The sequence below is a fragment of the Clarias gariepinus genome, chromosome 16 (assembly GCF_024256425.1).
Source record: "Clarias gariepinus isolate MV-2021 ecotype Netherlands chromosome 16, CGAR_prim_01v2, whole genome shotgun sequence".
NCBI lineage: Eukaryota > Metazoa > Chordata > Actinopteri > Siluriformes > Clariidae > Clarias > Clarias gariepinus.
The window spans coordinates 21,967,734-22,100,656 of NC_071115.1; the positions used below are offsets into that span (position 1 = coordinate 21,967,734).

The 132,923-nt window shown below is 36.6% G+C and overlaps 9 protein-coding genes across 14 annotated transcripts; 5 read left to right on the forward strand and 4 right to left on the reverse strand.

Moving 5' to 3' along the window:
• Window positions 1–21,746: 21,746 nt before the first annotated feature.
• On the reverse strand, window positions 21,747–25,062 carry LOC128544982 (forkhead box protein J1-A-like). Its single transcript, XM_053515293.1, has 3 exons — window positions 24,642–25,062; window positions 23,325–23,910; window positions 21,747–22,580 (listed from the first exon to the last, which is right to left on the reverse strand). The coding sequence occupies exons 2-3, from the start codon at window positions 23,868–23,870 to the stop codon at window positions 21,747–21,749; spliced, it is 1,380 nt and encodes a 459-aa protein (XP_053371268.1). The 5' UTR covers window positions 23,871–23,910; window positions 24,642–25,062.
• A 6,864-nt stretch (window positions 25,063–31,926) lies between these two features.
• LOC128544918 (myeloid-associated differentiation marker-like) lies at window positions 31,927–33,482 on the reverse strand. Its single transcript, XM_053515231.1, has one exon. It carries the CDS (start codon window positions 33,159–33,161, stop codon window positions 32,322–32,324), a length of 840 nt encoding a protein of 279 aa, XP_053371206.1. The 5' UTR covers window positions 33,162–33,482; the 3' UTR covers window positions 31,927–32,321.
• Window positions 33,483–46,232: 12,750 nt separating this feature from the next.
• Window positions 46,233–49,012, forward strand: mettl23 (methyltransferase like 23). 2 transcript variants are annotated; one of them, XM_053515099.1, is made up of 5 exons: window positions 46,233–46,354; window positions 46,441–46,545; window positions 48,013–48,149; window positions 48,232–48,316; window positions 48,440–49,012. In XM_053515099.1, the coding sequence occupies exons 2-5, from the start codon at window positions 46,499–46,501 to the stop codon at window positions 48,600–48,602; spliced, it is 432 nt and encodes a 143-aa protein (XP_053371074.1). In that variant the 5' UTR covers window positions 46,233–46,354; window positions 46,441–46,498; the 3' UTR covers window positions 48,603–49,012. The 2 variants fall into 2 exon arrangements, with proteins under 2 accessions (XP_053371074.1, XP_053371073.1); XM_053515098.1 differs by having other exon boundaries at window positions 46,238–46,354; window positions 47,912–48,149.
• A 276-nt stretch (window positions 49,013–49,288) lies between these two features.
• mfsd11 (major facilitator superfamily domain containing 11) lies at window positions 49,289–60,966 on the reverse strand. Its single transcript, XM_053515296.1, has 14 exons — window positions 60,953–60,966; window positions 57,901–58,029; window positions 57,642–57,697; window positions 57,404–57,511; window positions 56,344–56,423; window positions 56,170–56,266; window positions 56,001–56,059; window positions 55,707–55,866; window positions 55,553–55,593; window positions 55,380–55,445; window positions 53,886–54,011; window positions 53,617–53,791; window positions 53,314–53,449; window positions 49,289–51,930 (listed from the first exon to the last, which is right to left on the reverse strand). The coding sequence occupies exons 2-14, from the start codon at window positions 57,994–57,996 to the stop codon at window positions 51,769–51,771; spliced, it is 1,362 nt and encodes a 453-aa protein (XP_053371271.1). The 5' UTR covers window positions 57,997–58,029; window positions 60,953–60,966; the 3' UTR covers window positions 49,289–51,768.
• A 2,909-nt stretch (window positions 60,967–63,875) lies between these two features.
• On the forward strand, window positions 63,876–72,510 carry jmjd6 (jumonji domain containing 6, arginine demethylase and lysine hydroxylase). The gene is made up of 6 exons (XM_053515318.1): window positions 63,876–64,298; window positions 65,476–65,864; window positions 67,744–68,030; window positions 68,403–68,538; window positions 68,618–68,756; window positions 70,751–72,510. Exons 1-6 carry the CDS (start codon window positions 64,170–64,172, stop codon window positions 70,880–70,882), a joined length of 1,212 nt encoding a protein of 403 aa, XP_053371293.1. The 5' UTR covers window positions 63,876–64,169; the 3' UTR covers window positions 70,883–72,510.
• A 1,895-nt stretch (window positions 72,511–74,405) lies between these two features.
• Window positions 74,406–87,288, reverse strand: LOC128544155 (dynein axonemal assembly factor 5-like). Its single transcript, XM_053514148.1, has 13 exons — window positions 86,688–87,288; window positions 84,906–85,090; window positions 84,493–84,617; window positions 84,267–84,385; window positions 83,288–83,520; window positions 82,505–82,735; window positions 81,007–81,150; window positions 80,718–80,886; window positions 78,642–78,789; window positions 77,211–77,361; window positions 75,896–76,052; window positions 75,337–75,528; window positions 74,406–74,961 (listed from the first exon to the last, which is right to left on the reverse strand). The coding sequence occupies exons 1-13, from the start codon at window positions 87,226–87,228 to the stop codon at window positions 74,759–74,761; spliced, it is 2,598 nt and encodes an 865-aa protein (XP_053370123.1). The 5' UTR covers window positions 87,229–87,288; the 3' UTR covers window positions 74,406–74,758.
• A 5,872-nt stretch (window positions 87,289–93,160) lies between these two features.
• On the forward strand, window positions 93,161–108,310 carry LOC128544571 (cAMP-dependent protein kinase type I-beta regulatory subunit). 4 transcript variants are annotated; one of them, XM_053514779.1, is made up of 11 exons: window positions 93,161–93,252; window positions 94,198–94,381; window positions 95,584–95,754; window positions 98,729–98,820; window positions 99,501–99,562; window positions 100,547–100,593; window positions 101,491–101,649; window positions 101,892–101,952; window positions 104,132–104,253; window positions 105,126–105,207; window positions 106,128–108,310. In XM_053514779.1, exons 2-11 carry the CDS (start codon window positions 94,208–94,210, stop codon window positions 106,298–106,300), a joined length of 1,143 nt encoding a protein of 380 aa, XP_053370754.1. In that variant the 5' UTR covers window positions 93,161–93,252; window positions 94,198–94,207; the 3' UTR covers window positions 106,301–108,310. The 4 variants fall into 4 exon arrangements, with proteins under 4 accessions (XP_053370754.1, XP_053370756.1, XP_053370753.1 ...); XM_053514781.1 differs by having other exon boundaries at window positions 93,171–93,252; window positions 94,201–94,381; XM_053514778.1 differs by lacking the exon at window positions 93,161–93,252 and adding an exon at window positions 93,259–93,587.
• Window positions 108,311–112,084: 3,774 nt separating this feature from the next.
• tac4 (tachykinin precursor 4) lies at window positions 112,085–113,109 on the forward strand. The gene is made up of 5 exons (XM_053514138.1): window positions 112,085–112,255; window positions 112,364–112,460; window positions 112,683–112,715; window positions 112,840–112,893; window positions 113,055–113,109. Exons 1-5 carry the CDS (start codon window positions 112,145–112,147, stop codon window positions 113,084–113,086), a joined length of 327 nt encoding a protein of 108 aa, XP_053370113.1. The 5' UTR covers window positions 112,085–112,144; the 3' UTR covers window positions 113,087–113,109.
• A 6,405-nt stretch (window positions 113,110–119,514) lies between these two features.
• On the forward strand, window positions 119,515–121,216 carry LOC128544848 (uncharacterized). Of its 2 annotated transcripts, none has more exons than XM_053515137.1 (4): window positions 119,515–119,668; window positions 119,876–120,205; window positions 120,593–120,732; window positions 120,987–121,216. In XM_053515137.1, exons 1-4 carry the CDS (start codon window positions 119,599–119,601, stop codon window positions 121,071–121,073), a joined length of 627 nt encoding a protein of 208 aa, XP_053371112.1. In that variant the 5' UTR covers window positions 119,515–119,598; the 3' UTR covers window positions 121,074–121,216. The 2 variants fall into 2 exon arrangements, with proteins under 2 accessions (XP_053371112.1, XP_053371113.1); XM_053515138.1 differs by having other exon boundaries at window positions 120,650–120,732.
• Window positions 121,217–132,923: the final 11,707 nt, after the last annotated feature.

The following is a 132,923-nucleotide window of genomic DNA, read 5'->3' on the forward strand; positions in this document are numbered from 1 at the left end:
AAATAGTAATAAATACACACACACACACACACACATATATATATATATATATATATATACAAACCCAATTCCAAGAAAGTTGGGACATTGTACAAATTGTGAATTGGCAGTGTCTTTCAGAAGTCAAGATGGGCAGAGGATCACTAATTCCTCCAATGCTGCGGTGAAAAATATTGGCGCAATATCATAAACTTCTCAGAGCAAAATTGCAAAGAGTTTAAAGTTATCATCATCTACAGTGCATAGTATCATCAAAAGATTCAGAGAATCTGGAACAATTTTTGTGCGTAAGGGTCAAGGCCAGAAGACCATACTGGATGGCGTGATCTTCGGGCCCTTAGACGGCACTGCATCACATTCAGGAATGCTACTGTAATGGAAATCACAACATGGACTCAGGTATACTTCCAGAAAACATTGTCCGTGAACACAATCCACCATGCCATTCGCCGTTGCCGGCCAAAACTCTATAGGTCAAAAATCTAAACATGAAGCCATATCTAAACATGATCCAGAAGCGCAGACGTTTTCTCTGGGCCAAGGCCCTTTTAAAATGGACTGTGGCAAAGTGAAAAACTGTGGTCAGACGAATCAAAATTTAAAATTCTTCTTGGGAAACTGGGACACCATATCATCCGGACTGAAGAGGACAAGGACAACCCAAGTTGTTATCAGCGCTCAGTTCAGAAGCCTGCATCTCTGATGGTATGGGGTTGCATGAGTGCGTGTGGCATGGGCAGCTTACACATCTGGAAAGTAACCCCCAATGCTAAATGGTATATCCAAGTTCTGGAGCATATGGTTCTGTCCAGATGACATCTCTTTTAGGGAAGACCTTGCATTTTCCAACATGACAATTCCAGACCACATACCGCATCAATTACAACATCATGGCTGTGTAGGAGAAGAATCCGGGTACTGAAATGGCCAGCCTGCAGTCCAGATCTTTCACCCATAGAAAACATTTGGCGCATCATAAAGAGGAAGATGCGACAAAGAAGACCCAAGACATCTAGAAGCCTGTATTAGACAAGAAAGATACAACATTCCTATTCCTAAACTTGAGCAACTTGTCTCCTCAGCCCCCAGACGTTTGCAGACTGTTATAAAAAGAAGAGGGGATTCCACACAGTGGTAAACATGGCCTTGTCCCAACTTTTTTGAGATGTGTTGATGCCATGAAATTTAAAATCAACTTATTTTTCCCTTAAAATGATACATTTTCTCAGTTTAAACATCTATGATTTATTCCAAATAAAATATTGAACTTTTAAACTTCCACATCATTGCATTCTGTTTTTATTTACAACTTGTCTCCAAACTTTTTTAGAATCGGGTTTGTGTAAACATTTAGCAACTTGATGGTTGCAAAAGGTTTATTAAATTCTGTCCAGCCAATTTTGCATAATATTGTGTCACAGTCAGGCACATGACTGCTTCTACTCAACATTTTGATTTCATTTATGGTGAATGTTTAACTTCAGGCAAATAACTAAGTACTGCAAAAGTTTAATTTTGTCCATACAGTTTTTCTAAAACTGGTTTTGGGTCCTTCAATGTATGAAACTTAAATAAATAATTAAAAGAGCAAGTTCTAAATAAGTAAATGCTAAAATGTAATATTTAAAAAATTGTCCCTTAAAGTACAATGGTATATTTATTGAATGTATAAAATGAACATGACTGTTATGTTAATTAAAAAAGATTCTGGCATCAGTGAGATCAAGTAGCACTTTCCACCATTTTTTTAGATCCAGCTACAATAAGTCTGTCAGGCACTTGTTTCATAGTGAACATCATCGACTGAGCAACCCTTGGGGATATACAGTACTGTATATACGAAGGCTGTCAGGAAAAAGTCCAGCCATTGTTAATATAATGAAAACAGTTTGTGCAACATTTATGTAACCTAGCAGCCAACGATTGTGGACTGGATTGCACATGAATGAACAATGACGACTTTAGTGTACTACTTAGTGGGAAGCTAGATGCCGTTCTTTAAGCTTGTGTACTTTGTGTCCGTCACATTCAAAATGGCATCAAATTACGTGTTAAGCTTGAAAATTCCTCACCTGAAACCATTTGGATGATTCAGAATGATTTTAGGGTCCAGTGTGGCACAAACACATGGACACAGACATGGTCAAGAATCTGATAAAAGTGATCCATGTTCTGAAAGATCTGAGAATGTTGAATGTGTATGTACTATAGTGGTATATGGACTGCAATTAACGAAGATCATTAACTGACATTGTAAAATCTAGAAATGTAATTAGGTTTATTACATGTAATCCAGTCATTACATTCTACTTGTACAGTATATAGCTGTTACATAAATTACACAAATTTCTCTCAGCAGAAATACTGGCCAGCAATCAATCAGCACATACTCAATTGCTGCTCAGAAGTGATTGCCTACCGTGATGGATGGCGTTTAACTGTCCTCATTAAGCATTATGCCACAAAAGAAAGAAATCTTTTGGATACTATAAAAATAATGTCCCAGCCAATGGATGCAGTGCCAGTCCCAAGCCTGGATACAATAGGAGGGTTGTATCAGAAAGGGCTTTAAAACACCCTACTGGACATTTTACGTGTTTCTTTGTCTTTGCTACATTTATGTAGAAGGACTATAAAGGAATATGTATATTTTTGGTTAAAGTTGATGTCATTACTACAGTATATTGAAATGTTATATTTCAGTTCATATTTCAGAGAAACAAACTGTATTTATTTAGAGAGTATTTTACACAGGACTAATGGAAAGTACACAGGACTAATAAAAAGCTGTGTCATATTGCACAATGAAGATCACTGCAGGCTGTAGGCCCCATGTCCTGTCATCCAGGGAGAGGAAGTGAGGAGGGTTGGCTTGTACAGGTACCATGGAGTCCAAATCAATAACAAGCTGGACTGGAATCACAACAAAAAAGTGCTCTTCACAAAGGGACACAGTAGACTATTCTTGTATGCAACAGGGTCCTGTACTGTAGATCGTCTATCAGCATGTAGTAGCCAGAGTTCTGGCTGGTGGTGACATCAAGGCTTGGAGATCAGTATGAAGTTTTTAAGGAAGGATAGCTAAGTTATCAGTTTGAAAGTAAATAGTGCATACACTGCAAACCCTGATGCTTAAAGTAATTAAACATATTGAGTACTGTTAACTTAAATAATTACAATTAGTTCAAATTAATAGACCTTGATGAGTATTTAGAACTGTGTGGTATTTATAAGTGTGTAAAAATGACACTTTTCAAGTTAGCTGGACAAGTTTAATAGTTGAAGCCACAGTTACTGTTTCCACCAATTTAAAATATTTCAGCCTAGCGATTTTGCGTCTGAGCAATGATTTTTCATCATCAATGCACACGTAAACTGCCCACACTGAATTGTTTTGGATCTTGCTGTAAGTATAATCTTTACAAAAAAGAAGACTCTAAAGTCAATGTTTTCATGTATGCCATCTAAATGTCGACAGTTTAGTGCTATCTAGAGTTGACAAAGATGAATAGAATGTGTTTAGACGCGCACTGGAGAAAATGTAAGCACCACTTTTTGCTACCTACTGTTTAGGAGGTTACAAAGAAAGATTTCTTGTAATTGGGAAATATCAATCTTTAATTTGAAGCGACAACTTAAATAAAATAAATCGTTTAGTTTTGGAAAACGCCAGGTTTACAACTCCTGTAAGGTAAATCCTGAATTTCTGTTGTCTCGACCCATGCTGAAGCTTGTTGGTGAATAAGATAAGCTTTTAGTTAAGTGTTCTGAGCTGAAGAGCGTATTGTTCGTAAATTCATTTAAGAAGAAATTTAAAACTGATTTTTTTTTTTTGTTGTATGTATTTTTCTAGTTGTTATTTTAACCCTGTTATTTATAGCATGAATTATATTTTTGAAATTTTTGTGACATCATGGCTAAAATTATATCCATGTCATACTAATCAATAATTCATATTACAGTTATAATCTCACTCAAGTTTATTGTGTGAAAATCATTTTGCATTATGTGCTATTACTATTTAAATAAATACTAACTGTAAGTGTAACTGTAAACTCTTTTTTTCAGGTTTTAAATAAGATGATGAATTGGAAGTGCAAGGTGTGCGGAAAGAAACATACAGTATTTACATTTAGGCATTTGGCAGACGCTCTTATCCAGAGCAACTTACATTTTTATCTCATTACACATCTGAGCAGTTGCGGGTTAAGGGCCTTGCTCAAGAGCCCAACCGTGGCAACTTGGTGGTTGTGGGGTTTGAACCTGGAATCGTCCGAACCGTAGTTCAATGCCCAAACCACTGAGTTACCCCTATCCCTATGTTTGCCCTGTTCACCAGAGTCCACCTTCTCAGACACTACAAAGCAGCGCATACCCACTGCTTTAAAATAAATCCTCTGCCATGTATGTATCCTGCATCTTTGGCAGTCTTATTGTTTTGACATGATATGATTTTTGATTTCATTTTTTGTTCATTCCAGACAATATATTGTACATCATAAATCTTTGTTTCTTGTATTATATCAAACAGGTATTAAAAGTTTTTTTATTTATATTATTGTAATTTTAAAGGATGTTACTGAAATTAATGTTGCATCTCATGCTGCAACTAATGTTATATTTAATATAAAAGTGAAGTTGGCTGTTAGGCAATCCTTATTCAAAAATAAATTCCCAATGAAAAAAAATGGTATTGCATGTATTGTGTTTTTTTTTAAGTGTTAATAGAATTTGTACTTTCAGATTTAACTTGGTAAAATAAAGAAAATTACTTATTTGATTTGCAACTGAGGTGGGTCAGTGAAAGGTGTTTCGCCTGCCATGCAAAAAGACTGGGTTCAGGCTTGTGGTGACCCCTTGCCGAGAGCAGCCAAAAGACCAACAACTTATTTGTAACAACAAAAAAAGGTTAATAAACTAAAAGACTCATGATAATTGGCTTAGCTATCCTTTACGCTTCTCAGTAATGCAAGTAAATAATGATTAATATAAAGGAGTACAACAAAGTCAAAAACTGATAGTTCTGTTTACTTAAAATTGGAAACATCATTACTTAAAAAATTTGATGCTACTGATTACTCAAAAAAAAAAGAAATTGGCAACTTATTTGAATTTACAGTGTGGAGGCATTGACAGACAATATCAAAGCCAGTTTGTCTCCAAAACAATGACTCGATACACAGTTCTAAACTGTGTAGCTTTACCTAAAGTCCCAAGAAGAACAAGAACGTAGCAATTTGCTTTAATCAGCCCAGAAGCTGTGCACAAGATGCACTTGGGCTTTCCAACATGACAATGATTCAAAGCAGGCCAAGATGACCCTTCTGTGGCTATAACAGTAAAGGTTCTTATTTGGGTGTTAGTAAGTTAACATGGAATACACTTTTGTTATTGGAGGCTCAGGTTTAAAACTAATTGTGGGAATTTCAGGCCCGTAGTTTAGTGACTGCAGTGACAAGTCATTAGAGAAACAGCTGTCATGCATCAAGACCATCTTCATGGTCAAGTGGAAGTGTCCCCAGTCACCACACACATGTGCTACTCTTCTCCTCCCATTCCACCCTGCCTGCACTTTATTTTTTACTTCTACATTGTTTTGGACATTGTTTTGGACAGTTGACCCTAAATAGTTAAACCTACCTCTACCTTCCCTTCCTTTACTCATTGCAACTGCACCTTTCTCTTATTTACGCAAATGTCCCCTACTGATCTTCATTCCTCTTTTCTCCAGTGCATCTCTCCACCTCTCTAGATTCATCTCAACCTGCTCCCCTCTAGCTGCCAATCACAATATCATCTGCAAACATCATAGTCCATAAGGGACTGTTGTCTAGCCTTATCCGTCAACTTGTCGATCACCACTGCATAGCGCACATCACCTGGTGGACATACAAAAAGGAGATTTCAAGATTGCAGTATGATGATGGTAAAATTGCAGGTTACAAAAATCTTCTTATTGAAAGTGATGCCATTATTAAGTATGCTATATTAGCAAAGTTATTTGCATGGGATAAACTTATTAAATGCCCCCTGCCCCAAATATCCAGAAGGTTTTTAGTCAAACTATATTAGTAAAAAAAAAAAAAAGGTAGTACAAAAAATTTTGATTTGTTTTTGTGTTAAGTTATAGACCTGCATCAAAGCAAAAAAAAACAAAACAAAACTGGAAGTTAAGAACTGTCTAAAAACATTGCATAAAACCTGAACTGATACTTGCGAGCTGTCAACTTCATGGAACAATATTCATCTGTCTCTAACTTTTTTTGCACATACTTTAGTTAGGAAGTTGGGGTCAGAATTCATGGTCAGAAGGGTACAGCGACCTTGCAGCAAATACTGTAGGGTTAAGTGTCTTGCTGGCAGGCTCAACTCTGACCTTCTGATCAGTAACCCAAAGCCTTAATCATTTAAACCTGGAAAGCAAAACCCATATAGCAGCAGTGTGTAGTATTGTTTCCTCTGAAGATGTCAGTAGTTATACCATCATTGATGACCGTGTTAACAAAGCCACATAAAAGCATTTCTGTGATAGAAAAGGCTTTATTGAATAGTTAAACTCTCCCATCACTAACAGAAGATGTCAAAAATGTTTTCAACTTAGAATACAATAGAATTAAATACCATAATATTGCAAAAGTTTGTGGACACAATGCCATGGTGAATGCAGGATGTAATTAAAACTAAATGTGATCCAACAACAAAAAAAGGTAATCCTTACATATAACTACTAAGCCATCGTAAACCCTGTATTCTAAATACCCCAGGATCTTTTTTTTTTATGTAATGAGTAGTTTTTTTTTTCCCACAGTCCAACATATGCTTTTTCTATAACAGACAGTACAACTATTATAATTTCTTTATTAGTTTGATCCTTTCTTATTTTAGATTTTAGGCATAAAATTGCATCTACAATATTTCAATTAAAATTGCATCTACAATGCTATTATATGAAGATATAAAATTATTAGTTTTTACCAAATATGTCAAATATGTCTATTGATGATTATCATTTTCATTACTTTTTGATTGCTACGGTAAGGCAATCATTTGAGGCACATTTTCTTTTTCTGGTTTTGTACTGCATTATAATATATAATATGCAAATGTTGTTAAAATGTTTCATTTATATTTTCTAGCATACTTTTACTGATTTCACCTATGGCATTATCCATTTAACTTTATTATTGTATTTCATACTTCTGATATTTTAGTGTTTTTACAGATTCTTATGTATTATTGTCTTCAAGGAACTTTATTCCTGATCTTTTCACTTTCCTTGTATTGGGCTAATAGCTTTACATAATAATAATAATAATAATAATAAGAAGAAGAAGAAGAAGAAGAATTATTATTATTAATAATCAGCTTTTTTTCCTCATCACTTTTATTTTTCTACCACGGAATAGTCCTGCTTTTCTTTTCCCTCTACTCATTTCAATTGTTTCTTATACTGTTTAAAGGAAATGCATTATGGAGTTTATATTTTCCTTAAGAAGCTCTATACACTGTCATCTATTGTTTTTTATATTGTTTCTGCAATATATTCAAGTTTGCTTTGTTGAAAATCAGCCTTGCTGATCTGGAGATTTCCAATTTCCTTCTTTATGGAAGATAAGAGGTTTGTAGCACCACCTGCTGTTTTGGTGCTTACATATCTTAAAGTATGGTCAAGGCATAATATTGCCAAAGATAATGTGATACTTCCAAAAGTCAGGTATGTGACATTTTCAATAAAGTAGCAATTTGTAATTTAAGGTCAATAAAATATCTAAAATATCTGTTAGGGATCAGACACGTGGGTGTTACGGTGCCCCGGCCTATGTTGGGCCGTAACAGGAATGAAAAGAAGAGAAAACCAAGTTTGGGGAACCAAACTTAGCAGACAACCTATCAAGGAAATCTGGAGATTTTAAATGTATTTTGTGTACCCTTGGCGACAATAACCATGTGATAAATAAAAGTAGGTTGAAATAAAGGTAGCTTATTCCTAAAAAGAAATGTTTATCATAAACAATTTAGCATCAATTCACCTTCAAACCAAATAGTGTCTCTCTCTATATATATATAGTTTGTCATCTGTTTTAGACATTTCGTGCAATATATATATTGTCTATATTGTGGCGTGGGCGGGGCGGCGGCTGCTGACGACCAGCATGCCTTGCGGGAATGTCGGTGTGTTCACCGTGATGGGGAAAGGTGTTTGGGTAAGTGGCTTCGGCCCTGTTGTGTTTGAGGGGGTTGTGTGACGTGTGAAATGTGCTTCAGTTCAAGCTAGTGCTGAATTGGATGTAGGCTCCTGAGTGAAGATGCTGTTCATGCCATACCTGCTGTGTGCTTAATAAAGTACTCCCAGCCATTGCATTGGGTAGCAAATAAGCTCACTTGTCTCTCCACCATTCTTCCCGGCGTAAAAACGCTACAATATGTTACTTACATGTTCATGTTTTTGTGAACCTTTACAGATAAAAGCAGATTTCATCAGAACATCATATGCTGGTGAAGTTACACATTGGTCTTGTTTTTTTTTTTTTTTTAATTCAAGTTTTTATTGTTTTCATTCGGTACATGACAACAAATGTATCAATACTGCTTGCAAGGCCAAAATATTACAGTGACTGAAGTTAACAGAAGTAGATGTATCAATAAATAGAGAAAAATTACAATGTCAATAACAATGAAAAGCCATAATTATTGTGTTACATGAAAAGACAGCGTCACAAAAGACCAAAAATCTTCCCAAACTGGAATACCCACAGGGGCCCCTGCTTTGTTCTTATTATGTAGTTTGCAAAGCAAACGTTCGTACGAAGTACACATTGGTCTTGTTTGACCAAAAATGATTACCGTTGAATTAAGAACTAATCTTTATTTCCTATTTGTGCCAATTATTCTGTTCTGATGTAGTTTTGGCTAAAATATTATTAGTTAAGATAATTTTTAAGCCGTGCTGTAAAAGAAAAGAGTAGTGACAACTGGTTACTTTGGATGATTATGGTTTTATATCATTTCCAGTTTTGCCAGTGTCTACTTTAGAGTGCGTTAGACATGTTACAATGCAAAAAGAGATTTCTCCCATTCTGTTACCTACTGTGACTGTATTTACATAACATGAGCGGAAGGAAAAAAAACATCACTAACGCGTCTGAATGAAAGAAAAAGCGAGTTTGTTGAGTTTTTTAAAGTTACTGAGATCCTAACACTTTGCTACAGATATTAAAAGACCAGAGTTTTTGCTCTGTCCTTTTCCGTCCTTTTCTGTAGACAGCATTTTTGTTGCATTTCCAGTCTAATCTGTTGGACAAGATTTTGTCTGATATGTCTTGTCAGTAACGTGGAGCAAAACCGTATGTGCCATAATAGAGACTTTTCAGATACAATATCAAGACATTATTATAATTAATAATAATAATAATAATGCGAGATCATTTGCATTTAACGTGCCTGATAATAACTAAGTTACAAAATCACATCTAGCCGAATAAAGTCCTACTACCTTTTAAACTGCCTGCAAAAGAAATCAGCACAGGTAATAGTCTTTTTTTTTTTCATATAAAATTTCAATATGCTTTAAAAAAAAAAGTGAGGTTAAACAACACAATAAGGCAATTCTCCATCTCTTCCATTCCAGGGATTAAAAACGGTAATAGTGTCAATTTTAGAATCCGTAATATCTCAGTAATATCTCGCAGGAGAACCTTTCTCTAAATACGCATCTTGCATACGATATCAAATAATATGCGTAACATTGACTTAATTATTAATATGAAATGGGCATAATTATTAATATGACTAATGCCCACATTTAAGTTAAATACTCTTTGCTCCTGGAACATCAGTGGTCTCCATAAACCTGCGAAGAGAATGGCTCTAATTACATTTCTGAAGAAAGAGGATGTTTCCAGTGCCTTCTTCCAATAAGCCCACCTTTAAGGATAGGCAAAATGTCGAGCTGCAGAGAGTGGTGGGTAGAGGGTACCTTACGTGAGGCATTTTTTTGCAGCATAATATTTTTATTATACATTTAGCAAGGTTGTGGCCATCCTGGTCTGCAAAAAGCTAGCGTTTAACTCCCCGGCATCCACCCTCCTTCAAAGCATGTCAGGGTGCTTATTTCTGTATTGAGGTTGCTCCACGCCACAGAATAAGTTTACTTTTTTCTGTCCACCACAAAATGCATTGTAAAATGTATTCTTTTTTTATTACTTCATCAAAAAGTTCTCCTGTGGTATCATGTACATTCATTTTTTTTTAGTTGAGACCATGCCACTGTATATATGGATTATTCACGCTCTATTTTATTTAACTCACCTTTCATTACTGATCCCTCTATTTTTTTGGGAGACATTTAAAGCACATTTCCAGGACTTAATTATGTCATATGAGGCATTTAAGAGACATAAAAAATAAACAACTTTTGAAAATAAACTAGTTATCGTTGAGAAAAACTAAACAAATTTTAAGACTGCCAGTCATAAAGTGGCACTCTATAAAGCACTAAACTCATAAACTTTGTTTAACCTTTTGGCTTAAGTACATCTTTTAAACACTTAATTAAGATCTCAGGCATCTTAATATTTTCATTAGTTATATAGTTTTCCTATATAACTAATGAACATTCATACTGTAAATGTGAACAAATCGCGGAAGTAGATTGTCTGTACTATATGAACACTGCAGTGCACCAGATACCAATATTTACAATTATATACAATATTTTTAGTGTATAAATTATTGTATAAAATGTCCAACGTCAGGTACTGTATATTACGTGTGTGTGGGACACAATTTCAGGCCGGGGAATCCTGCACTAACCCAGGCCATCCTATGCACCTAAATAAATTTAGAAACCACAGACAGCCCTATTTTTTTCTATAATACAACCCAAATTCTGGGTACGTTGTGACATTTTTTAAATTTGAAAAAAAATGTAAAACTAAAAGACGGAATTTTTTCGGAATTCAGGTTATGTATATATGTATATAAAATAGTTTAAATATAATTGTATTTTTCTTGTAGCTGTCACTTCTTCTGTTCCAGTGTAACACCTGTCAGAATTGTCTCCACCTTGGTGCAAAAACAACCACCTCATTGTAATTGGATGTGTATATTTTTAATTATTTATCTTAAAATGACTTAGATACTTAAATCAATAAATTGCATTTAATATGTTAAAACAAATATATATATTTAAAAATTTTCCTTCCACCTGTCTCAGTCCCCGCCTGAATCCAATGTGTGATAAGATGCTCACAAATGAGCAGACATAATTTTCCTAAATTTAAAAATGAAAACTATAATGATTACATTATGACAAAATATTATTTGAAAAAGTCAGACTGAAAAAGAAGACTTCATGACTCATTTCTGTTTATGTCTGTACTATAGATTTTCTGTACTATATGTGTCACACACAATTGTACCACGACCAGCACTAGATGTAATCCGGTCGCTAAACAGAAAGCTTAAAAAGAGCAAACAAACCACGGCACAGCGCTCAGTCATTGAGTTTGCCCATGTTGGTTCAGGCTGTTCATCCATCATTTCGTGAGTACTCACTCTCTTGGGTTATCTTTCTGATTAAAGTGTGTGTTTATAGGATGTGGGTTAAATTTGTGTTTTTCCCTTGCTCCCCTTTCGTGAGAGTCCTTCGCGTGGTTATCCTGCCTATTAGCTTGCTACCGCGTTTGGGTTTTCCATCCACGCTACAAAGGGCTAACCGCTGACGGCTACCCACTGCGGTAAACCGATACGCTAACCGGAATTCATTCACCAACTCAAGATCACATTTAAACATCCTGCGGGCGAGGTGGAGACCGACACTAAGCTCTATCACCTGCGGCAGGGTGGATCGTCCGTGAGCCGTTATACAGCGGAATTCCGTACTCTCGCTGTGCAGACGCCGCGCTCCGGACGTCCTACTACGAAGGGCTGGCGTCATGTATCAAGGACGAACTTGCCGGACGAGAGCTCCCCGCCATGCTAGAGGGATTAATCCAGCTAGCCCTCCACATCGATCAGCGCCTCCCCTCTCCGAAGCCAGCCTCGAGGACCCTGCCGCCTGTTCCCACCTATCATTACGCTGCTCCTTGACCCTCGACCACCGTCACCGCTACCACCACTGGACATGTCGGATCTCCACCTCCTGCCGTGGCCGAGCATGAACGTCGCCGCCGCGTGGTTCTTCTTTGTAAAAAAAAAAAAAGGCGGTGAACTTCATCCATGTGTCGACTATCGTGGGCTAAATAACATTACCATCAAGAACGGACACCCACTGCCTCTTACCAACTCTTCCCTGGACGCCCTCTCTGGTGCCACCATTTTCACGAAGTTGGACCTTCAAAGCGCCTACAACTTGGTGCGAATCAGGGAGGGCGATGAGTGGAAGACGGCTTTCATCACCCCCACTGGACACTATGAAAGTTTAGTTATTCCGTTTGGATTCTGCAGTGCCCCTGCCGCCTTTTAAAGATTCATCAATGATGTCCTTCGGGACATGTTGGGGCAGTGGGCATTTGCATACCTGGATGACATACTGATCTATCATGGACTGTTGAAGAGCACACCCAAAATGTCAGAGCGGTCCTTAAGAGATTGCTCGCCGATCAACTGTAATGTAAGCTGGAGAAAGCGCTTTTCACGAGCGCTCCACCACGTTCCTGGGCTTTGTCATCTCGCCCCAGGGTGTGGCAATCTCAGTCCATTTGAGGTATGCCACAGTTTCCAGCTTTCGATGTTCGAACATCAAGAACCAGAGGTTGATGTACCGTCGGCCCAACAGTTTCGCAGGTGTCAGCGGCTGTGGAGACAAGCCAACCAAGCCATCCGACGAGCTAACATCCGCTACACCGCCCAACACCGCCGTCGACACCCACCGGGACGTTTGTACAACGTAGGTGACAAAGTATGGCTGTCCACCAAGAATCTGCACCTGAGTCAAAAAAGCTCTCACCCAGATTCATTGGTCCTTACTGTATTACACTTGGCATCAACCCTGTCACCTACCGGCTCCAGCTGCCTGCGGCGCTCCGAATTCACCCAGTCTTCCATACTTCACAGATTAAACCCTTCATCACTTCTCTAATGATTCCACCCCCCCCCTGCTCCTCCTTCTCGAATCAACCCCTGCCTACACCGTACGTCAGATCCTCGATTCGCGACCTTGGGGCCGAGGCACCCAGTACCTGGTAGACTGGGAAGACTACGGTCCTGAAAAGCGGTCTTGGATTCCGGCTCGGTTCATCCTCGACCCCGAGCTCATCAGGGACTACCGTCGTCGGGTATCTCCCACCCCAGGACCGTTGGGAGTCGGTCCTGGACAGGGGGGTACTGTCACACACACCCGCACCGCAACCGGCACTAGGACCCAGAAGTAGTCCGGTCGCTAAAAAGGAAGCATAAAAGGAGTAAACAAACCACGGCACAGCGCTCAGTCATTGAGTTCGCCCATGTCGGTTCAGGCTGTTCGTCCATCATTTCGTGAGTACTCACTTTCTTGGGTTATCTTTCTGATTCCAGTGTGTGTTTATAGGACGCGGGTTAAATTTGTGTTTTTTCCTTGCTCCCCTTTTGTGAGAGTCCTTAGACAAAATCGCGTGGTTATCCTGCCTATTCGCTTGCTACCGCGTTTGGGTTTACCATCCACGCTACAAAGGGGCTAACCGCTAAAGCTACGTCTTCTGGTCAACTCAGGATAGTTCTCTGACAATATGTTTTTTTTTGTATGCTAAAATACTCATGTAACTTTACAACAAATAATATTAATGTCTTTTAGCATGTAGTATTTTAAGTGACGATAGTAGGCATGCTATATCTAATATTTGCTATAGCAGTTCAATACTACAGTAAAAAAAGAAAACTAGTAATTTACTATGGAAGTATAATAGCGCCAAAATTCTTCAAAGCAAAATAGCATTGCAATTTAATCTGAAATGAAAAAAATTCGTAGAGCATTTACAATGTTTGAAATTTTTGCCACTGCAATTTATTGTGGTTTTAAGTGAAAATGTAATTATACAAAATGTAAATATGTGCCACATTATTACCACAATAAATTGCAGTGGCAAAACTTTCAAACATTGTAAATGCTCTACGGATTTTTTTCAGTTTAAATTGCAATGCAGAAAAATTCAAACATTTTTATTGCAACACGTTTTTTTTTTCAGTTCATGTAATTCAACCTGCTATTTAGCTTTGAAGAATTTTGGCAGTATTATACCCCCATACCGATGGCCAGTCCGGGCCGTCTGTTCTCATTTCTCTGCGAGATTCATTTCCTTTTAAGCGCAGTTACATTTTTTGGCCGCATGATGGCAGTGTGGGGAAAGGGGGCAGAGATTTAGTCAAGTGGATTGGCATTCTTTACATTGTATATTCATGTCATCGGCGTATAAGACTCACTTGTTGGACTTAAGAACAAATCTATCAGATTTAACACATTAGGTTTGCTTTTATATCATAATACAGGAAGTTCCCCACTTGATCGTGAGTTGGGGACTACCTGTATTATCATAGAAAAGCAAACTTGATATGTTAAATCTGATAGAATCTTGACGGTTGATCATGAACTGTGTTTCCCATTGACTTAATAAATGTGGTTCAGTAAAAAGTACAATAGCTGAATGTATTTTTGTATGTATTAAGTAAATGTGCTGTATGTCATAGCCAAAGCCCTCTAGCATTTACAGCTTTTGAAGACAAACGACCCATGTGCATATATCAGCCAGTAGATGTTACAGTGGGTATAGAAAAGAATCACTCCCCTTTACAATAATCACCTACTCAATGCACACAAAGCTTTGCACATCTAGACTTGGTAACGCAACTCAGGATTTATAATTTAATTAAATAAATATTCTTGACCATAAGAAAATACAATCATTGCATTTAAATTCTCTCACTTTTAAACGTGTCCTTGTGCAGTTTACCTATTACTAATTATGTACATGTAGTAGTGTGTTCTGACCATGAAATTGGGGTGCTTACAGGTGGCACCACATGCGTCTTAAAAACAGTTTTTAGGAACCCATACCACAGGCAATATTATATTTCTCTCATAGATTACAGAACAATAGAAATAGCCAAATTATCAAAAATGACAACTTGAAATGTCAAGAAATGATAATTCTTTACTGGCTAAGGTGGTAAACAGACTTGTCATGGCAATCTCTTGCCATCTCCTCCCCCTCTGCTTCCCAGACACCTATAAAAAAGTGTCATTGCTTTGTGTAATGAATAAGAGGCCTCCCACAGTTTCACTAGGCATTGTTCTCTCTGCACTTGCTCACTGTGTGTATTGCCCACTAAGTTGGTGATGGATGTCAGATTACCCTGATACTAGTGTTACTCAAAAAAGGCACTGGTTCAAATGGACACACACACACACACACACAAACACACACACACACACACACACACACACACACACACACACACACACACACACACCATAAACACACCACCAGCAACTCTGCATACAATGAGTAACTGCTCTTGTTTTACATCCACTTTTCTGATGCATTTGTGTCTCCAAAGTGAAAATTTTGAGTTTTGCTTGAATATAATTATCTATTATAGCTTACTGTCAACATAAGGTACAATGTCTGCAACAAAACAATGGGAAGAAACTATTTAAAGGGCACAGTGAGATGAATTGTAACCCAAGCAATCCCAATTTCTAATCATTTTAAACTTCAAATTTATCAAAAAACTGCAGATATACAAATAATTCTACTTTCAGTGCCATGAGAAAACAATTCTATCTAAATGGAGGAGAAATCCAAAGCATGACCTGTGTCCTATAAATTCACTCATGCACACTGATGGAAACTGATGTTTTAGCACATCATTTCAGTAAGACAAGTGTCATTTAAAAACTGCAATGATTGTGAATAATCTTGGTCAACACCAGACTCCTTCTCTTTCTGTGCAACTGTTATGGGCCCATTCCCATTTTGCATCCAGTCTTCATTACAATGGCAACCACAGTTACCAGGAGACGGGCCTTTATGTGAGGGCATGCAGTGGAAAAAAGATGTTTCTACCTCTCTCTTGTCCAGTTTCCCCACTTTTCAGCCTTTTACTGGTAAAAGAGATTAAGCTGAACTTGCAGATGATTTGTGAAACAGTGTCAAACTAAATTGTTAGTTTTTTAAACAGCATGGAAGGAGAGCATCCTGAATTATATAAAAAAAAGCTCTCACAGCTCTCAGTTCTGATAGATCATTGTATCTCTCCACTCTTATAGAAGGTAACAAAAATAATCAATAATTAAATTGAAACAAGACCACTGCAGAAATCTCCACAACAACAACATACAGTAGTGAGGACTTCATAAACTTTTTTAATAACAAAATTATTAGGCAAAAAATTCAGCCTTTAAAACAAGACAATTTAAGTGACTATTCTGCATGTTCTCAAGTGGAGTTTGGTGTTCCACAGTGTTCGGTTTTGGTCCCACTGCTTTTTTCTCTTTACATGCTTCCTCTGGGCAACATAATTCGTAAACATGGTATTAGTTTTCATTGTTATGCTGACAACAGTTATATGTCTCAGCAAAACCAGATAAGAAAAAACAGCTTGAGCAATGTGTGAAGGACATAAGAGATTGGATGTTAATGAACTTTCTTCTGTTTAATCCTGATATGACAGAAATTCTAGTCATAGGACCACATGTAGCTAGAACCAAGCCTTTGGATCACACTGTAAATTTAGATGGCCTTTCTGTTCCATCAAGTGCAACAGTAAAAGACATCAGTACGATCATAGATTCCAATCTTTCATTTGAAGCACATGTAGAAAATATTAGCAGAATAGCATTCTTTCACCTCAGAAATATTGGCAAGATAAGAAATATATTGTCACTAAATGATGCAGAAAAATTAGTTCATGCTTTTATTACCTCTAGGTTGGACTTTTTTAACCAAGTGCATAAACAAGCTTCAGTTAGTTCAGAATGCTGCAGCAAGAATCCTCACGAGAACCAGAAGATACTTGCACATCTCCCCTATCTTATCCACACAGCATTGGCTCCCTGTGAAAAAATATTAATTTTAAAATCCTACTTTTGATGCATAAAGCATTTTGATGGTCTTGCACCACACTATCTGAGTAAACTGCAAGTATCTTATGATCTGCGATCTGCATCCTTTGATCAAAGGATTCAGGCTGCCTATCACTAACATATATTATAAAAACTACAGCTGGGGGCAGAGTGTTTTCTTACAAAGCCCCAAAGTTATGGAATAGCCATCCAAATAATGTTTGGGACAGTCTCAGTGTTTAAAGTCTAGGCTAAAAACCTATTTATTTAGCCAAACATTTTTGTATTAGATTTTCTCTGTTTTTCCTAAGTTGCCAGTGATCTATAACAAACTGGATTTCATTTTAACTTAAAGACATCAACAGCAATAATGAACGGCCAGGTTTCTGCCAGATTATAAAGAAGGTTTCTTCCTATTGCCATCTCAGGGATTTTTTCCTTGCCACCATCACCCTTTGCTTGCTCATCAGGGACTATCTAATAATTTTGAATCATACACATTCATACAAGCTTGCATATTTTCTTTTGACGGTGTAAAGCTGCTTTGCCTCAATGACCATTGTTAAAAGCGCTATACAAATAAAATGTATTTAAACTGAATTGAATGATTATGGTGTACAGCTAAAGATTTAAAAGTATTTCAGAAAATTAGAATATAGAATTAAGACCAATAAAAATTTTTAAAAAATACAAATTAACACAGAAAAAAATACAAATTAACACAGAATTTTTTGCACTATATACTTATACTTTCATTATGGACCACTGCACAAATCACTTTAATAATAAGACACTTTAAGAAGTCAGTCAGTTTATGCATATTAGCACACCTCAGCCATTTTTTTATTTACATTACTTATGGACAAATTTCTATTTTCTTCTTTGATATTTCTATATTATATATATTTTGTTCTTATTTGTACAGTATATTTTTATTCTTATTTTATTTTAGGTAGCACAGTATATTTTTACTTTTACCAGTTAATTTCATTTTTCTGCAATATTTCTTTTACTGCAATATGTCTTTATTTTTACTTGTACAGTATATTTTACCAGTTAACTTTATTTTCTACCGTATTACCTTTTATTTATATTTATTTCTTATGGTTAAGTTTTTATTTTAAGGTCACTGGTAGTCGAAAAAGCATTTCACTGCATATCGTACTGTGTATGACTGTGTACATGACAAATAAAATTTGAATTTGAATTTGAGAAATATTGGACTACACATGTATGAACATGTACAACACGTAGTACTTGGTTGGGACACTCTTTGCATGAATTAGAGCAGCGATAGGTGTTGCTGAGGTGTTATGGAAGCCCAGGTTGCTCTGATAGCAGCATTCATCTTTTTTTTTTTCATTGTTGGGTCTGGTGTCTCACATCTGCCCTTTTCACAGATGAGGCAAGTTTGCTGGCTTCCCAACCCACCTGACTGTGCAAACTTTACACTTCAAGAGTGGCTTGACACAAGGATTGTGACAGTTATAGTCCATGTCCTGGATACATCTCTGCATGATGACTCTTGACACCATATGTGTCCAATATTGAACTTTTTCACAATATTCTAATTTTCTGAGGTACTGAATTTTGGTTTTACGTTTATGTAAATCATCAAAGTAAAAAAAAAATATATCAGTCTGTGTGTAATAAATCTATATAATATACAAGTTTCACTTTTTGAACTGAATACCAGAAATATATTTTTTCGATGCTATTCTAATTTATTTAGATGCACCTGTATATGAAACATAAAGAATATTCCGAATTGCTGTAAATAGTCAAAAGTAAAGAATACAACAATTCAACACATGCTGGCTGGGTTTCTTTTTTTTTTAAAGATGCACTCTTAAGCCTTTAATAATGATAGTTGAAACTGTTAGTTTTTATTCCTCCATATCTTTGACATCTTTTCTAGCATGGAGTACACCAGTATACTTTGATCACACTCAAAATATACAGTAAGATCAATTTAAAAAAATCAAGATATAAAAAGAAAAAGATACAATTTGAAGTCTTGATACTTTTATTTTAAACAGTATAAATTAAGTTATCTTTACTTAATTACATTTTAGGGCACCATTCTTATACACAATAATGTAGATTTTTTAAATTGTTAGTACTGTATATGACTCGAAAAGTCTCTGTCCACATTTATTGTATAAAATTAGTTTCTGTTAATTACAGTGGTATACATTTGCATTACATTTGCATATTTTGCTTGACTCCTTCCAAGCAGGCAACTCAGTTGCAATAAATAATTAGATTAACAGGTTCAGTCAAAAGTTTTAACACACCAATCAGAAATCTGGACAAAAATTTGTGTTTAATTTCTATATTTTAGAACAATAATGGATTTTTTTTTTTTAATGTAAAATAACACACATGACACTAGGTAATTGGTTAACAACAACAACAGTCAGTCGTTATTTTAAGATACAAAGGCCAACTGTTACGGAAGATTTCTTGCAAGGACAGTGTTGTCAAGTGCATTTACAAAACCCATTAAGCACCATTAAGATGAAACTGGCTCTCATGAAGACCATCCCCGGGATGTAAGACCAAAACTTGCCTCTTGCCTGCAGAGCAGAAATTCATTTACTGTTATCAGCTTCAAAACACAAAAATAAAATAAAATTTTCGGCACCGGAAAAGAGCCCTTTTTCTACCATGTAGAAAGAAATGAAAATTAGAAAAGGCCATAAAACATAAGTGTGTCAAAACTTTTGACTAGTGTCCTTTAGTAGTGTACATATTTTTGTCATTTGTGATGCTTCAAAAAAACTTTTTGCTGCTTAATTATAATTTTAATTAGTTGAAAATAACATTTAGTTTAAAAAACAAACACTAACTGACTAATTTTGGCATTCATTTTTGCAATGGTTCTTTATGTAATTCCATTATTGTTTAGTTCTGGTTTCACAGCTTAGTCATGAAAACCGATCTGATTATTATTGCAAATCTGTATCATGATTTTCCAAATATCACGAGTCAATATTAAAATCTTTCTGGTTTTATTACAATTTTAGGACCTTGAACCTTAAAAATAAAGTTGAGTCATAACTTGAAATTTTTATACCTTAGCTTTATTCCACAGCTTCACAACTGAATTGAGTAATTAAATGGAACATGTTCCTTATAGCATTAGTTTTCTCACTTAAAAACCATGGGCAGAATTAAAACAATACAAACTAAAAGAGTTTAACATTTAACTTTAACTAAACAAAAATCTTTTTTTTTTTTCTAAGGAGCATGTATTTCTGTCATCCGCCATAATTATTATTTCTAAAGAAACTTAGCAAAGAATTCACTCTTATCACATGGGATGCCAGCTGTAGTGAGACCACCTGTAGTGTTATGAAGAAAAACAATGTTTTACTGCCTTGAGCTAATTCGCTAAAGAGTTTGGAGAAAAAGGCAGATTGGAGGCTTTTAAACATAAGCAACCTTTGATAATTCAATGCCATAAAATGTGTTTCTGTCACATCTATTGCAGTCAGAAACTTGTGCGCTCAGCACAGAATTGGTTATATCTACAAGGTGATCGCTCAGTTCTGTTCAGCCAAATCCAGTCATTGGCTTGTCAACCGTTGAATTTCTATTATAAATCTAATAATTCATTAAAATAATGAATTATTATAATAATAAATCATTGATTTTGGAGTCAATGTGTCAATATGTGAATCAGCACAAAAAAAAATCATTATTCATAACTTGTTGATTTCCCCCTATCAGCGGTTTTGAAGCCGATCACAGAAATCAGAATCACCCGATATACGGTATGGCTGATCACAGGTGTGGGGGTTATTGGGTTCTATTTACAGTGTAGTATTCATAAGTATCATAAATACAAAACTGTTTATTAGAAGGCAACATATACAACATATTCCATTTTCTTATTATTTCATGTAGATTATAAAGAAACTGAAACTGAAAGGGGCTCACACACATGCCGAAATACTTATTTAAAATGTGACTATCCTGCTATACTCAGTCAGTATAACATAAAGCACGTGGAACAAGTCTGCTTCAATGAATATCAAATGTCAAATACCACTAAACTCTGTACTCTGTATTTTTAAATAAATGCAGAAATCAGTCATTTTGTATTTGGTGAGCCTCTCTTTATTTCTCTCTTCATTATTAGTATTGTAATAGTTTTAGCCTTTTTGCTCCCTGCAGAGTAGGGCCCAAACTTTTTCAAGGCTTCTGCTATAGATGGTTAAGTGAGGTTCAACTTACAAGATTTAGCTGCAGCTTTTGCGGATAATTTTTTTATACTTAAATTATTCATGCTGCGTTGTTCTTAACCAGCAAATAAGGTTTATTGTGTAAAAGCTTTTGGCAGGTGTTCCCCTATGTGGTTTTGTTTTAGAAAAAAACTGCATATTGCAAATTTTGCAAAGACTTGTTAATATTCTCAGACTGGCAATGGCATGTTGATGTGGCTATCAACTCACAATAATATCAATTCATTTGATCAGCCAGTTTAGAGACAAGTGATTATCGGTCGATTCTGATCTGCGGCCGATTGATTGGAGCACCCTTCCTATATGTAAGTAAAACAAAGTTCAGATAAAAAATGACCTGTGATAAAACAGTTCAGACTTTACTACACTCCACTTCTCCACTTTACTTCCTAAAGTATTTCGATGGTATTGGGTAAACATTATATGTCTAATAAACTCTTTAGTCATATTTGAACTATTCAGTCATTATTAGCAACGTTGTCACTAAGTAAGTCTCCGAGATCAAAGAGCTGATTAATGTTAACAGTAGAAGTACAAAGAAAATCAGATTGGGTTCCCTCTTCTTCCTCTGTCCAAGGACTTTGTAAAAACTCTGCGGCTAAAAATGTCTCCTCATCAAAGTCTACATCACTGTCCTTTTGTGTTCCTATTAGCATGCTACTCTCTGCAGAACTAACAGAGGTCTCCAGGGAGCTTACATGAATGCCATGTACCATGAGGTCCTGATCTTGTGGTATTGGGTCCAGAGGACCACCATCATTCAGGCACAAATCCCAATTCGGGGTTGAATTTAGCAGAGCATCCCAGTCAAAATTACCCTTAAGAGATCCCCAAACGTTTAGTTCGTCCAGGGCCAGCAGTGGTGAGCTAGAGCGGCACACAGCTTTGGTACCTCCTGTCCAGTGGCTATATGGCTGTTTTCCTTTGTGGCCCTTAATTGTACTCCAGCAATCAAATGAAGTATTTTCCGCTAGACTAGGATCCCAGTTCTGGTCAGGTCCAGTGATTTCCTCAAATTCTTCTAAGAGCTGCTGTGACTCTGGACTAACATGGAGAACACCCATGGCATGTGCTGGCACAGTCATCATCGGTTGTGAAATCATTCCGAGTTGTTTTTTAAGAGCTTCATTAATCTGTACTGGAGGCATCCTTCGCTTCCTATAAGCCCCAGTTAGGAGTCGTTCAGCATATTCAGGATCAATCTTCCAGAATCCACCCTTTCCTGGCTCACCCTTCTGCCTCGGAACTTTTATAAAGCATTTATTCAGTGAGAGATTGTGCCTGATGGAATTCTGAAATAATTTGAAGAGAGGACAGAACCATCATAAAAACTTTTATTAATCTTTTTGTGGAATTCAGGTTTTTCCTCAATTATGTTTCTCTTCAACAAAAAACATTCTGTATACTGTTGGAAATACATGCCTATACAGTACTAGTTCTCTGTTCATTCTTTATTATTATTATTATTTTTTAAAAGAGAAACTACCACAAATAACTTAGATTTAAATGACATACTGTCTCTCTGATCTTAGTTACGCATTATATACAGTAATAATTTTAGGGTCACAGCGGCTAAATAGTGAGGAAATATCGTGCTAATCCTTAAAAAGCTAGAGGGTTAATTAATCATTTTACCAAATGTTTTTCATAATTTCTGAACTCCCAACTTAGTTAATGTTTCTGTCTAAACTGACTGCATTTATTTTTAATAATATCATTTAAGAGCACCGATGCTTTGCTTTTTTGCCACTGTATTTGTATGGGCCATTGGTTTATATAAAACATAGTGCTAAGTAAGGTTTTCATTTAATCAAAAAACCAAATGGTCTTATAGGAATTCTATATGCAAGAAACAGTCACATTTATTTTTCTCCTCCTTGCAGTATGGTATAACAATATACTTTAAAAAAAATGGTCCTGTTGATTTTTTGGGTCTGTCGATTTTGTGGATGCACTGTTTAGCTTTTGGAGTGGGAAACTAAAATTGGAAACAAAGTAGCTACTATCATCAACTTTAGGTGACCAGAATAACTTACCTGCCAGGTGGGGTCAGCATGGCGGAAGTAACAGAAATTATCAGTGATCCATTTATAGATACACGACAGTGTGATTTTGCTTTTCTTGCTTGCCTGCATAGCCATGCATATAAGGGTAGCATATGAGTATGGTGGCTTGACGTGAGGGTTTGTCTTGTAGTCAACCTCATCTGGGCAGTGTCCATGTGAAACCAAGCTGGGCAGGGCAGGAACTGCTGTTGCTGTGGGTGTACCAGGGGACAATGGCATGCCTATAGAGGCATAGTCACCTGCTAGAGGAGATGTAGGGGCTTCTCCATCCAGCTGCTGCTCAAAGAGGTTGCTCTGAGATTGGTTGGTGGAAACTTCTTGTTGCTTCCCAGTAAATATAGAGAACTCTTGCAACCATTGCAGACTAGACAAACTATCATCAACATTGTCAGAACTGCTGTTATTGAAACTGCTGCCTTTTTTTAGGTTGTTGGCCTTTGTAGAAGGATTGAGTGCTTCTTCTTCCAGCCCCACTGGGCCTTTGGCCCACAAATCTGTACAGCTCAATGACAGCATGTCCCTCTGTCACTTTTCAATGAACTTCTTCAACGGTGACCTGCACACAAAACATTCACATTCCCATCTACTCCTCAGACAGTTTAATTATGCATGAGGCAACGACTAACCATAACATAAAGTATCTCAGGTAAAAGTATAAGCCTTATGTGTAAGCATCTTTCTGTTGTGTTTGACTTTGGGAAGGTATGAAGTCGGCTATCTAGCCACTCAATGCTGCCCTAAATTACACAGCTGACTGTAGGTCATAGAATTTCTCTTTGCAGTCTGTTTGAGAAATTCGTCCACCACCAAGGAAAATCTAACACTACAAGTAGTTTTATAGTTCACTCTAACCTAACACAGAGTCAATTTTTTTAAGCGATTACATGCCAACCCACCCACTCACATAATACTGCCTTGGATGAACAGAACTGGACTTTGGTCATGGTCATACCAACAGGATAATATAAAAATGTAGATATTTCACTTATATAGCAACTGATAAAAAATTAGTGTAAAATAGTCAAATTGGTTGCATGAGTTGAGACTGTATAGCAGAAATACATCATACAAGTTTCAGACACGCATTGGCACACACACACTTGTTGTTGAAGGTACCATTTACTACACAAACTACAAAACATACCTACAGTCAAAAAAATGGGACATAAACTTTTTTTTCTACAATTATATCCAGATGTTTATTTTTAAATAAAAAAAAAAACAGTAAAAATGGTTTCATTATTGATTTATCTTAATTTAATAAAATTTTAAAATAATCTTTCTCACCTGTTCTTATGAAGTTAAAACAACTGGGGGACGCATCCAAAACGCATTTATATCCTTATTGGAACTGGTTTTAAGGAGCGTTAACTTTTGATTGCGAGACCAACACTGAATGATTGGTTGAGTGATTAGATTGGGTAACCTGCGCGCTAAGGTTAATACCTGCTGCAGAAAGTTTGTCCAGCAACTATAGCAAAGCTACATCCCCTTGTTATCAGCTTTCTGCGTTCCAAAAGCCTCTTGTCTTCACATAGAAGTTCTTTTTATCACTCTCTCACTCACTTGTGACGCAGGTGAATTCGGTCTGCCTGACGAAAGAATTAAATGCTTCTCCCTTCTTTTTCACGTAAGTGGATCGTTTTTTGAAGGAAGCTACGTTCGGCTTCTCATCCATGTTATACAATTATATGAGTTTATTTTATGCATATTTCCCCCTCTATTCGTTTACCTATCTTCAACAGGCAATATGTCCATTTATTCACAAACATCTTATTCACGCGTCTGGGGTGTGTTGTAATAATAGTATGTTGTCCTTTGTGTCGTCTGTGCTGTTGTTGACTGCCACCGCTTCTCTAATTTTCTGAGTATTTTACAGTGTGTGAAATCGCGCCTCCGTGAAATGTTACGCAGTGAATGTGTGCTGAACATGTGTGTTGCACCACTACCGTGGACTTGGTTTCCCTTTCTATAAAAAAAAAAAAGAGAGAAATATTATCCAATCAGTGATTTGTCTGAACCATGCAAAGACCAGGGTGAATGTGGCTTCCCTTTGTAACAATATTAATAATAATAATAATAATAATAATATTAATAATATTAATAATATTAATAATATTAATATTAATAATAACAATTTTATTATACCTAATAATAATAAACGGCTGCACAAACATACTTATTTGTATGCACCATGCCAAGTAAAACTGCCTCTTAACGTCAATTTTATCCAGTTCTGTTTAATTTATAATTTGCTTTTAACAATAATCATTGTCACAAAGAATTTACAGAATAAAAAATTATTAAATCAAATTTATCCGATTGTCCCTGATGAGCGAGCCGAGGGTGACAATGACAAGAAAAAACTCCCTGAGATGGCAATAGGAAGAAACTTTGAAAGGAACCAGACTCAACAGGAAACCCTATCCTCATTTGGGTGATAACGGATATTAGGGATTGATACCAGTCATATTGAGCGCTATGAAACTAGCAGTTCAGTATAACTGGAGAGGTGTTTAAGTTACTGTTTGTGGGAATTGTGACACTGTTTGTGTCACAAGTCCTCAGAGAACAGCAGTCTGGGTCAGCCAAGTCCAAGACCATCTTCACGGTCAAGTGGAGCCGACTCAAGCAGACTATACAAGGCTTCCATGAGATGAGATCTCCAAGCAGAAACAGGGCACGCGAATGAGTCAGACAGGTCCGGAGAACAGAGCGGGTGTGAATCACTGGCAGCTCAGGTGCACCAAGTGAAGCTCGACAAAGAGAGACAGTTCTGCCACAAGGTGGGGAGCAGTGGGTGACCACATCATATTACATACACAGACACGCAAACGCACTCTCTCTCTCTCTCTCTCTCTCTCTCTCACACACACACACACACACACACACACACACACACACATTGATCACTGTTGTTATTATAATTATAATTGCCTTTGCTTCTCTTCTTTTTCCCCCCAATAGTTTTTACATGAGTCACAAGTGTATGTTTGACTGCAGAGCTAAATTTGTGTACTCTTTTATGTTATATATATTTATTTATTACTAGAGGTTACCCACACTGTGGCATAATGGAATGAAATGATTGAGTTTTTTTTGTTAAAAACAAGCTTTTAAATCTAAACTAAACTATCACAAGAGCAGCAACCAAAACCTACTCTGCATATGGACAGAAAAAAAACAGGAATTTAGACTTTCAGTGAGGAAAATGATGTCCACATCAAGTTGACAGTGTTACATAAACTTTATCCCAAGACCCATTTTTAAAGCCCGTCATCTTTGAGGAAGAAATGTCATCGGAAAAACATCCTGAATGAGCATGACAAAATCTTAAAAAAAAAAAAAAAAAAAGTAGAAAGCAGTAAGACTCATGGCTATATTTAGTAGTGAAAGTATGAGCATTGCCACATGCACAATTCTAAGACAACTCAAGGGACTGGGACTAAACAGCTGTGTAGCCTTAAGAAAATTACTGATCAGTGAGGATAATCGAAAAAACACTTTAATTTGCCAGGGAGCATGGAATTTGGTATGATAAGTCCGTGTTCCATACTGTTGGAGCCAGTAATTGTAAAGTTTCTTTGGCCACTGGGTGGCACTGTGAGTGTTTGGTGTGTGTGTTTGGTAATTAGGAAGCACACAGTTTTTGACCGCACAACAGAGTAGCGTGTGGAGGCAACAAGTTTGTAATACTGTGTCATTGGATATGGATTGGAAACATTGATAAATATTTTAAACAAGTGGATTAATGACGATTGTTAATGGAGAACCAATGAAGTAAGACATATTATTGCATCGACATCGTGTTCATGACCGCGGTGAAGTTGGTTTTATATTGGACATTCGCCACACATTCAAGATTATCTCATCTGTTTATAAAGAAATAAATACCCAAAAACGACAATTCGCATATTTTCTTACTTTCTTAGTAGACAGAGAAGCTATTACAAATAAATGTATTTTTATATCTTCTCCTGTTACAGCCTGCTGGACTTAAATATTTCAGAAACGCTGCTTACCGCCGCTTTATAGCGATGGAGTCACTAAGGGACCGTCTAAAAAGTGCATGACCAAGACCCAACCGTACAGAAGAATACAAAGTTACACAGAAATACCTCACAGGACATCAAACATATTACACTGTTAGGCTATAGTATGGATTATTTGTATATTTATTTATTTGTTTGTTTAATTGATTAATAATTATTTTAAGGTACATTATGAAACAAATTATTATACAGACAATTCCTGTGCCAAAAAAGAGATTTTGTTAAATGAGAGTCGGGTGTGTTTTATTATAAAAATAATAATAATAATAATTGAAAAGGTGTGTATGAAAATGAATGCACTTTGGTACAGTCTAATATGAGTTGCAAAAAATGACAATTAAATGAAAAAAATTCAATAACTTTTTTGCTATAAAAATTTCACATGTAAAATTAACTGTACTATAATCCACTCTATCATTGCTAATAACTACAACCATCCCCTTTGCAATATTCAGTTTGATAATTTTTTTTATTAATTTTTTACATAAAAAATATGAATTTTCAATAGCTTTTTCGTTAAATGGATTACACATGTAAAAACAGTTGTACTATAATCCACCCTATCAATGCTAATAACTACAACCATCCTCTTTGCAATATTCAGTTTTAAAAAAAAATTATTAATTTTTTCCTATAATGTATATTAATTTTCATTTAAAAAAATTATGAATTTTCAATAGCTTTTTCGTTAAGTGGGCTACACATGTAAAACCAATTGTACTATAATCCACACTATCATTGCTAATAACTACAACCATCCCCTTTGCAATACTCAGTTTGATAATTTTTTTATTAATTTTTTACATAAAAAATATGAATTTTCAATAGCTTTTTCGTTAAATGGATTACACATGTAAAAACAGTTGTACTATAATCCACTCCATCATCGGTGTTTTACCGGTCTCTGTTTGTACGCGTCCAAGAATTTCCTTCAGTATTACCAACGCAGCGGCTTATTGGAAAGCCGTTACACCATACTGTTTCATCATGCCTAGTGCCTACCATACAAGCCTGTTAAGATCTGGGTTTTCTTTATGTATATGAAGATTAATGAAGGCTAATACAGTAAGTTGACTCTTTTCAATAGAAGAATAAATACATACAAAGACCATATTATGTTCTTTTTATTTAAATTACTCACAGCCTGAAATAGGACACTTGCTTCATGCATTTTCTCAATAATTTATGTACACTATATTGCCAAAAGTGTTCACACCCATACAGAATAAAATTCAGATGTGCCAATGGCTTCTATGGTTACAGATGAATAAAATCAAGCCCCTAGCCATGCAGACTGCTTCTACAAACATTTGTGAAAGAATGGGTTGCTCTCAGGAGCTCAGTGGATTCCAGCATTGTAGTGTGATAGGATGTCCCCTGTGCAATAAGTCTAGTTATCAATTTCCTTGCTATTAAATACACTATATTGCCAAAAGTAGTCTCGCTGCCTTAACATGTATATGAACTTGAATAAAATCCTATTTTTAATCCAGAGGAATTAATTTTGTGTAAAATTGATTTACTAAGGCGCGATTACGTTTTTTAAAATTATGGTGTGGGGAAAGGGGACATATTGTATGACCTTGTATATTCGTATATGTATAGGCATATAAGACTCACTTTGTTGGACTTACAAATGTGCTCCTGGACCTGAACTCTTTCGTAAGTCAGTTACTACCTGTATTGCTTTTATACAACTGTTCCACAAAAATAATTTATTATCAACAGTTTATTGTCAAGATTAGAGGTGGTGGACTAGTGTGACTAGTTAGGTGAGTTTAAGAAAACATGCTGGCCAAGTGGCAAAGTTTTTTATTCAAAGGTTAATTATTTTACCTCTTATTACCTGTAATTACTAAACCTGGCACCTTAATGTTCTAAGGTGATAGTTGGCAAGTTCGGTCCTAGAGAGCTGCAATCCTGCAGAGCTCAGCTCCAACCCTGATCCAACACACCTGAACAAGCACTTTAGGATTACTAAAACTACATGCAGATGAGTTTTTTTCCAAAGATGGAGCTGAAATCTGCATGACTGCAGCTCTTTAGGACCAAACCTTCCTGTACTCTTTACATTTTTTAATGATTTCCTTCTGCTACTGTTGTAATCTGTAGGGATTGTTGCTACTGTACTTTCCTGTTTTACCCTGGAATAGTCAGTAATGTTTTTGCCATACAGCTTCAGGGGCACTGTATCGATCTCAATGCTGTTAGTTTTTTTCTTATCCAATTGACTATTAGTTACATACAGCATCCCAACCTCTGTATTTTGAAGTTATCTACCCTTACTAAGGCTCCTTATATGCTTGCTATTAACTTATTTAAAGATTGATTTGACCTGTCTACACTCCACTTTCTCTTCCACCATCTTTATTCTCAGCAAGAGCTGTGCCTCAAAACCTTTAACAGTTTTGCTGTTCAAAGACCGAATTGTCCTATGTTCACTCATGTTTCATGAGCCGGTGTGCACACAGGGTTGGGACTATTCACAGATTTGTTTCTGTGTGTAATAGGGGGGCTGGGGAAATCACTACCCTGCACACTTTCTACAATTAAATTAAATTAAATATAAGTTAGATTTGCCAGTTTAAAAAAAAAAAAAACTTAATATGTGGCATCAGTGTTGCCGCCACAAATAAATTACGGTATGGGAAACCAAGGGTTGAGTCTAGAACTGTTTAAATAAAACAGATTGATAAAAGCATATGTGCAGCTATCATTATTTATTAACGATTAATCATTTATTGATGGTCCAACCACTGGTTTATGCTGTCTAGGCTGTCATTCCTTTATTGGACAGCAACTTATTTTGTTACAAATGGAAGAATTTTTTTATAAGACACAACTCAAACTCAGGATGACCACTCATTTTACATCTACTGGTGATCAGACTTATCTGGAGGCTCTAACTAGCTAATCTACAATAAAAGATATCGATCAATATGATTTCAAAGCACTTATGTTAGTCACTATGGATAAGAGTTCCTGCCAAATGCCTAAAATGTAAATGAGTTTATCATCATCATCATTTTATCTTCCTCCCAGTTTTCTTTCATATTCTAGGTACATTAACGCCACCTACTGGACCGTTGTTTGTAATGAACAATAATTTAATTTTATTTATATGGCATTTTTAACAATTGACATTGTCGCAAAGTAGTTTCACACAATCAAAAGAAAAAGAAATTTTATCAAAAAAGGTGACCTTAATCCTGCGATGGATTGGTGCCCTGTCCAGGGTGTACCCTGCCTCGTGCCCTAAGCCTCCTGGGATAGACTGCAGGTCCACGGGACCCTGAATACAGGATAAAGCGGTATAGAAGGCGAGTGAGTGAGTGAGTGAGGTGACCTTATTGAGCTTAACCTGGCACCTGGTATAATTAATATACACAGACTGTAGGATGAAAAGCATTAGGCATTAGCAGCAATACTAAGGAAGGTAACAGAGAAAGTTTTCTTTGTCTGAACATTCTGTGTGTCTGCCAGCTTCATCTTTAACAATGTATACTGTGTTTATATATATTATGTATCTCTACAGGCTATGGTGCCTGAAGACTGATGAAAGTCTTTGAACTGGGATAAACATTTATATTTTTAGAGGGAATTAGATTTTTCACATTCAATCTGACCACAGTCATGATCACAATTTCTTACATTGACTTTGGAAGTGTGCTAAAGGTTAATAGTAGTTTAATAGTAGTTTAGCAACCCAACAGACCCCGAGCTACACTCCCTGCTGTGTTTTATAGCGCGTGGAGAAGCCCGGGATCATTAGCGGCGATAGCTCACCAGCCGTGCCTAATCCCGCTCTTGAAGGGGAGGCCGCCTAACTAGTGAGCAAGGAGCAATATTGATTTGGGCGCACGCCGTGACAGCATAATTTCAGCGCGAATCGAAAAATTCAGAACAGACTAACGACCTCATTTCCTTATCCTTTATTTTATTTTTTCACTTATTTATTTGGGGAGATGATACTTTGCATCATTTATTTGGATGTTGTACCCTGTGGTGTCAAAATGAGCATGAATACTATTCACCTGTTCTACAACAGGTGTATAACACTCAGGGGGGAAAAACTAGTTTATTCACTAAAGGCTGTCTGTTTTTGCAGGATAATTCACAACCTCATACTGAGTTTTTATTTTTATATCTGTGTTCTGTTATTCTGCACAATCACAAGTCCCTATTTTAAAAAAAGTTAGAAATCTGAGCAGGTGGACTTAACATTCAGTGCGTCATTTTTATGAAATAATTTCCTGAATAGCAATTTTGGAATTATTTTAGTTTTTCTATTTAAATGATATATTGCTTGTTTGATCTATATTATTTCGCTATATTTAAGACATTTAGCATTTTTTTCCTTTTTATTTGTATGTGATTTCCTTGTCTTGGTAATTTTAATTGTAAAAAACACTACACAAATAAAGTTCAGAGAGAGAGAGAGAGAAAGAGAGAGAGATCATCATATAACAACAAGAATTGCATTTTTAATGCAAACATTAAATATTTGTAAGTAATCAAATGATACAATCCAGAATGTAAGATTATAACACAGTTTAACCAAAATCTTGTGACAAAATATTACAATAAAAAAACTAACTGGATTAACGCAGTTTTACAGTCATTAGAATTTTTTTTATATGTTTCTAAGTTGTTATTGGATTATATAGACAGACCGAAATCAGACAGACAGACTTAATTTGTCCCAAGAAGAAATTCACTGGCTATTTGCTTTGCCAAGTTATTATAATTTGTAACTATTTCCTTTACTCATTAATCTTCAATGCATTTAGATCTTCATCTCACAAACAGCTAACTACACTTACATCTTTACCTCTCAAATCTTTGCATATAGAAATTATTTTACTGCACACTTATTTATTTTGCTTGTAAAGGTAACATAACATTTGTGTTCTCTTTAAGCTGCTGTGATGAACACTAGGCGAATTGAGTACCATGTGTCCACAATATAGACAATCAGGTTGACACAGGACATAAATGACACTACCACTTGACTGTTCCAGGTACATGTACGATTGCAGTCTGGCGGTTTTGGATTATTTTCAAAACTGTAAAGAGGCCATACAATTACTGTCGTCAGGTACATTATTACAGCGAGCACATTATAAACAGTAAGAACTTTGTCAAATGGAACGGGGCACAAAGTCAGCAGTTTGCAGATTGTGAGGATAATAATGAGAAGAGCGAAAATGAAACAGAGTGAGTAAACCGCCACACACCACTGCAAGCCAGGCTTTGAGACTTTGTTGAGGGAAATAAAGATGATGCAGGCAACAAAAGCTTCAAGAACTTTCATCAGACCTGGAACTGTCGATAGGAATCCACTGATCTCACCAGGTCTTGCCCGCGTCAGGCCTACCTCGGTACCATATACAATGAAACACAGGCAGGATATGACTGTAGCAGCAATTTGGCGAGGACAGGCTAAACAAGCAAAGATGGTGGGGTAGATGATCGAGGCAGTCAATATCATTAGGGTAGCCAGCATGGCAAATGCAGTAGTGAAGTCATCCCAAGAAATTGGCACCTTTACGTGGAGACTAGTGAACTCCAGGATAAGGATTAAAAGAGTCATGAAGCAGCAGAAGCACCACGTAAACATGCACCAGGCCCAGTATGAAGTGTCCTTGTGCCCCACAGAAGCCACCAGACTGAAGACGACACATGATAGCACAACCTCCAATATCCGCACAATTCCAACAGGTGTGGTCACAGCACGAGTGTCGAGTGTAATCATGGCGAATTAAATGTCCTTAAAAATGTTATCCTTTTTTAATGTTGGCTGGTGTCAGATCCAGTTCCTTTACCCGTTGTAAAGTTCCTCTTCCTCTTTGGGTGTGTCTTATTTACTTTAGTTTACAGCAGTGCTCCCTCGAATATCAAAATATTGCCACAAATCCTTTCCTTTTTAAGTTGTTTTTTAGTGACTTGGCTCAGTGTCTCTCTTTGTCCTTTATGTCTTGATGTAAGTCTTTCCACAGAGACTGATCTGCATGAAAATTTCACAGAGAAACGTCCTATTTGCCACTCCTTTTGACTGGCTCAGAGCTTATCAAACATTGTTCCGTGAAGGGCAGGTGAGTCCAGCCAATAAAATGAGTTAATATTTTCTCTTACTGTCTGTCAGTTATGCCTAAAGATAAGAGCAGGGTGTAGTCCTAAATACAATAGTTAAACTCTTCAGCTGCAATGTTGTACAATCAATCAATATTTCAAACTATTCTAATTAAAATGTTTTTAGTAAACCCTTAGTATACCCCTTATTCTTAGTACAAGTTGACTTTGGAAAACCAGTTTTACCCATGAACCAACATTTTTTTTTTCTGTAAGCAGTCCAGTTTTCAACTAAATAACATAAACTTGAGTGACAGACTTTAATCAAATAAAATAATAAAAAAAAAAAAAAAAAAATCAAATAGACTTTTTATTTAATATTGCTAATACAGACATCCCAAACACTGATAGAAGCTGCTTGATGCAAATACTGTAATATAGAGTATCCTATAGTAAAATATTTTTTAGAGAGAGAGAGAAGGATCTCAAACTGATTTGTTTTGTGCTAAGTGAATCTATCACTGTTCTTATTTAGTGGGACTAGTGAAAATAATACCAGTTTTGTTCACTGCATGTTTCTGTTGCTATAAAGTATAGTGTTTATAAAAAACACGTTAAGGAGAATTTATTCATTTGTTAGATATGACATGATATGATATAATATGTCATAATGTAATTAAAAAAACAGTATAAATGATAGGTGCCATGGTGGCGTAGTGGTTAGCATTGTGCACCTCATGCACCTCATGGGTCGAGGGTTTGATTCCCACCTCAAGTCTTTGTGTTTGTATGTTCTCCCTGTGCTTGGTAGGTTTCCTCTCGGTACTTAAATTCTCACCCACAGTCCAAAGAAATGCAGATTAGGTTTATTGCTCAGTGTGTGTGTGTGTGTGTGTGTGTAGGTGTACCCTGCAATGGATTGGCCCTCCATCCAGGCTGTGTTCCCCACTTTATGCCCAAAGTGTCCAACACTATTGGGTTAAGGTCCAACAGTGGCAACCTGTGGCATCAGAGTTCAAACCAGGGACCTCCTGGTCAGCAGTCCAACACCTTAACCAACCTGCCCCAATATAATATACAGTATTACAATACAGTACAATATGATATGATATGATGGCAATTCTGGTTTTAGCTTTTTTATGCAATTATATCCAGTGCAGGTGGGCTGGGGATAGACAGGTAGAAGGAGGTTGTTCTGAAAAATAAATGCTTGTATTGCTGATGCTCTCTAAAAACGTGAAAAATGAATGTGAACCAGTTAATTTTTTGGACTCTAAACTTAGATTAAAAATTATGAACTATGAACATGAACTAGTTTATTTTAATGTATGTGAACCAAACTTTGAGTGAACACGCACAAAACTGCATGGTTAAAATTACATATTATGAATTAATTTTTTTAAATATACAGTGGAACATTGGATTGCGAGTAACCTGGGGCCTCACTTGCGTTGAATTCATACTAAAACATTGCGTACAGACAAAGCTGTAAATGTGGAATCCCACGCATATTCTCTTTGTACATCCGAATTAACGTGAAATTGAGCGCACGTGCACGAGCGCAAAACCCCTCCCTGCCTCCTCCTCCGTATAAATATGTTAATGACTCCACTTTGGCAAAACCAAACGAAAAAGCAATGGCAAAAACGAGCAAGAAGAGAAACTTCACAGAATGTGAATTGGAGGTGCTCCTATCGGAGGTAGACCGGAGAAAAACTGTGTTATTTGCTTAGCTGGAATACTATCTTTAAATACATACACTCACCAAGAAGCCACCCATCGCGCACCCTGCCACCCTGGAGCCTCATCCCAACCATGCTGTTTGTGAGGATGAATGAATCATGGGTTGACCCAGGCCACCTTGCCACAATATTTGTTAGGCGCAGTTGAGCATCACATGTTATTTGCAAATGTATAATTTGGAAATGTTTCCGATTCACGTATGCAAATTCGTCTTCAGATGGCGCCTTTATAGCAGTGTGCGTGCAGTCGATCGCTCCGATTACATTAGGAAAACCGGTGATCGCTGCAAATTGCGCTTTAATGTTTGGCTGGTCAACTACATGGTATGGAAACCTTATATACCTGCTAGACATGCGGATGATCCCGTCCCATACAGCTGGCATTGCATGGCTCAAAGACGACTGGCTTAACCTCGAGCGGTCTGCCAGTTCCCTTTGGAAAGGACCAGTTGCCAGGAAACCAAGCGTTGTCAGCACCTGTAAGGGAACGGGTAATGCGTGGCTCCTCGCTGTCTCTCTTTCCAAATTTGGACCAAACTCAGCACAGAGCTCCAAGAGGATAGCACTTGGAAATCTGAAACGGCTAATAAGCCAGTCATCATCGTGGGCCAGAAAATCACTGTGATCCCTAAAAACGCGTTCCCTTCAGATTCGGCCATTGACAATGTCCTCTAATAAGGCCAACACTGCCATTGCCATAGACTAAGGGTTGTATACATTTGCAAATGCTTTTATATGTTCTAAATCACATAATTGGTAGAAAAATATTGTTAATTAACCCATTTTATCAATTATAAATTAATAGCAATGTTTTTCATGTGTTGGTGCGATACTTTGTAGTGTGCAATTTAACATAATTGCCTCTAGGAGTCGCCAACGGAAATAAAACAAACGCACACAAGAAATACACGTACGCCAGACATTAAGTTGGCGTGGAAGAACGCACATTCTCACTTTAATTTCACTGTTGGTAAATCCGACCGTGAGCGTGAAAACTGGCGTAAGCAAAGTTTTTGTGCGTACGCAGCGTTGATACATGAGGCCCCTGGTCTGCAAGTGTTTCGCAAGACAAGCAAAAGTTGATTAAGATTCAAATTAACAGGCATTTTTAAGAAGCCAGTCAACTAACCAAAATAATTTTTGGAGGAAACCAGAGAACACAAACCTACATTTGCTTGTTTTTTTTATCAAGAAGTTTTGTGCAGGAACGGGTATGGTTGTGATGCAGTTCACTTATATTCCTCTGTGTAACTGTTGTTCCTGCTGTTTTCAGGAACTTCTCTAACCACTTTTATTATTGTTCTGTTAGAACAAATCTTTTACTTATCTGGGGACTTTTCACCTACACATTATTGAACCAGTTGCATTGACAGGGATGTTTAGGGACACTGTAGTCCCCCCCCCCCCCCCTTTTAATCATAAACAACCATGATGACAGAATGACTGCTATTCGTGTTTATATTCATGTTCATGGTTCATGGTTTCATAGTGAGGCTTTGAGTAATTAACCTTTTTCTGAACCAGTCTGCTGGAAAGCCACATGCTTAATAAAGTTTTATTTTGCCATCTGACACATGTGTGTTTACACAAAGTACACAGGAAAAATAATAAATCATGGGTTTTTAAATGCAGGACATTAATACAGGAGGGTATGGAAATAAATAAATTAAACAACAACAACAAAGGTGTTTGCATCATTGAAGAAAAATGTTTCTATTAATGTGTCTATAACCCCTGTCTATGTCTGTCTATGACCACCTCTGGTTCACTGGAGTATAAATATGAGGAAATGTTCAGGAAAAATCATTTTGTCATCCATCAGCATAAATAAAAACCCTAGGATTTTGAAACCCAAAGGAGGAAAAAAAAACTAGATTAGGAATTTCTATAAAAACAGGTGTTCAGTTAGAATTACCCATAAGTAAGAAGGGGGTGTATGAAAGCATCATAATTATTTGAATTATATCAGCCTTTGAAAAACACATTTTAAAATGTAATCACTGTTAAATTGTCAGTTTAAAAAAAAGTTAATACTACTGAATTTATAAAACTGAAATATTTAACTTTAAAAACTAATATATTTAAATGTATGTGCTCTGAATGTCACATGAAACTATCATTAGTCCTGATTTCAATCTGCATTTATTTTAATATTCTGAAATTCAGAGAGAAAATTTTAAGCTTGGAAATTCAAGGAATAAAATTTAATACAGGAAAAGTGATCGAACCAGAATGAAATCTATGTCCTTCTCACCCATCTGTCCTTCTCACCCAGAGACACTTCACCAAAAAACTTTATTTGTGATGCCAACCGTTTTGCATTCTGCATTATTGTGAAAATCTGTGTTAAAGAAGGAAAATTTTAAAGCTGTAAGTGAAACTGAACCAAGCAGCCACCTGACCCAGACGATCAAACTCTGGCTTCTGCTTGTGCGAAGATATAACGCTACCCAGCAGAGATAAAGACCTCACGGAGACTTTTTGGTGATGTCACACTTTTAGTGGTAGTTTTTAAACAGAATGTCACAATAAAAGTAACTTAAGGTTTCAACAATTCCACACAAATTGTTTGTGTTTATATCTGTCTTTCTTTTGTGTCTTTTGATCTCTGTTTTTCTCTGCCTTTTCATGTTTTTAATGTACTTCTCATCTTGTTAAAAACAACAGTACTTTAAGCTGTCTTGGTTGTGGAACCATGTTTTCAGTTGATCACATGTTACTGTATTATGCCTAGATATAATAATAATACTGCTAGAATATTAACAAATCAACAATATCAACAAAGCAACAATTGCGTAGGAATATGACACAAAAAACCATTGGTTGTTAAACATACTGAGAACTCAATACCACTTAATTACAACGATGATGACCTTTGAATCGGAATTGATTTCTGGACATAAATATTCCTTCTATTCTCTGTTTAACTACAATATCAATAAAGTCTCTGTTTCTGTAGTAGGCTGTGGACATTTTGCAGCTTTGCGCACAGAATCAGAATCATCTTATATTTCACTTTCATATTCATAGTCTCTACATTATCCTCCCATATTATACATCCCTTATCTTCACTGCCCCAACGCCTCTGACAAGTGGTGGTGTTCTTCTTTCGGCTGCTTCCATTAGGGGTTGCCACAGTGGCTCATCTGATCTGCACTTTTTTTTATTTAGTTTTACCAGATACAGTTATACAGTACATGGCTGAAGCCAGGGGTGGAGCCTGGTGCCATACTAGTATGCTCAAAACAAATCTTGGCTATCAGTTATCAGTTGTCAAAACATGCTGAAAATAAACATTTGAAAAAAATGCTGAAATAACTGTTTGGTTTAGCAGTAATAGTGTATGTAAATTTATCATATAAAATGTCCATGTAGTTAATTGAAGGTCCAAAAGATAATTTACTCTGCTTATATGTTATTTTTATGAATTTAATAATTACCCAATTGTCTAATGTACAGTAATGAATAATGTAATGTACAGTAGGAATTTAAAAGTTTTGTAAAGCTATAAAAATAACACACATGGCCTCAGTGCTATTTTGTGCTATATACCATCAGCTGTTCTGTTATAGTTCTTGCAAGAACAGTATTATCAAATGCATTTACAAAACAACATCAAGCACCCATGATGAAACTGGCTCTCATGAAGACCATCCCAGAAAAGCAAGACCAAAACCTACCTCTGCTGCAGAGGAAAAGTTCATTTAGTGTTACCAGCAGATTAGAGCTGTTATGAAGGCTTTATAGAGTATAAGTAACAGACACGTCTCAAAATTAACTGTTCAAAGAAGTTTCCCACAGATTTTGGATGCCTTAAGCTTTGTTTTACAATGTAGCAATAAATAAAAATAAGGGAAATAATAGAATTAGAAGGTGTTTCCAAACACCTTTTAATTAGTAGTGAATATTATATTATATTATATTATATTATATTATATTATATTATATTATATTATATTATATTATATGTGAAATAATTTTAACCTTGTTAACAGTGCTTAGAATGAACCAAACATAAACTCACTTACTCACTTACTGATTGTCTATACAGCTTCATCCTGTACACAGGATCGCGGAGGGCCAGGAGCCTATCCCAGGAGACTTGAGGCACAATGCAGGGTATACCCTGGATAGCGTGCCAATTCATCGCAGGGCACACACACATACACGCACTCATTCACACACTATGGGCAATTTGGGAACGCCAATGTACACAGAGAGGGGAATCACTGGGGAAAACCTGGAGGTGAAAGGCAACAGTGCTAACCACTACACCACTGTCCTGCAACAAAAATAAACATTAAATTTTATTTTATTTCTATAGCGCTTATATCAATGATCTATGTTGCAAAACAGCTTTACAGAATCAAAAGAAAATTTGTATTAAATGTGTGAGAAAATATGCACGAATCAAAATGATCAGATTGTCCTCGATAAAAATTAAACCATTAAATATTACTGAATATGTGTTTAATTAACTTAATATGCAGTTCAGTTCGTTATTGGAGATTCAGTTACAAAACTATAGGAAACTTTAGTCTTGAACTATTAAGCGATTGCAGTCACAAGTTTTTCAAGAACAGCGGTCTACATCAGCCAAGGCCAGGACCGTTTCAATGGCAAACATGTTCATGAGCAAATTATTAACAACAGCCCAAAGTCCAAATGAATTTGTGAATGATTTTAGGCGTGCAAACTAGAAATGGAAATCAGCCGTCACTTCCTGATACAATATTATCCCGATGCCTAGGTGCCGATTTGATTAAAATAGCGTTTTTATAAACATCACGTTTTTTTTAAAATAAATATAGTATCCTGTATTCATATTTTCCTTTAACTCTGATTTTGTTACAATGTTAAACCTTTAAAAAAGTTTCATGAGTAATTATTGTAATAAAGCTCATTCCTATTCCTGTATACAAACTAACTTCAAAAACAAGAGTTTAAGATTTAACTGATCAGCATATATCTCTGTCCTTTGATGAGAAGTTAGGATCAATTTTAGTGACTCAGTTCTTTGAATCTCGTTCATCTAAATGAACGAATCTTTTTAGTTAATTTTGGTCTTTTGATCAGAAATAAAATTAAATGTTACATTTTCAATAAACAGACCCCCCCCACACACCCACCCCCCCAACACAACTGCATACACAAGTTTTGGCTATAGTTTCAGTAATGAAAATATTACAATGCAGCTAAGGACATGTTATGATAAACAGAACAAGCAGCTCACCTCCTATATCTTCTGGTCTGAAGCATTCGTTATTTTGTCACGTCACTCTCATAGACGCTATGCAGTGCATTACACATGAAACAGAATTGAACAGTTCTTCGCATGAGTCTAGAGTCCAAGTCCTTCTTTTTTTTTTTATCTAGTGCACTGCATAGCGTCTATGGGAGTCACGTGACAAAAGTACAAATGATTCGGGTTAGAAGACTTAAGGGTAAATACTAATTTCTGTTTACTGTACATAACTACAGTGGTGATGCTAAAAATGAACGAATTACTCTGAGAATACTCATTCTTCTGAGTCACGTTAAAGATTCGTTCAAAAATAACGAATTGTTTATGAATGACCCATCATTAGTCCTCCGCCATAATTATTATTTCCACACGGGATGAAAATGTGTAAAAAGAGTGCACTACCACATATCTAAAGTTTGCCCAAAAGCACCTATTGTTAATTAAATTATCTTAGATTATCGTCTTGAGGCACTTTGCCTTACCGAAACCTGGCTTAGACCAAATAAATATATTGGTTTGAATTATTGTATCCTGTCGGGATATTTATGTGATCATAAGCCTCAATAAACTGGTTGTGGAGGTGGTGTTGCAACTATCTATAAAAATGTTCTTACTATTACCCAAAAAACAGGACCCAGGTTTAACTCCTTTGAAGTGCTTATCCTTAATGTTGCACTCACTAACATTAATAATAAATTCCTCTTATATCTTGCTCTGGCCACTGTGTATAGACCCCCCTGGCCCTACGATGATTTTCTTAAGGGTTTGGACATCTACTGTCAGATCTATTGATTACGTCTGATAAAGTGTAGGAGACTTTAACATTCATGGAGACGATGCAAATGACGCCTTAGGACTTGCATTTCTGGATTTCCTAAATTCCTCTGGGGTTAAACAAAACAAAAATAGACCAACTCATCATTTTAATCATACGCTAAATTTAATTATATCCCATGGTATAGATGTCACTAATATAGAAGTTCAACCTCAAAGTGATGACATCATAAACCACCACCTCTTAGAATATACTCTCCCTGTAGAACAGATTAGCTGTGTCTTGCTACGATATTGATTTGGTAGAAATATTAATGCGACCACAAAAGACTATAGATTCACAAGTAATCTGCGGGAACTGTCTCAACTTCAGCAGTGTTGTGTGTAACGTTTTACAAAGTACTCTGATAATTTTTTTTATGTAACGAGTAATCTAGCGTGCTACGTCCGCCATTTAAGTACTCAGTTAATTAGTTATTTTTTCAAAAATGTAATCCGTTATTCAGAAAATTTATGTAATCTGTGAGCCAGACAGCAGTAATTCCCAATCTATTAGTGTGTGTGTGTGTGTGTGTGTGTGTGTGTGAAAGTCGTCCTACAAGCCCCGCCCCGATAACAACTCCCAGTTGAACAGGAAGAGCTGTAAAAACGTATCACCATGACGAAATCAACATGTTTGTTAGATCCAATCCCCACTAGAAAAAAATAACATACATACATACATATAGCTGGAGAACCGCTTCTAAACGCTTCTTATTAATTCTTCACTATATTTAGGTCATGTCTCCCAAGTTGGCAGCTATTAAGCTGCCAAACATAAAACTTAAATTAGACTCTAATGAACAATTAAAGACCGATTTCAAACTTTCTGTTTATATCAAAAATATTAGAAAAGGTGGTGTCAGCTCAAATATGCGCCTTCTTGCAGCAAAACAATACCTTTGAAGAATTTCAGTCAGGTTCCAGGTTCCATCAAAGTACAGAAACTGCATTCATTAAAATCACAAATTACCTGTTTTTAGCTTTGGACCAAGACTGTATCTCAATACTCGTCTTACTTAATCTTGATCATGTTGTTTTAGTCAAGACCATAATCTGTTAATTACTAATATCCCTATCTCACCTACATGGTTTTGCGTGGTGGCCGTAAGTACGGTTCATCATGATTCACAGTGAGTCTTCGCACTGTGATGATGTTTCCATCACCGCCGTCAGACGGTCACTCGCAGCGGCTCACAGTGCTTAAGTGCTTAAGGTTCTTACTTGCGAGTCAAACTGCATAGGTGAGATAGGGGGCGGGGCTTGTAGGACAACTTTCACACACACACTAATGGAATCACTGCTGTCTGGCTCACATTGTCTGAATAATGGATTACATTTTTGAAAATATAACTAAATAACTTAGTACTTAAATGGCGGACATAACGTGTTAGATTACTCGTTACATCAAAAAAGCTACTTTATAACGTGTTACACAAAACACTGCTCTTGATACAATGTCTTGGTCACAGATGCGCCAAGACGCGCACGACACTTTGTCCTCTTTTGAACTCTAATACGTCACCGGTAATGTTGTGTGCATTGCAATATTTTAAGCAAAACTGTGCTATTACTCTGTTAATTAAACACTTTGCTCTTACTGGTGGTATGTGCAATCAGTGAAGATTGGCCACCAGGTACAGATACAGATGTTGTGAAGTTATACGTCTCATCAAAACCAGATGGAATATCCAAAGTGTGTAGATTAACTGAGTATGTAAAAAAATATAAAAGACTGGATGACCGATAATTTTCTCTTACTAAATTCAGATAAGACAGAAATATTATTTATTGGTTCAAAAAACAGCAGACAAAAGCTCTTACAATTCACCTTGGACTTGAAGAAGAATGGACTATTACCAGCATGACAGTGAAAGACCAGGGCATAATATTAGACAGCAACTTGTCCCTTGACAATCATACTTCCAATATTACAAAAACTGCCTTTTTCCACATATTGCCAAGCTTAGGGACATTTTATTTGTATCTGATGCATAAAAGCTAGTTCATGCATTCATGACCTGCCTCCTCAATAAACAAGCTACAGTTAGTCTAAAATGCAGCCGCAAAAAGTTCTCATCAGATCAAGAAAATATGATCATAAAGCCTCAATACTATCATCCCTGCAGTCCTATCATCTAGCCAGTCTTCTGACACATTACAATCCGCCATACTTCTTAAGATCACAAAATTCTGGATATCTGGTAGTTTCCAGAACATCAAAATCTACAAAAGGGGGTAAAAGGTTCCTAAGCTTTGGAATAGCCTTCCTGGCAGTGTTTGGGGCTCAGACACAGTCTACCAGTTTAAAAGTAGACTCAAGACTTAAATATCTTTAACCTGGCATACACATAATTCATCTCATAACCTCATACTCCAGTACATTTAAATGCACACTCTTATCTAGTGCTGCTAATACAATGAATGGCAGCTACACTCATTATTTTCCACCTGTTCTTTCTTTTTCTACCCAGTCCGTGGCATCTGGAGATTGTGGCAGCTCATAAATAGAGGCCAATTCTGCAAGGATCCTGAAGCATCCAAAGAAGGACCACCTTCACATGCATTCTGCTTCGTGATGGTTTGGAGCTACACATGCTGCTCTTAAGCTCCCAGTGATCCAGACCCCCTCTACCCTGTGCACCTGTCTGACTCATCCTGGTGCCATCCTGGTGCCTAACTGGACTCTTAAACTTAGACATCTTCTGTCATATTGAACTTTCACCTGCCTAACACACAGCATATCGGCATAAAGTCCTGCTATCTTTTAGTCTGATTCCTCTCAATGTTTTTTCCTATTGACATGTCAGAGAGTTTTTTCTTGCCACCGTTGCCATCACTCTTTTGCTTGCTCATCAGGAACAATCTAATCGTGATCTATACACATTTTTCTCGCTCCATACACATTTCCATAATTTTCTTTAAATTTTTCTGAAGCTAAGACAATGACCATTGTTAAAAGCATTATATAAATGAAATTTAATTGAATTGAAATTGTGCCTGTATGATTAGAAATAAACTGCAATGTTTTACCACTTCTAATGCTTCCAAAGTCTCAAAACTCAACTAAGAGGGCTTCACAATGCACACAATTTTTGACTAATAAGCACTTGCTGTGTTTTGAGACTTGTGTAGGAGTGTGTAATGAGAGGGTTTAAGTCTAATTCACTCATAGAGTTTGGAGAATAAAGCATATCAGAGGCTTTTAAACAGGTTTTAATAAAGTAACGCAGTGCGTTTCTACTGCACCATTTAGTAACGCAGTGCAGATGCTTCTGTGCTCGGTACTAAACCGCACAAAAAAAATTGTAGTTCATAATTGAATTGATTTTCCCCCAATTTCTACTGAGAGCATTAATTTCATTAGACATTGCAAATTTTACTGGTTACAAAATAACCAGTTTCCACAGCAAAGAAGTAAATTTTAACTCTCCGTGGCTGAAGCTTTTTTGTGCTCCAGAATGGAGAAAACCGCATTTACCTTGAAGTACTAAAAAAAATTTAACATGCAATGGTCAATACAAACAAACTAACTGCCTGCTTTTTATTTTAAAAATACAGTGTATATAGTGGAAAATGTAAGAGTAATACATCAATTGAGATGTAGAACTACATACAGTATGGTACAAAAGCATAGAACAGTGTAGCATAGAACAATATTCATTTAATAATAATAAATAATATATGTAGTAGAAATAGTAGTATAGCTGTATAATACATATTTATTTGTTGTTGTTGTTTAACAGCCGTTGGTATCCAGTAGGTTGCATTATTGCTAACTACAGGTGTCATTCTCCCTCCAGGCCTCTTAAAGGCGAGCCTTCTTTAAAATGTCTAATGCAACCCTCCCATTTTATCCAGGCATGGGACAGGCACCACTCAACATTTAGTTAAAGTTCAATAGGTTATATCACTGCCACCTATCAAACTCTCTTCCCAGCTTCCCTGTCTATTAAATCTGACTTTCCAGTTCAGTCTTTCTCGAAAACCACATTAAATCTTCCTTCCCTGATCATCGACTCTCTATTTTAATAGACTCTAAAGATTGCTTTGTACTCTCCCTATTTTTTGGAGCAGTGCCACCATATGCCAAGTGCCACCCAATGGCTCTCCTGTATATATTTCCTGCACTAGAGCAGTACATGCTCCACGTTCTCACTTTCCTGGCATTCCTCTCAGAGTCCTGTCAAGTGTTTTAGCATCTTCACGCTGAAGGTGCTCCTTTTTTATTGTTCATATTGTGTTATTCCAGCTTAAAATATTATCAAGCTATTGTTTTCTAGGTCTTCATCTGCCTCTTTTACCCTCACATTTTTACTTTGCGTAGTTTTATTTGGAAATGTCCATGTTTTGATATATGTCTAAAAATCAGCTTCTCCTTTTCATGATGTTTAGCTCAAGAAATATTTTCTGTCTTGATTTTAGTAGGACTAGTGTTTATCTACTATTTTAAAAAGTACTATTCAAGTTTAAAACCTGATAATTAATTCTTCCTCTTTCCAATTTCCACATCCTTATCACATCTACTTTGTTATTATTATTATTATTTCTACCCATTACAAAACAAGGGAAAGGCAGCCAAAACCAATTGGGGGGGCGGGACTATTTTGCACAGATTTTAAAAATAATGTAGATACATAATTCTTAAATGTACAGCAGCAATTATAGCCAAATATTAAGACAAAACAATTTATGTACTACACCCACAAAAAAATAATTGTAAACGGTATAGTACTTTTATTTTTATTAATTTAGAAAAATCACAATTCCCCGTTTACTTTAATTGGTTTGCAGACGAGTCTTGCCCGAACCAATATGGCGGACGCGTTGACGTAGAGGTCTTGCTATCCCATGCGTTCGTGCTGTTTGCACCACGTGACAACACGTGGGTAATTACAGCCAATAGCGTTGTATCCACAACGCCATCGTCTTCCGGATCCTCCTTTTAGGTTTTAAAATATGAGTTCTCCTAAACTATGTACCGTGGACGAGTCTGCCGATTTACGTTTTATCCAGAAAACGTTTACATTTGATAACAGCGATGGCACGCAGCCGTTGATAGTGTCTGTTCCAGAGGTAGTGAAAGTGTGAATGTTATGTTAATAATGTTAGTATTAATTTCGTTTGTGTAACTTAGTACCTGCATGCCTGTGTGAATCCAGGTTCTGGGAACGCAGTACGGGATGCACGTGTGGCCGTGTGCAGTGGTTTTGGCACAGTATGTGTGGAACACGAGAGAGACAATACAGAGAAAACACGTGCTCGAGGTGACGCTTTTGTGAGACACACGAGGTCAAACAAATGTTATTCTGTAAAGTAAGACGAAACAGTTATTCAGAAACTGACTAATATTTTCACTGAAAACAAAGTGACTGATGCTAATAGGAATTAACACCATACTGGCACTATAGTAGGGCGAATCAGATTGTTCCACATCTTTTGCAGTGAGACATTTCATATTGATAAAGGTCATCTTATTAGTATTGCATGTTTAGGCATCAGGGTCTGTTGGCACCTGTTGCAATGCACCTCCCCTCTCTGACCTTAGCAACAAAAAAAAAAGGGGGGGGGGTAGTTTTCCAATAGCTCTGACTTTTCCAAATTGGCAATTTTAGTTTTCACTTAGTCTTGAACATAGAAAATCCCTTAACCCAAGCATTTGCTCTTTGTCCGATGAAAAACTTGCATTTTGGAGGTATTCTGTGGTCATGTTAGTTGCTACATATTGTGGTTACTGTACAAACTTCAACAAAGCAAATATGAAAAAAGTTGCCTTTACAGTTTTTTAATCGGTCAATCAAGTGGAAGCAAAGCCATTCATAAAAATCATCCAAATTAATCAAACATCAGAATCGAAAGTGTTATTTCTGTGACTTCACACACAACATTCTCTGCTTTACACAGAATTGTGACAAAAAAAAAAACACACCCTGTGAGCAGTTAACTGATCTCTCTCATCAACAAGATGCTTGAAAACCTACAGCTTGACACACTTTTTTAAATAAGCGAGACAACAGTAAGAGAATGATATATAACAGTGATCACCATGATTGTAAAGAGTGATTAGTTCAGTTTCTGTATCCTTCCTGGTATCGCAAAACAATCTGGCCATTTTCCTTTGACACAGTTTACGCAGAATGATGTAAAAAAAAAAATAGCGATTGACAGTTAAGTCATATCACACCTTGTTGCACCAACTGCCATGCCACGATTAAAGTAACAGAGATCACACTCTTGTATTCTGATGTTTGATATAAACATTAAATGAATTCCTCGACCGGGTTCTGGGTAATGTTGCACTGCTATCACAAATAGCTGATAGAGCTACGCAAGTGTTTCTAATAAAGTGACTATTGCAAAAAAATTTTCTTAATGTTCTTGTTCTTCCCTCAAAAGCCTATAAAAATCTCAATACTACAGTATTGTTGGTCTTTGTATGTTTCTTGTATGTGTCTTTTGCTGTCTTTTACGGCGTTATCCCAAATATTTAATAAAGTACATTTATGTTTAGGATAAGCACTGAAACATAACTTGATGTGATTGATATAAATCATCTAAATGTAAATATTTTAAATATTAAAAAAATATTTTACATTTGTTGCTACATTATTTTTTTTATTTACAATATCATAGCTAGGTGCTGGGGTAAGTTTGCCAGGTATTGTGGCTGCGAAATGCGGAGCTCATGTGACTCTGTCAGACAGTGCTGAAAGTCCTTTGTGCCTGAAAAACAGCCGGCGCTGCTGTGAGCTGAATGATCTGCCTGAAGTGCCTGTCGTGGGTCTCACCTGGGGAGAGATATCACCAGCGCTGAGGTCTCTACCACCTATAGACATTATACTGGGATCAGATGTTTTCTATGAACCTCAAGGTGAATCTGACTCTGGTTTCATTTAGTTTTATTTTTTGTTAGTCTTGCTTTACCAACCAGATTTCATTTCTTCTTTCATCAGATTTTGAAGATGTATTTGTAACACTTTCCTTTCTTCTAAGACGAAACCCTTTTGGTCAGTTCTGGACCTCATTTCAGGAAAGAAGGTATCGGCTTTCCTAAGCATTTGGCTTATTTCTAAAAGAAATATTCAGTAATGTATGTAATAATTGTTTTTAAACAATATTGCTGTTGAGAAGGTAAATGATTCATATTATATGTTGTTTCAGCTCGGACTGGTCTATGGAAGCTTTGCTGAACAAATGGAACCTGCAGTGCACTGATATCCCACTGGATACATTCCATGCAAACAAAAAGCATCTAGCTGGGTCATCTCTGCCTGGAAATCATTCAATACAAATGATGATTGTAACAGCAAGGACAAATACGTAATGATATTTTTACATGTAACCAAAATGTTGGTTGAAATAATAAACCGTTTTGTTTAACTATATATACAGCAGTCGAGGCAGCACAGTGGCATAATGGTAAGGTCTATGGCCTCACACCTCCACGGTCGAGGGTTGGTTTCTAGCCTTGCGTCTGTGTGCATGTAATTCTACCCTACTTGGTGTGTTTCCTCTGGGTACTCTAGAGGAATAGAAAATATATAGTACTAGATGTGCCTGCGACTTTGTTCGCACAATCAATAATTGTACAATCAAAAGCACACTTTTAAAAATAGTACGACGCCATCTGTTGAATTTCGGAATGAATGGAACCAGTGAGCAGTAAAGTGTGCGGAATGAAGGTGTGAGATTGCTTTTATTAAGTTTACATAATGTTTAGGCATAATGTATCCCAACCCTTGACAGTTTTTCAAGACTGGTTCTGAAATAATGTTATTTACTTTACAGAAATAAAAAGTTATTAGAAGTTATATTATGGCTGGTTGTTTATTTATTGAGTGAAATGTATATGGGAAGGCACCACAATTGAACAAATCTAATACCAGGAAACCATTTTTATTTATTTTTTTGCAAAACTTAATATAAAAAATTATTACCAACACAATTAGACGAAATTTGTCATGTCATTATTTTTACTAAATGTTGGAAACATTCGATGCAATACCGATTTTAGGTGGACTGTCATGCTGCAAATCTCCTGTTTTACCACAGGCCTTAGACACTGAAAACATATTGTCATGGTCAGAGAACTATTTTAAGTGGTTATAATGGTGCATAGTCATGCTGAAAGTAGTCATTAGAAAATATGTAAATCGTGACTATGAAGGTATAGACAGTGTGTCATTTTGATTATCATTTAAGCAATAATTGATAGTACTGTAACATATGCAAAGTGTGCCACCTTCACCAACCTGGTCAGTTGGCACAATGCAGGTTAGTTTAAAATTCTGTGCGCTGCAGCAGAAATCAAAATACATCAGTTTCTATTGCTCATTTGCACATGTAATTTTTTGTCACAAGTTAATTAACCTTGTTAGTGCCCTGATTTTATTTTGTGGGTAAGGCAGGGGACTCACTGGAAAGGTCCCTTAGAGATGGGGAGGCAGGGAGTTTGTGGACATCCCCTCAGGTCAACTAATTCCGCACAGCAATGCAGTTAGTAAAGTTAGTTCTGTTATTATTTGCGATTCTTTTGTGTTGATTCACGTATCGCTTTAATGGCTCCAAAATCGATACTGTACAAAGCGCAGAAACTTTCGAGTGGTGCCACAGAAATGCCTTTATGGTGTTACATTATCAGGAATCTTCTGCATTAAAAGTCTCCAATGTGCTTTTTTCTCCAAACTGTGTAAGCGAAGTGTAATCTCCTGATGCCTGTTGAATTAAATAAACATATAAATAAGAAAAGGTTAAATCCATTAGGTGCTCAGTTTGCAAAAAAAAAAAAAAGAAGCAGAAGAAGAGGAAGGAATGGGGAAAAATATATGCAGCTGTTGAGAAAATATTGACTGAAAATTTTTGGGAGGGTAGAATACTAGAGGCCCTTAAATAAGTTCCAGCTTTAACCATGATGCCTGTTAAAAGCACTAGGTGTGTTTTTAAGAATACATTTACCAATTTGTAAATGCACCAAGTTAATATATGCATCCATGTATATTTGTATATTTTAACAGTAAACAGAAGCACTAAATTTATAAATAATCCTAAGAGAATAATGGATAAAAAAAAAGAAAGGTGTTTCCTGGGGTGAAATCAGGATTATATACATAGTACAAACAAGAACCACCTTTATTACATACTTTTAATGTGTAGGTGCAATGCATGCACATACAACTACACAGCCAGTGAGAAAGGGAGAGAGAATGATTCAGGATTTTTTTGTTTGTTTGTTTTTATGGAACATTATCCATATACCACCACCATAATAAAACTGATTATCGTACTGCATGCATTTCAAAGGCTCTATTGCTCTCTGCAGAATCTTCACTGAACAGCTTTCTATTTTTGGAAGCTTGAAAATGTCCAGTTGTTTTCTTATACATAAGATGAGCCAAATGTGGGGGAAAAAAAAGTATAAATGTTAAATCGTTAGAATTTTTTTTTACGCATTTACAGGATTACAGCACTCATGTATGTCTTGTAGCAAAAGTCCTGAGTACATAGCTATCTTCCGCCTATATTTGCAGTTGTACCACAGATTATGGTATTGCTTTCACAAATTAGATTTGTGAATTTACAATTGATGATTTAACAGAAATATCATTAATTTATTACAGTTATACTGATGTAGTGTTACGAATTAAATCTTGAGGAAATGAACATCTAGAGATGTGCAGAGGCATACAGGTTGTCAGATTCTTTCTCACATCATTGATTCTTCAATTGTCATTGAACATTTTAGCGACGTATCATTTAAAGGAAGGACCAATATTACTGTTGTAAATTTCCAAAAATGAAATCTGAGACTATTAATAACAGAGAATCTTATTTGTTCTTTTAACATTAACTGATTATTCTGTGGCCAGTGGCTAGTAAATATTAAAGGGATGGGGGGGAAAACACTTAAGGTAAAAAGTTTAAACAAAACCAAGTTTAACTGGAGGCAATATCTCGGTCATCTTGTAGCTAAATTATAAGTATTTTCTAATGACTGGATTCTACTATTAAAACATACACATTTGAAATGTTTTCCCTTTATAACAATAAGGAATTACTACACTGCACTTTGCCTTTGGCTCAATAATTAGCTGGAACTATGCCTGAAATTACATTAATTTAATAAGGCATTTTACAACAATTATTGCCTTACAGTTTTGAGATGTGTACACAACCAACCCTAATTCCTTTAGACCTTTAAAATTTTCATTATCAGAAAAGCAAAAAAGAAATTTAATGGCTTTATATATATATATATATATATATATATATATATATATATATATATATATATATATATATAAAAAAATTATAACCTGCAAGAAAGAAGAAACAATACAGTTGTGCGTGTGTTAGAGTGGGGAGGTGTACAAACTTGGCCAGATCTACAAATTTTTTAACAATCCTGAGGATCAAGGAAGCTGCAGGAAAAATGCTGAAAAGGAGTGCACAAAACTAGTCTCCTGCTGCCACATTGTCTTTGACTCCAGCCATTAGATGCTGTCATAATCGGAGTTTCGTCTGCTGTTGACCACAGTCCATTCAGCCACAAAGAATGAAATGGTCCCAGTAAAGCCCACCAGTACCATAATGAGCAGTTGCCACTGCAGTAGAAGATAGTTACTGTAGATGAATGCCAGAGCTGCAGCGATGGACTGCAAAGAGCATGAGGAAAGACCACCAATTACCATATCAACAAAGAAAACATTTTTTTTGGTTAAACAGTAAAAAATACACAAGTTTCCTTATTAAAATAACTGCATGACCCTTTATTATATTACTATAATTTATTGTATTATTATTTTTTTTATTATTATTATTATTATATACCAATAAACTGGTGACAGGATAACACCCAAGGCTCATTTATACCTTTGGGGGCCACAATTGTCAATACAGCACCAATTTCAGGAAAAACATTAATGCCGAGCAGAATAGAAAGGTACCAGAACACTCAGTGGATAACAGTCTGCTGCTTACGGAGCTTAGCAGGCGAAGGAGTGAAGGTTATTGATCTGGCCTTCAAATTTCTGATAAAGCACCCATGGAATGTGCCAGACAAACAAGTCCGATCCATGGATGCCCCACCCCCAACCCACAGCGCCCAAAAGATTTACCATAAATTCCACAGCCAGTGAGAGGTCTTGAAATGTTCGTAAATTGGGGACTACATGTATTGTGTCCAAATACCATTGGCTATCCACTGGGAATGTATTATCCTTCACAGTCAGATGTATGTGAAATTAATTTGCTTTAGATTAACAATTTAATAACAAAAGTCATAAAGTGAAGTGACAAAACCAGGGTATTTGTCCCCAGTTTTTCCTCTCTCTTCCAGAATTTTAATGTAGAACAGCACCCAGTCCTATAAGCAAAGACAAAGCTCACCCCTATAGTGAGTTATTGCGCTGCCATAATCATAAGGTAATAAGGTAAGCAAACAAAGAGCTTACATACTTTCTCTTAGGCCAAAATTTAACCTTGGGCACATGTCATTCTCTAACAGTCCATGGCTAAATTGAAGGACACTAATGACCATGTAACTCAATGTTTTTTTTGCTTGCTCTGGGCCCAGACATTACCAACAGTAGGCTTGGAGCTGAAGGCGCTCCACTGAGTGCCGGTTTAGCACCACTGTTGTGGGCAACAACTAAACACATGGTCTGGGGCGAGGAAATGCAGCATGGCTAGTACAAAATAATCACTGCAGCTCAACACCCTCTATGGTAAAGGGCGCCACGGACAGAGTGATGATAACTAACCTCTTTTCTTCTGCATCACAGACTGCAAAAGAGATGCTATGTGGCCCACTCCAACTATTGCTACACCTCTGCCTGACACCTTTCCCGCATGCCAGACAACAATGTACCACATCCCCCTGCACCTTCACCTCTTCTTTCTCCTTTTAAAGTTTATTTTTATATCCAGCCCTGCCCATGTCTGAGTTTTGTCGTCACTGCAGTTAACAAACTACATTTGTTAACACTTTCTTTAAACACACCGGCTGTAATGACAAATAATGAACTTGTGGATTTTACCTGTACAAACTTGAAAACAGCAAATGCTGGAGCGCTGTCTTCACGAAATATGAAACCCACAATGCTGAGTAGTTGTGTGTTAAAACAGCTGTCACCAAGCCCAAGCAGAAAACTGCAGAACAATGCCAACTCCATGCTAAATCCAGGGTAAACATCATGATCAACACAGAAAAAAAATTGAGAGTAAGGACAAGTGGATAAACCAACACCTAGTATGATATGTTGCTGAAAAAAATAAAACTATGCATTAACAAACTAAATTTTCATTGCATAGTATTCTGCAACTCCTGTCATCTGCATTACCTGGGAGTGAAGAAGCCTTGCAACCGTGTGCCCTCCTCTGGGGCAAGTGGGGCATCACTGGCTATGTTCAGGAATATTAGGTAGAAGGCCAAAAAGTGTGTAAACAATCCCAAGAGCACCACATGGTTCCTTCCATACTTGTTGCACTGGTTCAGCATTCCAAACACAGACCCACCTGAAAAAAAAAAAACAATCACCATTAAAAACTTTACAAGTATCACTATACCATTTAATCTCATGCAATCTTATTACAAAATGTACAATCTTACCAAGAATTTCACCAACACCAATGAAAATTCCAGAGAGGCCAATGAGACTTTTGGCATTATCACCAAACTGCGTCATGGCTCCTAAGCAGGTCCCATATACCCCACTGTAAAATGTCAATTCCAGTCCTGGTAAAAAAAAAAAAAAAAAATCTTTATATTCTTTGGTTTGTGCAGGTAAACTACATTCTATGTTTTCAGAACCATTTCTATTGTGTTTCGAATATACACTACAGTATATTGCCAAGAGAACTCAATCGTTTACCTTCAACATGCATATGGGTTTAATATGATGCTGGCCCACCCTTTGCAGCTATTACAGCTTCAACTCTTCTGGAAAGCTTTCCACAAGTTTGGGAGTGTGATTATGGGAAATTTTTACCATTCTTCCAGAAGCACATTTGTGAAGTCAAACACTGATATTGAATGAGAAGGCCTGGTTCTCAGTTTCCGCTCTAATTCATGCCAAAGGTGTGCTATCGGATTGAGGTCAGGACTCTGTGCAGGCCAGTCAAGTTCTTCCACACCAAATTTGCTCATTCATGCCTTTATGGACCTTGCTTTGTGTACTAGTGCACAGTCATGTTGGTACAGGAAGGGGCCATCCCCGAACTATTCACACAAAGTTAAGAGCATGAAATTGTCCAAAATGTCTTGGTATAGAATGCTGAAGCATTAAGAGTTCCTTTCACTGGAATTAAGGGGTTAAGCCCAACTCCTGAAAAACAACCCCACACCAGTTCCAAGATGACTGTGCACCAGTGCACAAACAAGGTCCAAAAAGGGTGGGCTGAAGTTCATATGCATGTGAAGTTCATACGCATTTAAAAGCGAGTAAATACTGGCAATATAATGTATATTTAAAGTTTCTGTTATTGCTCCAAGGTCACTAGTAGGGCTGCATGGTGTGATTTGAACTAAATAAATAATAAAATAAAATAGAAAATCGCAATTGTGATAATGAACTATTAAATGCACCAATCGGTATTCAAACATATTTATTCAGGCTAATAACTAATAATAAAAGATATATAATAATTATATTATTCACAAACACTAAACGACTATGCATATATTATCTGCAATAAATTGCATCCTTTTGCGATTAAATAATTACACAGGTCCATACTGCGATTTTATCTTTATGCGATTAATTGTACAGCACTAGTGTGCAGTTTAAGCACAATAGCCCCCAAACTCAATGAAGTGAGATCAACACCACTTACCAGTGAAAGAAAAAAACATTCAGTTAAATGCAACATCTTTGGAGACTGAGAGCAATTTTATGTCTTCATGGATTGGCGATTTGCATTTGTTATAAAATTATTTAGGTATTCTTACTCTATTGGTATTGGTTTTTATGTCAAGGTTTTTCTGAAATTTAAATTATTTGTGTATTATTATTGTGTATATACAATCATTATGCCACAATGTTTAAAGAAGATCATGAGTTTCGACTGCAAGTGTATAGTTAAATAAGTGAAGAACAGGGTTTACCTGTGTATGCGATGGTTATACTTAGCAGCAACATTTCTTTGGTCATAGACAGCTGAATGGATTTCTCTGTTCAAACAGCATATATTAGTAGAACTCAAAACCAAGTGTAAATGAGTGTTTTATAGTTTTTCTTTTTACAGCAGCACAAAAAAAAAAAAAAAAAAAAAACTTACTGAATGCCACCAAAGCCTGAACACATAGGCCCTGCGACGCTCTGCATAAAAACAGAAAACAATATTGAGATATGTTTGTATTTGCTCTATATTAGGCATTATATATCTAAAGCATTTCTTGGCAAACACAGAGGCTTATGATTTCCATACTCACACCACCCCTGAGTCGCTTTCACAAGCATCTCCAGGCACTGGTGATTCAGACCCCTCAGAAGGCAAAACTTCTGTTTCAGTTCGCTGAATGAGGAAGAAGAGGAAGTTTCCAACCAGACTGATGATGGTGAGCGAAATGAACACTGTCTGACGGTCTTTATCTGTCATATATATGGAAGTAGCAGTCACATGAAGTTATATGCATTATTTCCAACTACACACAACTGCATCCATCCACTGCACACATAGTATGTAGTTACTATAATAATACCAATTGAAAAACACCATAACTCACCTAATATGTTGACCTTCCCATGCCAGGCAACATAAATGTAAAGATTGCCAAAGAACAAGCTGCAAGAACCAACACACATTAAGTTAACATTTAACTAATTATTGTTTAAGATAAGTAACTATCAATTACTATATGGCAAGAAATCTTTAACAAAAACATAGAGACGCACCTAAACTGCAGCAAAGCCCAAAATATCCCACTATTACGGCCAATGGTGGAATCACTGGAATTAATGGTAAGAAGATTCCCCTGAGCGGTCCACAGCACTGTAAAAAGGAAATTAAATCAATTAAATAGAACAAAGATTTTAAATTTTAGTAGAGGTGCTTAACGGTCAATGTACCTGCAGCAGCAATTCCGACCAAGACTGAAACAGTATAGAAACTCCAGGTAAATGGATGAATAAACATAGCAATGTATCCACTAAAAAGAGACCAGAATGAGAAGATTTTCAAAAATTAGTCAATAATTATCCATTTGAACTTATTTTAATTAACTTGTCTGAGAAAAGACAAATAAATAATTTTTCAACAGAATTTCCTGCCTTTATCCATCAATGAACAAGCATTTGTGTTCAGAATCATAAAAATCATAAAAATGTTGAGTCACAAATGCACCACTTTCCATCAGGACTATAAGAAGGATGCTTTAACACCTCAAAATGAAATTTTTGTAAAGTGTCGACAGTGTGGGCAGTGGAGGGCGGATGTGCATTGTCATGCATGATTCACAACACCTGTGGCTAGTAGTCCTTTGTGTTTAATTCGAAGTTTTGGCTTCAGCTCTTTAATAAGCGTCTCACTGTATCAAGCACTGTTGATTGTTGAATCCATTTCGTGATAATGTTCCAATAATGGCTCTTGAGAATCCCAAAAAACTGCAAGCATCAGCTGGGAAATTGAAGAAACTTTTGAACTTTTTCTTGGTTGGAGATTGAGGATGTTTCCGTTCCATACTCGACTGTTGATTGTAGGCTCATAGTGACGAATTCATGTCTTGTCACCAGTAATGATTCTCTAAATAAAAAAAAAAAAACTTTCACCTTCCTTAGAATATCGGGCCAAATTTTGTTTGCAGATATCCAAAGACTTTCTCGGCACCTGGTACACCCTCAGACCACATGGAAAAAAAACAAATAACTGCGAACGCTGCTCTTCGTGCAAATCATAATTTCTGCTCAGACCACAATTACAGATGAACTGATGTAACACATTCACACCGCACAGTGTGACTAGGGAGACAGTAGCCCTTAATGAAAAGCGCAGATAAGACAGTGTGGCCAACAGAAGTGGAGTGAGGATCTTTTTTGACTCATCCTCATATTTATATCACTACAGAGATTAACAGGCATGAAAGTATGCTTTTCGTTTAAGTAAAAAAAATGTTTGCTGGCTTAAACTTACCTGTAAACTAGTCCACTGAAAAAAAGTGACAACTGAGGACCAATGACAGCTACCACTGAAGGAGCAATTAGATTTGATGCAGAAAAGACTCCGTAAATAATAGACAAGCTATAAAAAATGACAAAAAGACAGTGTCACACTCTTATAATTCAATATAACCAAACCCTCTTGGTGCAAAAAGTTTAATCTCTTGTCCAGAATTTGCCAGTGAAATTAAGAACTAATAAATAATAAATACCTTGTGTAACCGCTTCCATGAAATTCTGTGCTATTAAAACTCTTAATCACGGTTTGCTGTAAAAAGGCCAAACACAAGTATGAACTAAACATTATTTTGCATATATTATTGGAATACATAATTTTTTTATGACTTTGCAAAAAATTACATTTCAAAAAGTGTGGAAAATAACATTGTAGCAAACAGTGAAAACCTATTTTGCCACTTAAATAAAAATACTCAAACATAGCCAAATAAAATTTCACTTTTTTTGTCATACTTCAATGTTTCCACAGGTCTGAAAGGCAGTGAACATTAACATAAATCCAAGACCCAGGACAAAGATGTTTAACAGTGATTTGGTTTCTGGCTTCATCTTTGTGTGATTTCCTCTCAACTCAGCAGCAACCTGAAAAATACAGAAAGAGATCAGGTGACCACTAAGAAATAACTATATAAACAAAAAGTACAATAATCTTAACTGATTTACTGATAAAGGATTTTTTTTTAACTGTTTTATTTTAAATATGTGTGAAACAGAACACAAAACTCCAATTCGGATTAGTGCTGCACAAATGGGATAAAATTCAGTATGGACCTCTGCAATTATTTAATCTGGAAAATCTATGTATATGAGTTTTTCAATAATTTAAGTTCACATTTTTTATGCATTTGAGGTAATAAATATAGCCATTATCATAATAAGACATTTTGTGTAATTACTTGCTGTTAGCCTAGAAAAATACATTTGAGTACAAAAATGCTCCATTTATTATATACATATCGCAGATCTGTAAAATTACAATCACAATCTGTTTCAAAATAATTGCAGTGTAATTTTTTTTATATCAAATTGTTGGATCATACCACTATTTTTGAATTTTGGATCAGATTGTTTTTCTGATCAGTAGGGGAAAAAACAAACAAAATGTTTTTTTTTTTTGCGCTTTCCATTTATTACTTATAAAAAAATTACTCCTTTTGATGAGTTGATGTGTTTTATCAGTTCCAATTGTTTAAAGCAACAATCGTTATGCTTTCTATAAAACTTTCATTTAACAGTGAATTATAGAATATTTATTATTAAATGTGTTCTGTGCAGGCTATAAAAAGTTGACCATAGTTACGAAATGAGCAAAAACAAAAAAAAAGCTTAATTTTTTGGTTTGTTTTTATCACAGTGGGTGGGCGTTCAGTGTTGCCGATGCATATTTTTGGCAGTATGATCTGGCAACCTTGGTGATTATAGAGCAGGCATGATAAAGTTTGAGTATGTAAAAGACAACTTTTTGCAAATACAATGCCATAAAGCGGCAATGAAACTGTATTTCGCACAATGATGGCTTTTATGATTGCTGTGCATGATGTGCGTGCTGAACCATGGGGAGAGATCTGTACAGATCATTGATTGGCTATGATAGGGAAGATACCATCAGTGGGGTTACTGTGAGCTTCACGGGACACAAACCGTGCTACTATCATTGTAATATTTACTATAATATTGTAAATGTTGTTATAGTATTGTAATATTTGCTGGTAGTCATATGCTGAATTGAAATGCGTTTATTATAGACTTTGAGTGTACCTTTCAGTGTTTCACATTTATTTATATACTGTATAAGCTAGTGAGTTATCCTTCTTGTTCTTGTTTCTTATTTACTCCACAGTAGGAGTTTAAATTTGAACCCAGATGTACAGTATGACCAGGTTTATAAGTAAAGTTACCTTATGATATGCTGAAACAGACCCTGGTATACTTTAAGGTAATTCAAAATATATATTGTTTTGAATGATTGGCTGACAAATCATGTTCAGCAGAGATATAACAAACTGTTGGATTAAACAGCCGTAAGTAAAAAATCCATAAGGCATAGTAATCTGCACAGTTAACAGCTTGTAATCTGCACAGTTAACAATAAAATCTTTAAAAAATAACAAAAAAATTATTAATATTAATAATGAAACTAAAAAGACAAATGACTATTGAGAAAAGGACAAACAATAAACATCTATGTGACCAGTTACGTATGACAAAATAGTAAGTGTAAATATAAATATCCGTACATATATGCTTTCTGCAAATATAAGCATAGTTGTAAATATCAGCTTTCTGTATTGCAAAAAAAAACTGTAAGTCAGTATTTGTTAATTCAGCATGATGTATTAAACAATTCATAAACTGTCAATAAGGTTTGCTTAAAAATCACTAATGACACCAATTCCACTGTTTTATCTCACGATAACACTTCAGGTGAGGTACAGAGCAATGGTCTGTCAAGCCAATACTACCGACTGTGTTGATGCTACAAACTCTTCTATAACTAGTGTCAATCTAGCCACAAATAATAATAAAAAAAAAAACTTATAGGACTAATTACTAAAAGTAATTCTTTACTGTTAATAAAATGTAAAATCTGGAATAAAAATGAATGTTTCTGAACATAACTGTTAGTCTCTGACTGATTAACCCTACTGCTACCAAGCATGTTGTATAATATTTTGCATTTTCTATATGCCATTGCACACCTATTATTTTGGGAATTTTTGTATGCCATCAGTCAGAATGTGGCCCAGAAGTTGATTGACAGCATGGCAGGGTGAATTGCAAATGTCTTAAAAAAAGAAGGATCAACCCTGCAAATATTAAAGTTCTTTGCATAAACATAACGCAATTGTCGAAGAAAAAAAAACTTTGATACTAGTGAAATGCATGTAATTATATTGCAGTATACCAGAGTAACATCTGACGAACAGATCTAAAAACACTGAATCAGCTGACTTTGTGGAAATGTATGTGTGTATGTAAAATGTATATAATGAACCATATGTTCTCAAAACTTTTGACCATGACTGTAAGTGCCAACAGCTGTCTTGTTTTAATGCCGAAAAAATGTTTTATTTTCAAGCTTTTTCAATACAATTAAATAGCAATTAAATAGCCCTGACAATAATTTCCCTGTTACAGATGCGTTGTGTACAACATTGTACAGTCAAACCCTATAAAGCTACTGAAAAGTTTTACGAAGAAAAAAAGATAAATTAAAATTACAAACAAACAAAAAATGCACAAAACGCTGATGTAGTATTATCCAGATCTTGTGCACAATAACATAACATTATACTATTTATGAAACAATAGAGCCACTCTATACTTTACTATACAATATTCTGGCCATTATCTTCATGTAAATTTTACATTTCACATTTTAACTTCATTACAGCTTGTATGAAATCGTGTCCTTTTGGATATTTAAGATTTAAAAAGCCAAACATGACTCAGTAACCCACAGTACAGCGTCTCCACCTTATGTGTTAGCTAGCAAGAGACTTACCAGATATAAAGATCTTTTCGTTGTGTGTCACAGTGAGTAATCTCTCAGGATCATACCGAGCAGGCTGCCACTTCACAGTTAACTAGATTGTACGTAGAAACCAGTTAAAGCTTAACATTTCGAACAGTTTTCACGTTGCTAACTAACCATAGCCACTTTAACACTAAACTCACGAAAAGATCTGTCATGTGAGGAATCAGCTGATGATCTGTCGGGTTCGCATGTGCTCATGGGTAATGTAGTTCTTATCTGTAAATAAAAAACCGAAACTTGTGCTACTTAGAATGGCAATACATAATAAGTTAAACAATTCGATTATTTAACCGATTCGTTTATGCACATATTTGGGACGATGACTTGATTTTCTATTTGTTGATTTCCTGTTTTGATAGCAATTGTTTAACTTATTTTAATGGAAGCTAAAAGTCACGAGATGACGCAATATGGCGTCACGCGATAATTTGCGTATTGATCACGTTCTTCTTCTTCCTTGTTTTTTAACGGCGGTTGGAATGTAGTCTCTGTGTGGGTGGATGGTTTGCACCCATGCCATGGGTGTGTGCTGCCAATCAGAATGAAACTAAGAAGTGCTAGCCAACTATGTACATATTTAAAAAATATCTTTTTTGTATTTTAGAATATGACATGCCTGTTCTTTTGTGTGTGTGTGTGTGTGTGTGTGAGAGAGAGATAAGAGATACCTGTACTGTACATGGATGATGGATTGATAGAGAGAGATGCTCATGAGGCTCTAGAGAGTCCAAGCATACTGTAGGAATGGACTAACACTTATAATCATCAGCATATGCATATAATCAGCAAATTTACAGAATCAAAAGATAAAATAAAGGAAATTTGAATGATATGTGTAAGAAAATATGTATATATCATAATGATAAGATTGCCCCAGATAAGCAAGCTAAGGGTGATGATGGCAATAGGGAGAAACCTTTAGAGTTAACCAGACTCATTTGGGTGATATCACATAGCAGGGATTGATCCACAATCATACTGTGTGTTAGGTGGCTGGAAGTTCAGTCTAACAGGAGATGTATTTACGTTATATGGAGTCCAGTTTCGTTACTGGACCATCTTCATGGTAAAATGGAACCGTCTCTAGTCAAAACATGCATTCCAAGCAGACCACACAGGCCTCCATGCGACAGGATCTCCAACCAGAAGCCGGGCACAAGGATGAGTCAGACAGTTCCAGAGGGCAAGGAGGTCTGGAGCATGGGCAGTTCAGGAGCACCATGTGTAGCTTGACAAAGTATACAGGGTCATGGGACCTAAAGCCTATCCCATGAGACTTAGGGTACAAGGTGGAGGGTACACCCTGGACAAGGTACCAGTCCATTACAGGGCGCACACAAACGGGAAATTTGGGAACACTAATTAATCTTATCTCTTGTCTTACTATGGAAGGAACCCAGAGCACCCAGAGAAAACCCACCAATCACAGGGAGAACATGAAAAACTCACTCAAGTGTTATTGTACATGTTCCAAAGTACAAGTTAGTCCTTATTTTATATGTAGAACAAGAAATGTGCAACAAGCAATGTAATTCATGACAACTGCCCTAAGCCTCCTAAAAAAATCCTTATATATTCTTGTTTATTTAAAATAGAGTGGTTACTGAGAAACTATGTGTGCATGTCCACCTGTTCCACTCTTTTATTATTATTATTATTATTATTATTATTGTTATAAAGGAAAAAAAAAAATCTGCAAAGGTGAGTCTTTTTTTCTCTTTATAACAAGAATAGCAATTTCAAGTGAAAGTATAACATATACATAATGAATTTGTTAAAACCTAATTGTATACACAGTATAAACAAATTTTATGCCAAAAAAGTAAATAATTAAAATTCTGTAATTGACAAAATAAGCTAACAAAATTGTTTTTTAAAAATACAAAGCTAATAAACTTACTAAAAAAAAAAAAAGTGCTTCATTGATTAATCAATCTGAATGTTGAGAAAGTAACACAGAGCACATTTGTGGTTTTCTATAAGATTTAACAGAAGAAATGGAAGCCTCATAATAATAATAATAATAATAATAATAATTATTATTATTATTATTGTTGTTGTTGTTGTTATTATATTACAATAATAATAACAATTACAAAACTGAAAGAAAAAAAGGATTAAAATCCAACATTCAGGTGTAATTTAATTACACTAACTAACTATATAATTATATTATTATAATTATATAACTATATAATAGTTAACAGAACAGGTAAAAATATATAGAAGATATACAGTATAAGCAAAATCAACAATAAAGATGTAAATAGACAGAATAAACCATCAAATAAATAAATAATAGAAAAAATATACTAAATAGATAAAAAAAAAATCACAGTGTTTTATTGATTAAATCTGAGTGTTGAGACAATAACAAAGATGTATGCTAATCTATAGGATTTAAAGAAGATGAAAGAAGATGTAATAAAAAAAAATTAAAGGTATGAATGTAGAATTTGGCCATTAAAATATAAAAGTTGACAATATATTTAGATGATTTGTTACTGTGGCAGAAAAATATTCATATCCTTTAAAGTGAAAATAAGATTCATGAATAAAATAAATATACATACGTAGATCCGCAATGTACATATACTTACAATTATGTGTGTGATTACTGTGTACTATTTTAAAGTAAACTTCTTTAACACTGTTAGGAATAGAAAATCCACCAATTAGGCTTAACGTTAGCCAATCACGTTGTTCACTTTAGGCGGGACGTTTCAGTGCTGTTATACTATTGGTTACTACTTGAACGGACGGCCTACTACTTGTAACAACCAATGACGTTTTGCAGTTGGAATACATCTCTAAATGTAGCAAATAGGCTTGCTTCGCTTAGACAAAAAGGTGGAGTTTAAATGTTTAATGCTAGGTTGCGCTATATAAGGTTGACTTTCCTGTAACTCATGTCGCTGTTATCCGTTTTCCCAAGTTTTTCCTCCCCTGTGAAGTTTACTGGCTCCGGTAACCGTTTAAGAAAAAAAGCACCGTTTTCTTTTGTCTTTGTTAACCCGGATGTGGTTTTAAGACAGACCCCTGAATAACTTTTATTTCCTGAAGTCACTGACGCTTTACTGCTTGTTTGCACTGTGTTCACGGGTACCGTGTGGAAAGCTAGCATCGCCGGCTAACCACCTTATTATTTTTCTTGGAGACTCCGCTTCAATCACCCTCATAAGGAATGAACCACAAAAGTAAGAAACGAATCAAAGAAGCGAAACGGAGCGCTAGACCTGAGCTGAAGGATTCCTGTGACTGGACAAAACATAACTACTTCGAGACTTTTGATCTTTCGCTCCGGACAGTGAAGGTAACCGAATGCTAGCCAGTGACGATGCGCTCCGCAGACCGCTACCGTTATCTGGCTAAGCTGCGCTTTAAATCAGTCTGAGCTAGGGAGGGGGGTCCCGGGATAACCTGTTGCATGTATTCACTGTATTGGCCAGAAGTTCTGACAAGTTTTCATCACGGCGTTAAAAATATCCGCTCCCACAGCATCATTACTCAGACCGCGGTGTGTTGGGGTTACTAGTGGCGTTAGCAGCAGTGTGGTTAAGCTAACGTTACGTTAGTTACTGCACGTACACTATGGTGGCGTCTGCGCATTGCCCCTCTCTAGGCTTTAGTTAAAGGGTCAAACTCCTCTGCATACATGATGAGTGTAAATTCTCGTACCGTGTCTCAGATGAAGCTTTCTAATGTAACGAAATCCCAGGAGTGAACACGTGTGTTTTAACACGAGGGAACATGTTGGCTATAGCTCATCATTCGGATCTGAATATCGTGTAACAAAGAACTTTACTTCTACCTTTTTCTATTCTCTGTGCTTGTATTGGATACTTGCTTGATTATAATTCACTTTGGATAGAATTCTTTGAATGAAATAAAAATGTATGTAGATCTTTTTAGGGGTAAGCACTTAAGCCATGCTTTCACCCAAGGGTGTTCAAGTTGAGTAATGGAGGGCTGCTGTACAGTGTGGTTTGATTCACCTACACGTCAACACATCCACGAAACAATTTATAGATGGTTTAAATCAGTTGTGTTCGAACAGAAAAGAATCGCCAGACTGTGCTGGACTTAAACACTGCTGCTTTAAACTGTAAATTTTTTTCGTACACAAACTGTACAAACATTTCCTAGTGACGGTCATTTTGCTTTTGCCATGTACTATTTAGTCGAACATCATATACTGTGCCGTGCACAAGTATTGGGATCAGAAGGCCAATGTATATTAATACGTTGAAAAGTGACATCAATTTATACTTTAATAGTCCTTTTGACCTCAAAAAGAGTGTGCAGCAGGAAATGCAACAGTTGGCCTCGCTGATTCAATATGTTTGGAGTGTATCTCGCAAGCCTGCTAAATTAATGGATGTTTTTCCCTGTCCTCTTCACACCTTTGCCCACATCTGTACTTCACAGTCTTTAAAGTTTCCAATGCATGTAATTATGTACATGCTCAATTAACTTGCCTTCTTTTTCAGGACGGTGTGGAACGTGTGGATGCCCTGCATCTGAGCCTGGAGGAGTTCATTCAACGCTTCGAGAAGCCTTACAAGCCCGTAGTTCTTCTTAACTGCCAGGAATCATGGCCTGCCCGGGAGAAATGGACTGTGGAACGCCTGAAGCGCAAGTACCGAAACCAGAAATTCAAATGTGGGGAGGACAATGACGGCTACTCTGTGAAGATGAAGATGAAGTATTACGTTGAATATATGGAGTCCACGCGAGATGACAGTCCACTTTATATCTTCGACAGTAGTTACGGTGAGCATGCCAAACGTCGCAAACTCCTTGAAGACTATCAGGTGCCTGTCTTCTTTAGAGATGACCTATTTCAATTTGCTGGGGAGAAGCGCCGGCCACCTTACAGGTAACAGAGGTCTTGTATGTACGCATGTAGGTCTTGTCTGTATATATTCAGTCATTTTATTTAAACCTACATTAATTTGACATACAACTGGGTAAGCGGTTAAAATGTGCATTTTTTTAAAAATGGTTCTTTTCTCATTCTTAGCTAAAAATGATAGCCGTATAAAAACTTTACTTAAATTAATAAAATTATATTAATTAAAGGCAATAGTTTTATGAAAATAAAAATAAATGAATTGCCAAAAATAAATGAAAAGGAAAAAAATACATCATGACTGGTAATGTTTTTGTTTGATGTTCATCAAACTTTCCATTTGACTTGAATAGTAGTTGACAGATCAGTGCCAGCTCCATGGGTACAGACAAAGGATCTAAGACATCAGCCACTATTCCCGCCTCTAAAGTGTCAAACAACCTAACAAGTGTGTTGAGCAGTCTATTAAATTAATAATATTTGCAGTAACATGACTGGACGTCAACAAATCCAGAAGTTATGATCCACAGCCTTGCTATGATTTCAACATTGTGAAAAATAAATAAATTGGATTGGTAGTGAATTAAATAATTAATAAATTAATCACAAAGTGTATGGTGCAGAATGAAAAAAAGAAAGGGCTGCCAGATTAATTTCATCTACCAGGCATTAGAGTAAGGGCGATTGTTTTACAATTAGCATTGGGGTTTGCTTTTATTTATAACTTGCGTTAGTACCTGTTGTTGATTGACGGTGATGAACAATGATAAATGGTTTTGGTTGGCGAATGGTTAAAAGTTTAACGCTCACTTATTGTCTGCGTGTCTTAATGCAAAAAAAAAAAAAAAAAACATTTTGTAAGGTTGAGTATATTACGCATTGTTTACACCAAGTTGTACTTCTTTCGTCGTCAGCAAAATACACTCCTTCTTTAAAAGATTATTCCATCCGGCGCATGACTAATCATAACACCACTTTTACTCAACATTTTGATTTTGGCACATAACAATCTCAGTTTGGGTATTTGACACGCCCTCACCTGCTGCGGATCTTTTTGCTTTAATGACGCATGTTTTATCTTATGGTGCTGATTCTTAAAACTGCTTTTATTACCTCCATGATTTCTGGACAAACACCTCAAACTACTTAAAAAATTCTCGCAGGAAGAATTAACATGCGTTGATCTGTCATCATACATCTTCGACGGTTCAGTTACAAAAGTTAAATAAAATTATAAAAAAGAAAAACTATATATGTATTTTTTGGGAGTATTCTGTGCTATGTCGCACATTTGTGCTCTTAGCCAGCATTCTCTGTATTTACGGTAAACTAATTGCGTCGATTGGCTTTGTTGAGGGACGCGTATGGTTTTGCCTTCCAAGGGCAAAAGCGCTATATTCAAGCAATAAAGCGATTGCTGCTGTGAGGTAATGTGGCACAAAACTGCTCATAATGTCTCTTGGACTTAACATTTTGTTTTAATTTATTGTGCATGTTTAACTTGCATGTTAACCTAAGGACTGACACAGTTTCATTAAATTCTGTCCAGTCAGTTTTGTGTGATGCTGTGAAAAAGTCTGGACATATAAACAGACAAATCATTCTGAGACTGGTTTCTGGTCCTCCAGTGTATAAATATCATTGAAAGAGTGAGGATGGACATGCTCCAAGAGTGGTGATTTACATTCTGCCAAAAAGCAAAAAAATAAAAGGTTTTGTAATAATGCTCAGTGTTGATCCCCAAAGGCTTTTGGTAAATTTTTAGTTGCTCAGTTCAGCCTTTTTCGTCCAAATGATTTCTAAATATTGTAAGTCTACAAATAAAGATAAGGGTGCGAGTGCATTATTTATTGCTATTTGTACTTGAAATTTTTACCGGTTTGGTTCCCTTGTCATTTGCTTCTAGGTGGTTTGTGATGGGCCCTGCACGCTCTGGCACAGGCATTCACATTGACCCACTAGGTACGAGTGCGTGGAATGCCCTGGTGCAAGGTCATAAGCGCTGGTGCCTGTTCCCCACACACACCCCACGTGAGCTTATCAAGGTAACACGAGATGCGGGCGGCAACCAGCAGGATGAAGCCATCACCTGGTTCCGTGTGATTTACCCACGCACACAGTTACCTTCCTGGCCTGCTGAATTCAGGCCACTGGAGATTCTGCAAGGCCCTGGTGAAACAGTCTTTGTTCCTGGTTAGTTACTGACTATTCCTGCCTATAATCATGATCATATTACTGCTTCAGGCAGTCGTAGCAGTCGTAATCTATTTAACATATCAAGTGGATATATAGGAAAATGTATAATAGCAAAAAATATTTTTGGTGGAAAGAAACGATGCATATTTTTGGATTTCATATAATAGGACACTACATTCCTGCTGAATTCTTTAGGCATTCTAGCCTAAGCTGTGGCTTTAATCTTTATTTAATATTTAAAATAAGGTCAACCACATAGTGTTTCTTAAACCTTATAGCAATAAATGCAAACTAAGCTGCTCTACAAATTGCAAGTAATTAAACTAAATGGGTCTGTGTCATGTAATTAAAAAAAATATTTTTTTTTAGGTGGCTGGTGGCACGTTGTCCTCAACTTGGAGACTACTATTGCAGTCACTCAGAATTTTGCAAGTACCACAAACTTCCCCATTGTTTGGCACAAGACTGTTCGTGGGCGGCCTAAACTGTCCAGGAAGTGGTACAGGTGTGTGCAAGTTTGTTTAGTTTGCACAGCTTAGATTAAACTGTATGCAGGATATAATTTGGAAATTAATCTCTTCCAGAATTCTAAAACAGGAGCGGCCAGATTTAGCTGCTCTGGCAGACAAAGTGGACCTGCAGGAGTCCACAGGAATTGCTTCAGACAGCTCTAGCGACTCCTCATCCTCATCTTCCTCTAGTTCCTCCGATTCTGATTCAGAGGTATGTTGTTTAATTTTAGACTGAAGTTAAAAACCCTGTAATGCAGGTGGGAATTATTGGAACCAATCTGATGGTCAGGTCAGTAAGTATTTAACCAGTGACGACTTTATAGCTTTGCCTCAGTTGTACCACCACAAGTGATTTGGGACAAAATTTACAATACTTGCACACAGAATACACAAAAAGCAAGCTGAAGGAAAACCAGTGTAGCCGGCAGTCTCCTAAAGGGAAGACTAGATGGCATCAAAGCAAATATAGGGAAAAATGTAGGAATGTCTACTCTCGATTCACCCTCTCGCTTAATTGGCAAGAAAACACTGTCAACTACTCTTCCTTAGGCCCTTTACAAAAATACAAGGGGTGGTTCCCTGCCTACTTGCCTATCATGTCTAGTTAGGGGATGTATGCACGAGCCTGCCGACCTGTTCACCTTAGAGTTGTAACACATAAATTGATTTGTGGGTGTGTGGCTATGGAACAAACAATACAACACTGACCTATCAAACATTAACACACCATAGGCAAACAGAATGAATAGCAAAAACAGTTAGCATGAAGAAAAGCTCCAACGCTTTGCAAAGAAGTGCAGCAAAGCACACAAATGAACAAACCGCAAACAAAACACCTCGTCAGTAAATGGTTTGTGAGAGCCATTTGTTTATTTTTTTGGAAAATTTCTTGTATTGATGACAGGACAATTAAACCACTTGGTCTACTCCAGTACACTTCATTAAGATTTTATTTTATAAATTTTTTATGTCCTTAAGGTTAGGATTTTTGTTGGTGAATTCATGTGTGAAAATGTTTCCTCATGCTCCCATAGCCATATTTTCACAGTTTGAGGCCGGTTAATATTAGCATTGCAATCTCTTGGGCAAAATCCATTGATATGGTAACCTGGTCATTCACATTTATTGCCACAATCATTTTGCTGAGCCTACACCTGACCAAATACAAAAATGCTAAAGCTATGACCTTTAATTGTTCCAAAGTCCGTTCTTTATGCTTCCGAGCAAATCAGTCCTGTGCAAATTGCCTTCTCTTAAGAAAAAAAAAAAAAGGTGTATTCTTTATGCCCATCTAGCTGTTTATTTCCACTCCTGTAATTTCTCATTGCACTGTGCATGTGCACCTTTTCAGAGGGTGTTTGTGATTTAAATGCAAATTCAACATTTGGAATCAACTGTTGACCACCTTCCCCTTTAATTTTTCGTGACACAACCAGAAAAAGGCAGCACACTTTCATGAAACTGCATCAACTGTATTAAGACTGACAAGGGAAAGTCTTTGTATCAAATATGTTTTGTTCAGAGGCAATGTTACAAAAGTTGTTGCTGTCTAAATATGTATGAACTTGGCTATATAGCGCTCGAATTAAACAATGCAAATACTTGCATAATCAAGTATGCTGATGGATATGGCAAATAAATTTGTCATCGGCTTTCTTTATATAGAAAAGTGAATAATTAATCAGTGGTCTAAAATAAGTCAGTAGTGGTGCAGACCCAAACGATAAACTTAATGTTTTTCTGACATCATATTGAAAACAAAGATATGCATTTTTCCACATTGTTTCTAAACTATTAAATTTGTTTCAGAACAGTTGAAAAGGTAGTTTGCATTTTCAAATTGAAAAATAGCTTTTATCTCTTGTTCATTTTGATCCTTATTGGTAAATGATACTTAAATTGCTTAAATGTCACATTTAATTTAAAACTTGCATCTTTATCCTCTCCATTACTTGTTTTTCAGTAAAATGCTTGTTTACATGATCATTAGATTTTGTTCTTTTAATGATTTATGTAAAATAATTTTATCTATAGTGTGTTCACTACAGTAAATGCTTATTTACTTGCAGATTGTTTTAGCCGTAGTGCTGTATGCAAACTGATTGTGGGTTTCAGTTTGGTGAAATTATTTCTTCCCCAGTAGGCATAATATGCCTGTTACTATTACTGTGAATTTGTGTAATTACTCATTCTTTTACTTTGAAGGCTGGATCAGGCTGTGAGGGTGATACGATGACGCACCGCAGGAAGAAGCAAAAAACCTCCGTCATGATGGAAAATGGTGATAGCACAAGTAAAGATGACTGTGTAAGCAAAGAACGTAGCTCCTCGCGATGACATCCCCTCCTGATAACTCCACCAGCGGGATCACCCCGTCATCTTGCCCTCACCCTGGTTTGCTGCTCAAATAAATCACCAGTGACTTAAATGGCCCAAGAAGAAAGTAATGATCATATAGTATTTTTTTTTTTTTTTGACAGGGTGAACTTTGAAATACTGTGATGAGGATTGTGGCTGTGGGATCTGCATAATGGCAGGCTAAACAGTACAGTCTTTTTCTTTCCTTATCAATATTTGGTTGGGATAAGTGTTGGTGTTTATTTGCCACACTCCATTTCACTTAATCTACTGGAGACGGTTCTTTCTTTTTGTATAATTTAGCCTTTTTTTGCTTGCTGATTTATTACGGTTCTATACCTTAATGTTCATGCTTCACACTTGTGGACCCAGATGCAGTTAAATCTAAATAACTATTTTGTTGCTTGATAACATGTTACAGCTCACATAGCTGCGTTACTGCAGGGGTTTTATGAATTCATGTTGGATTTTATATTAAATTCATTTTTGAAGTTCACTTTTTAAGAGTAATACTCCAGATTTTAATACAATGTACCTCTATGTGCACAAACATGCAAGAAATAGACATTTAATTTTACAAAAAATGTATGCACCAAAATGTGCTGTTAATACAATACATTATTTGTTACTTTTCTTTTGGAAGCCTTCAGAGCAACAATTCACCTAGTTGTAGAATGAGTGTGCAGTTCTTAACAGAACTTTGAACAGATGTCTTTCAAACTTCAAGTGAACCTGGTTATGACTCCACTGATCTTTTACCCTTTTCCTAAAATTGAACTGTGTTTATTCTAATGGTTAAATAGAGAATTTAAAGTTACTGGGTATTTTTCTCTGGAAGGAAGCAAATAGTTCTAATACGGTGTGTGCCAAAATATACAGTACTTAAACCTGCGCTTCTTGGACATGCATTTGTTTAACGAGGCATGGCTCTAGCTGCACATGTTTGATGGTAAAAAAAAAAAAAAAAAAAAGTTTGGTTGTGCATTTGTTTTTGGAAATGTCTCGATAAAGGAAAAGTATTCATAGTTAAGTATTATTTCTGTTCATGCGGAAGTGGTCGTAAACGGGGACAGAGTTTTTAAAAAGGTGGCAGAACACATTCCTTCTCACCACCTGATGCCTACTTGTGGGGAATGTTAAGCAGGAGTGTGTTCAACTGTGAGGTTCTGCCAAGAACTGTGCCTGCATTACCCAAGCAAATCATTTCCTTCTGCATCAATCTTTGATCTAGATTCTTGGGAATCTGCGTAAACGATATGAACACGGCCTACAGCGAGGTGGTGCACACGCACTTTGAACACTTACTTTACATTATGCATACCACGGTAAATCAACACACTGAGTGTTACTTTCTTTCAGGAGAAATAAACTCGGATGACACCAAGGTAATATTTTTCATCTTTTCATTTCAGTACTGTATATTTTGCTGTATATTGTATTTGCAACTAATGATGGTGCATATATTTTATTACAAAACTATGGGTCTCTTCTTGCTTTTCAATGTAAATGCACATAATTGCAAAAATGTTTATCTGTACTGAGAGCTGAAATCTCTCCAAATGAAAATGTAAAGATGTTAAATTGTCAGTAAATGTTTGTGATAAATATTTAAATGCTTTTAGAACTTATTTGACCTGCATCAACATTTACCATTTTGTATTTGCATTATAGTCAAGTTAAAAAAAGTGCATATAGGCTTGTATTAGTGAATTTTAAGTAAATTATTTTATAAGTAAAGAGGGGCTAGAGTCTATCCCAGAAAATGCAAGGCACAACACGGGCGGCACCTTGGATGGGATACCTTCCCATTGCAGCCCACAAGCACCCCTACTTACAATTCCACGCTTACGCTGTGTGTACGTTCTCATTCTGATAAGGAGAGCAATTGCCATTTTATACAAGTTGTGTAACCATGTTTATGTTCCGTGATCTTTAACCACCAGTTCAATACCAGGTAAATCTATTGCAGACCCATCTAATGAGATATAGTATACTAGCGTTGGTACTCGTCACTGACGGGTAAAAATTCTTTGTAAAGGTAGTTATGGTTAAAGCTAAAAATAAGCTAATCATCTTTAATGTAATCAGTGATATTTCAGGTTAAAGCCCACATACATGTCTTTCTGTATGCCAGATATCTCCGCCAGTTAGCCTAATCTACATGTCTTAAGACTGTGGGAGAAAACCCACCAAGCATGGGGAGAACATGCAAACTCCATGCACACACAGGCGGACAGGAATCGAGCCTGGCCCAAAATCGAACCCGGACCCTAGAGGTGCAAGGTGACGGTGCTAAGCGCTACACCACCATGCCACCACTTATTAGTTCAATGAAATAAAATTTGTTAAGGTTGAGTAACTTATGCCTGGTTTATGGCAAGCTGTCATTCTTTTGTCATCAGCCAAATACACTCCCTTTTCGAAAATTGGAGAAAGAATCACATGAGTAATTGTGTAGCCACACACACCTTGAGGGGGGGAAAAGTGGCAAAACTTCAGGTCGGAAGACTGGCAAAGTTTCATTAAATTCTTTCCAGCCCTTTTATGTGATGCTGTGATAACCTGGCTGGACAGACGTACAGAACATTTTCTGAGACTGGTTTCGGGTCTTCCAATGTATGAGACAGAGCGAGTTCTGACTAACATACCAACAAAACCTTTTTATATAAATGGCAAGCAGCACACAATGTAGTACCAATTGGAGTTGCGTGAAAAGTGCGGTGCAGTACTGAAATAGGGGATTAAAATTAGGGAGGTGCATTGGTTAACCATTTGAGGTGCCAAAGAATGTTGACTTAACTATTTAGATGTTTATACTTCTTGATGCAGATACCAGTACTGTTGTGGTAAGCTGGTAAACGTTAAATAAGTTACAGTCAGTTACATAATTTAATTTTTACAACAGTTGAAGCATCTGATACTGAGTTGGTTCATTAACCACAATTTACACCAGATGTACACCAAAATGTTTTGGAAAATATAGGATTTTTTTTTTTGGTGATTTAAGGATAGAGGTATGGAGAAGCAAGTTATTATTCCATAATTAATAAATTAAGACCTTTTTAAATCACTCAACTCAAATGGCCCTGAGTTTGAATACTAGTAAATGCTTGGCCTGATGATATACAAAAATGTACAAAAATGGTTTAAATGGCTGGTATGGGTACGATTCTACAGGATTCTGTGATTTGGTTGAGTGTAATTGGTGTTTGTGTATTAATAGAAATGTTTTTAAGCTCTTGAATGAGCCATGTACTTTGTAAATCAGTTAAAGTATGTAGGAAGATATCCAGATATTTTAAAATGGCAATCTGTAGTGTTTAAACTATTTTACAGAAGTTAAAGATTGGAAGTTCTGTTGACACAAAGTCACAGTCGCAGGTAGATCAGGAAAAATCTCAGCAGCAACTGCCTAGAAAAATTAGGAAAAAAAGAAACCCACAAATCTAATAATTTTGTTTTTATACATACTATCCTTTTTTTATAATTTATTTTTTTAACGTATAATTTACAGTTCATATGAAACATTCAGAATTTTCTTTTGGTCCTATGAAGCTGCTTTGTGACAATAACCACTGTCTGACCAATTAAATTAAAACGAAACAGAGGCTTCTTAGCAAAAAGTAAAATAAGTAAATGAGTTTTCAGGAAAAAAAAATCATAACTGTACTTACTAAACTGATGACATAAAAAATGACTTTTGTGCCACAACCATAAATGCAATGTTTAAAGTCAACAAGGGTATGATGAGTAGTCCATCCCTGCTCTAAAAAAAATAGTTTTGGGTGGTGTATGAACAGTAGCCCAGGAAATTTAGTCAAAATTGATGGCAAGATAAATGCATGTCCAAAATATTTAATATGCATTCTTTAGTCCAGGAGATGAATGCAGAAGCTGCATGCAGTGCGCTGAACTATGCTTAGTAGATGTGCATCCGAGGGACTGCATGTGTTGGAGCAGCTGATCACAGTATGCAGAGCTGCGTTGTTTCTCTCTCACTTCCTCCACTTTCTGCTGCAGAAGAACAGGATCCACAACACTGCCAGCTTTTAGAACCTCTGGAGAGAAGAGGAAGATATACAGAGACCCATGACCTACTGTAGATGGCATGATTGCACTGAACCAGTCATAATGATTAATGCATCCTTTAAAAGCCCTGCACAATGGTTTCTTATTGTGGAAAAAAAAAAACACCCACATTTTATTTATTAATTACTGTTTCTTGAAATGAAGATAAATATAACTTGAACCAGGCTGATGAATATTGTTGGTATGTATATGTGCTTCTGGAATCACTGACTGATGGACAACATCAAGATATTGAGCTTAAGACTGGTCGCTGGAAAAAAAAAAAACTTTTCTTGCCTTGTCAAATTTAATATTGCCACAAAAAAAGCAATGATTTAACGTCAAACTATGACATTAACCCTTACCCAGTACTATAAGCTGGATTTGGTCATCAGGGTCATCTAAGTAAAGCAGCAGCTGCTGGAAAAGGAACTCCAGATGGGGGCGATAAGTGTTTGGGTCATAGTTTTGGTCTAAAGATGAGAACCACACACTCAGAGCTTTCAGAGCTTCAACACGCACTTCCTGGCTGCTGTCATCTATCCGCTTTAAAAGTTCTAAAATACACAAAGAAAATATAATGTGGTTCAGAAAAGTTCAAATTACAGTTAAAAATTTCTCACATACACAACCGTACGCAGTATGGCATGCAGTAAAATGCTCTCACAACTGCCCATGAACTACATAGAAAAACTCAATAAAATAGAATTACAGTACAAATAATATATCAATTAAACTAACAACAGAATTGTCAATAAAGTTTAAACTGGAAACTTATTAAATTAAATTAAGATAGAGAAATTTTAACTAGAAACAAATATTTCCAAATGTAAATCTAAATGTAAAATGGAAATCTAAAATAATCAACTGTTTTAAGAAAAGCACTTGTGTTGCAGAAATTTGAGTGTTATTTCACGAGTATACCTGGGTAAATCTTCAAGAGTGTGTCTAGGTTAAGGCATCGATCTGCAACAGTGATGAATGAGGATATTGATCTACTGGCGAACAGGCGTGAGAGCTGCGAGTCTTCCTCCAGTGCTGAAATTAGACGAGCACTGAATTCCGTCTCCATTTTTAGAACCTAACAGAAAACACACAGCAATAAACATGTGATCCGAGCTCTGCAGCCCTTCAAGGGTTACTTCATATCTAAATTGATAGGGAAGGTCTGTCTTCAACAGATCTGTATGATGCATTAATAATTATAAAGTCCATAAATAATGTAAAAGCGTGTTCTGTAGAAACTAAGAAACACCATTGTCTGACAAAAACTGCTTCAAAACTAAATCACCCTTAAAAAAAAAAAAGAATTGCTACAGAGATTTAATCATTGTTTTTACAAAAGCAATATGCATTTGGTAGAAACAGTACTTTAAATTTTCCAGGCTAGCGATATGCAGTGAATTATATAGCTTCTCTAGTTACATAAAATATTTTGGGTGTGACAGATCCCTATTATTTACCTGCTACACGAAAAACAAAAAAAGATTTAGTGGGGGCAGAACAGGATGGAATCCCTCCCTGATGAAAAGCTTCTCTTAACGTTTAAGCCATCTTAGTACCACTTACTATCGTCACCCTTGGCTTGCTCATTGGGGCATGTCCAAAAAGCTGCTGTTAGAAAACCTCTATTGTAAAAATCCCTATTCCACACTAGGCTTGCAGACTGATGCTAGGTAGAAATGGTCATATCATTGACCCGTTTGTTGGATCCTTCCCTTGTTCTCAAAACTCTGGAGCACAGTTCTTTATAGCTGCCTTTCCATGATGCTATATCCATGTAGACGATAGGGCAGTGTAGTCAGCCAATAAGTAGAAATAGTGGAACTTTTTTATAAAAAGAAAGAAAAGAAAATTATGATAATGTGTACTGTACGAAATGTGAGAAAATGTGCATGGATGAAAAATGATCAGACTGTCAGGTTGTTCCTGATGAGAAAGCCGAAGGCCATTGGCAGAAAAACTCTCTGAGATGGCAGTATAGAAAGAAACCTTGAGAAGAACAAGACTCAACAGGAACCCATTTTTATTTGGTGATAACCTTTTGCAGAGATTGAGCTACAGTCATACTGTGTGTTAGGTGGCTGGAAGTTCAGTATAACAGATGATATGTTTAAGTGTTCATTATTGGAGGCTGTAGGAAACAGTCCTGAACTATTGAGCAATAGCAGTCACAAGTCCTCAAAGAGCTAGGACCGTTTTCACTTTCAACCTATAGAACTGATGCATATTGTCTTACCTGTTCCTTTGAAAGAGACCCACCCTGGAGCATGGCTAGTAGACAGCTGAGGGCTGAAGACCGAACTGCAGCAGCAGTACGGCCTGCACGCCACACCAGATTAGGGAACAGAAGCTCCTGCAGGAATACTTCTAGGTACTTGCAAAATTTCCTACAGAAAGGAAAGAAGATATAGATGCATGATGATTAATTTCTTTCTTTAGATGAGATCAGAATTTTTTTTAGCACAGCCAACAGTAAATATTAGATAATGAGAAAAGAAGCTTCCTTTGCCGGTGCTCTCTGTTCTCTTAACTTTTGATACAAAACAGTCAGGGGGTGATGCCATCTCCATAATGATAACTGAACTGCTAAACACGGACTAATACTTAAAGAATATCTTCTTTTAATTATTTGCCACTGAGTCTATGACTATTTGCTAAGGTAAGTCTTATTTACATAAAGTGTTAAAGTCAGTGATAAACAGTAGGGATTTATGTTTAATTATGTTTATCACTAATTTTTTAACATTATGGTAAATTATAGCTAGGAGCTAATAGTCTTCAGAGGAAAAACCCAGGACTAATATCAAGAGTTTGCATTCTAAAATATTAAGCAGGCAAAAAGAAACACCTACTGTAAAAAAACATTGTTCAAAAATATTTGATCAATTGAAAAATGGGTGGCTCGATATAAAATGTTCATGGTTCAACCATTTTAAGGGTCCCAAATAGTCTCCATATTAATATAAATTATTTAACATAACTAATGTAATTAAGCAACATGTAGATGTGTTCAAGTGATTTCAACTGAAGCTGGTAGGTTACAGTTTGCGGTTCATTTACTGACTGCTAGTCAGAACTTTTAAAAGGGCAAAACAAACAAAAACAAAAATAAAACTTGCTGACAACCACCATATGAAGAAGCCATTCATTGACAAATGAAGAGCACACTGTGCAATAATTACAGAGGTGTTTCTGTCTGCAAAACCCACCTGACCTTATTTAATTCACTTTAAGTGAAGCTGTGTACCTGGATAGGTCACAGTAAGAGCCTTTTGAGGGCTCATTAAATCAGTCAGTACACAAACATTTGACACTGAAGGCACCGGCTTCACATACTGTATATTAACTCTTCTTCAAGGCCTTCAAAACCGGCAATGTTCGCCAGAAATAACTTTAATCAACAATCAGTGCGATACTGCAGAGGGATATTCAATCATTTGATTTCAACTCCACCAAGACTGATAAATAATATAGACAAGCTGAATAACAACTCATTGCTGCATTTCAATTAAATTTTTAGGTAAGCCGGACTTCACATGAAGACTTAAAGTATCACCTACGTGCTACACATGTAAGATATTCAGAATATCTATCGTTCTAGTCAGGCTATGGACTACTGTAGTCTAAGTTGCTTTATAATAGCTGTGTGCTGGAGGGTGGAACTTACCCTTGTGAATCCAGTGTATTGCTAGAATCTAACAGAAGCTTGGAGAGCATCGTGAAAATATGCACCCGCTTCTCTGGGTCTTGGCTGGGCAGTAAATAATTCTGCAGTAGAGGTATTAACTCTGGGAGAAATTCTCCAACCACTGGGCCTGAGGAAACATCCGTACACAATTAGTTACATACTAGCAGCATTGACTTTTGCAGGGGTTCCTTGAAAACAGTTGTGGTGCTGAGACATTTACTCCAGCCAAGCATTATTCCATACAAATGGTGCCACCCATAAGTTATTGAACTAACTTAAGTAGCTCCATACAGCCAGCCAGTAGCTTAATACAGTGTGCATTGAAAATTATTGCCGAGCTGTTCCTACTGTAATGGGTTTTTTTTGCTTCCAACATTGGAAAAATATATATAAAATAAAAATTCAGTTTGTTGGTATGGGCAAGGCAGGGGGCATCAACAGTGCATACTACAGGCAGAAGTAAAGGCTGGTAAAATATTGGAGCACCAAGAGGAGCGACTGCACACTCCTTTTGTAAGGTAATGTTAGCAGACAGTCATTAGGGTCTGCACATGGGCAGAGCTGCATTAATGTCAGTCATTAATTAAATATATATTTAGCTATTTACATATACATAAAACAAAAATTGTCTTTGGCCTGCCGTCGATGTCCAGTGTGCAGTCACTGCAGTGGGCGTCCCTCTCCGTGTACAATACAGTGTCATCATTGTAGTTTGTCATACTGTGAGGTTATAATATATCTGACAAAACACTGGAGCAAGTCGATTGAACACTCCATTTAAGGGTAATGGTACCCATGGACATCAAAGTCTGCACACGGGTGGTACCCTCTAGTAATTAATAAGATCAAATGTGTTTTTTTCCAATAATAACTAGGGGATTTAGTGATTTTTTCATGTTAGTGAGTGAATATAGGTTCATTTACCAATTACAATAACATTTTAGCTACTTTTTTAGCAGGTTAATCACTAGACATTTTTTCAATGTAGGTGTATCAATGTAAGTGCTGATGCATACTGTATATTCAAGTCATACATAGAACACAGTCTCTCTTGATTTTTTGTTTTAATCCAACATTAATTTTAATAACATGTACAATTTTTTAAATAATGGTTTTAATTACTGCAAATGATTAATCTAATCTAGCCTACAGTAGTTACTCAGCAGATATAGACATAAGTAAGTAGGACTGGATGATTACAATATACATATTGTGTGACCTTTTTCATATCATGCCCCATTTAGCAATTTTTTTGTTTTCTATGTTAAAGTACCCCGAGTTGAACACATTTGTACTAAAGCAGTCATACATCTACGTTAAACTGTGTTGCATAGTTTCAACACTTATCCATAATTAGACTTTGTTTAAAAAAAGGTCTAGTTAGGGCCTAAAAAGTGCTAGTCAACAGGTTTCTGTTTCAAAGTATAAAATTTTAGCCCCTTTGTATATAATACTTAAATGTATAATTAAGTATTATGAGTAGTGGGGCTGCTCACTTGCCATCTGTCACACTGGATAACGGATACTCCCCACTCTGGAGATATATTCGTCATTTCCATGGCAGTTACTTATAGGGTCGGGTTGCCAGCTCGACGGCCCTATCGTCATTCCCACTGAGGACAATGTGCCTTACCTGCATGTCTTTACACTGTGGGAGAAAACTGGAGTACCTGAAGGAAACACACCAAGCACAGGGAGAACATACATACTCCGGAGGTGCAAGGCAACAGTGCTAAGCTGATTTTTAAGACCAGTGCTTTTTATTAAAATTATGAAATCAGCTTTAATACTATTGGAGATAATCTGGTGCCAAGGTCTGTCTGTCTGTCCACAGAGCATGGTGAGTTATGATTTGGATGGCTGAGGCATTGTAAGCATCCAAACCTGCAATTTCCAGATTATATCCTAATATTGTCAAATGTCTTCACTGACATAATTATTAATGTGTTTAATTAATCTTTAAAGCAGTTAAAAAAAAATAATTTTCCTAATAATTGTCAGATACTTATACAGTACCTTGATCCCACCAAGTCATAAAAACATGCTCGCACATACCAGACTGAAGGACAATAATCTCCAGTTGTGTCTTCTGGATGGAGTATGAGGACCAATAATTTTGCGATTCCAACAACCACTGCAGCAACTGTGCCATGTGCTGTCTGTACAGCTTATGCACAATACTAAGACCCTGCACGTTACACAAAGACAATACACACTCCTCTGCCTGCAAATAAGAAAACAAACAAAAAAAATCATATTGGTAATGAACCCCGAGAGCATGATGGTGAACTGGCAGGAGTATATATATGATTTGTGATTGTGTGTATAATTATGTATGATTTACCTTAGCACAAATGTGTGGCTCTGTAGATACACACTTCACGCTCACTATAACCTTTAGTAGTGGAAGACTGATCATGTGGCAATCTTCCTCACACACCTTTAGAAGAACCTCCACGCATGCTAGAAGCTGCTCAACATACACAGTCTGAAAAGAATGTAAAAAAGATTTAGGATGGATTTGGGACCTATGCACAAAAAATAAGCCATTCAGAAGATTTTATATTTACATGACAGTGGGGTAAAAAACTGTAAAATGGTAATGAGTAGATTATGATTAGTCTATTATTATACTGTAGATTATTATTAGATTATAAATTATTATTAGATTATAGATTGCATTTAGGAGCCTCGGATGGCCAGCAAAGAGCCCTGACCTCGAGTCAGCTAAACATGTTTGAAATGAACTGCAACAAAGACAAATGCCCATAGAATTTAAAAACGCTAAGAAGGAACTAAAGCTAAATAGGTTTAATGGTCAGGAGTCCCCAGAATACAAATATACCGATCAACCACAATATTAAAACCACTAACATTAACACAACCTAATGGCCTCTGTAGATCAGACTGTAGATCATGTATGTGTGTATAAACACATACATACAGTGGCAAAAAAAAGTATGTGAACCTTTTGGAATTTCATGTTTTGTTTTTGTCCTAAAAGGCTGATCTTTTATGTCTTTATTGAACACTCTCATTCAACATTCAAAATCCTTTAAATTAATAGTTTAAAAAAATACAAATCAACGAGTGAACAACAGTTATGTGAATGGAAATGCCATATTTCTATATTGGCTTCCAGAAATTATATTATTACCTTTTTAAATCACTTTTCACAACAATGTTGAATGGAAAAGTATCTCAACATAAACACCTACTTTGTGAAAATTGGCCAAAAATCCTAGGACTAGTTTGCTAGTATGCTAAAGTTGTTACAGTATCCCAAATGAATAGCAGAGTGTTGCTAGGTGGTTACTATTTAAACTGAAAGTTTTAGAAAAAAAAAAAAAACTACAAATGCCATCAGAAGTAAATACACATAGGACAGCTCTCATGCCCAAAAGCTTTAAAATGCCTTTTGAAGCAAGTCTGTACATTACGTGGTTTAGAAAGCTGTGTTTATTGGAGAAATGTATGAATAATGAAGAAGTATAAGAGACAACACTGGATGTAAGCACTGTAATATTAAAGTTCTTATAAAAGTAAGTGTGGCAAGAATGCTTAATTTATATAAACGTGAAAAAACTGACTGAGCTACTGTACATATGTCACTGCTATGCATCAGGAATAGGATCATGTGGAACTGGCATGACACATTCATTAACATGGGAGCTATTGCTTGTGTTGGGTTGCACATTATATTCAATAAATCTTTCACTGTGCTCACTCTGGTTTCAATGTATCAAAGACGTTTTAATTATTTCTGCAAGTGCAGGCAGGAATTTAATTCTGCACCATCATCTGGAATTATTTGTCATTAAAGTCATTATTCATTGTTTTACCTGCTGAGACTCCTGACAGACATCGGGATGGGCAAGTATTTCTCCAACCTGGAGAAGTTGCTCACCCGGCAGCTTACTGTTACTCCCCTTTAGCATGGCGGCCAACACCATCAGAGGAGCCCATGGAGACGAACAAAAGCAGGAGGAACGGTTCTTCACATGATTCATTAATAGTTTAAGGAATATTTCTGGGCTAACAAACACCCCCAAGAGCTTGGCTGCCTCCAAACCCTGGTGGGAGGCAGAGAAAGAAAGAAAGAGAGAGAGAGAGAGAGAGAGAGAGAGAGAGAGAGAGAGAGAGAGAAAGAATTTAATTTTATTTATTTGTATAGCGCTTTTAACAATTGATATTATTGCAAAGCAGCTTTAGACAATCAAAAGAATTATTTAAGTTTGTATGAAACAAAACTTAAAGTAACAGCAAGATAAGTAAGGAAAGAATTGTGGACCAATAAATGAAAATTAAAACACTTTAACTACAATAACCAAAGGTATTAAGAAATAAAGGGATTATGAAAAAAATACATTATGATTTGGGGTTGTTTAGTTTTGATTCTATAGTTTCAGTTTATACCCCCAAAAATGTTTTATTGGTGAGAATATCCTTCAGCAAACCATTCCATAGTTCATAAACAATGCTCTAAGAATTTACAGTAAAGAGTAAAAAAAAAAAAAAAAAAAAAAGTATATTTAGTAGTGTTTTTAACAATAGATTTATCATGAATATCCTTTAAACTGCTTGCATTATTAATCCAAGGACAGGAATAAGCAAGAGTAGCTTACATGTGTTCTGACGTCTTGTTCTGAGTCAGTGCAGGCATGGTAGAGAATTGTGAGCAGTTGCTGCAGGTGTTGTGTGCAGTGGTCTTCGGCATGCAGCACGAGAGCCTGCAGTAGCTGCACAGTCTTCACTCGTGTCTGCACCAGCCAGTCCATCACTTCACGGCCCAAGGCTGGCATTAGCTTAGACAAGTTCCTCACCACCAGCTCCCTGCAGCCCAGCCCTGGACGCTCCACTTGAAGGATAAAATACAGTAGGAAAAGAGTGGGAAATGAATAACTGAGTCAATGAAAACGGGCCTAGACAATCTCTTGCCCTGTCTCACTTTGGAAACACACAAATATTCGAAGTCATTGTAAATGAGCTCTACAATTGTACCGATCATCATCTACTTAGCAATGGTTCCTCTAAAACATATCCAGGATTATTAGAGGAAAGACCCATATTTACTCTCTCATTTCTAGGAACAGTTATAATAAAACTGCAGTGTTCACATAGTGAAAGAAGGGAACACCAGAAGTTCCTCTATACCAGACCACTAACTTGATGAGGTATATACTATCTGCCAGGTACAGCCAAAAAGAGGGGTTGCACTAGTTGCGAGAATAGCAGTAGCAAAGGCAAATTAATCAAGACAAAACACTATTTTTAAGTGTTTAAGTTTTTGTATCAGCTAACTCCTGTAATGACTACAAACAATAAATTATTTCTGTACTGTATATTACAAAAACTGACTTTACACAAATTTGTCTAGACACACTTTGAAGTTTGTGAGACATATGGGGACAACCAGAAATGAAAACACAATGCCATGAAAAAAAATCCAAACCTTATATAATTGAATGTGAAAATCCAAATTAAAAGATTAAGTCTTTAAAGAAAAATAAGAAAAATATAAGAAAATGTTTACTAAACCTTTAAATATATTCCTAATCGTGAAGCATGTTTTATGGGCACTTATGATGCATTTGATAAACTCACCTCCAGGAGGATACTGCACAGTTGGAGAAGGGTAGAAATCCATTTTGTCCTTCAGCTCATCTTCATTTTCTTTCTCCCACTGAGTACCAACTTGTCCCCAAAGCTCACATGCCAAAGCCCTGAACAAAGAAAATAAAATCCACTTACCTTTTTATCAAACTTAAAAAGGACTGTTATTTTGCATTATGATGAAGAATGTCATAAAAATGGAATTGGTCATTGATACTTTATCTCTGGTACATCGTCGTTAAGGCTGCTCAGCAACAGTGGAATAAGCTTGTGGAAGTAAGAGTATCTGTCCCGGAGGTTGAGAAGCCAGTCGGCGACTACCAAAGTCATTGCCTTTCTAACCTAGAAAGTTAACAGTAATTCCAGATTAATACATCAATATCCATCTAGATTTTTACTGGGGAAAAAATTATATTGTCCTTTTGAAGTATTTTTGCTCATACCAGCATACTTCAATAATAAAATCTAGAGCACTTGTAAAAAATGTGAAAAGATTTGCAGGTATGCAGTTCATAAATGATTATGCAGTTCATCTTAAAAGTATTATAATAAGCCAAGTTAGTTTTGGCACGTTAAATTAAATTATTAAATAAGTAACCCAAAATGAAATAAAAAATTAAATCATCTTGCCTGAGGTGAATTGTCAAACAGCCTCTGTGCCATATGAGAGAGGACATCATCCATGGTCTTCCCTGTGCCATACAGGACAACAGCCCCAGCGGCCTCTACAACAGCCATCCGCACCCGTGAGTGCTGGTGTGAGATTTTCTGCATCAAGGGCTTAACCAGGCTCTCTGCTTGCATGTGGAAGTGGTCTGTCAATTTTCACGAAATAAATAAATAAATATTAAAACATTAAGTCAAAATAGAACATGTAAAAACAAGAAAGGTACAATGTCTAAAAAGCACTAGGAATGGGGTGTTGCTACTGTTTTTCTTTTCATTTTGATCCAATACTTTTTAAACTCATTTGTAAAATTTTATAAAGTATTTTATACAATACTGTGCAAAAGTCTTAGCCACCATATTATGTTTAGTACTAATTCCGTTAGATATGTTTGTCATGTCTGCATTATTATTATGTACAAAACTAACTAATTCAATTTTTTTAAACATAATTTATAAGTTATGATAAGTTATATTATAAGTTATAATTAATAAGTTATGTATAAATAAATATCATTACAGAAAAATATTTGCAGATTTCCTGTAAAGAAAATAACATTACATAACACAGACAGACTCATATACTCACTACCGGTACTTTTTTATGTACACAAGTTAGAAAAAAACAAAAAACTCACGTTTAAATTTAAGCTCAGTTCACTTATTAGAATGCATGATGTCACACAAGTAGTTAGTTAACCCCTACCCTCTGGTCAAATCTGTCACAGCAACCAACATTTACTTTGTGCTTGAAATTTACACTTGCCAATATTACTGAGGCAAATAAACTAAGGTTAGAGTGTTTAGACAGGTGGATGTCTTTTATCCATTCTCCCGTTTTAAACACAGCTCTTGTTACTATCTTTCACTAACCAAAGCCTTGGTTTGAGCCTGTTAATGATACAGAGGCTCTGTTCCCTTACTTGTCAGCCAATCAAAAGCTGTGTTTCTGACTGTGTGGAAGCTCTGAGCCTAAACACACTCATAAGAAAGTTTGGCTCTTGATCTCTTTGGCATTGATCTAAAACAGGCCATTTTAAACATGCAATGATAACAGAAACAAATGGGCAATGAAAAAACAGAATCGCATTGTTATTTTGCAAAATGGGGCAGGGGTAGCTCGGTGGTTAAGGTGTTGAACTGCTGATCAGGAGGTCTATGGTTTGAGCTACAACACTGCTGGACTGCCACTGTTGGACCCTTGAGCAAGTCCATCACCCCAAGTGCTCAAGTTACTTACGACCCCGTAAGCAACTGCCACAGAAACGATAGATACGGTATATATCCGTCACCCAATATGCCGAATGGCACATACAGTATATGGACCCTCTAACGTTTACAGGGCAAACTGGTTGGTCTGGAATTTTCTTAGATCTGTTTGGAGAACAGGGAGGACTTAAAGTTTTAAGGTCAAACTTAACGTTTTATTTTCACAAGATATGCAGAAGTGAGAAACTTTTATCATAAAATCAGCTCTATCCAAGTGTCAGTTATCAGCTAGTTTTCATTCTCGGTGTGCAAAGCAACAATTAGCCTGAAAGCAACTGCTTTAGCTAGTTGCTATAGCAACTGAAACCCTAAGATACTAACTCACGTGTTAACTGTTGTTGCAAGTGTTTTTTTTCCCCTTTATACTAAGATGCATTAGCAAAACTATTCTTTAGCATTCTCTGTCCAACAAACAGTGTTATTAAGTATTAATTTACTTTAATGATGACTAAAAATTTGGTCGTGCCATAAACTCACCTGGTACACTCCGGGCTAATTGTATTGTACATTTACAGCTCTCCTTCATAACGTCAGGGAAAGGGTCAGGTATAGTTTTTTGCAGGATTTTAATCATATCGTCAAGATACGGGGCAAGCAGCCCTCCGCAGATCTCTACAACAAGCGACAGTACTTCCACCATGGACAGCCGCAACTCTTCTGCTGGTTCTACTATCTCTTTCCCCCCGAGCCGCTGAGCCAGGCTGGGGATTATATAAGGCAGTGACGCCTCAGGTTTTGGGACGCATCTCAGAAAGTCTCCAATGATCTGAATAGTGAGTTCTCGGCATCGTTCCATAGGGTCCGATAGGCATTTTAGCAGCGGCTTCAGCAGACACGCAAAAACTTCCTGTAACACGGAACTTGACAAACCTTTCTCGATGGTTTCTTTTTTTATACTTTCCAATGCTCGTTTTCTTGTGCTTTTCTCATCTTCATTTAAACAGTTTAACTGTCGAGCCAAAGATCTCATAATTTCCGCAGCAGCACGCTCTTCTTCTGTCGCCATTATTGCACGCATGTGTTGCTGAGTCGCTGGTAGTTATGGTGACGACCGGCGTTGCGACAAACAAGTCGATTTACGGCAGGTCGAACTCTCGACGTTCCTAAAAACGTATATATTTAAAATTTTTTGGGTAAAGTGTTTTCCCAATTATGGTCCTTTGTGTAAGCACTTGCTAGGGGTACAAATTACACAATAACGGTTAAAACGAATATCTAAAATCAAGCATGAATGGTCAAGAGATGTGCAAACTGTAGGGTCTTCTGTAGTCGTTAGCAATTTATAATTCGCCCACTAGAGGGGGGTCTCGCTAGTAGTTTTCCCACAGTATTCTCAGTGGGGGCGTGGCTTAGGGCACGAGGGCACAAAATCCATTGCAGAGCACACACTCACACCTACAGGCTCATTTAAACACTACGGTTATTTTGAGAAACCCTATTAGGGTTGCATGCAATCTGCATGTATTTGGATGGTGGGAGGAAACCCCGGAGGAAAACCACCAAGCACAAGGAGAACACGGTTACTCTGGAGGTGTGAGGCTGCAGTGCTTACTACTACGCCACTGTGCCACTAACACTGGTAACTATTAACCTAAAACCCTTTTTGTTTTTGTTTTCTAATCTGTTCTTCTGCTAACCATAATTAACACTCCAGTATTTAATCAATAAATTCCCCCCACACACACACACACACAAGTAATGTTAGTAAATGTTAAAAATAATTAACAGATTGCAGTACATATTATGTTTATTATTTCTACTGTCGTGTGTGCTCTTTCATCCCATCTGGTTACTGACCTCACGCAACTTTTTTTTTGTTCATGTTATGTATAATTTCTTTTATGTCATGATTAATAAAATAAAATATAAAAAATAAAAGATATAGTTAAAATTATGGACATGTCAGCATGAACTATTATCGTCACTAATAGTTTAAACCATGACAAGAGCTACAGAAACAAGGTGTCTGGTAAAAGTTACTCATGCTTTTCCCAAGCTGTAAAACTGTACAGTTAGTGCATGACATGCACTTTTTGTAACTATTATTATTATTATTATTATTATTGCTCAGAAAAATAATACCAGTAACTACAAATCTGTTAGGGAGGCCATGTCACGAAAAAGGTAAAAGTCATCATATTTAGAGCAAAATAGTGAATTTCAGTACAAAGCAGGAGAGGAACTACCAGACCCCTGTCATCAATGATGGCCCAGTGGAGAGAGTGAACAGCTTACAATACCTCGGTGTTCATGTCACACAGGACCTTTCATGGTCCTGTCACATCAACACCATGGTGAAAAAGACCCGTCAGCGTCTCTAACACCTCAGATGCCTTAGAGACTTTAGACTGCCCGCCAGGTGCTTAGAAACTTTTACTTCTGCACCAAAGAGAGCCTCCTGACAAGAAAACTTCAACCTGGTTTGGGAACAGCACCATGCAGCACAGACGAGACCACCACCACCACAATGGACTGTTCCCTCTGTTGTGGTCAGGAAAGCTCTTCTGCTTCCTTTTTCCATCACTGTACATGTGATCTCAAACCGACACACCACATAGGACTAAATAATCTGATCTGCTTTCACACAATAACACCCTACTCATACACTACTGATCACGTTGCATATTGTACATTTGCTCACTTTTTCACATGGCCTACAAGTTGCACACTGCTAGGACTTTGCACATTGTTCTGCTCATGATTGGCCATTGCTCATTTTTCACACAAATGAGGTCTAACTGCACTCAGTTTCCTTATTCTGCATAACCTGTACACTTAACATTTGATACACTTTTATCTCAATTTTAGTTTATTGCTTGTTCATAATGTTCTCTTATTTCATGTTTTATTTCTTTATTTAAATACTCTAGGTCATGGGCGGTCATATAAGCATATTACTGCATATCATACTAGGTATGGCTGTGTACAGTATGTGACAAATAAAACTTTAATTTTAATTAGAAATTTTAATTTCAAATAAGTGTAGTGGTAGTATATAGTGGTAGTTTTGGCATTGTGTGCAGGTAAAAGAAAAGGAAATCAGCATCTCTGTAAGCTTGTCAGCAGACCGGAGCATGAAGTGCTTTACAATCTACTGGTAAGCTGACTGCTTTGACACTGGACTCAATAAAATGCAGTTAACCAAGTGAACATCAAGTAACAAGAATTCTGTGTCTCTTCACTCTCTCTCCAGACTCTAGGACCTTGAATTTTATATGAAATGCAAAATTCTCCTTTATTTGAGAAGATGATTTTTTTATTATGGCAAGGCTCTCCATCATGCTGGAAAAGACATTGTTCGTCACCACACTGCTCTTGGATGGTTGGGAAAAGTTGCTCTTGGGGAATGTTTTTGTACTATTCTTTACTCATGGCTGTGTTCCTTTAGTAAAATTGGTAGTTAGTCCGTCTTCCCTTGACTGAAAAGCAACCCCATGCATGGATGGTCTTAGGATGCTTTACTGTTTACTGCACTCAGTAAAACATTGGCATTTTCTGAAAACAACACACACACGCACACACACGCACACACACAATCACAGCATACACCCCAAAATATGTATGAATTGAAACACCAGGATGAATCGATGAAGTCTGAGATTTTCCAATAACAGTACATCCTGGAATTTCAGTTTATACACATCTTGAATAACATATTTTGGGATGTATGCTGTGATTCTGCTTGTTTAAACTCTTAACAACATTATCCTTATAGCTTCAAGTGTTATGCATTAGATACCAAACATTTTGGACAATCAACTATGTTTAAGCTGAGGAAGATCACCCTGCAAATTTACTGAACATATAACATTTCTTAAATATGAATTATTTGTCTGATATAATATGTACAGTATGGGGCTGGGATCCTGTACTGAACCTGCTGCCTGATAATGAAAACATTATTGAAGAACTTAGCATCCCCAAGTGGAGCATGGACTGTATAGAGGAGTTCCTCTGTAAAAAAAAAAAAAAAAAACTTGACCACATTTTCAACAACTTGACCAACACCTCTCATCTCCATTATTTATGTTTACACAAATCAGATCATCACCATCAATGGACCCTGTATGAATTGTTTTACTGTTCTAGTCTTCCAAAGAAGGTTTATATTTTTACTTTTTTTCTACCTTATTTATTAATTTCCTCCATCAGATTTAAAATATGCATGTACCAATCTTAAATTTTATCTGTGTATACTAATTATGGCATTTCATCAAAATGGGACTCAGTCGCAGGCTTACTTATCCTGATCAGCTTAAATAATGTGCTTCTCCAGCTGTTTGATCTAAACACCAATTAACCTAATCTGCATGTTTTTGGACTGTGTGACTGTGTCTGTGTGTGTGTGTGTGTGTGTGTGTGTGTGTGTGTGTGTTTGTGTGAAGTTGAGGAAACAGGAAAACAATGATTTGAGTGACTTTGACCACATTGTGATGGCTAGCCTATTTAAAGAGGACCTAGAGAAGACCTACAAGTATTCTAAGAGAACATTCAACATTATCCAAATATTTTCAAATTACATAATGAATTGAAATAAATCAGTTACCACTCACTGTGGGTGCCTATGTATCTGTAGCTCGAAACTCCACCCTCCCACTCCACACTTGCATCATTAAGTATTGAAGTATCACCATGGTTGGTTGGTGTGTGTTCATGTTGAGTGCAGGATCTTAGCAGCCTTTAATTTGGCATTAGTGCTGATGCTGGATTGGCTAGTTTTGGTGTCTTGGGAGCTGCTTATCTCCTGGGTTTTCATCCTTTATTATATATAAATTAATTTATTAAATTATTGATTGATTGATTGATTAATTAATTACTTATTTATTAATTAATTACTTATTTAATAATTTACTTATTTAATTAACTTTTTGTTGAATAATTTATTTTTTTTAAAGACGTATTTACCTAATGATGTGATAGGTACCCCAAAGTGTGCACCACATTATAATAATGGCATAATAAAAAGCAGTCTGTTTTTCTTCTTAGGTTTTGTTTAGAATTATTTTTCCTATAATATGTGAGAGTTAACCGACATCTCAACTGAATGTGAAATAAATTGATAAATAACATTTTAAATACAAATTTAAAAAATGCTTTTAAATATTCAAGTGGTAATTTCAGAATAACATTTTGTCAAGTCACGTTTTTTTATTTGTATGGCACATTTAGATATGATATATGTACATTGAAAAAAAACATAATTAATGCTGGGACTGAACGTAAATTAGGAGGTATGCTCTCCTCTGAGCACACCTGTTCATTTACATCCTTAATAAGAATAAATATCATGAACATTCTATCATTATCAAACATGCTTGTTGTCCTTTAAAAAGAGTGTTTAGTCAATCCTATAAATTTATCAATAAATGAAAAAATGTTCTGCCTGGTAAAACTCAAATGGACAATGACCAGCCTTTAAGGGAGATTAAAGTTATTCATTTACTGGCTTTCAGTTAAGACCAAAGTGAGGGTAAATGTCTGCTAAATACACGTTATAATAATTGATTACAGTGTTTTCTTCACAAACATAGCTTAGACACGAACTTGGTTAACATAATAAAACAATGATAAAATCAGTACACCTTACAGGCATAGACAAAGGAAAAGTTCTAGCCAGATGGCTGACTTATACTGTAGATTGGAAAATATTTTTACTCATATAAACCTTTCTAGGAGCAACATATCACAACTAGTCAATGCACACATACAATACAAGAAGAGAGTAGAGGAATCCAAAGTTATAGGGGAAAAACAGCAGATGCCCATTTTTTTAAGTTTATCCATAACACTGTTATGGCTAATTAAGGCTAATTGGCTTTCCTAAATAGCCCACTGTGTGTAAAAGAGAGTGTGAGTGTATGTGTGTGCCCTATGATGAATTGGCACCCCATCTGTGTACCCCTCCTCATGCCCTAAGTCTCTTGGGATAGGCTCCAGACCCCTCCTGCACCCCTGTATACAGGATACAGTAAGCCTCATAGAAGATGAATGTATGAATGAATGAAAGAGTTTTACTGTCATGTATAGTATTGATTACTATAATTACAGTGTTTGCATAAAGCACATAGTTGTTTGTTGATCCTCTGAAACTGTAATTAAAATTGTGCTTATGTGTATCATTTGAATTAATTTAATTACTATAATTTCAGTGTTTCTATAAAGATTATCATTGTTTTGGTGATGCCTTAAAATTGTTGCTTATGTGTATCACTTTGTTGCAAAAAATTAACTTTAAAAATTAAAAAGTAGCATATTGTTAGGTTTTGACTGCAGAATTTTATTTTGACATAGAAGTGATGTTTATCTCCAAGCATTGTGTCTATTTTGGCTTGTGTAGACATGTGTATCTCGGTGACTCAAAATCCACTCAAATGCCATTTTATGCTTGGTAGGTTTCCTCAGGGTATTCCGGTTTCCTTCTACAGTGCAAGACGCAAATTAGCCGTACAAATTGTCTTTAGGATGTAAATGAGCATGTACATATGTGCATGCGTGTGTGCCCTGTCATGTGTCCTTTACCCAATTTGTGTATTTCTCAATTTAAAGAAGAGGTTTTGTTTTTTCATTAAACTTTTTGGCTTCATCTACATAGCTAGGGCGCAGTAGGGTCCAAATTAGATTTTTAAATGCCATAATAGTAAGCTGATAATTTCTGTGTGTGTGTGTGTGTGTGTGTGTGAGAGAGAGAGAGAGAGAGAGAGAGACTGTGCGTAGTCATAGAAACCTACGAGTTAATTAAATTAAATTATTTAATTGCTAATGTTTATGTATATTTTTATTTTACTCTTATAATCATCCCCAGTTGAAAGCTATGGAAAGGATCAAATAATAGTTGTGAGTTTTTAGGTTTAGAGTTCACCCCTCTTGAGTTCCTTTTACAATTCGACCACTGCGTATAAATGTGATATGGCTTATGCGATGCTGCTCCCTAGAGGACACGCATGCACGTGAAGACGTCATCCTGTGTGGATGCTCGCGCACGGCGGCCCCGATGTGCTCGCGATACCGCGCTTACAGGAGCCGAGTATCCTCAGTGATTCGGGTGAGTGTGACAGCACGCAGTCTGCGGCTCGGGCTGTCAAATGTGAACACAGATATGCAACCACAAACGTAACCAGAGGTTAAATCAGCACAAGAGGATATCAATCCGCGCATGCCCTGCGTTGCGTTATGGCCTGGACTCTTAGTGCGCATTAGAATAACCGACTACATGTGGCTGTAATATGCTTTTGGAAAGATTCGGCGCGGACGCATTGACGTCACTGGCATCAAGGTATTAAGAGAGGAGAGAAAATAAGGAGGAGAAATAAACATCGGACAGCATCCAGTATAAATATACCAGATCAGAGAGCTCCTTATCAGCTTCAGGATAAAACGGTAAGAGAGAGGAAATGAATAATCGTGACGCGTGTGACTGCGTGACGGCTCGTGATCTCTCCGCAGTCGTGTTGTCCCTGGGCGATCAGGGTCTGGGGAGGACAGTGGAGGTGTAGAATACCACGAGAGGACGTATGATGTTTTTGTTTAGCGCAATTAGTTGCTCGGCTTGACTGATGTAATTATATCTGATCATCACGGCGAATTAATTCCTCATTAATAGACGATTATCTCGCTCTCTGCGATTTATCGCACTGAATAACACAACTAATAAAGCCTTATCAGCTTTCTGGAGAATAATTACATCAGTGATCTATATACCTAAAACGAACATTTCATTCTTTTTTTAGGTAGCCTATATATTAGATACATATAGTACATGTGAACACATTGTATGCATAATAATAATAATAATTATTATTATTATTATCATTATTATCATTATCTAAGTAATTCCTAATGCCATTTTGTGCACATACATAAAACCCCATGAGTCATCTGTTGATTTAATCTCTCAGACTGTGCTCTGTTGGATATGATACTTAAAGTCAGGTTGAACATTTTTCTGTGACTGACCGATTCTGTTTTCCCCATATTCAATTTTCTGCAGCAGTTCTAAAATGGCAACCTCCTCTCCCAATCTTGAAGAAGATGAGAGTCTAAGGGGCTGTGAAGTTTTTGTGCAGAAACACAACATTCAACAGATTCTCAAAGAGTGCATCGTCAACTTGTGCATCGCCAAACCCGAGCGTCCTATGAAGTTCTTACGGGAGCACTTTGAAAAGCTGGAGAAGGTGTGTACTTGCTAGTCTGCTTTCACACATCAGCGTGGGGGATTTGGTCTATCTGTACATTAACATTAACATATCTCCAGTATTGTGTAGGTTCCCTTCCTAATTTTATATTGATTACATTATTAAAACAGACCTTGAGACTTTTCAAAGTCAGACGTTTTTTATGTTTTTGTTTAGCTAGACAGTCTCAGTGGTGAAGTCTTGGTGTTGAGGTGGTGGAATCTGTCACTTTGTGAAGCTAGCAGACAATCGGCATAGCCTGTTTTTATGCTCCCTGGCCTGAAATATCAACTGTCAGTAATTAATCTGTTTTGAGACTGTGCTGCAAAAAATGAGAACTGCACCTCCCAGAGTGGGATTAACATCATTTCGCAGTAACAGGCCTAATCGCATTGGGATGGGACCAGAGCATGTTATGGCATTGCACATCACTTTCACTAATTTACTCACCTTTAGTCCATAACATTACCTGCTTTGTATGTTCAGGTGGCTGGCTCCCGAGACACATCTAACTACAGCTTCTGGGGCCCCTAAAGGCTAATATCACTTGCCTCTGAATTAGGTCTTCTATAACCAAAGCTCTTTCAGGCTTTTCAGCATGTTGTTTGTTGAAGAAAGCAAACCGTTTTTGACACCTGATGCTCAAAGGAGGGGTGCTCTAGAAGACAAGCGTTGGCTGAAAAAGTATGAGATGTCAGAGAGTCACCTACTTGCCCCACTGTGGGATTGCTGTCTTTGTCTTGGGAATCCAGACTTTCTCATACAGAAATAACACTGCTCTTACACTCACTAACCGTTTTAAAAGACCGGATGTGCTATTCTATTGCTACAATCTTCTCCATCAGAGTGTGAGCTAAAATAAACCTATCACAGATAAAGTTATAACTAATGACAGGTATAACTAGGTAATAAAAAAAACTAATGAAATGACTTAAAATCCTCCCTAAACTCACTAAACTAGCTGAATGTTTGCCATAATAAGCATTTAGCATAATCTAATCAGGGGTTTTGTTGATATTATTCCAAATTGCTTCAGCATAAATTGGACAGAATTGGGAATGATGGGCCAATAAAAATGTGGATGAAAATGTAAACTTTACTAAACATACAGTACACAGCATGTTCTGCATCACTTGTGGAATTTGAATTAAGAAATCTAGGAATCAAAGTCTCTTTCTCTTTGTTTCTCCTTCTCTCTCCAGGAAGAGAGCAAGCAAATCTTGGCAAGACAGAAATCTAACTCTCAATCAGATTCTCATGATGATGAAGTTTCTCCTCCTCCTCCAAACCCTGTGGTGAAGGCCCGGCGCAGGAGAGGGGGAGTCAGCGCAGAAGTCTACACAGAGGAAGATGCATTCAGCTATGTTAGGAAGGTGAGACACATGTACTGATGCTACAACAACTGCTACAAGATAAATTATTGGACAGTTGACTACTGACTCACAATTCTTTATAAATTTTTGGCTGATTGTTTGAAAAGACTTGCAATATACATGTACTCCAAGAATAAATATTGTGCCAAATTTTAAGCTGCAGATAGATGTGCCTACTAAAGGTGAATCCAGTCATACTAGTGACTTGATAGATGTTATAACACAAAAAAAATGGTGTGAAATAAAAAGGAAGGAGAAAGAGATGTACATTGTACCCTAGTGATCACAGACACCAAGCACATCACACAGAAGAGTTGCTATTTTAAATGTGTCTCAACTGACATGCTGGATGTAAATTGTTGAGATTCAAGAGTACCTGCATACGTTTTGAGAAATGAGTTGTGGTCCGAAATGCTTAGAGTAGGCCAGGCAGAGGAATCAGACAACATGACTTGGAAAATCTGTGACCATGATGGTTGTGTGGCTCTGAGATAGAGAGAAGTCTGTGATGAAATCTATTGCTTTGTGTGACCATGGACTTTGACTGACGTGGAAAGTCAAGAGATTATGAGTGGAACTGTACTGTTGCCTGTGCACACATGAACATGATATGCATGTTATAATCCTGTTGATGACACTGAGCATGCTGTACCACCAGTACTTCTCATCAAGGAGTTGATATGCTTGAAGATGATACCGCTGAAGATGTGTTGAACCAGGTGATGAAATGGTCTTTGAGGTATGGTGTTATGAGTCTCTTTAATGAGGGAATGTTTGGGGACCTGGAAGCTTAGTGGACAGATTTTTATATAAGTTCCAGGTGATGGACCACAACAAAATTACAAATCCTTACTTCTGTTTTTTTTTTTTTTTTTTTTTTTTGAGCATTTGGCCTCTGTACACAATAAAACATTTAAGATGTAACCTTCATTCAATGGCTTTACCAAAACTGTGCCAGTTAACCATTCAGGAAGTACAGACCCATATGGGGGTCTCATAAATAATGAAACAAATGTCTGACGAGTGGTTGCATTGCCAGGTTTGACCTATTCCCTTGTTACTCAATGACTAATCAAGCAGATAAAAGGACTGGAGGTGGTTCTACTGCGTTCCGGTGAGTTATTTGTGGATGTAGTGGGAACATAACTCAGTGTGTCGGGGGTTACAGAAATTACAGATTTTTTTTATCTGCCTAAAAAAAGCTGTTTTTAACTCGCGATACTGGCCACGCTTTTCAGACGTGACACACAAACTTCCACATGCAAATAAAGGATTAAAATCCTTATCTCTCTTTCAGTTATAGCTAAGCCTTTATACTTTCCAAAGGGCCACTCTCAGAAGACACAGGCTGTTTAGTGTAGGCACTCATATCTCAAAAACTACAAGGCCAACAGCTTAGCACTTGTGTCAACCCAAATAAAAAAAAAGTATGCTAAGTATATTAAATCCAAGCATATTTAGGTATGCTTGCAGCAGACTAATGATTAGTATACTTGAAGTTTGCTATTTTGGAACAACTAATTTTGTACTAAGTGCATTTAAGTTGTAATTAAATAGTACAAAAGCAGAATTTTAAGTGTATTGATTATACTTTGTGGCCGTTTGTGTACTAACGTACATACCTGACAGTAATTAATGAAATTTAAGTATATATTTAATATATTATGAGTACATTACAGCTATTTTTACTGTGTTACAAATACATGATTAATATAGTATGAGTATATTCTTATTGCAGCAGTAGCTGTTATACTTCTGGACAATTACAAATACTAAAAAAGTACACTTTGTGGTTAATACAAATATACTTTATTATATCATGCAGTACACACAACCTTCTATATTACAGTATTGCAAATGTGTTACCAGTGCACTAAAGATGTTTAGGATAATTTACAAATGCTAAATGCATTTTCTACACTATAACATGTTTTTGAAAAGCATTACATCATTAATTATGCGTCAGATTTTATTCATGATTTCAACAGATTTCATTTGCACAAGGTTACAAAAAACAGTCCTATAGTTTGTGTTCAACAAAACGTGTTCACAAACACACAAACTAAAATTTAAATTGTTGTCTAAACCCAGACAGACATTAGTATTAGAGTAAACAGGTACAGTATTAGTTTAAACCTAAACCTAGAAGCGGAGGCTTGGGGAGCTAATCAGGCGGTCCGAATCTGCCCGCCTCCCGCTTCTGATTGGCTGGTGTGGCGCCGATTCTAGTCTCTGGTTGGCTGGAATAGTTGAAGCGTTTTAACGCTGCTGCAGGTTGTGCAAGTGTCGCTTTATGACAGTGAGTGGACAGAAGAGTGAGAGAGTGCAAACGTAAATTATCTTGAACGGGCATAAGTGATTTTCAGCGCACAAAAATGAGTTTAGGAGAGAGAGATTCAGTGTGCAAAAACGAGTCTAAAAGAGTGCACGCACGAGAAAGAAAGTGCACTAATAAGTAAATATTAATAAGTACATTTACATTTAACTGATTATGTACTAAGACTACTGTATAATAAAAATTGTATTTTAATGTATACTTTCTGTACATTTGTACAATGATTATTTTAAGCATATTTTTTAAAAATATACCAAAAATACATTGAAAAACAAGTTTAAATAAGTATGCTTTGGAAATTAGACCAACCTTTCACTTAAAGTATATTTTTCCATAATATATTTTTTAAAAGTGTACTATAATATGATTATTTTGAAGTATGTTTAAAGTTTAATTCCAAAATTTGGTAAAAGCATGATGTTAGTATACTTTTTATATATTAACTGATTGTACAACTTTTTGTTAGTATATTTGCAGTGTACAGTACTATCGAGGATTTCAATATATTTGTAATGCACTAAAGTGTGGGAAGTTAAAGTGACTTATTACATTTCAGTCCCTACCTCACACTTCATCCAGGAATTGTCTCAGATTATTGTTCTGGCTGGATGTATTTAAATGTTGTTTCTTTGTATACAGGTCATACCAAAGGACTACAAGACAATGACAGCCTTGGCTAAGGCCATTTCTAAGAATGTGCTGTTTGTCCATTTGGATGACAATGAGAGAAGGTAAGTGAAAGATGTTTACAATGTTAGATTGTTTAAAAAATTGTTTCAATGGGCTAAAAATCAAAAAAAAGTTTAAAATGCTTGGTGTTCATTGACCTTTTTAAGATGGTTTACATGTAAAAAAAAAAAAAAAAAAAAAAAAAGGGGGATTTGTATTTACTGTTTGGAATTTTAGATACAAAATTTACTTTTGCATTCATTTAAACATTTAAACATTCTACTTGAGAATCTTAATTCAAATTTGGGAACAAATTCAGTAAAAGATTTTCAGTAGAAGGTTCATGTGGTGATGACTTCATATTAACCAAAATCATGATATTTAATATAGATTTGACCTGGCAGCATGATGCAAAGATCGTGCTATTTTTTATTTAATGTGAACATTACCCGATTATAATCTGTATAACTGTGTAAAGATTATCATAATAAGTGGATGCTGTGCGTACAGTATATGTGGTGTAAGTGCAGAAAGTAAAGTGATTTCTGTCTGGCCTCTCTGACGCCTTGTGCCTTTCTATGTGTTTTTGTTAAGCGTGTGTTGTGCACACTAATGGGTGTCTGATGACAGATATATTTGTATTTATGTGGATGCGTGGGTGTGTGTGGATAGATGTGTAAATATGGGACAGATAGAAAAAGGAAAATTACTAATAGCGTACTTTTTCTTTTTTTTTTTCCAGTGACATATTTGATGCCATGTTCCCTGTCACACACATTGCTGGGGAAACAGTCATTCAACAAGGTGCGCAGAAAAAAAAAAGTTAATCTCAAAGCTAAAATCTCTCTGGGTTACTGTCAGCAGTTGCTCTCAGATTTCTTTACCGTACAGTGCATGATTATAGATGTGGTGAAACAACTCGTAAATTGCTCGTAGTGTGTGATGTGTTCCCCTTGTGCTCGTGCCTTAAGATGCAGTCATGAGCCAAACACTCCTGCTGCCTCCATTTTAATGGTGAAGTATATTGTCTCGTGGCAAAGACGGTGACAGTTGCTGTTAAGGTGTAGTAACAAATACAAAGACTGTATATGTATACTGAAATGTATATCTTTTTATGTTTCAGTTCACTGGTATTTTTAATCCCACAACAATGATAATTTCCACAATGGCCAAAATCTGTTTATACATTAATTAGAGAGCATACAGTCCACTTGGCAGGTGCTGTGTTCCACATTTTAACCTAGAATGACATGTTTAGGCACTGGACCTAAACTCCAGGCCTGAATATTCGATTCCCACCTCAGGACTGTGTGCGTAGACTTTGCATGTTGTCCCCATGCTGGGTGGGTTTAGAAGATGAATGAACAAATGACAGTTTATCCAGCTTCTGATTTGAGGATTGCGGCAGGTCAAAACCAGCAATCGAAGTGGTTGGAGGAAAACAAATACTTAAATATGAAATATAAACATAAATTTATAGATACTCTAATATAAATATATTGTATACTGTAATGTAGGCTTGTTTGACAATACCTTTCGCTACAGTAATGGTGTATTTCTATTTTTAGTGGTATTAAAAATGACTTCAAAGTCATTAAATTTGTACTTTAAAATGTACCGATACCTTGAAGATGGAGAATTTTTGGATCATATTGGCTACTGATTGCTTTGTATAATTATATTTGTCCATTCCTCTATAGAATTCTATTTATTTTGGCTATATTTTCTTTACACATTTCGTTCTTAATTTTTCTGTCTCGTTCTTTTTTCTCTTTCTTTCCATCTCAGGTGATGAAGGGGACAACTTTTACGTAATTGACCAAGGAGAAGTTGATGTAAGTTAAATGTTGGACCTCAACAAAACATAGGCATTTAATTGCTACTGTTTTATGTACTTGTACTGTATGCTAAGAATAGTACCAAATTATTAGAAGCTAAGCAGTGTCCGATCTGTAAAGAAATCCACTTTGATGTGGAATACACGACAGTATCACCATGTGTTATATATTTTGTGTGTAATTTTGCCCGTTAGGATCATATCTTAAAATGGTGTGAAGCAGTGCTAAAGTTGTCATGAATTTGTCCTGAAGACACATCCACACACAAACTTTTCTTTACACGTGTTTGTTGCTCCGGGGAGAATTTGCTCAGATGGGGATCTTGACAGTTGTAAAACAAGATGGGGGATAATAGGATTTTGTTTTAGTTTAGCAAGCGCGAAAAGATAAACCAAGATGAGATGTTCCCTAGGTTTTCTTTTCAGCTGTGCATTAAGACAGAAACATCTGTCAGCCCTACAGACCAGCAATTTAGCATTTAGCCTCTAGCAGAAAGCTTCTTTAAAAGCTAGCTTGTTTCTGCCACTGTGCTGCGGATCTTACTCTATATTGACTCTAACTCTTAATTGATTCAAGAACTATAACACTATAAAGGGACATTGGTGACTTAGTGGTAGGTTTCTCGCCTGCCATGCGGAAAGCCTGGGTTCGATTCCCAGCCAATACCCAAACCCCAGCCGTTGGGTGCAGTGCCGGTCCCAAGCCTGGATAAAATGGTAGGGGTTGCGTCAGATAGGGCATCTGACTTAAAGCCTACTCCAGGCTTGTGTGTGGATCTGTTGTCGCGACCCCTTGCCAGGAGCGCCTAAAAGGCCAACAGCAATTATCACACTGTGAATGGTAATCTCTTACCACTGTTTCCATTTTTTTTTATCTTTTAATGTCTTTTGTCAGGTATATGTGAACGGTGAGTGGGTGACAAGTATTGGAGAGGGTGGCAGTTTTGGGGAGCTTGCTCTTATATATGGAACTCCACGTGCTGCCACTGTTAAAGCCAAGACCGATCTCAAGCTCTGGGGAATTGACCGTGACAGCTACCGCCGCATTCTTATGGTATGTACATAATATAATAGTTATAGTACATTTTAACTTAAACCCACCCCTCCCACAAACATTCCCTAATATACTGAACAGACCTAGGAACCATGGAATCTAGCAAAACACAGGTACAGTGAGCTGGTTTGGGAGGTTAGACCCCAGTTCCCATGCCTTATCGATGGGAAAAGTATGGTGGAAAAGATATAAGGCCACTTGGTGACAACCTAAAATATAATCTGTGTCTCTTGTCTCCCCAGGGCAGTACACTGAGAAAGAGGAAGATGTATGAAGAGTTCCTGAGTAAGGTTTCAATACTGGGTGAGCAGTGCTTAAATTCACTAATCATTTCTGTCAGTTTTATATGGAAGAATGAAATATCTAAAAAAAGAAGAAAAAAAAAGCACTCGGGACCACTTAGTATAAACTGTACAGTTTATAAAAGTCATTCCCTTAAAACAATAAGCTTTCTCTGCCAGTTTTTTACTTGAAATTTCTCAAAGTGAGGCATGATCAGGAGTCACACTCAATGTATTTTATTAAATGTTTTGTTAATCCAATTTATCTGTCTAATCTAAAGAAAAAATCAAATCCAATCAAATTAAAATAGGGCTCTCTCACTATTTATTTGAATGTAATTTGTGGAACTATTGACTGTCCTTTCTATTTCTGCATGACATCTATTGTACAGTAGTACCTGTATGACAGTTAATTCTTGGTCATTACTCTGTATACGGGGTTTTATGCTGTAATGTAATTAGTTACTTTAAAAAGTAACGTCCCCCAACACTGGTCAGTAGCTCAACTAACTATTGACCTTCTGACCTCAGAGTATTCAGGGGTCACATGCTACTCTCTGCTGTTGTAAGACAGGGTTTTACTTTGGTCCCCATTTAAATGAAAGATGTTTTTCAGGAAGATCTTTATTGATAAAAACGATAGTTTCAGTAGTTATTAAAAATGGGAATCATCAGTGACCGTCTGAGAATATATTATCATGATACCTAGTTGCCAATTTGATTAATATTTTGATATTTAGATTTTATATGAATCCCCATTTGATATTAGTTTTTTTTTTCTAATTTTGTTAGAATTTTAAAGACTTTTAATCTTTAAAATAATAAACAAAAGTTTTCATTCTTAGCTTTATTCACCAGCTTCACAACTGAATTAAATATGGGTAATAAAATGTTGCCCATTCCTTATGTCATAATTAGTAATTTCTAAATGACCTTGGTAAATAATTCACTCCTACCACAGGGAAAGCCGATGTACGAATAGTTTAGCACTTATAGGATTTTAAATTTACCACATTTGCGAGCACACGTTTGAAGACTGAATATCTCTCATGTTGTTTTGAGACTGGTGTAAGAGTGTTTAATGAGAGGGTTCGAGACTGACTGATTTTGGAGAAAAAGGCAGATTAGAGTCTTCTTAACGTATGCAACTTTTGATAATGTAATGCCATGAAAATTGCATGTAATGCACCTTATATCCAGGGCTGATCGGTCAGGCCGACCAAGCTGAAAACCAACTGGCTGATCAGTGGTATTGTGTAGATTCCCCACCAAAATAGCTCTGACCCCTCAAGGCATGACTCCACAAGACCGCTGAAAATGTGCTGTGGTGACTGGCGCCAGGACATTAGCAGCAGATACTTTAAGTGCTGTAATTTACAAGGTGGCGCCTCCATAGATCAGAGTTGTTTGTCCAGCCCAGCATATCTCAGGGATGCTTGACTGGATTAAGATCTGGGGAGTCTGAAGGCCAGATCAGCAACCTTAAACATGTTGCCTGCTAAGTCCCATACACAGAAAGTTCCACAGAGTGTATTGATAAATTTCTATCACAGCCAGCATTCACTTTTTTTCAGCAGCTTGTGCATGTTTGTCAGTAGTTTGTACAGATAGGCTAGCCTTTCCTCCCCACAGACATAAATGAGCCTTCATTGATCCATGATCCTGTCACGAGTTTACTGGTAAATAAATCGATACCATTTTATCCTCAGATCCCAAAACCAACAACCTAGAGCGTAAGACGCCAGAGCCGCCACTCCCAAAAAGGCAAAGAAAATAAGAGGAGAAGTAAGAGAGAGAGAGAGAGAGAAAGAAAGAGAGGAAAGGACTAGAAAAATGGCAGCAATGATTGCTGGTTTAATAATATTTCATATTCAGTTTTTTTCTTAATGACTAATATAGTCCACAGAGGACTGGGTCAGACATGTCACATCCATAAAAGGAAAAAAAGCATGAAGTGAAAACTGCTATAATGCCAGTTTATCCTACATAATTTATAGCAAAAATCTTGACTATTCATAACAAAATTGAAAACATTGAAATAAATAAAAACAGTGTATTTTATATATAACACATACAACTTTATTAATTTTGTGTAACTAAGTTCTTCGATATACCATTTAATATTGATTTTTTTTTTGTATGCCGGAAGTTTTAAACAGTGTTTATCTTTTTCTCAAGTTATTTTAAATGTTCTGTTCCAGAATCGCTGGAGAAGTGGGAAAGGTTGACAGTAGCTGATGCTTTAGAGCCTGTACAGTTTGATGATGGTGAAAAAATTGTAGTGCAAGGAGAAGCAGGAGATGACTTCTACATCATCACAGAGGTGTGTGTGTGCGCGTGTGCGTGTGGTCAGTCAACATTCATTTTCAAGGGAAGAAATTTGGTTAAAAAATTTTGAATGAGCGTGATGAAAAATCACTTAAACGTTTGGTGATATCACATCATACAAAACTATTGTAAAACTTACAGCTATGTTAGTGAAAGGAAGACGATTTCCAGTTTACAATGTAAAGAGGACTGAAAATGATAACAACTTAATAGCCGTAGCCTTAATAAAACCACTTATAAGTAAGGTTAATCAATAAGAACACCCTGTCCCAGAGTGATGGGAGCATCAGGATAGGAAGAGGGATGGATGAAGTTATGTACCCATCATGCCTCTGGGGTTTTTCTCTTGGTCAGGTCTAGGTTCAGGAATGTTATGTGGCCAAAAATGAGGTCAGCTGACTACCTGAATATACTGAATGACCAGGCTTAAATGATCTGGCTCAAACTGTGAAAGAGTGGGTCAGGAAGTAGGGAAACAACATTTCCACAAATGGATTGGCCACCACAGAGTCCAGAACTTAACCCCATTGAGTATCTTTGGGATTTGCTGAAGAAGACTTTACGCAGCAGTCTGACTCTCCCATCATTAATATAAGATGTTGGAGAAAAATTAATGTGACTATGGGTGATAATATATGTTGTGTCATTGCCTATATGTTGTGTAACAATAATATACAATATTGGACATTTTCAGCATATACAGTAGTACACACATTTCTCTCTCATTTAATAAAAAATGTATCATGCATTTAATAATAAATTAAATGTTTTAAGATTTTTTTTCTGTGAAATTTTAATTTCTTTTGTATGAAGCAAAGTCTGTCTTTCTGACTCTCTCTCTTTCTCACACACACACTTTTTTTTCAGGGGACTGCATCTGTCCTGCAGCGCAGGTCTGACAATGAGGAGTATATAGAGGTGGGCCGCCTTGGACCCTCTGACTACTTTGGTGAGTGAAATTAACCATCATTTAAATCAAGTTCAATGAGCAGGAAATTCTGATCTGTCATCTCCTGTTTAGGTCCCTAACTCTGCACATTCTGTCAGAGAGCGAACAAGTAATATCACAACTAAAGACACTACTTATGATGGAGAAAGAATGACCAAACATCTTATACTCAACACATTGAACAAGCTGCATATTGAGGATTTGTTGATAGTTTAGACATATCTAGCATGGATGGCCTCTTTATGCTATCTTTAGATAAAAACATGTGGCAGAATGAAAAATTAAAAAAATACAATGGAATATAATGGTAGCACAAAATTATTGATGAAGATAGGGGGCAAAAACTGTATATGTTAACACAAGCAAGAAACAAAACAGGAACAAGCATTTCCATCCACAAAACTGTTGTTTACTCCATGGTTTGTGTTGTTCCACTCTACTCAGTGTAAGCACTAGAGGCTATTGTGCAAAACAAATCCCTGGAGTTTTAAAAATTATTATCCACACATGACCAAAGACAGAAAATCACAGTTTTTCTTTGTTGTAATGTTTGATGTAAAAATTACCCAAAGCTCATATAATTGGCTTATTAGAAAAGATAATAAATAATAATGTGGAGGAAAAAAAAATTCCTAATTTTAAAGTTGATGTGAGTATAAATTTTACTCCACATACCACATTTGGTCACACGGATTGAGATCTGGGGAATTATGCAAGCCAATTCATGGCAGATTCACCTCGTAAGGCGCAGGAAATAAAGTACCTGCTGCTAACATGATGCCAGATACCACAGGGCATTATGTTGTAGAAACCATGCCTCAATAACACATTATATTGGATGAAACGTAATACTATTTAATATATCAGGTATTGTTTAAAATGTAAAAAGTATAATGCTCATTTGATGTTTCTTTCTGCAGGTGAAATAGCGCTGCTGTTGAACAGGCCACGTGCAGCCACTGTGGTGGCCAGAGGCCCACTGAAATGTGTAAAGCTGGACAGGCCACGTTTTGAGCGCGTTCTAGGGCCCTGCTCTGAAATCTTGAAGAGAAATATCCAGAGATACAACAGCTTTATCTCCCTTACTGTCTGAACCACTAAAAATATGAAAGGCTTGAAATACTTCAGATTTTTTAGATTTTAGATTTATTTAAAAGGATTCTGTTTGATTCTGTTGGAGTTTCTGTGTGATTCTTCTATGTAACCCAGCTACTTTATTGTTTTTCTTATTTTTAAATACTTGCTTTATGTGATAAAAATGTGGCATGGATTATGGAGTGTACGCTCTAGGCCTTATTCAGCATCTTGTTGGTGCAGTCTTTCCTCCTGCTACTGTATCTTGTTTCTTTTATTTACTTCTACTGTTGCCATCGTGGAGGAATATTTATTCATTTTTAGGTTTCAAAAGGTGAATCAGAGAGGTTGTATAAATGTTACAGTATATTTTGGTGCATGCGATTACAGTGAACTGAACAAAGTGAAACAGAGCAAGTCCGAGACAGATATTTGGTTTAATTGTCTATTGCCTTTTTGCTTTATATGGTGTGTCACTTAATTGGTATATGTGTATTTCTAAAGGGAAACCTACAGTCATGTGTTAAAGTGAGTGCCGCTCTTTTAATTCTGTGTGTGTGTGTGTGTAAAAACTTTTTTTTTTAAACCTACTGTAAAACCGAATCTAAAACTTGAAGTGAAGCCAAAGGAAATATTAAGTATCCCCTTACTGCAGCCAGGTCCTGCTAAACAGCAGCTCTGAATTAATTAATCATCAGCAGGTGTACAAACCCTTATTAAAGCAAAAGTTTTGACAGTTGCTGGTTTGGAGCATTCAGGTGCCTGTTGACACGATGCCAACATGGAAAGACATAAGCGATCATCTTGGATTTATTATGTCTTTTCCATCAATATTGGATGTTAAAGTTCAACATTCTAAAAAGGGGGCACTAACTTTTAAACATGACTGTATGCTATTCAGTATTACTATTTTACTAGGGACATTCCTTATAACTAGGGGATCTATGTGCTTATAAATCTCATAAACCTCTCCTACAATACAGTGCCAATTGGCAGAAATATGAAAATTTGCTTTTGTAGAGTGTACTTTTCTTTGTAGGCTGTTTTTTTTTTTTTATTCTAAACAGTCCCTGCAAAAAATGTTCTATACAATTTTGCCTATATAATTTTAAGAAAGTTTAAAGAATTCTATAGACATGCATTAGAACTGTGTAGAACTTCTGCTATAACATTGTGAGTTCTTTCACACTCATTCTATTGCAAGCTGTGTTGTTTTACATGTTCTTTGTCGTTATCACATGATTTTGTTAACAAGGTTTGCAAACCAGGTTTGCTCTGATCATTTTGAAAAAAAAAAAAAAAAAAACAAGGTTGTGCTTGTAAAGATGTCAGTGCTACTGTACCTCAGTGCTAAGGTGTTCGACTACTGAAATTCCCAGACTCAAACCCCAGCTCCAAGCTGGTACCGTTGGGCACTTGAGCAAAGCCAGTAGCCCTAAACCACTGCCAGGGGTAGCTCAGTCGATAAGGCATTGGACTACGGTTTGGAAAGTCCCAGGTTCAAACCCCACAACCACCAAGTTGCCCCTGTTGGGCCCCTGAGCAAGGCCCTTAACCCTCAACTGCTCAGATGTATAATGAGATAAAAAATGTAAGTCGCTCTGGATAAAAGCGTCTGCCAAATGCCTAAATGTAAATGTAAACCACTCTAATATGTAATGAGATAAACTTGTTAGTTTAAACTTGCCCTGGATAAAAGCATCTGGCTAATGCCCTTAATGTAAGGACAAAGCACATCATACCCAGGACTGTCTAATTTAATTATGTCACAAGTAATTTCACTGTTAGTAATCCTTCCAGTCTCATTAATGGAAAAGATTCTATAGACCATTTTTTGCAGGGGTCTACTTGCTCTAACATGATGTTTCATGAAAGCTTACTGAAAAAAAATTTGTTGTACAAAACCATTACTTGCTTGAGAATTCTGTTCAGGTGATTTTAGACAATTTACAGATTTAATTCTGTATCAATACACAAAATGAAAATACAGGCATATTCATTTCATTTTTAACATCAATAAAAAAAACACCTCTGGACATAACTGTATCTTGGTCCTTTGAGTCAATCTGCTTCCCAAACTTGTTAAATATCCTCTCCGCTTTTCCAAACAATTTGGAGTTCAACATTCTACAGCCATGAAGATTATTCAAAAGATGAACACATTCATCCCAGGAGTGGGCATCCCAGGCAATTCACTCCAAGGTCAGACCATGTAATGCTCTAAGAAAAGAAAGAAAGAAAAACCCAAGAGCTACTTCTCACAGAATACAGGCATCAAAGAGCATTAATAAATGTTCATGACAGCACAATCAGTAGAAGACTGAACAAGTACAGTTTGCTTGGAAGCATTGCCTATTTTTCTGTCTAAAAAGAACATGGCAAGCATGACTGACATTAACAAAATTGCTTCTGAACAAACAACATGCCTTATGGAACAATGGTTTTATCGACAGATGAGACCAAGTGGAGTTGTTTGGCCTCAATGCCATTTGTCATGTTTGGCAGAAACACCTCATACCCAGCATTAAGCATGATGGTGAGTATGATGATTTGGGCTTTTTTTTTTAAAGCCAAAGAACCACTTGCTGTCACTGAGTTGACCATCACCTTCTCTGTATACCAGAGAATTCTAGAGGCAAATATGAGGCCATCTGTCCGACAGCTAAAATTCAGTCATGAAGCTTTCTATGTGACGTTATATTGAGTGATATTTTATTCAGTGACACCACTTTCAGTAACCTTATATTGAGTAACATCATAGTGTGAAGCTTTTGTCCCAGCATCTGCGGCCTATTCTACACATGTACTGTACACATCACAAATGTTAACACTCACACATCTCTCTCTCTCACACACACCCACACACACACACACTCATACATCACACACATACGTACACACATCCCAAATAGCACTCTCACACTCACACAGACACATTCACACACGCACAAACACACTCGTGTATCACACACATACACACACACATCACAAATGTTAACACTCACGCACTCACATCTCTTACACACACACACACACACACACACACACAGACACTCACATCTCACACTCTCGCACACAGTTGACATGACAAATATTTAGGGCTCAAGCTGACCTATTATATGCCCTTTTACGTCATGTTCTGTGAAGTGGTTGTGCAGTGCACCTGGGCGGCGATGGCATTTTGTAGTGTCTTAACACGCTCAAAAGACAAACAGGTTGTGTAGTGCGCCTGGGTGACGATGGCACAGGATGCTTGGGCCCACTTAAGGCTGCTTGCAACTCTAATTATAATTATTTATTTTTTTTTGCTTTATTTTTGTTACATAAATTCTTGCCAAACTAGTCAAAGTTAAAACAGTGATTGGCATAAAAAAAGGAGAAGACAAGTTCTATTTTGTTTAAAGTTCAATAAATTACCTGGATAACACAGCTAATTATAATTCTCTTACTGATTCTTTTACAGTATATTACAATATTATAAATATTTTTAAAACCTATTAAAGATGAACAGATTTAATTTTTTACTCTCTAATGCATCAGACACAAAAAAGAGATTATAGCAACATGAGTTTGTTGCTCGACATGAGAATCTGAGGGGATCATGTCTCTCCAAGTCCAATAAAACTCGTTTTGATGATCCCACCAACCCTTTTGGAATTCAATAAAGACCATCACTCCTAAAACCCTAACTAATCGGGACGTTTTCCCGACTGCTCTTATCCCTATTCACAGAAATGTTACGTACTTAATGTTTTATTTTTCATAAGTCTGTGGAAACTTATCCTCAGCAGAGCTCCAACCAGAAGCAGGGCACCAGGACGATTCTAGATCACTGGCAACAAATACATGTATGTGATCAATAAGAGCTGAAAACTGTCAGTTCACCATAAAATTCTACATCCTTGGGTCCTCCTAATCTGCTGCTTATGACAAATTTATTCACAAAAGGCTTGAATGTGCATGAATATGCAAGTGTTTCTAATAAAGTAGACAGTAAAAAAATACTTGTAAAAAGCTTCTACACACCCCCTAAATCTCTGAATTAGTGGTTACCCAAAGCATGACTAGTATAAACACATCTTTAAACTTTGTAAAGCTCTTCCTAGAACGGCTTCCCAAGATCTTGGGTTATTTACATTGTTATGACAAATTAAACCATGGTGTATTTTATGTTGCACTGCTTAAGCAGCTTAAGCAGGGATGAGTTTTAAAAAAGTCTGTGCTGTCCAAGACCTTGGTGTGGACCTTGAGCCAGGAAATACAAGATCATGGAGCAGATACTGACTACTGCATGATGGAATAAAAATGCAAGTCAATATATTGTAGATATTTAAAAATAAATAAATAAATAAATAAAAAAGAGACCATGCAAAGACTGAGAAAAAAAGACGAATGCATCTGACTTCCAGAATAGTACAAGGGATGAGATATTTACAAAACCTGGCAGTAGAGATTAATAAGGGTAGAAGGAACTGATGGAAAATTGAAATCACATGTCTTGTTATCTTTTTTGTAAAGGTGTATTAAAGATAGTTATTTAAAATGTTGGTTTAATTGGTTAAACGGAAATATGTCAAAACAGGTAGCGTAAGAGATTTGTATTGACAGTAGTTTCTAAAATGAAGTGATGTCTAACGATTCTTAAATATTGTCAGGGTACTTTCCTCGCATGATTTGCTTCTGAAGTGTTCTTTTTGAGCAACTGAACATACATCACACAGTGATTCATGGCTGAAAGTCAGTCCATATTCATACCAACAACCTATTTAAAAGCTAATTTCCTGGATAAGTGTAGGTGTACCTGACAAAGCATTTGACAGGTAGTGAAAAATGTTCCATCCGTGTGAAATCACACAGAACAAACAGACTCAAACATCAGTCACAGATTAATCTGTAATAGGTGAATAAGTGTGAGTACACACTGCGGGTGTTTGATATTGATATATGGTACGTTTGAGTGTGCAGTCAAGTAAATGGCAATGAAACAAACTATAGCATGCAAAATGTTTAGAATAGAAATGAAGAGGTTTCACAAACAACAACAACAAAAAAATAATTCCCTATTCATAAAAAAAAAATAATAATTCCCTATAATCCCCCCCCCCCCCCCCCCCCCACCTTTCTACAACTTTTAAAACTGTTGTGTGTAAAACTTCCCGGACATCGACATACTCTGAAAACCATGCCATGGTTACTGTTAGATGCCAAGGAACTGACATGACATGTTTCATTAGGGTGTTTAATGTAAACATAACATGAAGCTCTTTATCTGTGTCTGTAATGATTTAATGCTTTGTGTTGGCGTGACATTTTGGCGATTCTAAAAATAATAAATGTAATAAATTGTACGTTTCATGTATTTTAGTATACTGAATACGGTACCTGATTAACATTTTGAGCTGCAGCCAACACTAAGGTATATATGTAACAATGATAAGCTTAGACACAAGTTTAAGATCTGAATAATACTGTGCATGCATAAATGGAAGGTGGTCAAGATTGAAAATCACTCTGAGGTTGACCTTGTTCTGCCCAGCAAGAAAAAAAATGCAAAAGAAACTGGCCCTAGCAAAAGGCATTCTAATTTCACAATTAAACCTGTAAAAAAAAAAACTTATGGAAAAAATACAGAAACCTAAAAAGATTTCAGTGCATCTCTGACTTCTCTTTGATCTCTTTGAGTCTGCATGACTGATTGTTGATATTATTTGTGGATTTTCCAGTAAGAACAATGGGAGGGGCATTGCAGGTATTGCAATATAAGTATGACAATCACAGTACTGCTGCAAAACCATCTAGAATATCAGCTGAAATAAATTACAGAATTTCTCTGTCTTATTTCAGTTACTTTACAAATTAAACAATGGTGCTTTTTAAACTTTCCATTCTGGCCTTCGCTCTATATGTACAGCTGCACATAGGTGTTTCAAGTGTCAGCAAAGGCGTGGACATGTGGTCCTTGGAGAACTGGCAGGTAAGCACAATGACTCTGAAACTACAATAGTTCATATATAAAGTAGGCAATTAGATGTGATGGGTCGTACTCAGTCATTTGTGCAGTCATAATAGCGTCATTTTTTAGGGTGACCCAGCAGAAAGTGGTTTCACATTGCACATCGATGACCTGCTGAAGCGCTCTGACTCACAAAAGTTTCACGGGTTAATGGGTCGAAGCTTAGGTAAAACAGATTTTAATTAATTTGTACATTTATTAGCAGCTAAATGTTTCAATTGTAGTAAATCTTTTATGCTGAAAATTTTTTTATTATCTCTTATAATTGAAAGATTAAGTCCTAAATGCATTTAAACATGGATTCTTAATAAAATCAGAAATAAAGGCTGTAAACATTTGCACTTACTGCTACATTACAACATAGAAATATTTGTTTTCCTTTCCTCAGAAATTCCTCAACGCCTGCAACTTGGTCAAAAAAGTAAGTGACATTTCTCATAACTTTTCTCTTTTAATCTTGATCTGTTCCTCTGTGTGGTGTATTCTTGTAGCTGTTCACATCTCTATGCTCATTTTTGTTATTTATTTATTTTTTTTGCTATTAGGCAACAATAAAGAGATGTTTGTTGGACTGATGGGCAGGAGATCTTCAAAGGGGGGTGAGTGTTTCATCCTACAGATGCAGTTAGTTTCTCTGGCTCAATCTTTTAGACTTAACTCACATCAACACAATAACTCAACTAAATAGACCTGACAGGACCAATCTATATGTCCAATTGTATAGACAACAATATACTAATTTGTCTTCTTACTTTAACAGATTTTAAAGATGTACCAGAGAAGCTACAGTAATGCCGATGTTATGCAGAAAACCTTGTTTTGACTTGTTTTGACTTGTTATTGCTAGTTAATTACAAATCTAGTTTATATAGAAGAAAAAGAGAGTTTTCAATAAATCAATATATTTGTCAATTATGCTATTTCTGACCCTTTGTTTATTTATGACTTATAAAATATGACTTTTTTAAATGCAAGTCAACCACTCTTCCTGTTGAAGTCTCAAGTGTAATTAAAGTTGTAAATGTTTTCAGAGCAGCTTTAACATTGACATTGACATTCACACAGTAGGAAATGGATTAAAATATAATTTTGTGATAATATGGAATCATAGTGGTATAGTGGTTAGCACTATGGCCTTACACCTTCAGGATCAAGGATCACCTTGGATATGTGCGTATGGAGTTTACATGTTCTCCCTGCGTTTGGTGAAGATAGAGTTGGCCAATTAGGATTTCCAAATTGACTGTATTGAGTGTGTTGTTAGGTCTTGTGATGAAAAAGAACTTTGTCTAAGGTGTACCCCATCTGTTGCCTGGGCGAGGCTAGAGGCCTCCAATGATCCTGTACAGGACAAGTGGTTCAGAGACTGAGTAAGTGAGTGAGAGAGAATAGGATCAGGTAAACACTTTAATTGCTTCTTGGCTACTGAATGTCTGTGAAAATGCACCTGGAAGTTTGTTCTACCTAATGTCTGTTCTAAATGTGGCATCATGGCTAAAAGCTGTCTGACCACACTTACAAGTCTCAGCTGCCTTTCAAGGTTGTGTGTTACCAACAAATCACAAATGTACAGTCTCTCTTAACGATACTGGAATAGCAATACCAATTCTTGGGGTTTTGCTGTACATGAAAGCTATTGGCATTGACGTGAATATGAAACCGTGAGGTAAAATGTCAATTTCCTGTTACTTACATCAAGATGGTAAACACGTCATTTTCAAAGCCAAAGCAATCAAATTTTAAAAGAAAAAAAGAACCGGAACTGCATTCTTGTTTTCTGATGCTTTTCCAGGCTACAGCTTCTTTCGGTTGCTTGTTTTTGTGGGTTTCATTTCTTCATATCATAAAATGTATGTGAAATTGGTTTCAGGTCTAATTGACTGGGTAAGTCTAAAACCTTCCATTGATTTCTGCTGATAAAGTCCTTTGTTGTTCTGAAAGTTCCTCAAGATTTGATGCGTATTTTTGTTAGTTACCAGACAGTATTTCCATAAATGACAAAATTTGTTCCTCTGCTACCAGTATGAGCCACCACGCACTTGCATAAAGGGCAGATTTTTACTAAACATCATGTTGTTGTTTTTTTGATTCGACACAGGGCATGATTATCACAGTAAAAAAATATTTATGCTTTTTTCCACTTTCTGCTATTATTTTCTGTGAAGGGTCAAATTATTATTATTTTTTTCGAAAAATTAAAAACTTTTGCCATGAACATAAGTTTTATTCAGCTAGTGGCTAAAGTGGAAAGCAAGGATCCCCAGGGTCCTACACAAGCACAGCGGCTTAATTTTCATACAAGCCTTTTCATAAAATTTTAATATAAGCCTTTATTTGTCACATATACAGTACATTAGTGCACAGCTTCTTCACACATCCCAGAATGTTAGGAAGCTGGGGTCAGAACGCAGGGTTGGCTATGATACAGCGCCTATACAGGGTTAAGGTCCTTGCTCAAGGCCCCAACGGCAGCTTGGTGAAGCTTGGGCTTGATCATCTGTTTTTAATTTAAAATTTTTTTTTAATTAATAACCCTTAGGGGTCTGAGGTCTTTCTGAAAACTTGTAGTGATTCAGCAATCTACTTAAATTTGTATCAATTTAAAAAAATTTCCAATATAGTAGCTTCTTTTACAGTATTTCTCTTTATTTCCTGTATCCTGCCCATAATACAACCTCCTCTGTATTCACTGGCTCTTAATGGTATACAGAGAAGTTTGGATCATGGACAGGGTATAGGGAATAAAGAGAAATAGTAACCCTTGTGCTAGTGAATATTAATATTATGAAATATAAAAAAATGAAATGCATACTATATTAAAATTGCTGCTCAATTCATTGAATGCATGTTCATTTATTAATAGTTCTTCTTGAAAGTTTACTCTTTTTCTTGCAAGAGTTGTCATGAGAGTTTGATGCATCTAGGTAACATTAGCTGAAGTGACACATCATGTGGTCTATAGCTGCATTTTATTCTATGGTGAACTTGAACAGTGCTCCCTATTTAGGGAATGTCAGTAAGGGACTTTCTCGCAACAAAATAGAAATTCTTTTTTCAGAACACCAATTCCTCTGCACATTACCATGGTACAGTAAACACCTTACATTTATGGTATTAGGCAGACAACCTTAATCAGAGCGACTTAGGTGTTTATCTCTTTATATAAAAGCAACTTGGTGGTGGAAGGGTTCGAACCTCTGACTTTCTGAATTGTAGCACATAGCCCTAACCACTAAGCTACACCCACTTTAGATTGCAGTTACTCATAGGCTGGAAATGTCATACTACTGAAAAAAAATAATAAAATAAACAAAAACATCTAACATTACAAAATGTATACTACTGAAAATGATATAAACCAATGTGAATAAATATAACTAATTTAAAGGGGTAGAGTGTTTATTTGCATTTTAATAGTCTGTGCAATATTAATGATTGATTAATTGATAATATTACTATTTCATAATAGTATCTATGTTGTCGTTGATAATAATGAAGGGTGCATGAATTTAATGCTATGTTTCATGCGAGCTCAATTTGTTTCCATGCTTCAGTGAGATGCAGGGTCTAATGGTTAATCTTGTCCAATTTCTGCAAAGTAAAGATCCACTGTTCCCTTTGAATTGGAAGTTTTGGTGCCTGTGGTTTGAAATCTTATTTACCCTGTGCAGTCTGCACAGAACTCCTAGAAAATTGGAACATACCATATGATGGTGGAATCGTTAAGTGTATGATCCACTATTTTTTTTATCTTAATGAAAAAGATCTGTGGAAACTAGTAGGTTAGTGCATGCTCCCAGGATTTTTTTTTTAAAGTCTTTAAGGGTTGTGAAAGTTGTGTAGTGTTTTTCAAGCTAAAGATCAACCCATTACACCTGTGCCACTCAGAAAAAAAAGTTTACTGATTAGACACCTGCACAGTTTTTCCTGTAGCGTTAAAATTGACCACATGTTGGTAGTCGTGGTTAACCTTTGTGGCTTGTGTATGCCATATTGCATAAAAGTGTTTGCATCAGAGTGTGCAGAATGTGGTTTTTGCAGTGAGAACGTGTTTAGTTTTGCAAAAAACGCTGGATTAGGTCTGTTTTTAACTAGGTGAATATTGTTTATGGTTGCTTTCCCCTTCTTTTTGCCTTGTGGAGCAAATATCAACCCGCTATCCTTGTATACTTGCATACAAAAACTGATTCAAAAGCGCTGGACATGTTGGATTACAATACATGCACTCATCATGCACAGCGGCCCCTGTCTTATGATCTGGGATTGCTTTAGTTGGTCAGGTCAACGCTCAGCAATGTTATGTGCAAAATAAAGTCAGCTGATGACCTGAATGTACTGAATGACCTGGTTATCACAACTTTTTACTATTTTCTTCCCTGAGACAAGTGTGGTTCTGGGAGCATGACGAGCATGAGTATATAAGAGCCGAACAAAATATTGTGCACTTGTTTTTTCTGCCAGGCAGTTTTACAGCTGTATGGGAGGAGTCTTTACTTGGGTTTCCACCAGTGGCGGCTGCTAGCTTTTGAAACAGTGGAGGCTCATATTAGGCCTTCATCATAAAATTCATAATGTTCTTTGAACTTTTTATGCCTTTTGTATGCCGTCAAAGTTACCCAGATCCCCAAAACCCACGTTTGACCAAACACAGCACTTCCAGTCAGTCAGTTCAGCTTGTCATACCAGGAGAGCTGAATCACCAGATCAATCTTGAGCATTGGTCTGCCCTGCAGTTTTATTAAATTCCGTTTTAACTCTCCTCGTAAAGAAGACTACTAAATGGTTTTGCCAAAAGCAGGTCAACAATATTAGCACCATCTGCATCTGCCATTATGCACAGTTTCCCCTTCCACGAGCTACTTTAATTATATGAACGAACTAACTTTACAATGCTGAAACAAGGAGCAAAGTCAAGAACGCTATAATACTTTTTTTTTTTTTATTTAAAGAATGATTTGTACAAACAAAAATGGTTTATATCACCAGCAAACAATACAGAGTGCAGCAGTTCTTCGTACCACTTCACCTGCAAATTCTCACTAAACTCAAATGTTTGTAGCACTGACGTATACTTAAAACATGCTGTCAATCAAAAAAGGGGTTCCGCCCTTTAAACAGCTCATCCAATCATCATGCAGCAGCCCAGCGTCCTGGCCCGCCCACTGCTTCATTCACTCCCAGAGAAGCTGAGCTTCCCTGGAAGTGATGGTTTTGGTACATTTATCCAATTACCATTCAGCTTTTCTGCAGTGAAAAAAATCTCCTCTGTGCTGCCCATAGAGCTCCAGTGAAGCTGGGCTTTAGGAGGGTTTAACGCGCTGTGCTGCACGCAAATGTATGACAAGAAAATCGCAAAATCGTCAAACAATCTACAATAAATACCTGATTCTGAACGAGCTAGTCATGAAGTTAAACGCGTTCTAGCGCACTTTTATTAAAACCAATATAAATACGACAGTGCATATATAAGCATTTATTTTCTGACATATTAGAGGATGCGAAGCTTCCCTTGTAGTCTTAGAGCACTGGTTTCCACCTACTCTATTGTGAGTTAGTGGTGGCTCAGTGTGTTAAGGCTCTGAGTTATTGATTGTAAGGGTTGGCTGTTCAGGCCCCAGCTCATTCAGGTGTACTGTAAAATATATCCCCTGCGTACTAACATAGACAGGATATGTGAAGAATAAAGAATTTCACTGTGCGGTAATGTACAGCGGTTGGAAACTGAAAAGCCTGGGTTTAGACCACAATAATTCATTAGCATGGTGTAGGGCCACCTTTTGCGGCCAATACAATATCAATTAGTCTTGGGAATGATACAAATCCTGATACAATAGCAAGAGGGATTTTGAGTCATTCTTCTTGCAGAATAGTAGCCAGATCACAACGTGATGGAGGTGGAGGAAAACGTTTCCTGACTTTCTTCTTCAAAACACTCCAAAGTGGCTCAATAATATTTAGATCTGGTGACTGTGCAGGCCATAGGAGACGTTCAACTTTAGGTTTATGTTCATCGAACCACTCTGTCACCAGTCTTGCTGTGTGTATTGGTGCATTATTGTCCTGATGTATGGCACCGCTTTCAGGATACAATGTTTGAAACATTGGGTGCACATGGTCCTCCAGAATGGTTCGGTAGTCCTTGGCAGCTATTCGCTCTAGGGAATGCCATGATATTGCAGCCCAAACCATCATTGATCCAATCCCATGCTTCACTCTGGGCATGCAACAGTCTGGGTGGTACGCTTCTTTGGGGCTTCTTCCCTAACAATTTCGCGCACCAACAATTTGTCCTCTTTTAACCTTTGATATGTCACCCATAATGTTGTGTGCATTGCAATATTTTAAGCAAAACTGTGCTATTACTCTGCTAATTGAACCTTCACACTCTGCTCTTACTGGTGGAATGTGCAATCAATGAAGATTGGCCACCAGGCTGGTCAAATTTAGCCATGAAACCTCCAACACTAAATTGGCCAGTGTTTCAGTTTTATTGTCCAACCCTCTGTATATGTGACAAATAAATGCTAAACTTGTATCAAAAACTTTTTCATTAATATACAAGGTGTTCAGACTGTTTGTTTGCACCATTCTGTGTAAATTGTACAGACTGTTGTGTGTAGACTCCAGGAAGTTACTGATCAACCATACTGCCACATGAGTGAGACTGCAATACTGTATAAATGAGCAGATGTCCAAGTGTTTCTAGTAATGTGAACAGTGAGTGTAAATACCCCTCATGGTTTTACCAGTGGAACCTGTGACTTTTACAACTATTATAGTTTTTTCTAAACCAACACCAGATGTCACTCTTCCCTCTGTTTCGTGCAGGGCCTCTAGTTTATCAGTTTCAGTTTTCAGTCTGAAGTCAATTTCTGGTGGTCTTCTTCATGCAAATAAATGAAGACACTTGAATCAGAACATAAACATTTCCAGTCATCCAGACTGTTTTCAGACGTCTGTCAGCCTACGTATATTTAATTCAGTTCAATTCGATTATATTTTATTTGTATAACGCTTTTAGCAATTGTCACTGTCGCAAAAGCAGCTTTATAAAATAAAATAAAAAAAGGTATTTGTGCTTATTGGATCCTAAACTTTCTCAATTGAAATATAAAAGTTTGAAATGTAGCTTCTTTAAGGTTTGTGTTGCATTAGACATATGCATCTTTTGCATGTGTGAGATGTCAGCGTCAGCACGCTTGCCTTTACTGTTTTAGTGATGTCACTCTTATTTCCTGTTATGGAAGTTATGGTTTTATGAAGCAGCACTCAGTATGAAAGAGATTTAGATTTGCTCAGTAGTCATGATGGCAACTCTGACTATAACCTTGTACCTTACGGTTGTTCTGGCTGCCTACCAAGATGTAGTAGCAGGTAAGAGGGTCATTGTCTTTTACAACTAACTTTTGTACTTTTTGTTTTATTAACACATTGTTGGAAACATGTGCAATGACATAGAGTGTTGTTTCTACATAGCTAAAAAATGTAATCTTTATTATACGATATTGTAATGAGCAGTAGTGTGTCAATGTTGTTGTTTTACATGAGGAAGGCTTGACACATTCTGATGTCTTTACACAGACTCTAAGAAGGAGCAGAAGAATAAAGGGAAATCCCTTATTATGGAATGCAAAACAACAGACGGGCAAAAAGATAATTTCAAACTTTTTGCAAATGTTCCAAGCAAGCACATAGTGGTGGTCTATGACAAACAGACTAACAACTATACAATCAGTAAAGAATACAAAGAAAGAGTGACTATCAAGGGCCCCTTTGACAAAATAACTATGGAGCTTAAGGACCTGCAGCTGGGGGACTCTGGACTGTATGTGGGTCAGTACAGCAATTTCAATTTGCAAAAAAATGTAGAAGAAGAAGAAGAAGTCTGCGCCATTCTCTTGCATGTGAATGGTAAGTATACTTCTATATGTTTTAGTCAAAATCTATGCTGCCAGAACTCTGCATTACTCTGCTAAATGCTGTAATACTCAATAACAGGGCACAAGGAATTATTTGTTCAGCTAGACTAGAAAAGTGTAAGACGAATGCGTAGTTATTGTTTAGATATGTGTGTATATCATCACTTTAGTAAATAAACATTCACAAACACATTCATATACAACTATACATGAATAAGTACATATCATACGTAGCTGTTTTTATCCTAGATCAGTGTTTCCTAAGTCAGCAATGATGTCATGAATGACATTTAACCATTTAACGATTAACCATTAAAGAAGATATGAGTGGATAGTCTATTAATAGTAAAGTTTCTAATTGATATTTGCGTTTTTGTAGAAGAAAAGATCGCACCCACTGAAAAAGTAACTGGTAAAGATTCATCTGTCTTGTCAGAGGCACAGATCCTGATCTTTGCCCTCACTGCATGCACTCTGGTTATTGTCTTTGGCCTGATGATGTGGGTGTGTTTACCCAAGGTAATCCATTTTTTTCCTTTCTTTGTTCTAACGATTGTTAGACACTGATTGTTATAAAACTATAGAGAGCGTCCCCTATGTTACTGTACTGTATGTGTGCTTGCATGTTTTTCTCTGTGGTAATTCCATTTGTTATACAAGGCCATGCATTTCCCGACAAGCCACGGTTTGGTGTCTGTGGTTTAGCTGTTGCATGTGCAAGATCAAGAAGAAAACTGAGTCAGCTCAAATGTTACACTTGTTTTTGTTTATAGGTGAAGGCCCGGTGTAAGAGTGAAGAAGATGGGTCCCCAAGAGAATATAATCCAGTCTATGAGGATATGCACCGTGTTCGAAAATAAATAGGATACAAACAAACAAACAAACAAACAAACATAAAAATAAAGAACTAACATATATACATGTATATTTTTTTACTGTTGTATTTGTAATCATTTATAGTATTTTAAGATAAATAAAATAATACTGTACTGTACAGTCTAAATCTCTTCCTTTGTTACCTTAAAACTGATCTGTTGTTGATAATTGTTGCTTTAAACAAACATAATTGTCATCCCTGTGACCCTGAATACAGGATAAAGCTATACAGAAGATGAATGAGTGAGTGAGTAATAGAAAGTTCAATACAGCCACAGTTGGAGTGCATTACACAAGGCAGTGATTTTCCACCATTAAACTGGTGGAATCCAGGGTTATACTTGACCTAAAAGCTATGTGAGTGGCATTTTTACATACTCACCCACGTCCTGTCTATATGTCTTATAGGCTCTGCCCACTAAGTAGCAGATCAGACCCCAATCACACCAAAATATGTTCTCAGCCAACATTTTTAGCAAAACAGTAAACACTACAGATCTGCCGACTGAGGAGGTAATATGTAACTTCAGGAAATGGTAAGTACAGAAGCAACATAGACACAATATCAGACCAAATAATCTATGAGGAGGTAGTGTGTGGTGTGGAAAGCTATTATCACTCGATCACTTTCCCCGAACATCACATCCTAGGATATTCGTAAGAATTTCCTCTTATAGTACCAGAAAAGTGGCCATCATTCTTTGAAACAAATGAAGGTTGAAATGTTGAACCTTATATATTTTTTTCTTTAAAGTTTAACTTTTTTTATATTCTGGAACATCCAAAAACAAAGTTTAGTGACATATGCAAGTCGAGTAGCCATGGAAACCCATATACTGTTGGCTTAAATACTAGTTATGGGGTCTACTACTGATATGGAAATACATTATGTGGGCAGTGGGCTCAGGGGAACCTTGAACCTTGGATGTATGACCTACTTTAAAACTTTTGCACCATTCAAATATTTTCCAGTGGGTAAGAGTCTCATCAACTTACTGCACTCAAAGTGTTCTGTAAATGTCATTTAGTTTTACTTCTTCTTTCATGAGAAATTTCAATCACAAGTCCCATTATAACTTGAATGCACCTCATCTAAGACAAATAGTCTGTAGACACCCAGAAATGTTTGATTAGGATGTTACAATTATACACATTGCTAATAGGTGCACACAATCAAGCAAATTGTCGTGCAATGTCTATCAACAAAAAGATGGGCTGTAGAAATAGTTGAACTGAACATCTGTCACTGTAAAATGTGGCTGTCATAGGATGTCACCCTGACCACATGACATTTTGTGAAATTTGTGCCCAGATCGGCCTGTCTTTCTGAGATGTAAGTAGGCCTACTATTAGCCACAGCTTAGCCACAAAGCAGCAGACCTCACAAACTAATGAAGTGATTAAAGTCGCAAACAACACGCTGTTCTCTGGAGATAAGATTTCTCACTGCAGTATTATATCACTGTCTGATGGTTGAATCTGATTTTAATGCAACTACTATTACCTAATGCCCATGGTTTTGTAATCAGATATCCAACAGGCTCATATACAGTACACCATGCTTTTTGAACATCACCTTCCAATCTCCCTGTTGCTATTGTAATACATTCCACTCTTCTTGGAAGGGTTTCAACTAGACTGTGGCTGTGGAAATTTAAGCTCATTTAACAACAAGAATATTAGTGAAGTCACTGATGTTGGGCATGAAGACATGGAGGGTAGTTGGCTTGAGCTATGCCCCTTAGAACGAATGATGCTACACAGTTGTGTGCTTTAAACTATATTGCAAAAGTATGGGGAAGGGCCACATACTCTGTGTAAGTGATAATTAGGTATCCACATGTTTTTGGCCATATGTTGTACGTGTGATGATCAATGTGATGATCAAGTGTTTAAATACCTTTTTTTATGTAGAGTACGTGTTACTGTCAAGTGGCTACATATTTATTGCCTATATAATGTTTTGTTTAGTGCAGAATTGCACATTAAATTGCAATCTATTTGAATAAAAATGTGACATGCTTAGACATTATGCCCTGTATTTGTACAGTATAAGTGAATAAGTGTACTGTGCAGTGTACATGACTAGCACTTAGGAGCCTAGAGTGGACAAATCCTTGCTCATTTGTTTTCGTACTTGTTTAAACCATAAAAAAATTATTTTATCTAATTAAACATACACAAATAAAATGTACAAAGAGGTGACAAAGGAACAAAGAGAGGTAACGATGTAAGTTATTTTGCTTGGGTCCACTTACCCAGAACCAGATCACACTATTACAAGTTTTTTTTTCTTACCTTTGCCCTACAATGAAACAGTTGTATGGTAAGTAGAGAATCCTTCAGGAGGATTCTTCCCCATTCACGAGGCATGAAGTTTACTTAACATTTTTTATTTCTCAACAAGTAGATCATTCATGGGTTCTGGAGTTGTGAGACAATTATGTCTATTATCATCATTACAATTCAGCAAAGTTCCAGAGACTTGCAGAATTGTTGCCAAAGGAGATTTTGAAGCTGTTATGCTGGCTTTTATAACAGCTTCTCTTTTTTTAATTTTTTTTTCTATATATGGTATCACACAGTGTAGCAGCACCACGGGCCGCAGTTTCAATATGGGCACAGTGTCATGTGGTATTCTTCTGTCTGTTTGTTTTTAACCCAAGCATCAGCCTTTATAGATGTCTAAGCTAACATGACATTTATAGTAGCTCCTCTTCATCAGGGATGCATTCTTAATTACTGATGATTAAAACTGGTCACACCCCAAACCCAGTTCCTCGACCAGTCCTTGAATATCATTTTTATTCACCTCAAGTCCCATGATCTTCCTCTAATTTCACTGACAACTGGCAGCTTCTGATCATGAGCAAACACTTCCAAATGTCCGAGAACATTATATCAGACAACAGTTTTCTCTAAACAGAATTGAAGGTTCTACTGGTGATCCCAAGCTTTATTGATTATCTTGAGGCAGTTCTAAACCTGCTGATTCATGGGCTGGAGTAGTGGAGGGGTGTTGAGAGAAAGGAACTTGACCTTAATAAACTAAAATTCCTCCAGTAAGTCATCCTCGAGGCCTGGAGGATGCGCAGGAGCATTATTCATAACCAGCAAGATGTTGAGTGGCACATTCTTTTCTAAAAGTTATTTCTTCACTGCAGGACCAAAGACCTTGTTGATCCACTCAACAAAATACAAGTGACCCAAGCCTTGCTGTTGGACCTTCACATAACTTCTGCACCTTGTATTTCTTGAAGGTTTGTAGATTCTCAAAATGATAACCAAGCATCTCCTGAGCAAATCCCCACTTGTATTAGTGCACAAGAGGGTGAGATGATCTTTCACAAGCTTGTGACATTGCATTCTCTTCTGCAGTAATGTAGGTCCTCTTCTGCATCCATCTCTAACCCACACATATGGTCACAATGGTATAGCACACAGTATACGCTTGCACAGATGTTGATTGATGAGACCGAGCATGGGAGACGATTACCTACAATCCCAGAGTAAGAGAGAGAGAACCATTGGCTCAGTTGTAATTGTAATGAGTTTAAATTCTTTAAAAGTTATTTTAGCTCATCTTGCAAAACACTCAAATTTTATTATTTGCTATATATACATAAATAAAAGCAGTATACTGTATGTACTTTATACTGTATATACATACACAGTAAATTTAGGGTTCAAAATTTAATTAAGCTATTGTCACAAACTGCTAAGTATTGGACTGTGGGCTGAGGTGTGGCAAGGCATAGACGCAGAGGGGATGCGGTGAAAAAGTCCTTTAATAATAAACAAATAAAACATGAACAAAGGAAGTTGGGTGGACCTGGGAGCATACTATAAACAAAACCAATCATCAACCAATACACAGACAAGGGATTACACAACCTAATATACAGTACAGACATGGGATACAAACCGGACGAGACAAGACACTCTAAACAGACTAGTGGACTAAATACAAGGGACTATACATGCAAGGGGCTAAACACACACAAGACAGGCTCGGCTAGGCCTACTAGCTGTTATGCACATTAGCTGCTAAGCTAGCTAGTAGCTAAACAGGCTAGTAGCCAGAGACCCAAGGGGCGAACAGACTAGGTACACAGCAGACTAGGTATGAAAGACTAAGAACTCCAAAGGTTGGTGGCTAAACAGACGTGGAGGCTAGACAGACTAAGCAGGTGTTAGAATTATTTTATATATGAAAGGAGTAATTTCTACTCTCTTGCTTTCTTCCTCATAGATCTGATATTAACATGTTAAATCTTTCCTGCTGCTATCTTCCTGTCTCCTCTTGCATCTGCTCTTTAAGGTGTGAACGCTCCCACGCTCACCTTCCCATTCTCACCCAAGCCAACATCTTGTGATCTGTCTCTGGACGGACACCTCTCTATCTTCCTCTCCTTTGATTCTTCAGGACCTCACCAGGACACTTACAATGGTTCATGTTCTTTGTAGTAACATGTCTATGGTACAGGCATTTGGTCAAACATATATAAACCCCATCTTTTGCTGTTAATAAACAGAGACCTTAATGAGAGACACCGTGTGTTTGCTTGAGTCTCTCCTGGCGCCAGAAAAGCTTACCGAAGCACAGAGGACAGACCGAGCAACTCGCCTCTTCTACTACGTAACTTTAGAAAAAAAAGTTAAAAAAGGCTAATTTTCCTAGAGGCTTATCCTGCTAGGAGACACAGAGACAAAAAGACATACTAAATTAAGACAAGTATAAACTGAACGTAAAGCTCCAGAAACCAAAAGGCCAACTATAATTAAACAAACTGAAACAGAACATAACCAGACAAAACAAAGGCTCACTCAACAGAACTTACATTAATGCTCGACCCAGTTTCCCAGAACAACAAGCTATTTATAATGTAACTAATTAGTTACCTCGTTTAGATGAGCACCTGCATCACCTGACCGAGGTGCCTTCTGGGAAACTGAGTCTACCAACAAAAACTACAAACCAAACAGTGCCCTCTAGTGGGCTACCCTCACAATTATATATATTATATATTGAGTTTTAATGCATTTGTGTCCTATGGAATGTCAAGGAACCCTGGTTTCTAAAACGTCAGACGTTAAGTGAATTTTTTTTTTATTTTTATTTTTTTATGACACATGCCCAAAGACAAAGCAATGACGTGCAGCAAGACATGCAGCAATGTGCTATGTAACACTACTGGACAGATCAAAGGCATTTGTGGTTTTTTTGCTTTGATGAGGAAAAATGTTAAATGTTTTTCAAAGGCTATTAAAAATTTAAGCATTTACAAAAAAAAAAGATTTTTTTTTCAATAACATTTTCTCTTATCATAAGACATTGTAGTGAATCATTTGTGGTATTTAAACGGAAATATATCTTTGTGTCAGGAAATGTAAATGTCACCTATCTATGTGTCAGGAAGTTGTTGCTTCAGGAAATACTGGCTTGGTGTATTCAGCAGCTTTATGTGAGCCAGCATGACATAAATAATACCTTTCCAACCAAGGTGTCATTTCCTGTTTCAATGGTCAATTAAGAAAAAAAAAAAGTATTGAAGCCTCTTTTTTTTTTAAGTCTCTGCAGATCCCTACTGCTCATATATACACACTCTTTTTATATAAATACATGCATCCCTACATATTTATATATGACCTTCATGAAAGCCAGTTTCATCATGTTTTTTTTTATATGTTTTGCAAATGCACTTATATGTTTATAATGTTTAGCATGCTGTATACTGTGTACATATACATACAAGCACATATTCACTGTTTTCATCCTTAGCTTCTTCAGCTTATTCACATCATATCTTGGAGTCACTTTATCATATAACCTAGTAAGGTTATATGATAAAGTGACTCCAAGTAATGATGTGTCTGGTCATTTCATTTCATGTTATTTCAGTGCAGCCCAGAAAGACTTTGTGCTGTTTTGCTGTATTTATATGACCTTATGTTTGATGTACTGAAAATCCTAAACCTAACCTAATAAAAACGATTTAAATTAGAAGTACTATCTCATTGCTTTGAAATCACGTTTGCCTTTTTAAGCATCGGCCACTTTAACATAAATAACAATCTTAGCCACCAAGGCATGAGTTTCAGTTCCTGTTTTTTTAAAACAGATAGGCTAGAACAAATTATTTACTTTCGTTCTCATAAGCAGAGGATTAAATCTTGACTGGATGGATCTGTTGCTTGCCTATTACTTATTGACATATACTAACCCAGATTTTTTAAAATTTTACTTATATCTAGGAAGTGAAAACCTGAGCTGCTGAGATTTGGATAGGGCAGAGGAACAAAACACCACTAATCTGTAGACTCTGGTCCCCCCCAATCAAGAGGTCATGTACCAAGTATTGGTTATTTCTCAAGGGAGTAAACATTAGGCCTTTGTATTGTGAGCAGGCCTTGAGCCACTAAAACCCGATTTAATACATGGAATAGGACAAGTGCTGGGATGTAAGGGTGAAGGAGAAACTGTATGCTCAAAAGTACACACTGTGGGTAAAAAAAATCACACTTAATATTTAGTTTGACCCTCTTTGGCAGTCTTTAGGTACTAACATGGTTGTAAAAATAGGATAAAAATACAATGCTTATCTTTGATGGCCTCCACGGTCCCTAGTTGGGCAATAGTTTCCCAGATGGATGAATAGAGCTTTAATTATGGTGCACAAAATGGTGGCCAATTCATGTATATATATATATACATACATATATATATATATATATATATATATATATATATATATATATATATATATATATATATTATTCCTGATGCTTCTAGAACCAGTCTTCCACAATTTAAGCTATAGAATATTGTGCCATTACAAGGAAAAACAATTAATGGGATAACCTGGTCATTTAGTACATTCAGCTCATCCGCTGACTTTATTTCATTGCCATACAACATTGCTGGGTGTAGACATGAGCAATTGAAGCAAGCCCAGATCATACCACTGCCTCATTTTATGTTGTTAGCCAGATTAACAAGTGGTTTTCACACAGCAGTTTCTGTAAGTTCTCATCACACTTTCTGTGAGAAATAGATCTTACATTCACTATGAAACACTATTAAAAAAGTTATGGTGACAATTGATTTGTCCATTTTTCCATGCTTTACAAGCAATTTTCCACTAAAGTGCTTGTGAAGTTGTTTTAAAACAGCTTCACAAGCACTTTAGGGATCTTTGATCATGTGATTTTTGAATCACATTTCTTCTGTAATGTTAACAGTTCTGCTTTATTGTTTAATTATGTGTTCTACAGTGTTTCACTCAATTCCAGTCATTTGAATGTTTTTTGATGCAGGTCAGTAAGTTGACCCTTCTGAAACAGTGACTTTTTATTGGCCTAGCAGCGTTATGTGAACATAACATTTCATAACCATGGAATTTGCAATCTTTTTAAAGCCTCCACCATATCCAGGGGAGCCATTGCCAGGGAAGATTGTGGTTTATGCCGCCTCCAAAATATGGAAGAAGAAAACCAACTCCTTACCTAACTAAACTTTTTTTGCACACTATCTTGTGCATTGCACTTTAAGAAGATAAACCTATTTTGGGGTTCACATGTGCAAAAGAGTGTAGGTTCATAAAATAGCCTAACATACGTATACTACTAGAAAACTTTCTGACATCAGTTTTAATACTGTACATGCTCATTTCTTGTTTGTCTTGATCTGGCACCTTTGAATTTAGACAGATCTTAGCAAACATGAGTAGGGTGCTAGGTAAAAGGAAGAATACAGATTAACAATTTCTTTAAAAAAAAACACTTTAAGGACTAATGAATTCAATAGACAAACTTTTTTCAGATTAGCATTATTCAGATTGATATACAGTATGGATCACACAGCAATGGCAAAGAAGGAATCTTGTCTTTGAATGAGAATCAGAATGTACTGTAAAATGTATTAAAAGCTCATAGGGACAGTGTAGCAGAGACGAAGCCAAGTTAGAAAGGTCAACATCTGTCCTTATCTACAAGGACCATAACTGCATAAAAAAATAACTGGTTCCATCATTGTTTTGTTTTTTTCAACTGTAAGTAATGGTACAAGTTAATATAAAAAAATAATTATATTATTATATATACTAATATATTATTTTATATTATATTAAAAGATAGTATTTAATGAAATTTAATAATAAAAAAATCATATATGTGAGTTGAATGTGAGTACTATTATTTATGTTATGTTTATAGTCTATCACTGCAAAGTGCACAATTTGACATAGTTTGTAAAGAGCAAAAATACATTATGAGATACAGGTATGAGAGTTCTAAGCTTTTAGGCATGTGATTTTTAGGCATCTGGATCATGGCATACAATGGGCATGTGAATATCAGAACTGGATCATGGAGCAATGAAAAAGGATCCGTAGTCATGGCTTGGTGAAAAGGGTCTTCCTTTTGCCACCAAAACGACCTGTCAATGGCAAAAGAGGGAGCTACTTAATATTAGTTGGGTAGTCATAATGTTATGGCTGGTTGGTGTAAATGCTATGAGGAAATGTTGCTATTCTGTTGTTTTGTGCTTTGATTTGTAACATCGTGTTGCAGTCATTCATTCAATATTACCCAAATGTAAATTTATTAAAGTCAAACAAACTTTCAAAAACAATGACTTTACAATGTGATTTATGGTAGACAATGTTATTCAGGTTAGTCTTTCTGCGGAGTTGGTTCATATACCTGGATGTGATCTTTTATATCTTTTATATTTTGCAAACACAAGTTCCCTCTTTCTCTCTCTCTTTCTCTCTCTCTCTTTATCTCTCTCACGCACATACAGTACACGCACGCACGCACGCACACACACACAGACAATGCTTATTTGTCATCAACACACTTTAACACCTTGGTCTTTATTACTTTCTTTGTTTTACAATAAATAATAAGTTATTGAGCAGCTTACTGCCTTTTAAACATTTATGAGCCTGATTAATTTACTTTACAGTGAAGCATCTATAGTACTATTTAAAAGTTTGGACACAACTAGTGAAAAACATAGCCCTATATACTGTAGATATATAAGAAATGAGGCATTCTTCTTGCAGAATAGTGGCCAGGTCACAACGTGATATTAGTTTCCTGACTCGCTCCTGAAAAACAACCCAAAGTGCCTCAATAATATTTAGATCTGGTGACTGTGCAGGCCATGGGAGATGTTCAACTTCACTTTCATGTTCATCAAACCTCTCTGTCACCAGTCTTGCTGTGTGTATTGGTGCATTATCATCCTGATACAGGGCACCACCTTTAGGATACAATGTTTGAACCATTGGGTGCACATGGTCCTCCAGAATGGTTCGGTAGTCCTTGGCAGTGACGCGCCCATCTGGCACAAGTATTAAGCCTAGGGAATGCCATGGTATTGCAGCCTAAACCATCACTGATCCACCCCCATGCTTCATTTTGGGCATGCAACAGTCTGGGTGGTACGCTTCTTTGGGGCTTTTTTACGTCGTAACTCTCCCGGATGTGAGAAAGACAGTAAAGGTGGACTCATCAGAGAATAATACATGTTTCACATTGTTCACAGCCCAAGATTGTTGGCACCATTGAAACCAACGGTTGGCATTGGTACTAGTGACCAAAGGTATGGCTATTGCAGCCTGGCCATGTACATTGACCCTGTGGAGCTCCTGACGAACAGATTTGGTGGAAACAGGAGAGTTGAGGTGCACATTTATTTCTGCAGTTGGTTGGGCAGCTGTGGGTTTATGTTTTTTGGATACAATCCAGGTTAGCACCTAGACACCCTTTCAGACAGCTTCCTCTTGCGTCCACAATTACTCCTGTTAGATGTGGTTCGTCCTTCTTGGTGGTATGCCGACATTACCCTGTATACCGTGGCTCTTGATACATCACAAAGACTTGCTGTCTTGGTTACAGATGCGCCAGCGAGACACGCACCAGCAATTTGTCCTATTTTGAACTCTGATATGTCTCTCTGATTTTATGTTACCCATGATGTTGAGTGCATTGCAATATTTTAAGCAAACTGTGCTATTATGCTGCTAATTAAACCTTCACACTCTGCACTTACTGGTGGAATGTGGTCAACAGGCTGGTCAAATTTAGTCATGAAACCTCCAGCACTAAATTGGCCAGTGTTTCAGTTTCTTTGTCCAACCCCTGTTTGTGTGTTTATATATAAGAAAGAGAGAGAGAGAGAGAGAGAGAGAGAGGTGGGGGAGGGAGAGGGATGTTTTCGGTTGTATTTGTGACTAAATAATAATAATAACAATAATAATAATAATCGCCATTCCCAGATCCTGGGATTTTTAAAAAAAAGTAATGATACATGACATTAGAAAACCCAAATGCAATGCACAGAGTGATGTGAAGTAAAGTGTTTTGTTTTTTTAAATTGGCTTAGTGCTGTGGTGCCGCACAGATCCATACTGCTTGAGTTTTACTTTTGCCAAATTTGGTATCCATTATCTCTTGTTTTGGAAAATTCTCCCCTTATAATCCAACCCTCCCACCAGCCATGAGTTTGTTTTGGTTTTGTTTGACTTTACCTGAAAACCCATTCATGTCTTGTGTCTTTCCCCTCACACCACATGTTGTGTTTCAGCATGGCTTCTTTCTTTCAGAAGCACCTTATTGAGAAAGTCCCTTGATCTTGTTTGTATAGTTCTTATCTGGGTCATGCCGACCTCTCTTCCTATTCATACAGGTGCTATGTTTACTAAGGTCTTATGTAAGCAAGCAACCTGTTTCTCTGGGTTCTCTATGTCTTACAGTTCATCCCATATGAGTTTTTAAATTTTTAATACCCAACCTTAGACGTTTATATACTTGTACAGTATTTAGTACTTGATTAATGTGAATATATTTGGAACATACACTTTATTGCCAAAATATTCAGTCACCCATCGAAATCATTGAATTCAAGTGTTCCAATCAATTCCATGGTTATAAGGGGTTTAAAATCAAGAACAGTGCATTGAGAGCTTCAAGAATGGGTTACCATGGCCGAGCAGCTGCATCCTAGACTTACATCGTCAAGTGTAATACAAAGCATCAGATGAAGTGGTGTAAAGTCTGGCACTCCGGTCTGGGTTTAGCGGTTGCCAGGAGACTGGTACTTGGGGGGGGGGCTTACGATTTGGTGCTGTTTTTCAAGAGTTGGGTTTAGCCCCTTAATTCCACTAAAAGGAACTCTTCATGCACCAGCATACCAAGACATTTTGCACAATGTTGTGGGGACAGTTTTGGGATGGCCTCTTCCTGTTTCAACATGACCGCACACCAGTGTTGGAAGCAAGGTCCCTAAAGACATGGGTGAGCAAGTTTGGTGTGGAAGAACTTGACTGGCCTGCACATAATCCTGACCTCAATCATATAGAACACCTTTGGGTTGAATTAGAGTGGAAATTACGAGTCAAGCTTTCTCATCTAACATCAGTGTCTGACCTCTGGTGCTTCTGGAAAAATGGTCAAAAATTCCCATAAACACACTCCTTAACCTTCCAAGAAGAATTGAAACTATTATAGCTGCAAAGCATGGGCCAACAAATTAAACCCAATGAATTAAGAACTGGATGTTACTCAAGTTCATATGCATGTGAAGGCAGACATGTGAATACTTTTGGTAGTATAGTATATGTGATTGGGTTAGTGTGCCAGCTCTATATTGGATAAAGAACAAGTGGTCCTAATGATAAAAATCAGCACATAAAGTTGGGGTTGGTATCTTTTGCTCTCACCTTCTGTTTCTTCCATCCACTTTACTTGGTCTGAGAGAGAGGCTGAGAGGGAGGAAATGTTAGGTATGAAACATCTATAGAGGGGAGCATTCCAGTGCGCAAGCT

Excerpts from the sequence above, each read along its gene's own strand:
- LOC128544982 (XM_053515293.1), bottom strand. The coding sequence starts at position 23,870 with ATGCTGTCATTGAGCTGTACAGATTTGTGGGCCAAAGGCCCAGTGGGG. Across the intron at positions 22,581-23,324 it reads ATGCTGACCCCACCTGGCAG|AATTCCATCAGGCACAATCT; the intron begins GTAAGTTATTCT and ends AAATTATTTCAG.
- LOC128544918 (XM_053515231.1), bottom strand. The coding sequence starts at position 33,161 with ATGATTACACTCGACACTCGTGCTGTGACCACACCTGTTGGAATTGTG.
- mettl23 (XM_053515098.1), top strand. The coding sequence starts at position 46,238 with ATGAGTTCTCCTAAACTATGTACCGTGGACGAGTCTGCCGATTTACGT. Across the intron at positions 46,355-46,440 it reads TGATAGTGTCTGTTCCAGAG|GTTCTGGGAACGCAGTACGG; the intron begins GTAGTGAAAGTG and ends GTGTGAATCCAG. Across the intron at positions 46,546-47,911 it reads AGAGAAAACACGTGCTCGAG|CTAGGTGCTGGGGTAAGTTT; the intron begins GTGACGCTTTTG and ends ACAATATCATAG.
- mfsd11 (XM_053515296.1), bottom strand. The coding sequence starts at position 57,996 with ATGAAGCCAGAAACCAAATCACTGTTAAACATCTTTGTCCTGGGTCTT. Across the intron at positions 57,698-57,900 it reads AGACCTGTGGAAACATTGAA|CAAACCGTGATTAAGAGTTT; the intron begins GTATGACAAAAA and ends GCCTTTTTACAG. Across the intron at positions 54,012-55,379 it reads TATAACCATCGCATACACAG|GACTGGAATTGACATTTTAC; the intron begins GTAAACCCTGTT and ends TTTTTTTACCAG.
- jmjd6 (XM_053515318.1), top strand. The coding sequence starts at position 64,170 with ATGAACCACAAAAGTAAGAAACGAATCAAAGAAGCGAAACGGAGCGCT. Across the intron at positions 64,299-65,475 it reads TTTCGCTCCGGACAGTGAAG|GACGGTGTGGAACGTGTGGA; the intron begins GTAACCGAATGC and ends CTTCTTTTTCAG. Across the intron at positions 65,865-67,743 it reads AAGCGCCGGCCACCTTACAG|GTGGTTTGTGATGGGCCCTG; the intron begins GTAACAGAGGTC and ends ATTTGCTTCTAG.
- LOC128544155 (XM_053514148.1), bottom strand. The coding sequence starts at position 87,228 with ATGCGTGCAATAATGGCGACAGAAGAAGAGCGTGCTGCTGCGGAAATT. Across the intron at positions 84,618-84,905 it reads TGTTTGACAATTCACCTCAG|GTTAGAAAGGCAATGACTTT; the intron begins GCAAGATGATTT and ends TTAACTTTCTAG. Across the intron at positions 77,362-78,641 it reads AATACACTGGATTCACAAGG|GAAATTTTGCAAGTACCTAG; the intron begins GTAAGTTCCACC and ends TCCTTTCTGTAG.
- LOC128544571 (XM_053514779.1), top strand. The coding sequence starts at position 94,208 with ATGGCAACCTCCTCTCCCAATCTTGAAGAAGATGAGAGTCTAAGGGGC. Across the intron at positions 99,563-100,546 it reads GGAAACAGTCATTCAACAAG|GTGATGAAGGGGACAACTTT; the intron begins GTGCGCAGAAAA and ends TTTCCATCTCAG. Across the intron at positions 100,594-101,490 it reads TTGACCAAGGAGAAGTTGAT|GTATATGTGAACGGTGAGTG; the intron begins GTAAGTTAAATG and ends GTCTTTTGTCAG.
- tac4 (XM_053514138.1), top strand. The coding sequence starts at position 112,145 with ATGGTGCTTTTTAAACTTTCCATTCTGGCCTTCGCTCTATATGTACAG. Across the intron at positions 112,256-112,363 it reads GGTCCTTGGAGAACTGGCAG|GGTGACCCAGCAGAAAGTGG; the intron begins GTAAGCACAATG and ends GTCATTTTTTAG. Across the intron at positions 112,894-113,054 it reads CAGGAGATCTTCAAAGGGGG|ATTTTAAAGATGTACCAGAG; the intron begins GTGAGTGTTTCA and ends TTACTTTAACAG.
- LOC128544848 (XM_053515137.1), top strand. The coding sequence starts at position 119,599 with ATGATGGCAACTCTGACTATAACCTTGTACCTTACGGTTGTTCTGGCT. Across the intron at positions 119,669-119,875 it reads CTACCAAGATGTAGTAGCAG|ACTCTAAGAAGGAGCAGAAG; the intron begins GTAAGAGGGTCA and ends GTCTTTACACAG. Across the intron at positions 120,206-120,592 it reads CATTCTCTTGCATGTGAATG|AAGAAAAGATCGCACCCACT; the intron begins GTAAGTATACTT and ends GCGTTTTTGTAG.